The sequence below is a fragment of the Eucalyptus grandis genome, chromosome 6 (genome assembly GCF_016545825.1).
Source record: "Eucalyptus grandis isolate ANBG69807.140 chromosome 6, ASM1654582v1, whole genome shotgun sequence".
In the NCBI taxonomy this organism is placed as follows: Eukaryota; Viridiplantae; Streptophyta; class Magnoliopsida; order Myrtales; family Myrtaceae; genus Eucalyptus; species Eucalyptus grandis.
Window position 1 is genome coordinate 48,699,370 of NC_052617.1, and position 131,917 is coordinate 48,831,286.

Genomic DNA, 131,917 nt, shown 5'->3' on the forward strand with positions numbered 1-131,917 from the left:
TTGTCAGTCACCAAAGTGGCCAAACCTTAAGGTCTCTTGAATTTTCAAAATTACATAATTTTTTATTTAATTACCCATGATTTATTAATGCTATAACTAAAATTAATATGTTACATATTCTTACTAGTGTCATGGGTATCTTAAAGTTCCTTCATTATAAGAACTTAGGGATTCACCCAAAGGTTAATCAATTTCTCATAATTCATGGACGTAATCGTTGGTAATTATTATGTCTTGTTAAATTTGTTTGTTTATCAAAAGAAAGTAAGTAAATTTTAGTGAGATGTATTTATAATTACCAAAAAAAAATTATTAGCATCATTGTGGTTATGTTAATTTATTACGTGATAAATCTCAATTAATGAATGCAGTTGAGGTGTATATTAAAGAAGTTGAGAGGCAATTAAATAATAAATGTGAAAATAGTGAGGTCAAATAGAAGGGGTCAATGTTGTGGAACGTAGAATGAGTCAAGACAGTATATGAGTTTATTTGCTAAATTCCTTAATAGACAGGGTATTTGTACTTAATACAAGATGTTAGGTACACCACAAAAAATGGCATAGTAGAAAGGCATATTCATACTTCAATGGAATTTGTTAGGAGTATGGAGTTATTCATTTTACCCTTATTCTTGTAGATGCATGCATTAAAGATTTTTATGTATTAATTATACAAGGTTCTTAATAAGGCAGTTCCAAAGACTTATTTTGAACTATGAATGGGAAGAAAAACTAGTTTACCACACTTGCATGTTTGGAGTTGTCCACCAAAAGTAAGAATTTACAATTCAAGTTTGGGATCTTGTTGAATTTCCTCCATGTTATAAAAATTTCAAGTGTAAATAGGTCTTTTAGACTAAGCACGACTTAAAGGTGACATCAAACTATATAAAACTAGACTTGTTAGTAAAAAATTTGTTCCTTTCATTACGATGTAGAGTTACAGCAAATAGATGTTAAAAATACATTTTTAATGGAAATTAGAGGAAGTGGTTTACATGGACTAACCTGAAAAATTTCCAATTAAATGAAAGAAACACGTGGTATATAAGTTAAAGAGGTCAATATATGAACTTAAACAAATTTCCTAACTATGGTATCTTAAATTTAATGATTCCATAACATTTTTTTTTTAGATTTTAGGAATTTCTTAATGAAAATACCGATATTATGGATGACTAGTTACGTAGAGACCGTTTCGTTTTTGTAGGTTGGTCCGGTCTATTACTCTTTCCTTGTGCTTATTTCGCCTTAGTCCTTCTATATCGTATTAACAATCGAAATATGGTCGAAAAAGAAAAATCTCTATTTGACAGGCTTCTTCCTATACCTATGAATTCCATTGGACCGGGAAGAATCTTTGGACAATTCTTAATAAGATTGTTCGGTATATTTATGTACACACGCATAAAAATATATTTAGGTCACCGGGAGCAAGTTCATTTTTCTAAATTCCGTATGTTGATGACATTTTGCTTGCTATAATGATAATGTTTGTTACATGAAATCAATATTTCTCCTTAAGAATTTTGAAATGAAATATATGAGAGAGGCAATATATGTGATATGAATAAAAATATTCTATGATAGATGATAAAAATTGTTAGGGATGTCTCATAAATTCTACGTTAATACATTTTTAGAGAGATTTAATTTGGATAAATGTTCAGCGGGAGTAATTCCTATTTAAAAATGAGATAAATTTAGCCTATGCAATATCCGAAAAATGAATTGGAACAAGAGCAAGTGAAAAAAAAATTCTTTATATATACGTTGTTGGGAGCTTAATGTATGCCAAAATTTGCACCAAACAAACATCAGTTTTACTTTTGGAATACTAGGTAGGTATCAAAGTGGCCTAGGATTAGGTCAATAGAAAATGGAAAAGAAATTTCTCGGATATTTGCAAGGAAATAAGAATCATATGCTCACGTATAAAATATCGGATCATCTTGAGGTGATTGAATATTTAGATTCAGATTTAACCGAATCAATGTTTGGCTATTTGTCCCTTTTTGCTAGAGGGGCAATTTCATGAAAAAATGCAAAGCAATCAATCTTTGTCACATCCACTTTGGAGGCTGAATTTGTGATATGATTTAAGGCTACTATTCATGGGTTACACTACAGAACTTCATTTTAGGGCTTGTAATTGGCAATAGTATTGTCAAGTCAGTGAAAAATTATTATGATAACTTCACAACATATTTCTTTTCTAGAAATGATTTAAACATGTGAAAATTAAATATTTGTCCACTATACAAGAAGTTTAGCAATAGAGAGTTTCAATTTAGATTATTGCCCAAAATATTTAATGAACATGTTGAAAAGATGGGCATTATTGGACGTCATTAATAATATTGTATTATGATTCTATTATGTTTATTTATGTGACACTCTGAGCTCATTTATATGTTTTTTATATTTGTTATATCCTAATTATGATACAAAATGGAAATAAATAAATGTTTAACAAAATAGTCTGCAACAAAGACATTACAATTGGACCATTGTTGTACTCCTCATTTATTGGTCATGTTAGGTAGAGAGTTATAGTTATAGTACATGGAAGAGACCATATCAATTAATGACATAAAGCTGCTATGACTCGCTTTAGTTTTTGTTACTTAATTGTGATTATTACGTTATAGTCAATCAAGAAGGTAATAGCATAATGTTATTGTGCATATTATGGTCTTGATTAAGTCATGAAACAAAGGCCATATGGGCAAATGGGAGAAATTAAGAATAATTATGTCTTACATGCTTTTATTAATCGAAGATTTAATAATTTTTAATACTAAGAAAACTCGTTGGTTATGAGAAGGTGCAACTCTTTAAAAAAATATGTTTTAATGGAATATGCCTTTTAAAGACATCTATTGATAACCTCCGGTCATCTCTTCATCATGAAAAACAAAGTTATATTATATTCTCCATTGAATAAAATATATTAAAACTAAAGTGAGTCAAAGCGAGAGAAATCAAATTTCTTTCATTTTCCTATTTCTGCAATGATTCTTTTCTCAAAATTATTGTTATGGAAAAATGTATATTTCCATCCCTCTTGTTGCGAAGAAATCATGAAGATCTAACGTTCTTTAATTTATAATTTCTGCAAAAAGAATTATATTATTGCTAGCAATGCATTCTTTCATTTTGAGTAGTTTAAACAGGTCACTCTGGTGAACATGCTGTGAGGGAGCTTTTGCATTCCAAATGCAACGTGCGTAGACATATCCAAACAGAAGGGTCACAACTCGTACTTACACACGATTCCCTTCAATATGTACCCGTAATTCAGAATAGACTACGATGTCTGGACTTGTCGAAGACATTCATGACAATGCTCTAGCAACAGATGTCACTATCGCAACTGCAATCTTATCGGTTTACCCTCTCATCCCCTTGGAACGTACCCAGAAAAAATTTAACCTATATCCGAAAATATCAAGCCACGACAGGTGGCGAATGCAGCTTCCATGGCTCCTGAATTAATCTCGCCGTGAACATTATATTATATTAACAGGTAGCTGAGCGGTCATAACATGTCCACTTCAAAGATGAGAATTAAAAGACTATAATTTCTGTTCACATCCAACAAATGTCAACAAATTTATATGTACCTACCGGCAGTGTTTCTATCGTGATTCAGACGGCTTTGCAACCATATCGAGATGTGTGAAAATGAAATTATTAGAGAAAATAAAAGGAGGTACGATAAAGGACATAATAACATTGACATGGTTGGGTCATAATGTTGATGTCTAAGTCCACGGGAGAAATCAACCGTCAATAATGTTTTGATCAGTCGGAGAATCACACGATTACAATTGCTCGTACACTCGAGTATATTCCAACCTTATAACTTACATCCGAAATCCACGGTCAAGATGGACGTAAATATTCTACGCAAAAAGACACGGTGTTCGGAGCAGCTGTTCTTCTTCTTCTCTGTGCTCTCGCTTCACATGTTGAGAGCTCACATCAAGATCTCTTTAGATATATAATACACGGGGAGGAGCTCAAGAAATCATTTATGTGCCCAAGAATTCATGTTCCATGCTGTCTCCTCCACGAAACTCCAAAGGAGGGAATAGTCTTCTTCATTAAATAATTGTAGCTTGCGGAAGTCTTGTCTTGCGGTCAAGCAGAAAACAAAAATTACTCCCCCCCATAAACAAGGAAGAAGAAACAACATGTGCAACCGAGACAACGTGATCCCACTTAATCTGTGGATGACCAGCCTACTCATTCATCCAGCTAGCACCCATGCACATAATCAATGCAGGAAGCGACAAAACAAAAACAGCCGGTCGGACCTTAATTGTCCGGTCACCCGCATGGACCTTGCTTGCTCGGCGGGCTCAAACTCGGAACATGATGTAGCAGTTCAAGTGTATCTTTCGCCCAACTTCTACAAGTTTCCGAAACAGTTCATCCAACAAATGCAGCCCTGAAAATAAAACACATAGCTTGAACTGTTCGCGGGTCTTCGCTGGTATCCGGTGGAGAAGCTGCCCTTCCCGAATTTCCAAGTCGAGCTGCCCGAGGGACTCGGATGAAAGCTGCAATATCACGATTAGAAATCACATATCATTATTTCAAAAAAAAAAAAATTTAATTTTCCTTTTTACTCTTTGGTTGGTCACCTGTCACGGCGAAGGTTGACGACTAGCCACAAGTGAGCTTGAGCGTCCCCTAAGGCCGGCAAGGCTCAAGTCTCTCCAAATCAACGATGCTCGAGCATCGTGAGAGGACAGGAGGCTCAAGCCTCACCAAATCGATGACGCTCAAGCGTTGCCACAGGACAAGAAACTCGAGCCTTGCTAGAGACCGATGACGCTTGAGTGTCGCCAGAGGCTGACAAGCTTGTCCCTTAGCTTGTCAGTTGTCGCTGTGACCGACCAATTGAGGAGAAGAAAACGAAAGAATTTTTATAAAAAAAAAAAAAAAAAAGAAAAAAGAAGACAAATAAAAAAGGAAAAGAAAATTAAAATTAATTAAAAATTCAATTTTTAAAAGAGAAAATAAAAATAAAATATGATTAAAAGAAGTGCACAAAGGAAAACCAAATTAGACATCAAATGACGGAGAATATTTTCTACTTTATTATCATATTTCAATCAAACACAAGAAAATATTGTTATTTTTTGGAAAATAGATTTTTGGAAAATATTTTTTAGAAATAATACATTTTTCATGAAATGAATAGAGCCTTAATAATTTTTGGATTTTTTTCGTGAAAAATGAATGATTTTGAAAAATATCTTCTTTTTTGGTGATCACCATATTGTTTAGGGAAATAAATTATCGAAGAATATTTTTATCATCAGCAAAAATGTTTGGATATAAATTATTGTTGACAATGGAAATATTTTTCATCGATTAATTTTTCAAAATGATATAAACGATCATTTTTCACAAAAGTATTAACTATTGAATCTTCACGAAATAAACACACTTTAAATTTATATTCTCAAACTCAAATGATGAGACTTTTCTTTTTGACAAAAATAGTTAAATTATGTATAGAAAAAGATCTACAACCTTCCATATAATTATCGTTTTTGGAAAACGACTCTTAATTGCAAATGAAATAAATAAATTCTAACAATAATTCGTAGATTTCGAGTCAAAAGGATTAGTCAAAAAGGGCTGGTATAAACGCACGTAACGACCGACCAAAAAAAAAAAAAAAAAGGCACGTAACGCGTGCGAAAAGGGAAGAGAGTTCGGTAGACGTGAAATCAACTGTTCAAGATGCCCGCGTACTTCCCGGTCTTGACAATGGAAGCACCTGGAAATCGAGATCCATCTGCTTTGGTTCTCTCTCTCTCTCTCTCTCTCTCTCTCTCTCGTGGCATCATACGACTTGATCGACGACTTGTCCGAGGTCGTTCTTCTGGCGTGTTTCACGTCCGGGCTCATGTCTCGTTTGACCAGACCCCGTTCGAGAGGGGCGTCAGAGCGTCAGTCGTGCGGTATTTCCATGCAGATTCTACCCCCTCGCCGCCGGCCACTTCGTATTAAAAAAGCTCTGTCGCTCCCTTGTCTCCATGGATTCGAACCTCGAACGCAAAAGGCTCGATTCTAAGCTCCGGTTCCGGGAGTTTTAGGCTTTTGCGATGGGGAAGGTGTGGGTTCGGTGCTGCGACGGAGTCTCTGCAATCGTCTCCGCCGTTTCTTATGCCGTCTCCGTCTTCTTCTTAGCTATAGGTTCGTCCAGATTCTATGCTCTTCCTTACGTTTCCTTAGTCTCGTCGAAAGAAGTTGTGTAGTAAACACGGAGTATCACATGAAAATCACAACTCGGGGAAGAGGAAAAAAGGAAAGAGCATGGCGCTCAAGATTTTTCGGTTGGAATTATAAATGGGTGTCGCTTCTGTATTTATTTTTTTGCAGTTTCAGAATGAACACTTTACTAATTGAAATGTTAAATTGGGCTATTTGAGCATGTTAAGGCAATCATCCAATCACCAAAACAGAAATAACACTTCATCACATGCTTTCTGGTTTCTTTAAAGTATCTGACTGGCGAGTGTTTCCAATCACTAAGTTTTCGTGTTCTGTATAGTCGGATGCTGATTTTGATTCCATGTTAAATTTCCACTGACCCCCTAGTACTTGGTTAACTTAACAACTGCGATGACGCCGTGGGACCTCACTATTTTGCAGTGGGAAGTACGTTGGGAGCATTCGTGGGAGTTCTGATCGGCGTGAATAGCCGGAAGAACCTCTTCTACAGCATGGTGTATGGAGCAATTGCAGGCGGCACGTTCTTGACTAATGCCTTCAGAATGTCAATTTCTTTCTGGCTGTCTGATGATTGTTCGTCCAGCAACGTTCTTCAATTGGTAAGTTCTCGGCTTCTCAAGGCTCGAGCTTGGGTCAATTGTAACTTCTAAGATACTTACTTCCTAATCCCACATCTGCTCTTAGCAGACTGACTCGACAAGAGAAGTCGATGCGGGAGAATTCGTTCAACAGTTGTTGTATAGTCTCATCCTGTCGAGATTAGAGTAGACTCTAGCACATGTAGACAATATGACCAGCGAGAACATGGTGGACGATGCCAAATTATCGAAGAATTCTTGTGACAGGATTCCTAGGATTAGAATAGCAGAGGACCATTTGATGGATTCGTCGGGAAATAGAAACCCCCGATCAATATGCCTTCAGGTTTGTATTCTAGACTAGACAAAGATAACTCGACCGATGACTCGTTTTTACCTGGTTTTTATATTCCATTCCATTGCTTGATCCTCATTCTTGTTTGCTGATACAGGACTTCGAATGTAAAGACCAGGCAAGGAGATTGCCCAACTGCCGCCACTGGCTTCATCTGCGTTGCATCGATAAGTGGATTTCCCTCATTTGGCAATGAAGCTGATGTGGGGTCCGATTCGCCATAGTTTAAGTGCATTAACCAAATTCTGCATTCTTTCATTGGAGTAGTTTAAACAGGCGACCCATTCTTTCGTTTTTCTTGGTCTATTGTTTCATTGCAAAAGTCGGGTCAATTCGCTATGTGGGAGCATTCAAAATGCAAGGCCTGTAAACATTTTAAACGGAAGGGTCATAAATTGTACTCCGAACCCACTCCCTTTACGTGTACCTGTAGTCTGGACAGACTAATATGTATATAGACTTGTCAGAGATATTCATGGACTTTGCTCTAGCAACAACTGGCATGTCATATATGCATTCCCTCTTATCCTTTTGGAACATACCAAAAGATTTTAACATATACCAGAGGATATCCAACCATGACGGCAATACGTTGCTTGTCACGACGCGACAAGGCACCATATCCCGCTTATCAGCTGGTTAACGTAGCTTCTATGCTTATTCAATTACTTTCGCGGTTGACAGGTGAGTTGAGTTTTCAAAATGTGTCTCCTCTAAAAGGGAGAACTAAGAAATTCTAGGTGCAGTCCACAAATTTTCTCTCTACTGTCAGCGATTAGTACGAAGGATTATAAGTATATCTTTCTCCCAACTTCTACAAATTTTCGAAACAGTTCATTCAACAAATGCAACCCTGAAAGTAAAAGGGGGGATATATTTTTTCATCGGACGACAATGTATAAGGGAGGAGTACGCGAGGACGAATTCTGTTTCTTTGGCTGGAGAAGCTAGGGAGCCATCACTAGCTGCTCCTCAAAACTGGTGTTTGTTCTGGCAAGCTAACAAATGAGATGAGAGAGCATCGGCAAGTGGTGACAGCATCAAGATTAATCATGTTTCGAAATGAACTGATTTTGGTAGCAAGTGTAAGACTAATTTTAAATAAAACTTGATGATCTCGATCAATCATCCTCAAACAAATACATGCATAATTCGAAATTGATTTGCGGAAACGTAAAGATCGACATACCTCCAGCCCTTGATGAAAATTTGCAAATGCAAAAACCCTAAAACCTTGGACGGATTCACGAAGCACGATCGATCTGCTAATGTGGAAATACCATATCTGTAAGCCCTGTTCCACTAGCCAATACCCCTCAAATGTAATTGTGTGTTTTCTGTAACGATAGTTTGAACTAGATGACTTCCATCAAGACCCATATTATTAGGCAAATATCACGTAATAAACGCGGCTAATAAATTGAGCAATAAATCAGAATTAATTAGAAATACAATATTGGGATCACATTTAAAGTAACAAACGCAGCTAATAAATTGAGCAATAAATCAGAATTAATTAGAAATACAATATTGGGATCACATTTAAAATAATATAATATATTACAACAGCAAGCACGCAACTTCTTGAGATAACTTTTGTGGAGTCACGGCTGTAGTACTGGTCCAGTGTCTTTGCTGGAATACGGCGGAGCAGCTCGCTAGGGAACGTGCGGGTGTCTTAGGCCCCCCGCGTCACGGACTTCCTCTCGTAATTGTTCACGGAACTACAGATAAAGCTATTATTTTGAAAAAAAAAAATTATTAAGTGGAACACGAACAGTAGGAAGAGGAGAAAACCGAAGCAGGACAATCCAAACGGTTTGTGCGAGAGAGAGGGAGAGATCCTCAGAAATTAGAGCTTCTTCTCCAACCACGGTTTTCGTAGCTTTAACATATTTCTCAACTGCATAATGAACCTTGCTGAGCAAACGGCACCGTCACTCCTTGTGAATAACGTTGCCTTTTTGAGGAATGAATAGAATTATTTAGATTTATTTAGAATTAGACCACATAGAAGTGATTTTCTTGTTAATTTTCCATTTGTAGAGTACTTATCTTTTACTGAATTTACAGGGAAAATTTGTATTCTACCATGTAACTTCATTCTTGTTGCAAATTAAACATTGTCATAAGTGCTTCAAACTATCGGTGCATTTTGAGCCTTTAGTATCACTTCAAAAACAACATGCTACCAAACATTTGATTAATTAATAATTCAGTTTAATTAGCTAATATATTATGATTGTGAGAGAGGGAGAAAAAGAAGTTAATCAAAGCATGTAACAAATATCAATTCCGATATTGAATATTATGAATAACATGTATAGATTAATTGAAGGTTGTGTGTATTGAAGGCAATTTGAGCATTCAATGTATAGGAATCAAGTCATCCGTGGCACTATCCTAATATCCTCAATTTAGTGGCACTTTATAATGAGACATTCATTAATCTCATATAATATTAGGGGCACTAGGTCTAATGTAAGATTTACAAAGTGCTAAGCATACTTTATCCATTGTAATACATATATAACGTAAGAGTTACGTCTGACATACCGATAATGTTTGGCTTAAATTTTAATAGAAAATTTTATTTTCATATAACAAAATAATTGCTCACATAATGAAAGGAAAAAATTTAGGATGTCACAATCCATGTGACCTAAGAGTCTTTAGACAAGAAAAGTACGTAACTGCAGGTGTGGCTTTGATAGGCCAGTTGATTCAAGTGATAAAGTTGTTGTTGTGGTCACTGATTGTGCGGGGGACCTCCACATAGTAATTGGCAATCGAAACGTGGAGATCGGTAGTTGTGTTCTCACGCACGAGGGATTCTTCATTAGCAACTAATTTGTCATGGAGCTCTTCAAAGGTCAAAGGGGTGTCGCAGGTGCAATGGACGCTGATATCTCGCAGAACTCATGCATGAAACCATCGAGGACATGCAAGGAGAGAGATCCTCAATAGGCACCGGGCAATCATAAAAGGTGAGCTGATCAACAATCAATTTGAGGCCATGGAGAATTTCAAAAACAGATTTCGAGAGGCTAGTGGATGGTTGTAGCCGTTCCTTGAGAGTCATCACCCAAGCACGGGAACAATTGGCATACGGATTCCCGATGATGGGTCGGCTTCTCGTGAGGTTTTAGCATGGAGACGAGTGAAATTATAGTTTCAAAGACTGGCATCCTTTTAGCGTGGCAGAGAGAAGCTGGTCCTGGCGGTTCCAAAGAACACATGCTACGTTGGGGTCGATGACTTTCCCCGCCAGTATGGTTAACAGTTTTGGTTGCCTAGAAGATCATACCCCACGAGCAAGGACGTGAATTGGGCATGCCATGAAGCGTAGTTGGATGGCGATAGCTTGACGGATTGTTGGACGACTGAGTCGATGGCGATTAGGGTCGGGCTTTTGGCATAGTGGAGGGATAAGACGAAACGGTTACCCGAGTAGTGTTTTCGGCGGGAAAAGTGCCAAAAAAGTCCTAAACCTTTTGGTTTTGTGCCGATTTAATCCTAAACTTTTTTTTGGTGCCGATTTAGTCCTAAACCTTTTTTATATTGTGCCAATTCAATCTTTTCCGGCCAATTTTGGCCGGATTTTGCTGACTGGACGCCGGCCGACTGACGTGGCCTGATTGGGCCTGATTGGCGCGACATGTACAAATTTTAATAATATTTTAATATTTTTTTATTTTTTTTAATTTTTATTTTTTTAATTTTTTTTAATTTTTAATTTTATTTTTTACTTCTTTTTCTTTTCTTTTTTTCCTTCTCATCTTCTTCCTCCACTCGATCGCCGGAGCTCGGCGACCGGCCGAGGCGACGGCCGGCGAGGTCGACCTCGCCGCCACCCGCTCGCCGTGGCCGCGAGGGCGGCCTCGCGCCGGCGGGCGAGGCTCGCCCTCGCCGAATCTGGCGAGGTCGAGCCTCGCCGCCCGCCCGGCGCGAGGCCGCCCTCGCGGCCGGGTGGCGAGGCTCGCCCTCGCCGAATCCGGCGAGGTCGAGCCTCGCCCATGGCCGGCGAGGGCGAGCCCCGCCCGGCTCGGCGCGAGGCCGGTGGACTCCTCCCCGGCTCCGTTCTCCGATCCCAATCTCGCCCTAGAAATTTCCTCCCTCCTCCGATCATCGTCGTCGTCGTCTCTAGGGTTTACGGGAGCTCGAGGTGTCTTCGGTCGCGCGGCTCCGGGCCCGGATTTTCGCCCTTTTCTCCGCGGCGGCGATTCGTCGGGGTGGGGGTTTGTGATTCCCGGGTTCTCCGAGGCGGGCGGCCTCGCGCCGAGCTGGCGGGGCTCGCCCTCGCCGGCCATGGGCGAGGCCCCTCGCGGCCGGGTGGCGAGCCGGATGCGGCGAGGTCGAGCCTCACCGGCCATGGGCGAGGCTCGATCCTCGCCGGCCACCTCGCCAGTGGCCGCGAGGGCGAGGTGGCCGGCGAGGTCGCCCTCGCCGGCCGTCGCCTCTGGCCGGTCGCCCAGCTCCGGCGACCGGCTGGAGGAAGAAGATGACAAGAAAAAAAAGAAAAAGAAAAGAATAAAAATAAAAATAAAAAGAGAAAAATTAAAAATAAAATAATATTAAAAATATTAAAAATATTAAAATAGTATTAAAAATTGTACGCATCGGCGCCGATCAAGCCACATCAGCCGGCCGGCGTCCAAATCAAAATCCGGCCAAAATTGGCCGGAAATGACTGAATCGGCACAACGTAAAAATGTTTAGGACTAAATCGGCACCAAAAAATGTTTAGGACTAAATCGGCACAAAACCAAAAGGTTTAGGACTTTTTGGCACTTTTCCCTGTTTTCGGCCATGAGTATTCGGAGGATTGTTACTCCCTTGAGTATTCGGAGGTTTGATACCACGTATAATGAATATGAGCCGTAGAGTTTAAAGGATGAGTTTCATTGAGATGTTGTTCCAAATGTAGACGCGCACGAGTGTTTTATTTACAAATAAAAAACAAACGAATATAATATATCCATATTAAATGCAAGCAAATTATTTATTCGTTTTACATAACTTCTTTTTCCTTTTTTTTTGCAACAAAAAGTTGCAGTACAATCTTTTGCATCAATGCCTTTTCGATTTCCTCAAGAATCTTGAAGTGGTAAGGTCCAAAAAACATTTAAGAGTTTATTTCTTTCGCAAAAAATCAATAATTTTGATAATTTTCTTTTTTCAGATAATCAATTGTATCATTTGCGGAATGAATTAACGAAATATAATTTCATTCTCAAGGAAAAGATTTTGGGTTGTTTCTAATAATGAAGAAATTTTCTAATAATTGATTTTTTCAAATGATATAAAAAATCATCTTTGAAAAATATTCCCGAAGTTATTGGTCATTCATGGAATAGACACACTCTTAGTCTAGCTTACACAAATTAAAATGTTTGGACTTTTCTTTTTTGAAGAAAATAACTAAAACTCAATTACATTCTGCATGACAAAAAAAGATTTAGAACTCTATTTCCATATAGATCCTGGCGTGCTAATCGAAATTCATGAATTTGCTCAATACATTCCAATCATTTGAACCTTGAACTCAATGAAATTGGAAATTTCAAGTCAAAGACTTAGTTTAAAAAAGATTGGATGAATACATCGCACGCAGCCGCGTGGCGAACATGGTAGGGCGTTCGGAAGTCATGAAGCCTCAACTACTCAAGATTCCTACGTAACTTCACCGGTCTGGACGACGAAATACCCGGAAATCATCTGCTTTGGTTTTACACTCCCTCTCTCTCACTCTCGAAGTATTATATGACTTGATCGACGACTTGTCCGAAGTCGTTCTCCTCGTGGGTTTCATGCCTGGGATGATGTCTTTATGACCAAACCCATACGCAAGCAACGATGTTAGCGTGTCATTTGTAGTATTTCCACGCATACTGTCCACATTCAGCGACGACTTCGTATTAAAAAGCTCTTCCGCTTCCTCGTCTCCATGGATTCAGCTTCGAACGCAGAGGCTTGATTCCAAGCTTCGCTCCGGGGTTTTGAATTATGTCTATCGAGAAGGTGTGGGTTTGGTGCTGCGATGGAGCCTCTGCAATCATCTTCACCGTTTTTTATGCAGTCTCCGTCTTCTTCTTAGCTATCGGTACGTCCAGATTCTTAGCTTTCTGAAGATTCCTTAGTCTCGTCGAAAGAAGTCGCAAATTAAGCATGGAATATCCCATGAATTTTACAACATGGAAAAGAGGAAAAATTAAAGAGCGTTGCACTCGAGAATCTCCAGTCAAAAATATAAATCGGTGTCGCTGTTGTAGTTTATTTTTCAGAATTCTCTCGAGTATATGGGGTCATACGGACTCCAACATATGATTAACTTGACTTCGCCAACTGAAAGGTTAAACTGTGCTATTTGAGCATGTTAAGGCAATGACTGCACAGGACGTGACAAGAAATAACAACAATTCATCACATGCTTTCTAGTTTCTCTAAAATATCTAGCTAGCAAATGTTTCTATTCACTAAGTTTTTGATGTTCCGTATAGTAGGACGTTGATTTTTGGTTCTGGGTTAAATTCCATGGACCCCTTAATACTCATTTATCTTAACAATTGGGATGATGCCGTTGGACCTCACTATTTTGCAGTCGGAAGTACATTGGGAGCATTCGTGGGAGTTCTGATCGGCGTGAAAAGCCAGAACAACCTCTTCTCCAGCGTGGTGAATGGAGCAATTGCAGGCAGCATGTTCTTGACTTATGCCTTCAGAATGTCCATTTCTTTCTGGCTGTCTGATGAATGTTTGCTCAGCAACATTCTTCAGTGGGTAAGTTCTCGGCTTCTCAAGGCTCAAGCTTGGGTCAATTGTGACTTTTCAAATATCTACTTCCTAATACCACATCTGCTCTGAGTAGATTGACTCGACAACAGAACTTGATGATGGAGAGCTAGTTCAACAGTTGTCGAATAGTCTAACCCCCTCGAGATTAGAGCAAACTCCGGCACATCCCGAAAATACAATCAATGAAATCATGGTAGATCACGCCAAAGAATCGAAGCATTCGTTTGACAGGATTCGTAGTATCGATATAACGGAGGACCACCTAATGGATTCTTCAGGAAATATAAATTCCTGCTCGATATGCCTTCAGGTTTGTATTTTCAGACTAGACTGAGAGAATTCGACTCATGACTCGTTTTCACTTAGGTTTATGTTCCATTCCTTTGCTCAATCCTTGTTCTTGCTTACTGATCCAGGACTTTGAATGCGAAGATGTGGCCTGGAGATTGCCTAACTGTTGCCACTTGTTTCATTTGCATTGCATTGACAAGTGGATTTCCACGCAAAGATCTTGCCCTTTATGTAGAAGTCCCATAGTTCAAGTGAATTAATCAAACTATGCAGGTAAGAGTAATTGTGGCCCATATAATATTATTAGTTAATGATTTAATGATTATTTCAATGCTAAAAAAACTTATTTGCTATGAGAAGGTGCAACTCTTAAAAAAAATGTAAAGCAATTATTAAAGGCACCTACTGATAGTCTATATAAAAAGTTTGGTCCTTTCTCCACCATAGATAACAAAGTTGTATTATATCCTCCATTAGATAAAATACATTAAGATTAAAGTGGGTTAAAGGAGAAAATTCAGATTTCTTCATTTCTCCTTTTTCTACAATAATCTTTTTCTCAAAGTTATTGCTATGGAAAAATGTATATCTTCATCCCTCTTGTTGTGAAAAAATATGAAGATCTAAGATTCTTTAATTCAAAATTTCCGCAAAAAGAATTATATTATTGCTAACAATTAATATCAAAGTGTGGTTTACGATTTTCTGATTATTATGTGTGTGTTGGGGGGGGTTGTTAATGATCTCCCATTAATGCTTGTTAAAGTTATATATACATCAAATTGATTAATACAATTACTTGCTTAATGAAATCACACATAAATTACTGTTTGGGTTTAGTGCTCTTTGGTGTATATATATTTTTATGTTTTCCAACACATTAATTGTTATGTTATATGTATTCACATATTTATATATGAATTGCCATACTTAGGGCACCATAATGTGTAATTTGATTCTTATACCTTTATGGCAATTTTATCACGAAATGATTAAATCTTAACATTTAGAGATAATAAAATTATGAAACGATTAAAATATCTTACCTTTATCAAAAAAAAAAAAATTATGAAACAATTTTTTTATTTTATAATTTAAAATTCAATTATGAATGGTTTGTTAGTCACCAAAGTGGCCGAACCTTAAAGTCTCTTAAAAATTTTTAGAATTATATAATTTTTTATTCAATTACCCATGATTATTTGATGCCATGACTAAAAGATATATGTTACATATTCTTATTGGTGTCATCGGTATATTGGAGCTCCTTCATAAGAAGAACTTAGGAATTCACCCAATGGTTAATCAATTTCTGATAATTCATGGACGTAATCATTGGTAATTATTATGTCTTATTAAATTTGTTTGTATATCAAAAGATAGTAAGTGAATTTTGATGAGGTGTATTTATAATTATAAAAAAAAAAACGTCATTAGCATCATGGTTACGTTTATTTATTGCATAATAAATCTCAATCATGAATGCACTTGAGGTGTATATTAAAGAAGTTGAGAGACGACTAAATAATAAATGTGAAAATAATGAGGTTAAATAGAGGTAATAAATATTATGGAAAGTATAATGAATCAGGACAATATAGGGTTTATTTGCTAAATTCCTTTAAAGATATGGTATTTGTGCTCGATACACAATGTTTGGCACACCACAACAAAATGGTGTAGTAGAAAGACGTATTCATACATTAATAGAAATGGTTAAGAGTATCGTAAGTTATTCATATTTACCCTTATCCTCATGGGTGAATACATTAAAGAATTTTATATTTTTATTAAATAGGGTTGTTAGTAAGGCGGTTCCAGAGACTCATTTTGAACTGTGGACAGGAAAAAACCTAATTTACGAAACTTGTATGTTTAGGATTGTCCAGCAGAAGTCAAAATTTACAATCCACATTAAAAAAAAAAGGATTTTAGAACGACCAGTGATTATTTTATTAGTTATACTTAAAAATCCAAAGGGTGTAGATTTTACTGTCCTAATCATGGTACAAAAATTGTTGAATTAAAAAATGCTAGGTTTATTGAAAATGGTGACTTCAATAGGAGTGAAAGAATGCATAATGTTTACATTCAACGAGTTAGGGTGGAACCCAGACTTTTAAAATTGTTCTTAATATTATAGTTTAACCTAATAATAATCAAGAATAACAAATAAATGATCATACACTCCATAATAAAAATGTCAATAATGAACTTGCAATAATTGAGCCACAAGAAATAGCAATAATAAGATCTCAAAGGGAAATGAGGTCTAGTTATTTCTAATGACTATGTGGTTTATCTACAATAATTAGAAATTAATTTAAAAATTAGTAATAGTCTAGGGTTATTTTCATGAACCATAAAATATGATGATTTTACTAAATTATTTAATGCCACGGAAGAAGAGTTAAAATCTGTGGATTAAAATCAAGTTTGAGATATTTTTAAATTGCCCAAATAATTTGAAAATGTCAAGTGTAAATAGGTCTGTTAGACTAAGCATGACTTAAAAGGTGATATCAGACTGTATAAAACTAGACTTGTCGCTAAAGTTTTTATTTAAAGCTAATGCATTGATTATAAGCAGACATTTTTCCAAGTCCCCAAGAAAGGCTCATTTAAAATGATTATGGCTTTAGCGGCTCATTATGATGTAGAGTTTTAGTAATCGGATGTTAAAACTATCTTTTTGATGGAAATTTAGAGGAAGAGATTTGCATTGACCAACCTCAAAATTTTTTAATTAAATGAAAGGAACACATGGTTTATATGTTAAAGAAGTCAATATATGAACTTAAACAAGTTTCTCGATAATGGTATCTTAAGTTTAATAATATCATAATATTTCAATTTTAGGAAAACACTATTGATCGGTATATACATACATACATACATACCATACATACATACATAATATCTACGTATGCATGAAGGTTAGTGGGAACAAGTCGATCTTTCTAATTTTGTATGTTGATGACATTTTGCTTGCTACTAATTATTTTGTTTGTTACATGAAATCAAGATTTCTCTCTAAGAATTTTGAAATGAAAAATATGAGAGGCAATATATGTGATATGAATTAAATATTATGTCATAGATCACAAACATTGTTAGGGTTGTTTGAGAAAGCCTACATTAATAAATTCTTGGAGAAACTTAATATGGATAAATGTTCGGTGGGAGTAGTTCCTATTCAAAAAGAGACAAATTTAGGCTTATGCAATGTCTGAAAAATAAATCGAAATAAGAGAAAATGAAAAAAAATTCTTTATATATTTGTTGTTGGGAGCTTAATGTATACTCAAATTTGCACCAAACCAACATCAGTTTTACTGTTGGAATACTGGGCAAGTATCAAATTAACCTATGATTGAATCACTAAAAAGTTGAAAACAAAGTTCATCGATACTTGCAAGGAAAGAAGAATCAAATGCTCACTTATAAAATATATGATCATCTTAAGGTGATCATATATACAAATTTAGACTTAACCGAATATGCCGATACAAGAAAATCAATGTTTGGCCAATTGTCCCTTTTTGCTAGAAGGGCAATTTCATGAAAAAGTGCAAAGCAATCCATCATTGTTGCATCCACTTTAGAGGTTGAGTTTGTGACATACTTTACAGCCATTATTCACAGGTTATGGCCGCAGAATTTTATTTTAGGTCTTGTAATCAACAGTATTATCAAGCCATTGAAAAATTATTATGATAACTCCGCAGCATTTTTCTTCACTAAGAACCACAAGTATTCTAAGGGTGTTAAACATATTGAATAAAAACTTGCCCATTATAGAAGAAGTTTAGTAACAAAGAGTGTTAATTTGGTATAGTGAGAAATGATTGTATGATAGTCTGTAAAAATAACAGTCTATTATAGACCCAAAAAAATTAAATTATATATAATTATAAATTGTTGTAGGATCCACTTCTTCAAAAAATTGTTACTTACAATATATTGTTATTCTCATAGTACCTCAATGATTGTTGTGCTAGCAAAACCCGAATACATTAGCATCGTGATTGTAGATCCAATAACAAAAGGAGCGGTGCCCAAATTATGTCTTACATGTTATTATTAATTAATGGATTAATAATTTTTAATGCTAAAAAAATTATTGGTTATGAGAAAGTGCAACTCTCATTGAAAGATGCAACTCTTTAAAAAAATGTGTTTTGATGGAAGATACTTGTTGAAAACACCTATTGATAGCCTATATAAAGAGTTCAATCCTTTTTTTCGCCATAGATCATCCATTGAATAAACTATATTAAAACTAAAGTTGGTTAAGGGAGAAAATCGGATTTTTTTTTATTTTCCTATTTCCACAATAATCATTTTCTCAAAATTATTGTTATGGAAAAATATGTCTCCATCCCTTTTGTTATGAAAAAATCATGACAAACAAAAATCATGACAATCTAACGTTCTTTTATTTAGAATTTTTGCAAAAAAAAATTATATTATTGCTAGCAATGCGTTCTTTCATTCCGGTCAGTTTAAACAGGTCACTCATGCTTTAATTTCCTGGCCTGTTGTTACGTTGCAAAACTCTGGTAAACATGCTACGAGGGAGCTTTTCCATTCCAAAGGCAACAGCACCCCTAAAAATATCCAAACATAAGGGTCACAACTGGTACTGATACACTACTCCCTTCAATATGTACAAGTCGTGCAGAATAGACCCCGGTGTCTGGAGCTGTCGAAGAAGATAACCATGGACTTTGCTCTAGCAACAGATGTCACTGTCCGAAATGCAATCTCAATGGTTTACCCTCTTATCCCCTTGGATCGTACCCCAAAAAAATTTAACCTATATTAGAGGATATCAAGCCACGATAGCGATGCGTTGCTTACCGCACAACAACTAGCCTCCCTGTCACACTCTTATCAGCTGGCGAACGCAGCTTCCATGGCTCCTGAATTAATCTCACCGTGATTATTTATTATATTATATTAGCAGGTAGCTGAGCATTCATAACGTGTCCACTTCAAAGACGAGAATCAAAGAAACCATAATTGCCGTTCACATCTAACACATGCAAACAAATTTTTATGTTCCTACCGGTAGCGTTTTTGTCGTGATTCGGACGAAGTCTTTGCAATCATATCGAGACGCATGAAAATGAAATTACCTACCGGCAGCACTTCTGTCATTAATTGTATCGAGACATGTGAAAATGAAATTATCAGACAAAACAAAATGAAGTACGATAAAGGAGATAGAAAGATTTACATTATTCGATTTGAACGTGGATACTTAAGTCCACCAGAGAAATCGGCTGCTAATAATCTACCGATCAATCAGAGAATTACACAGTTCAGTCGCTCGCACACTTGAGTATATTCCAGCCCTATAATTGCATCCGAAACCCACGGTGTTTTATCTAATTTAAGAAGCTCGAGATGGACGTGCGGTGTTCGAAGCACCTGTTCTTCTTCTTTGTGCTCTCGCTTCACATGTTGAGAGCTCACATCGAGATCTCTTTATACATAATTCACGGGTGGGAGCTCAAGAATTCATTTATGTGCCCAAGAATTCATTTATGTGCCCAATAATTCATGTTTCATACTGTCTCCACGCAACTCCAAAGGAGGGAATAGTCTTCTTCATAAAATACGTGCAGCCCCCGGAAGTCTTCCCTTGCGGTCAAGTAGAAAACAAAAGTTACTCCCCCCCAATAAACAAAGAAGAAGAAACAACATGTGCAGCCGAGCCAAAGTGATCCCGCTAAATCTGGAGATGACAACTCATTCATCCAGCTAGCACCCACGCACAGAATTAATGCAGGAACCGACAAACCAGAAACAACCGGTCGGATTTTACTTGTCCGGCCACCAGCATGGTCGCTTGCTTTGATTTTGGACCTCGCTCATCCGGCAGGCACAGACTCCAGACATGATTTAACGGTTTTGGGGTACCTTTCCTCCAACCACTACAGGTTTCCGAAACAGTTCATCGAACAAATACAGCCCTAAAAATAAAACGCATAGCTCGAACAGTTCAAGGGTCTTCGCTGGTATTCGGTGGAAAAGCAGCCGGGGGAATACGGACACCGAACTCCTGGCTTGCCAAAACATTGATGTGGTATTTTATCGACAAAATAAGTGCAAAATGACGTTATTTTATACATTGACATGACTAGATTAATCAAAAGTGATATCGTTTTGGATACTGATATTGCTAGATAAGCAAAAAATGATGTTGTTTTGTCTTTGATTTGAATTTTAATATAAATATTAATTAAATTACATTTAACACTAAATTATTCTTTAAAAGAAACGAAAAAGGAAGAAGAAGTTGCATAAGGCATTGGGTGAGGGTTGTGCAAGCCCTTGTCGGATTTGGTAGAGGACCGCTTGCCCGAGATCTAGGCGAGAGCTTGCAAAACCTCACTACCGATCAGCCAAGGCTCGGCAACGCAGGCCGACCCTTCCCCATCGTCGCCAGCCCTTCCCGACAACAGTCGGGAGGTGGCAACAAGGGTTTGCATAGCTCTCACCATTTTGTGATCTCCCCTTTTTTTTTTTTTAAATTTAGTTTAATTATTATTTATATTAAAATTTAAATAAGAGATAAAACAACGTCGTTTTGACTATTCTTTACTAACTCAACTCTCCCGCGATTCACATAGGTGAGTTATATTAATAAAAAATTACCACATAAAATTTCCGGCTAGGTCACCAAACTTAGCACTTAGATATCCCAATTTCCAGAAAAAAAAAAAAAAAAAAAAAAAAATCTAACACTTATACATACCTTTCTAACTTATATCCCTGTCAAGTTTTGGTAATTGCGCTATACCTTTGCCGAGAAATATGCAAAGCAAAGTCCATGGCAAGTCAGGAGGCTGATAAATATCGCGGGTGTTGCTGTCACCCCATCCCACCAACAACAACCCCCTCCCCTGGTGTGTCGTGAATTTCCTCTCGAGCCGTTCGAGAGACTCTAGATAAAAGCTGAAATATCACGAATAGAAATCACAAATCGTTACATCAAAAAAGTTATCAAGCGGAACCCAAACAGTCGGAAGAGGAGGAGAAAAATCGAAGCAGGACAATCCAAATGGTCTGAGAGAGAGAGAGAGGAGATTCTCAGAGGATAGAGCTTCTTCTCCAACCACTGTTTTCATAGCTTGAACATCTTTCCCAGTTGCAGAATCTGCATATAGCTGCCAGGAAAAAAGAAAAACAGTTTTGTGTATCGTTTTGCAAATATATTCTTTTGCAGCAATGCCTTACTTGATTTACTCACAAGAATCTCCTAATCACCTGCATGCATGGCAGTACAGAAAATTCACCACCTCTGCAAAGTCTGGAGAAGTGATAATTGCGGAGGAATTTATGGTAACTTTTCACATAAATTTAAGAGCGCGTTTATTTCTTAAAAAATTGATGCTTTTTAAGACGTTTACTTAAAAAATGATCGTTGGGAAATTATTGTTATTAATGAAAATGTTCTTCATTGGCCAATTTTCCCAAACAATAGAACCGATCATTTCTTGAAAAATAATCTTAAAATAAGCAAGTATCCATAAAAAAAATAAAATACACTACAAATCTGCATTACACAAACCAAAATGATTAAACTTTTCTTTTCCAAGACAATGACTAAAGGTCAACTACATTCTATAGATATATATAAAGCGATCTAGAACCTTTATATGATTATGGTTTTGATTTTTTAGAAAATGAATTTAGTAGTAAAATGAACTAAATGTTAGAATGTAAATGATACCAATATTAGCAAATATTTCTTTATCATCAGACTACTCATACATATAGGCTGCTCAAACAAATGGTTCAAGTCTAGTCAAAGTCAGGTTTGGGTCTGGACAAAAAAGTTCTGACCCAAATTGACCCATTTTTTTTTTATGTAGTACAAATTTTGTGACCCATATCTTAGTTGATCCAGAAAAAATCAACATAATAAGCAATTACTAAAACAAATTGATGAATCAAACTAATAGAGCCTTCTCCGGTTATTTCTTTTGGTGATAAATTTTTGATCTAATACACCTAAAACTGTATAAACTTCTCAGTCAAAAAAGTCAAGAGAATGCATGCGCGGATACGAAAATATCCTAAGAAATGATTTTTCCCAACCATATATATGTCTGTATGCACAAAGGATCTGCAAAAGAGGAAGATTTCGAAATAATTAAATTCACAATGTCAATTTTATGAAATTGGGTTTACTCACTAATTTTCTTTCTTCTTCATGGTAATGTAAGGAAAGGGTTGGGTGCCCAAGCTTTAGAAGCTACCTAGCCGAAGGGAGTGAGCTGGCGGAACGTGTTTGGGTTGGGCCAAACATTATTTCCGAGAGGGTTGCCAGTACGTCTTCGATAGTTAGGGTTAGAGATGGGCCTTGACCGGCCCCGTTCAAGCCCATTTTATCGTTGCACTCCAATTTGATAAATCCATCCCGACCTCCTATCAAAATTCCAAGTAACCCGTTTTCCACCTGTTTTGTCAAATACGAGTCAAAATATGAGTTATCGACCCGTTTTCCACCTTTTTTGTCAAATACGAGTCAAAATAGTGAGTTATCGACCCATTTTGCTACCTCTGATTCTTGCATCCAATGAACTTTATTTTTGGGATCCAGAGCGACCCAGTCAATTCCGACGGGGCTAATCCAAATTCGTGAATTTGCGGAATAGATTCTAATCGCCTGAAACCTTAAATTAGATGACAAATTCAGTGCACAGGACATTAAGGAAAGTCCAACACTCTACCTAAAAAGCGGGGACGACAAGGAATCTTCTACTCCCGTTTCGTTCACGTCTCTTCATCTTAAGACGCAACGGATTTTTATTTCCTTTCAGGAAGAATTAACATGAGCTTCGCCAGTTTTGAACAAGATGAGAGACAAAACGATTCCATTTGACGGCCGCCAGGAATTCGAGGACCATCTGCTTTGGCCACCTTCTTCTCGTTTGTGTCATGTTTGGGCTCATGACTTTTGACCAAATCCGCGCCAGAGAACGTTTGGAATGTCGTTGCGCAAATTCCACGACAATTCAACGACGGCTTCGTATCAAGGGATCCTACTTTGAACACGCCAAGGCTTAAGCTTTTTCAAAGCTTCGTTCGGGGGGGTTTCGGCTTTTGTCCATGGAGCCGGTGTGGGTTTGGTGCTGCTATGGAATCTCTGCAATCATCTTCAGCTTCTCTTATGCAGTTGCTGTCTTCTTCTTGGCTATTGGTAGCTCCATGTTTTGTAGTTAGCCACCTTTCTATTTACATTTCTCCGGCTTATTTGCTTCTTAATCATTCGTTTAGAGAGCAACATCTCGTCCAATCACCAAATCAGAAACAGCATTTCGTTACATGCTTCTGGTTTCCGTCCTCATTATTCCGAGCAAGAAAGACAAATATCTGAATACCAGATGTTTCCATTCGCTAAAGTTTTTATCTATAAAGCAGGACGCTGATGTTGAATCCGCCGTTTAATTTCGTTAACCCCATAATACTCCATCATCTTAATAACTGCGATGCGCCGATGACGCCGCGGGACATCACTCTTTTGCAGTCGGAAGTACGTTGGGAGCACTCGTGGGAGTTCTGCTCAGCGTGAAAAGCCAGAGCGGCCTCTTCTCTAGGGTGGCGGTAGGAGCTATAGCAGGCGGCGTGCTCTTGATTAATGCCTTCAAAACGTCCATTTCTTTCTGGCTCTCTGATGATGGTTCGTTCAGCGACGTTCTTCAGTGGGTAAGTTCTAGGCTTCTCAAGGCTCAAGCTTCGCTCGATTATAACTTTTCAAATATTTACTTCCGAATCACCTTTTTGCTCTTGGTAGACCGATTCGATGACAGAACTTGATGCTGGAAATATAGTTCAACAGTTCTTTTATTATCTCACCCTCTCAAGATTAGAGCAGACTCTAGCACACCCCAACAATATGATCAACGAAATCAGGGTAGACCGCACCAAAGTATCAAAGAATTCATTCGACAGGATTGGTAGGATCAGAATAACAAAGGAACACCTGATGGATTCTTCAGGAAATAGAAACTCCTGCTCGATATGCCTTCAGGTTTGTATTTTTAGTTTAGACTAAGAGTATTCGACCCATGACTCGCTTTTACCTGATATTAAAACTCCAATCCTTTGCTTAATCCTCATTCCTGTTTACTGATCCAGGATTTTGAATGCGAAGACGTGGCGAGGAGACTGCCTAACTGTCGCCACTTGTTTCACGTAAGTTGCATCAAAAAGTGGACTTCCAAGCAAAGGTCTTGCCCTTTATGCAGAAGTCCCATAGTTCAAGTGAAATGATCTGGTTATGCATTCTTTCATTCAATTAGTTTAAATAGGTCGCCCATTCTTTCATTTCTTGGCCTTATTGTGTCATTGCAAAACTCTGGTCGATATGCTATAAGAGAGCTTTTACATTCAAAATGCAAAACCTGTACACATATCCCTACAGAAGGGTCATGAATTGTACTTAGACACAGCTCCCTTTATATGTACCGGTTGTTAGGACAAGCTAATATATCTATACTTGTCAAAGATATTCAAAGACTCAGCTCTAGAACTGACGACATTTCATATATGCATTATGTCTTATCCTTTTGAAGCGCACCAAAATATGTTAACATATATCAGAGGATATTGAACCATGAAAGCATGTGTTGCCTATCACGCAGCGACAAGCCACCATCTCACACCAAGTTGCTGGCGAATGCAGCTTCTATGTTTCCTGAATTAGTTTCACAGTGAACATTATCCTGACAGGTGAGTTGAAAGTTCATAACGCATCCACTACGAAGACGAGAATTAAGAAACGCCAGCTGCAGTTCACATTAAACAAACTCAAACAATTTTTCTGTATCAACCATCACCGATTCAGACGAAGGATTATAAGCATATCTTTCTCTCAAGTCCCAACATTCTACATGTTTCTCGAAAAGTTCATTCGATAAATACAGCCCTGAAAATATAAGGGGGGGAATTATACTTTATGCGACAATGTAAAAGGGAGGAGCATATGAGGATGAAGAAGCTAGTGAGCCATCACAAGCACTGGTGAACAGCGTCAAGCCTAGTCATATTTTGCAATGAATTGATTATTGGTGACAATCATGCAACTTCTTTAACTCAGTTTGCGGAGTCACGGCTGTAGTATTGGTCCAGTGTCTTTGCCGGTATACGGTGGAGCAGCTCGCGAGGGAATATGCGAAGCAAAGTCCAAGCCAAGTCGAGAGACTGATAAATATTGCGGGTGTCGTAGGCCCCCTGCATCACAAATTTCCTCTCGAACTTTTCAAGGAACTCCAGATAAAGCTGAAATAGCATGAAAAGAAATCATGTTTTATTACTTAGAATATCAAGTGGAAGACTAGGAAGAGGAGGAGAAAATCGAATTAGGAGAATCCAAATGATTTGAACGAGAGAGAGAGAGAGAGAGAGAGACCAGATCCTCAGAAGATAGAGCTTCTTCTCCAACCACAGCTTTCATAGCTTGAACATCTTTCCCAATTGCATAATTTGCATATAGCTGCAGAAAAACCAGTCAAAGTTTAATACCACATACCGGCATTTCGATAAAGATTTAACTATCTATTTCACAAGGAAGTACCTGGTTGGAGACATCAGCATGATCTCTACGCGTCATTCCCTCACCTATTGCACTCTGCAAGGTAAAGGGTACGGATCAAACACCTGAAGTAAATCCAAAGGGAACTGAGAAGTTCAAATGCAGTAATAAATTTCTTACTTTCATCAATCGCGAAAGTGATGGAAGCACATTGATGGGAGGATAGATCTGTTTCAGAAAAGAAATTATGTATAAAAAATGGTCTTATAAGTAGTCAAGCCTTCAAGATAGAGCAAGCACCATTTGGTACAGTCAGAAAGATTACACTTCCAGCCATACAACCAGCCATACACTTAAGCAGTAAGTGTCATGGAACATAATATGGTCCAACTATGTTTGCCACTGAACTAGCTCATCAATTTCTCCTATAAGAGAAGAAACCACCACGTGAAATTGTTGCCTCCATGCACCAAAGTACTTATCTCTTTAGGGATACAAAAGCTGCAGAATGATTATACCAATCTACAGGACAACAGCCATGCATTCAAGACAGCAATTTAGAACAAAACACGGAACAAGAAATAGGGGATGCTAGTATTTGCATTTGCCAATGCAGACAATGGCACTGAGGTGAGTTCTCCACATCCTAAAGTTTGAGCCCAACTAACCTGTCGATTGTGAAGTTGTCTGTCAATATATATCTGCCCCTCAGTAATATAACCAGTAAGATCTGGAGTCGGGTGCGTAATATCTAATGAATGAACAGTGAATTATAGACATCTCATCAGCATAACAAGAATAAACTATATCAGGTGTGGAGAAATGACTGGATAGCAGACCTTGTGTAAGCATTAAACCCACCATCATTAGGCATAGTCAAAATAGGAATTTGAGTGATGGAGCCCTTTCGCCCTTCAATACGCCCAGCACGCTCATATATTGTTGCCAGATCAGTGTACATATACCCAGGATACCCACGCCTTCCAGGAACTTCTTCTCGTGCAGCTGATACCTACAGGCAGATGACAGCCCAAAATTATCAGTCAGAAATTGTAAAGGGCTAAGAATTTTGGCCCTGGACTGACTGTAAATTTAGCTGCAGTTTTCCAGCGCTCGAGGAGAAACAAAGAAGCAAGAGCTTGCCTCATTAATGAACAATTAACAGCAAGACTAACTCTCATAATATGGTCATTATGGCGACTTTTTTTAAGATTATCCCTACCTCACGAAGGGCATCTGCATACGAACTCATATCTGTGAGTATGACTAACACATGCTTCCCACATTCATAAGCCAGATACTCAGCAGTTGTAAGGGCAATTCGCGGAGTGATGATGCGTTCAATAGTTGGATCATTGGCCTAAACAAAAGAGCAAACTTCGTAAAATGAAATTCAAGCACCCATACAACCCTATAATCAGTAAGGATATCTATATCACAAACTCCAGCTACAAACTTGCAAAAATTGCCAGAAAGAAAAAATCTGTGAGATAACTAACTATCGGCTCATTAGAAATTACCAGATTAAGGAAAAGGGTCACTCTCTCCATTGACCCATTTTCCTCAAAGTCACGTTTGAAAAATTGTGCAGTTTCCATGTTCACTCCCATAGCTGCAAATACTATGGCAAAATTGTCCTCTTCATCATCCTACATAAATTTGCAGCACATCTTCAGAAATGATATTGAAAGAGAGAGTTTGGAATATTAAAGCAAGATAAAGACTTAGAGCATCGATTCTCAAAGCAAAGCAACAAATAACGTAACATCAGAAATCTTCACAAAGAATGCATTTAGCAATTGAGAAGTCTAGCAGATAATAGTGGAGCTAGTCAGTCAAAGGATAAAATACATTTTAGGTGAATTCTGAACCTTCAGTCCGAAAGCATAGGAAACTTCTTGTGAAATTAATGGTAGTTCATTAAATATTCAAGGCAATAAAACTCTTAGAGCAGGGAATTATAACATCGGTATATAGCAAAAATGCTACATATACCTTGATAATACTGTCAGCCTTCTCCAATCGCTTCACAAGACCAGCCTGGCGGCAAATCTGAGCAGCTATTTCATTATGAGGAAGACCAGCAGCAGAGAAAAGTGGGATCTTCTGTCCACGAGCTATGGAATTCATTACATCAATGGTGGAAATTCCCGTTTGTATCATCTCTTCTGGATAGGTTCTTTCACTGGGATTTATAGAACTTCCTAAGAAAGAGAAAGTTCATCCATTCTATAAGCAGCACAAGAAAGTTCTTGGGATTGCCACAGGTGCCATGGAATACAAATGGCTTCATGGCCAATCGAAATTACTATCACGATGACACAACTCACCAGAAATATCTAGGTAAGCCTCCGGCAGAATTGGAGGGCCATTATCAATGGGCTTCCCAGAACCATTAAATATGCGCCCAAGCATATCCATGGATACAGGTGTTTTCAGAACCTGCATTAGAAAAAAAAAAGTAGGAACTCCACAAAAATTTTCTAAAGTTTCTTCTATTTATCCAAGATTAAAGAGAATAAATGCTGACATAGCTGAAGAGATTTGTGAAGGCAGAAAAACAATGCACTTTTGACAGCCTTTCATGAGGCCAAGGCCATGACATATCCCACATTATTTCTCATGCTACAAGTGAAATCTTATTGCCAACATGTAGGAGTATTTAGTTCCCAAATACAGAAAAAAGAAATCTAACTATTAATTTCTACACGAAGATGAAACATTATTTTAATAGAAAAATTAAAACAAAAGGCACGCATAATTACCTCGCCAGTGAATTGCACAGTGGTGTATTTGTTGTCAATCCCAGAAGTTCCTTCAAAAACCTAGCGACAAGAGAGTGAAACATGGAATGACCAGAAAGCTTTACATACTAGAAGTCTAAGATGAACAACCACCGGTCACACAAGCATGAGCAGAATACTCACATCTAAATTTTATTGACAGAGAAACTAGTAAAAAACAGAACCTACAAAAGTTTGTGAAAAATTAGAGACATGTAAAAAAATTATTAGCCTTTTTCAAAGCCAAAATAACCCACATTATGACTGGACTTCCATCACTCGAGAGAGAGAGGATCTATAATTGCCTACACGGCATGCTAATTAGATTAGCATCGTTCTCCTCGAGAAACTCAATCACAATTTTTTAAATATTATCCCATATGATGTTCTCACATTTCATCACATATACACAAGAAAATATTCCTCATGCTCTGCTTTTTCTGATGCATGCAATGCACAACAGAGATTTCACTAGGCCATTAGCTGAAAAATATTGCACACAAAAGTGACACAAGTAATATAGTCCAACCAACAAAGATGCAGTACCAAGAGAGCTAACAGAAAAAAAGAGGCTGGCAACTTAGATTGAACCTGCACAACAGCTTTCTCTCCATTAACTTCAAGGACTTGCCCACGTCTAGTCGTTCCATCTCCCAAGCGGATATTTACAATCTCTTGATACTTTGGTCCCTAATATACAATAAAATTAATTGAACATGTCGGTATAGGAGTTCACTGAACCGCGTAAAATTATAACAGTAAAATTTACCTTGACTTTGTCAAGTATAACCAATGGCCCAGCAACACCAGACACGGTCCTATACTCTGCAAGTTGCGAAGCCATTGTCTGAACAACCGATAACTAAGACCCAGCGACTAAGGCATGCTAGAAATTTGACTTGGACAAGGGCTAAATATTTTCCTCACCTCTTAACCAATACACGCGAAATGATAAGAGATTGTATAGATCTAAGTATTAAGTGCATTAATCGTCGTCATAACAGGGGCAGCATAAACTTTTCGGAAACGAGAAAGCTACATGGACAGCCTCGAAAACAATATCCCATGATTAAAGCTATGATTCCAAGCACGGTGAAATTTATATGGCTAAAGATATAATAAGCCACAAACAAGGAGACAAAGCTACTTCCCGCAATACAGACAAAGCTTTATTACCAGATTCAAGCATCCCAGCAGATTTCTACTGTACGTAGCTCAAAAAAATCCAGAAAGTGGAGAGGGCCGAAAGCTTACCCATGCCGATCTCCAGAGTCCCCTCTTCCATGTCATAACTCATCAGTGCCACTCCCATCTCCAAATCCCAAGCCGCTCGGAAATTCTACACAGAAGAAAAGCGTCAACCGAAGCGACCGATCAGGAATGGCCAGCTAGTCACCCTCGCACCACAACCGAATCCAGAAGTGAATAAAGGACACCAAAAAACACAGGAAAACCGAACCGCTGCTCGATCGAGCTTTAACTCTGCAGTCTGCACAACTAGCCAACCGCGACGATTTTTCACAGCGTTTTCAGTTCAATCTTCGCTCGTTTCCAAGCGGTCTCGGATCACGATCGGTAACAAGAGATGAAGAAAAAGAAAAGAAGAAGAAGAAAAATCCGACATAAACTCCATTGATGAGCAAAACGACAAGAGCATTAAACGTCGCTCGAGGCCACCGGATTCAAACCTCGGTCAAAACACGTAAGAATCCACGAAACGACCACGCGATTCAAAACAGGAAGAAGGAGAAAAAGAGAGAGAGAGAGAGAGAGAGAGAGAGGGAGAGGGCGAGAGAAGATCACCGGAGTTTCTAAAGACAGGCGAGCGACGGAACCGACGGCGAGGCTCGCGCGGGAACTGGGCGAGTGCAACTCGGTTTCGCGGCGGCAGTTAGACAGTGAGGGTGGCGGCGATGGAGCGACTCGGGAACTCACTCACTGAGTGCGGGGGGAGCGCGTCGAATCCGATGAAGGTACGACGCGAAGCGGAGAAGCGCTGCGATGGCGTGGTTGATGGGACGGAGTGGAGGGGAGATGAGGCACCTTCCTTCCCCGCCCGAACTCTGTTTGGTAGTTTGGTTGGCTTGCTCTCTTCACCTTCTTGTCACGGATTGGGCCAGAGCGTCACGTGCTCTCTCGCCTTTTTCTCCGGAAGGTCGTGAGCGGTTTCAAAATCCCGAATTCTCTTTTGGCCAAAAGATGTTACCGGTAAACTTTGAAAAGGACAGTAGAAAAGTTAAATTAAAAAAAGGTAAGTGCCCCACGTACTTCCTAAATTCGGACAGCAAAAATCGAGTTAGTAAAATCATGATTAAATTTCGGACCGTTTGATTGCCTTCATGTAAAGTTTTTCATTCATTTTCGAAAGCAAAAACAGTTGTTCTCGCAGATAAAATTGAATTTTTCTAAAACAATAATCGACGTAATCCATCACATGAAAAGCAGGAAAAATTTCTAAATTTTGGAGATTTTGCATATTTGCTTCTATTTGGTGCGAATTATTCAGAAGATTCTAAAGTACGTAAAAATTGATATCAGCATCTCATTTAGATACAGAACTTTTCAAACTTCAAATGTCCAAGTGTAAAAATAACAAATTCACTATCCTCCTTTCCGATCGGGGCTTCTTCTTCTTCTTCTTTTTAGAGTAAGTTGTTTAGAATCTTTAACTCTCAAATCCCAACGTAAATATTGGTTGACTGGAAAGGTGCCCTTACTCTTTTCGTTTTCAAATGAAATGTGCCATTCATTGGCTTAGGGCGCATTTGGTAACGATTACGTTCCTCGAGTAGATTCCGATGAACTAATTCTTTTTTATTCATTTCGAGAACGATTCTAAGCATTTTAAGCCGTTTGGTAACCGTCCAAAATTTCCGATTCTCGGAATAGAATTGCGTTTGGTACCGTATTCATTAATTTTGTTTCAAATCAATTTCTTTTAATTTTTAAATTTTTTTTTTACTTTTTTACTTTCTTTTCTTTTCTTTTCTTTTCTTTTTCTTTTCTTTTTCTTTTTTTTTCCTTTTTCTTTTCTTTTTCTCATCTTCTTCTTCTTCTTCGGTCGACAACCTCACCGGAGCGTCATCGGCCCTTGTCGGCCGAGCCTCGCTAGCTCGGGCGAGGCTCGCCGAGCCCCGCCGGTGGCCGCCGGCCTCATCGGGGTTGGGCGAGGCTCCGCCAGCCACCGGCGGGCCGGGCGAGCCTCGCCCGGCCACCGGTGGGGCCGGGCGTTGCGAGGCTTGCCCAACCCCGCCCGCCTCGGCGAGGCTCGCCGGCCATCGGCGAGGCTCGGCCTCGCCAGATCTGGGGAGGCCGAGCCTCGCCGGGGCTAGGCTTGCCTCCGGCGGCAAAGGCGGTGGACAGCGGCAGCAGACGGCGGACGGTGGCAGGTGGTGGTGGACGGCGGTCGCGAGATTGGCCAAAGGGAAGAAGAAAATTTCTTGATTTTGATTCTCAAATTCATTCCCGGAACAAGAATTAACTTTTTTTTTGTTCTTGATTCTATTCCCAATCTATTCTCGAACAAAAATTTTACCAAACGCGATTCTAGGCCGAAACCGATTCCTGGAACAAAGAATTAGAATTTGGCCCTGTTTGGATGGTTACCAAACAGGGCCTTAAAGTACTCTTCAATCACAACTTCACAATACTAGTATTTGCGTGTTTCATGTGACACTCCTTGAAAAAAAATTGCATAGGGATAAAAGCACAAATGATTTATGAAATTTGTTCTAATATATAATGCGGTTAATAAACTTTTAATTTATACTTCATAATCCTTGAACTTTAGCCCAATATATAATGTCGTCAATCAACTTTTAGTTTGTTCAATATAATCCATAAATTAATGATAAATATTTAATATAATCTTTAAATTATATGAAATTAAAATTAAATCAAAATTTAATAATCATATTAAATAAATTAAAAATTGAAAGAAAATAACATGTAAGATCAAAATTTACGAATCATTCATGTCATTTCTCAAATTACATATAAACAAGCAAGAGTATATTTTCAACTCAATCCAGGACCTCGTTCTGCCGCCAGGATCAGTCCTGGTCAGGCGAAAAAAATGAGGTAAATTATATAAGAACTTTTCCGTCGTGCTTCCATCATTGTCGTGCTTCCACAGCCGACAAAAAGCGTAGACAATCGATTGCCTAAAAAATCATCGTGTCGAATATCGATCAACACGTGGATGCATCGGCAATTTCGTTGATGGGCCCACGACAGCGATTCGAGCGGGTCGGAACACATGGAATGATCACGAAATCCGTGAGGTCAGAGAAAAGCTAACGATCGAGGATGATGCTGTTTCGGCTTGGACGAATATCCCATTTCAATCATCCCAATGACTTAAAAACGATATGACTATTTCATTAGACTGCGGGGCTTATGGTGATGATTCGGAACAGGCGTTTTAATGGTGAATTTGGACAACCATCTACCAAGAGCGACCGGGTCAAATGCGTCCGGGTCTTGGATTCAAATCGGCCCTCCCGGTAGTTCGGGAGAGAAAGAGGATGCAAACTTACCTCAGTGAATTCTCTACCTTACATAGACATTTTCTTTAATAGGTCGTCGGGTCGTGGCTCACAAATGGCAATATTCGATGCGATACTCATGCAGATCGTCAGTGGATTAATGCGCTCTTCTTTGAACGGCTGGCGCTTCCACAATACGTAGTGCTCCACCGCGATCATATCGTTGTGTGGACCAATGCATGCATTGGCTTTTTTATTAGTAGAGACATCGTTGTAGTTGCCAATTAGATGGAATTCGAGTGGCATTCTAGACGCGATACCATCAAGTATGTTTCCTTTGCTGACAGCTCATTTTCAATGAGTTGATTCTATTTACTTATGACTGATTTCTTAATGAGTCATTCAAAAATTCCTTTATCACTTACCCTCCACTCTTAGACTCATCAAGAATTCTCGAGAGTGTCGCGTCACGACAATTTGAGACGTGTCACGCCTCACATTTTTATCTTGAGAATCAAACATAAGGTGCTAAACAAATTCAAATGTCATCCTTTCTCAATAGTTGGATTTCACAAATTTAATTTGGATTGTCAATTGCAAATATGTCTGATAGAAATTATGTTATTTTTTGGCGGTTCATTTTAATCATCCGTTTCAGTAGGAGTTATATACCACTCTTTACCATTGATTCCTTTTGAATGATTGCATCTCAGTGGTCTATCTAAACCCATATTAAGCTTATAGAATCTCATTTTCGCATAACACTGTTCACTTCTCTGATCTTCCCAAATTTATGTTTTATCTCTTTTCGATCCTTTGCTTTCATCTACATATATTCAGGGAGCTTTGATTAAATGGCAGACTCAAATTCACAACCAAACATTGCGTTTTCCCACGTTGAGTCCTCTTCTAAACCTGTATCAAAGGTTATAGAATCACGTTGGCTTTGGTGTCGGTTGCATAGAGTACAATTAACTTCCTGTGGCTTGGCCTATGGCCTTTGCCTCAGAGCATTTAATCGATGACCGAAGGCTTCTGTCTTAAGTTAGCATTCCGACCAAAGGCTTTCATCTTAAGAGAATTCCAAAGAGATATGAGCACGATGAAGAATAAAAATTCACAAGGGATCTTAATTCGCATAGATACATAATTCGTTTCCACGTTTCAAATATGGACAGAAGCATACAAGGCGAGTAGCACGGGCTTGGAATGGGATATCATTCGTCGATTCTATGATGACGAACCAAATGACTACAAAACAATAATGAGGGCTAATAATACAAATAGTACTTAATTGGGGCCTAAAGGTTGAAACAGAACACCGGTGGACATTGGGTTTGTAGTTGCACTTTGCAGATAAGCCAACTGGCAAGTCACGTATGGATCGCAGGAATATGGCCTAAATATCAGTAGCCGAGCCCACCCAAATGCTTTTTAGGGTTAATACCCTAAAAAACTTTAAACCTTATATACTTGTGACAAATTTATTTCAAACTATTTTTTTGACCATGAAAAATCCCAAACCGGTATATATATAACAAATTTACCCCGACTGATCATAAAAAATCATAAACTGGTACATTTATGATAAATTTACCTCAAATTAATTTATTCGACCGTAAAAAACCAAAATTAGTAAACTTATGACAAATATACCCTCCGCTAAATTGGATTAATATCACAAAAAAATTAACTATGACAAACGAATCGTAAAATCCCAAATTGGTATACTGGTCAGTTGTCATGTATCATTTAATTTGATAATTTAACAATAAAATTTAACGAAGACTAACATATGATAAATTTGTCACGAATGTACCAGTTTGGAGTAAATTTATCAAATGTGGATTTTTGGTGGTCAAAAAAATAGTTTGGGATAAATCTGTGACAAATGTATCAATTTGAGGTTTTTAAAGATATTAACCCTACTTTTTAAGGCCACTTGCGAAGGCATAGACTCTCTCTTAGCTCCTTCATATGCCATGCTCTTTAAAGTACAAAGATGAGACAATGTTAATAAATGGTCCATGAACTTTAACTTAATATATAACATAATCAAAATCATGAACTTTTAATTTATTTAATGTAATTCCTAAATTTTCTATACCTGCTCAATCTAGTCATTAAATTATAAGAAAATATTCAATATTGCTCTTGAACTTGAACTAATATAATAGTATTGAATATTTTCCTATTTACTGAAAAAAGTAATAGTTTATGGACCAAATTGAATATGTATTATAAGTTTATGGATTATCTCGAATAAATTAGTAATTCATGGATGACATTACATATCGGACTAAATTTCACGAACCGTATTGTATATTGGGCTAAAGTTTACATAATATTTGTGTCGTTATCTTTAAAATATATTTTCTGACTTTTTGACTCCAAAAAAATAATATTTACTGACTTAAGTATCCAAGTATTCTCGATTCCTTGATGGGTCGGAATTTGAAGACTTTCCCTTCAAGGGGTAGAGGTAGACGCCTGGGGCTTCGCTAGAAAATCGAGGATCCGCTTGTAACCTCTAATGAAAAATATAGCCTCATAAGCAAAAGCCCCTGTCATGATGAATCCTGCGATGTATTGGTGATGAGTATTGCTTGCAAGTAAAGTCTTTTTTTTTATCCCGGTTATTCTTGGAGTGTTAGGCCTAGTTTGATTCATCTTAGCTTTTTTTCCCTCGAAGGATTTTCTTCTCGCTTTCATTCCTTCCACTAGCTTTCCCTTTTGCCACTTTTTTAAACGAGCATACACTGTGTGGATCGTCAGTTTGGGATTGATATGGTTGGGCCGAGTTTTTAGGGCTCGCTTCGGAGCTCCTGGGATTATTACCCATCAATTCAAAATCGGATGCTCCTATTGACCTCTGTAATTTATTTCAAGGATTCTTTTAGAACTGTTAGAGACTCCTAAGATTTTTTTATAGTATATTTTCATTTTGTTAGAGACAGTTATTGTATTACTATTAATTACATATATTTATCAAGATGGTATGTTTATTTTTCTTGATCATGCATATCTTGATTGATATATATAACCTTAAATAGTCGTATTATAAAACATATCAAAATATACAGAAATTCCAGATTTCTCTCTTCCGTGGTATTATTTCACAACCGTTACATAAATTTTCCTCCCCACTTTATTTTTCGCATTCAAAATCAAATAAAAAAAAATTTTGGTCGAAAAATCAAATAAGACTTTGAATTCTCACGCCATCTCACTTTCTCGCGTTACATCAACTAAACCCGAACGCGGAATTTTCCAATCTTTGGCGTCTTCTCACGGACCAACTAATATGTGCTGTGGATACGGTGCGCTCAGTGCACATCAACCGTCGTGATCCGTATGACGAAATTTGACCCGCGATCTGACGGCTCAGATTTACCGATAGCAAATGCAAAATCCCTCCAGGCGCCTCTACAGGATCCCTTACAGGATCCTATAGGAAGAAGCCGTTAAATCCATAATAGAAGACAACGTTGGCGGCAGTGGAATCTGACAGCAAGCGCAGTTCCACGTTTCCACTAAGGAAACGCCACTATCCATCTCCACTCGCCGCCAGAAAACAATCTGAAAAGTCATGGCGATGCCGAGCGCTCTCTCTTTCCTCCTCCTCTTCTCCGCCGTCGCCGTCGGGGTGATCGCGCAGCCCCTGCCGCCGCCGAGGCATGACGGCTTCGTGTACACCGATCACCGAGTCGACCCGGACACGGTCGTCGTCGAGGCGTTCCTGGACCCGGTCTGCCCCGACAGCAGGGACGCCTGGCCTCCCCTCAAGCAGGCGCTTCAGTACTACGGCCCTCGCGTCTGGCTCGTCGTTCACTTGCTTCCCTTACCGTGCGTGAGCCTCGCTCCTCTAAGCTTTTTTCACTTACGTAGCTGTAGCTCGTTCGTCGCTAGTTCCAGTTTCGTGCTCGAGAAGGTCGAAGCTGAATCCGGCTTCGGTGGATTTAGCTTCGACGAACTTACCTCGACCACACGGAGCTGATTTTGGTTTTCTTTATCTGGGTTTGTTTTGTCCTGATTGGCCACTGAATTTGAATTACGGGTTTTAACCTGATCGGGTTACGAGTTACAACTCGTTTCATCGGTAAAAGTCTGGTTGCTTCGCTGTCCTTAGTTTCTTTTTTGTCTTTTTGGGAACTGCTCTGACGTTTGGATTTTAGTGCTCTCTCGCACTGAAAGGAAATTCATGCGGAGGTTCATAAATTCTACACGGAAGTGGATTCAATTTGAATTCGTGCGGGCATTTTGGATTTGCTTGGCTCAGAATGAAGGGGAAATCTGCTGACGCATGCCCTCATAAATGACGTTGGTTAATTCCCAGTGCATGTATCGTTCCAGTAAACCAAAGGAAGTAACCAAGATTCGGCAGGCTTACGAGCCTTCAAGTTCTTTCACAATCTTGTTACTGGCCACTAGTCATCAGGAAAGCAGAAGTTCTTGAGCCAAAAATATAAATAAATAAAATACAAATAAAGAAAGAAAGCGGAAGCTCACAGTTTGCACCATCCGTTCTAAGTTCCTGAATTTAGGAGGAATTTAATTTAATGATGTCTCCGATTCAGGAAAACCAACTGGAATCTGTGTCTATAAGCTCACCTTTTTCTCCCTGTTATGCATAAATATGGACCAAGTATGATCTGCAAAAGTTGTTTGATAGTGGTCAAATAATTGATACTTTAAAATGCTTGACAACATTTGGTTTTATTTTTTGTGCTTGCAGTTACCACGACAATGCATTTGTCGCATCTCGTGCTTTGCACATTGTAAACGCTCTGAATACTTCTGCTACATTCCAATTGCTGGAGATGTTTTTTAAGCAGCAGGTTGGTATTACTCACACTAATGCCTTGGCTATCTGTTAGGGAATCTCTGCTCTTGCTTTGCTTGCTGGGACATAAAACCCCATTTTATGAATATTTAACTGCAGCATCATCGTCTAGTTATTCTTATTGCACTTATGCTGTGATCAATGCGTTGAGTTTGATTGACACTATTTGCAATTGATGGACTTCACTCCTTGAAGTAGCTTTAGTAGAACAATTTATCCCTGTTGCATGCATTGGATGCACTACTGTCAAAACTCTAAAGTCAGGCTGCAAGATCCTTATGCTGCTGTTGGACTCTTGGACTTTGTTGCCCTAAACCTATCTTGCTCCATTTCTGGGTTTCTGCAGAGATTTAGTGAGTCCCTATTATGCTGATTGAATGGTTCCTTTGACTGGAGTTGAGGTTAGAATAGAGAACTAGGTTACAGAGGAACTCTCATGGTGTATATGTAAGAGAAGATTGTTAGATGCATGACTATGGCATCTAGCAAGATCTACCCACCACATGACTTTTATGATTGATTTCCCAGCATGTGTTCATCTGGTAGATCTAATGGTGCATAATTCCTTCTTCAATCCTGCCTCTTCAAATATACCTTGTTTCTGCACTATCTTTGTTGTGAGCCTGATTGAATCCGGAACGTGAGAGAAGTCAAAAGGTGGTAGTTGACGATGTTTCTGCCAATGAATACATCATCCTTCAATATGGTAAGCGCAAGGAATTCTTCCCTATGTAACATGTCACTGACTAAATTTCATCCATGCAATGAAACAGGAAACATTCTACAATGACCAGACAAAGAACATGTCAAGGGCTGCTATTGTGAAATCTGTCGTGATATTTGCCTCGCAAGTGGTTGGGAACTCCCACTACTCTAGCATAGCATCGGGCTTCAACGACCGGCAAACTGATCTCAAAACAAGGGTATCTTTCAAGGTAAAAACAGACCAACCACCTTTTCTTTTGCCATTAATAAATAAAATCATAGCCTTAACAAGACAACTCGCATTACCTTTGAAAGATTCATATCTATTATCAGGGGTCCATCATTTCCTGATACGTTTCCATATATGCTTTTGCTGTGCAGTATAGTACTTCGAAAGGAGTGTCTGCAACTCCGTCATTCTTCCTAAACGGATTCTTACTGCCCAATGCTGGCTCCCCTATAGATTACAATAAATGGAGGAGCTTTATCGATCCACTGATTGCTGCACAGGGACAAAGGAAATAGGAAACCATTCACTTTTCCGAGCGAAAAAATCCAGTTCTACAATATATCACAGTATGTTGTACTTTGCTCGATATGCGTTTAATTCTGTTTCTGTAGAGAAGCAGAGCTTCCGGGTTCTCTCGGTTGAATGCAGTCATCTATCTGACTAGTAAAGTTCTGGTTATCACACTCTTGACTTGCGAAATATGTCACTAAACATAAACATGGTCTTAGTAACAAGTGTCTTATTACTTGATAGTAGGAAAGATCGCGTGTTGAACTGCTTTAGACGTTGATAAGAGAGACAATCCGAATGGTGAAAGAAAGTCAAATTTCCAATGAGGGGGACTGCTTGCGCCTCGGAGCTAATGCTAGTCTTTGGCTCTGTGCAAAGTGCGCATGGATAGACTACGAGCACCGATTTGGGAGGCAGAAAAGGTAGAAGAGGGCATGAAATTCTGTTGACCTTTTCCTCAGAATTTACGTTGGGCTTCCCGTTTTGATGGGACTTATCACATTTCAATGCCTCACAATTTTCGTCTCTGAAAGTGTAGAAGGGCCCATGTATCAAAAAGGGTCTCGAAGTCGCGTGCCTTGCAAACTGTAAATGTGAATTCCGCGTGGACGATGGAGCAAAAAGCTAGAGTTTGTTTGGGTCACTTGGACGAAAGTTCTTGGAAAAGAGTCCATCCTATATAAACGGAAGCGTGAGCACTTGTCGGTCCGTCATATTCGCGCAAGAAAGAGAGGTCACTGCTGCTTTAGGATTGAGTAAATAGTAACACCACAAGCCAGCTATTGTCCGCTATAAGCTTAAATCGGAAAAAAAAAAACGACTTTCTCTTTTGGTAGGAAGAAAATTACTTTCCCTAAATTACTGAACAAATAGGAATTTCATGGAAACAAATTTCAGTGAAATAAATACATCCGAATATTTGGGGCATTTATGCTGAGATACGACTTTTCCTAAAAAAAATTGACTGAATCTGGAAGTGGAAGCACGGACTATGGTTTCCTCTCCTTCATATTACCAAGAGAAAAAAAAGAGTTCTCTTGTATCAAATTGATTTTTTAAGTGACAGTAATCATAGTGTTTCCCAAAGATAGGGGTTCTAAATTCAAAATTCAATTGAAGCGGCGGTCTTAGCGTTCTCTTTTTTTTTTCTTTTTTTTAGTGGTCTTTTAGAGTTCAATCACAACCAAGTTACACAAATAACTTAATCCGCCCCGGTTCTTATTTTACAGGTAATTTGCGTTTTCTCCCTAGAAATGGGCTAATTAATTAAGTATGACAATTTGACAAAAAAAAAGGTTTAACAAAGATACAAGACAAGTAGATTATTACGTAAAATTAAAAAAATATAAGTACTTATAATTACACACTTATCCACAATTACTGTTCACACCTTTCGATTCTGCACTAATCCGCCTTTGATGTTTAAATGAGTTATCGTAGTTGCATTTTCCCATTACATCTCCATTTGCAACTTTTTCGATAATTCGCTTGAAGTGTGTACGAATTCTATCTAAAAAATGGTATCCTAATTTATTCGCATGAAAAGATAAATTCAATTATGCATTTGGAAAGCCGATTAGCCAATTCAATTAAATTACAAGAAGAAGAAAGAACGAGCTAAGTAACATTTTATTGATAATCTCCAATTTTCTATCTTTAGAAAGATCAATGAGGAAATTTGTTGATGGCCTATTCTTTTTTTCAAAAGCATAGTATGATTTCACAAAATTTATAAAATAAAAAATGTTTGCCTCACTTATTTTCAGAAGAGATTAATAAAAAAAAATCCATCAAAATCTCAAACTATGCCTATTGTAATACATTTACACAATTTTTTTTTTTGTAACATCAAAACCTCAAATTATGTTTAAAATGACATTTTCTCTAAATTTGTTCTTATGACATAAAAACCTCAAAGTTGTATTTATATGATACATTTTTCTGCCGTTAAGATTTTATTAGATAATCTTTTAGTAAAAAAAAAAACAGTCATTTTAATTTTACTTAGGACGCGTGAGTGTGCCATGTCAACTTTGTTTGCTTCATGGCATCTATGTAAGAAGATTTTAAATAATTTTCATTAATAAAATTTGGACGAAGGGTGAATGTATTATATAAGTAATGGATGTATTATATAAGTACTAGTTTTATGATTTTTTACATCATAGAAAAATTTAAAATAAATGTATCATAATTGGCGTAATTTAGGTTTTTTGGTGGTTCTTATCCTAAAGATACCTATGGAAATTTGATCATGCTTTAACACAAATATTGCAAATGGAAAATAATATAATAACTAAAAATAACTTTTTATTCAATCCCTAAAAATTAAAAAATAGCTTTTCATCCCCCGGATTAAAGCGAATTTTGAGGGGAGAAAAATAGTAGTTTTTTTAAAGTCGAGGGGGGCAAGATTTCGCCGAGTCCGTGTGGCTGGCGTGCGTGCGTGCGTGCGTGCGTGCGTGTAGGTAAGTTTGGTTTGGCTCCTCTCAGGGCTTCCCCCTCCCTCTCCACCCCACCCCGCGCCCCCTATATAAGGTGGGCACTCCCTGGGCGAGCGGTTTTAGGGCGTCAAGAGAAGAAACAAGCCGTTGAAGAGGGCTCTCTCTCTATCCGTGCGCACCCAAAATACACAAACTCTATCCGTGCGAGAGGTAACGCTCCCCCCTCCTCCCCTCGATTCGCCGTCTCAATCCCTAGCCGCCGCCGCCGCCGCCGCCGCCGCCGCCGCTTCTTCGTCGTCGCCGCGGTGTTCCGCCGCCGGGCGGCCTCGAGAGGCGCCGGCGCGCCGTCGAGCTCGGTTTCCGCGTGCAGATCGAGGCTCCTCGGCTGTGATTTCGGGATGTTTGCCTTTGAGGCTTCGCTTTTCGTTTTTCGTTTTTCGTTTTTTTTTTTTTTTTTGGTTTTTTTATATGTGTTTTTTTTTTCGGATGGTGACAGGAGAAGATGGATCGTTACCAGAGAGTGGAGAAACCAAAGGCCGACACACCGATTGACGAGAATGAGATTCGTATCACCAGCCAGGGCAGGATGCGGAGCTACATCACCTACGCCATGGGCCTGCTTCAGGTACCCTCGTGTGTTTCCCTGCTCCGTTTTTTGTTTTTTCGTTTTTTGGGAGCTTGAAGGTGATGGTTTCTCCCTGTTGAAACAATTTCTTGGGGTTCCTGCTTCGAGATTTGCGGTATTAGCTGCATTTGGATGTTTTGGCGGTGCCGCTAACGTGGTCGTGTGAAATTATGTGCCGTGTGCGCTGATTAGGTAATACGCGCTGAGGTGAACATGATGCATGTGGATGTTCTGGTAATGTTTTTAGGTTAGTTTTTGAAGTTGCATGTAACGATAGCTTTTAGGATGTCCAGAGATGTTATTGTGCACTATTTATGAAGTACGAGCACGAGGGAGGGAGTAGGGGGAATATTTTGTTCTGGTTAAAAGCATGGGTACGAGAATTATATTTCAAATCTAGCTGTTAACATGGGGTTTCGATGTGTTAATGGACGTTCACGGATTGTTTACCATTCTTCACTGTCTATGAACATCTGTGTAAGTTATGCTGAGGAAGAAGTCTGTGCAGTTATGTTAGCGCGATTTCATATGTGCATGCTTTTTCAATGGCCGTGCGATTGGTAATAGGAAATTAAGCTATAATTTCATTGGCTATCGTGCAATATATTCTGTTTCAATTGGTTTATCTTTTGCGTTGTGTTGTCTAGGAGAAAGGTTCAAATGAAATTGTCTTTAAGGCAATGGGAAGAGCTATTAACAAGACTGTGACCATAGTGGAGCTTATCAAGGTATGTGTTTGGGTAGGTGTTCCCTTAAATGTACAGCTCTTATTCTATTATTGAGATAAATTTGTTCCTTGTGACAATGCGTGCAGAGGAGAATTGTGGGTCTTCATCAGATAACAACTATTGGATCTACAGATATAACTGATACCTGGGAACCGCTTGAGGAAGGACTCCTCCCGTAAGATCACTATCGAATTGAAAATAAGAGACTCATATTTTGAGTTTTTACACAGGTTGCGACCTGCATTTTCACATATTTCCTATGGGTGTTCTTTTTTGTTTGTCTAGATTGGAGACTACAAGGCATGTGTCAATGATTACGATAACCCTGTCGAAGAATGAATTGGATACTTCATCTGTTGGGTGAGTCTGAATCCATTGTGCTTTGATTGATTTTATTGCATTACTTGTCGGTAATGAAATTCTATAAGTGTGCATATTGGTTTGTTCCTTTCTGTGAATTTTCTCGTACCATATTTTACCAGGTCTACTGCTCTTGTAAAGTTCATTCTATTAAAGTTTATATGAGCATCGATAATTTCTGAAATGCAAACTCAGTACTGTAATCCGATCGACATATTTTTGCTTCATTAAATACTATGTGGGTTTTCTTGTTCTGTTTTTCCCCCTGATCTTGTTATATCATGTGAGAGAGATATCTGAGGTTTGAGTATGCATTCAATAGTTCAAACGCTTTGTGTAGGAATGTTTGAGAATGCATGGTTAAGTTCAGCACTCTAATAGAACTTTTTTATTTGATTACGAGTTTCCATCTTTCAGGATATTATAATTGTTACTTAGTTGGAATACAAAGTTAAATTTCACTCGTACAGTGAGTTCTGCTTCATGAATGTAATATTCCTTTGCCATTGAGGGATTGGATTGCCATTGTGTCTAAAGAAGTTACTGTGACATTTTGAATATGATGGATAATCTCTTTGAATTAACCTCAGCCCATAATTCCTTTCTGATGAAGATGACCTCGTTCTCTTTGGATATAGCTGAAAAGGAGCTTTTCCCCTTCTTGTGTTACACTATATGTCCTGGCTACATATTTCATTAAAAGCATGCTGTTAGCAATTTCTTGACAAGTTTTTGTTTATTCAGAGAATTTACTCCTTGAAATGGAATTTTTATTCGCTGTATCTGCCGTATCTCATTAGCCCCTCGATGCTGTTTAATTCAGGTATCAGCTTCCATTACCTGCAGAACAAGTGAAGGCCCTGGGGGAGTTTGAAAATGAAGGAGGTTATTTGATACTCTATGACCTAGATTGACGAGACACTTTTTTGCTCATGACAATGGTTAAAAATTATTTTTCTCAACTGCAGAGGGCTATCCAAATGGTCGAGAAAGGATCAACAGTGGTAGAGGAAGACCAAGAGGGGGTAGAGGTAAGTATAGTTTTTTCTGTGATCATGTACCTCTTAGCAGATATTGACTAGTTTCTGGAGAAGTCCAGCATGATTGTATGGGTCAAGACTTATGATTAGCAATCAATTGTATCTGGCTTATTAACCAATCTCTTCTCGTTATTTACTGAAATTTACCTAAGTATCCGGAGTTCTTGAAGGTGTTTTTTATCTCAGTGTGGTTGGAAATCTATGATGTGAATAGCTGTGCTGTCATTTTTAGGTAATGGTTTCATGAATGCTGATTATGACGACGGCGGTTGGGAAAACAACCGAGGATATGCCAGAGGCAGGGGTCGAGGAAGAGGCCGTGGTTTCCGTGGACGTGGAAGAGGAGGGTATAATGGTCCTCAGGCTGATATACAGCAAGATGGCGGATATTATCAGGAGCCTCCTGCTCGAGGCCGCGGTATGATTTTAATTTATTTGCTCCATTAAGTGCTCTTCATCGCACTTCATCAGTTCACATTGTATGAAGGCTTATTTCATTTCATTGCACTGTTTTATTCCCTTCCTTGGGGAACATACTGTGATAAGCGGTTGTTAATGACGTTGTTTGGTTGCTGGAGTTGGTTGGCATTAGATATCTTGCATTGAAATTATAAAAACTTCAAACTTTTAATTTTGGAAAATGACATGTTTCGTGTGAATTGTACATATCGGGACATATCTTTCCATACTATCCTTTTTCCTCATCATGGTCCTCAAAATTTGGAAAAAATGAAGATTGCAGAAAGATGCACTGTTACTTGGTTCTGTTGGGGTTTACTGGTTCCATTGGGTTGAATAGTTGATTGTCACGCTGTTTCTTTGGCAAGGCCTCCTGTGAAATTTTTAACACGTGCAAGTTAAGTAGGAGATCTACATTCTGTCTATTATGGATGTGAGTCTTGACGCTCCTGCATCATGCTTTGTGATAGGTCGTGGTCGTGGGAGGGGGACTCGTGGAAGGGGGCGTGGCTTCAGATCAAACCGACCAATCCAAGCAGCTGCCTAAAGGTGTTCGATGTCTCTTGGAAGTTAGGAGCAATGGTGGATGCCTTCTCTATCTCTATGTTTATCATATTTTAGGTTTTTTTTCCCCATCAACAGTAGGATGTCGCTGTGTAACTGTTTCGGAGACACTAGTAACTTAGAACTCACCCAAGCTTCCTTTGTTTTTTACCCCCTTTTTTTCCGCCGAAGTTGTAGGTTATATGGTGAGCGTTGTCGTTTTTCCCATCTTTATTTATCAGTGGCACATTCTTTTAATTGATTCTTGCTTTTTTTAGAAGAAAATTTGTTACATGGAAGTGTTGGGAGCATTGGGAGTTCCTTCTTTCTTCGCATCTGCATGTTTTTGGTATCTCTAATTCCTATGAAGCACATGAAACGTGGGCTGGTGCATATTGAGTCATCTTTTACAATCTGATAATGGGGTGTTCCTGTTTTCCTTCCCAAATTGGAAATGAGCAGAAAACTGGTAAGTTCGCTGCACTCTGATTTGATATTTTCAGAGCACGGGTTTCTAGAGTGAAGGCAACTTGAGCTCAATGGGGTCCTATTTTTCGGATTGGAGTGTGACGTAGAGTGCTTGATATGCTGGTTGTCATTTCAAGGTTCGATCACATTGGTGGAAACTGACATATTACAGAGCAGTCGGGCCCTGCACTCGATCTGAAATTTGTTTCATTGTAACTGGGTGAAAAGGACGCGTTCATTCGGTGAAGTGCCCGTGCTCATGAAACTTGCTGCTGTGTATGTTTGAAGTGTAGGGGAAGTGAAGAGAACGTGTAGAAAGTTAACATGTGCTGCTTTTGCAATTGAAATTGAGTAATTTTTTATAGGTAAGAAATTCACGTGCAGGATTTCCTCGATTTTTATTTGTAGGAATTCCATGTATTCCAATTCAAGTGAGCTATTTAGTGAAATTGAATGTTTCAATAGCTCCGCAACTGAATAAAATTTTGGTGATGTAATCGTACATGGGGAAGGTAATTGAAGAAATTGACATCGGAGTAAAGTGCTTTGGGGAGTTTATGGCATGTTTGGTATGCTCGCGCACGTCTCGCATGGGTTTTGATAGGAAGTTCCTTTTTTTTTTTTTATCAAGTTATGTTGATCGAGATCGCTTCTCTACTCTTGTACATTTAACTTATATGGAAACAGTATTCTCAGGTTTTATGTGAATGAGAATGATCATAAAATTGTAAAAGATAAATATCATTCGCAAAAATATGTGTGATTTGAAAGATAATCGAGTACGATGAGATCAGTTGCGTTGTATGGTTTCACTAATGTCTCTTGTAATTTACCTCAACGCATATCAAACATCTCGTGTCATATTTTGCACGATGTAATTATCTGGAACAATTTTCATTCAATTTGACTCGATCAATGGATTATTCAATTTTCAGTAATTATAATTCAAATAATAATAGCTCTATTTTGTATTTTAGTACATGTAATGGATGGCATCGAGGTAATTTTACTTTCTATGGTGTATTATACCGTAAGTGGCTAAGTCGATTGTTCTCTTCATATGGTTCAATAGATATGTGAATAGATTTTTCCTTGTAAGTATATCACATTACATATCATGCATAAGAGAATCAATCTTACGTGAACTATAGATAAGTCTCGTTGAGCCAATTTTGCCATGTATCATTTTAAATATGACTAAATATATGCGATATCTATAACTATGTTAACATTTGAAAATTTTTCTCTTTACTCTTATTGGTCAAAATTTACAACATATTGTTAATTTTCTCTGTACTTTTACTTTTTTCTTGAAAAAGCTCTTAAACTTTCCCTTTAAAAAAGGAAAAAAAGAAAATACCCTTCATTAACATTTCAGGCATCAAAAGTCACTTGTAGTATAATACATTAGGATATCCTTTTTGCTAAACCAATATCAAACCACAACACTTGCATTTTTTTGATTTGCAATACAATCCTCAATTACGCCTTTGCCCTAATAGGGGCGAGCAATGGGTGAACTGAGGCTACATCGAGCCTAAAGATTGAATCTCATCTCTTGCCCTTGCCTAGACTCATTAATAATTTGAAAAAAAAAAAAAACACCTTGGAAGTTTCATAGCATATCCCGTCCTACAAGGTGCTTGCTATAGCCACCCATGATGATCATAACCCACGCATCTAAATGTACATATCATAAAAAAATATAAATTTAATTTTACTTAACAAAATTAATCTAGATATGGAAGGCATAAGAAATAGTAGAATTTCTAGGAAGATGGATGGAAAGGTAAAATGATATTTTTTCAAAAAATTAAAAAGCACATTATAAGTAATGAAAACTGTGAAAGGAGTTTTAATTGATTCTATAGCGAATTTAAAAGGCCGTATCTATTCAACATTAATAACTGTTAACTTTAATCTGCACGAGAAAATACAAGGAGCGAAAGACCACCTGTCTCATTTTCTTGCGCAATTTCCTTCAAATCCAGCAAAATGAGATTAGAAAATTTTAAAAGTAAATTCTCTTCATTTTTTTTTTTTTTGGTCTCCTTTGCCCGACCCAAGCCAAGCCAAAGGAAAAAAAAGAAAAAAAGAAAAAGAAGAAAAAGAGAAGGGAAAAGGAGAAAATTAACTTGCAGAGAAAGAAACGAGTGCGAGCGAGACTGATACATTGCTGCTCCGAGAGCAAAAGCCAAAGCTTCAAACCCTAGATTTCCTCTCCACCCCCTTGCTTCGCTCCTCTCCCTCGCCAGATTCGTAAGCGCGAAACCCTTTCTCTCCTCCTCGATTCGATCGATTTCAATTGATTGCTAATCTCTCTCTCTCTCTCTCTCTCTCTTCCTCTTTCAGAACGGCAATCCGTAGCCGCGGGATCGATTTGACTTCGCGCCGTCGCGAGCTCCCGACCGCAGCAGCGCCTCCTCCGAGATGACGCAGGACGTGGAAATGAAGGATCACCCCACCCCGTCGCACTCCGTCTCCTCGGCCGTCCCCTCGACCCTGCAGCGTAAGTCTTTTTTGGTTGGTTTGTCGTTCGATTTGGTGGGGGTTTTCTCCTTCGCGTTGTCTTTAATGGTGGACTTTCCGCGGGGCAATTAGATTTGAAGGAGATCGCCTCGCTGATCGAGACCGGCTCCTACGCGAAGGAGGCCCGCCGGATCGCCCGCGCCGTGCGCCTCACGATTGCCTCGCGCAAGAAGCTGACCGCGCCTGTGCTCACCGCGTTCCTTGATTATGCCCTCGGACCGGGTTCGGAAGCGCGTTCTCGGTTGTCCACTTATCTCCCCAAGGTATGATTTTGGTGGATTCTCGGTTTTGTTGGACTTCCCTGAGCTCGTGTCACTTCAGCGTAAGACTTAGCTTTTCCGGAGTTTTGTTTGATTGCGAAATTTTTGATTGGATTGCTGCCCGGAGTTGATGGGAATTTAGCTGAAGAAGGTGAATGATTTGGCTCAAAATGTAAGATGTTGCTAGAATCTTAATCTTACATTTGATTTATCTTACACAGTGAGAATGCCATGTTGCTGGGGCAGTTGGATTAGGTTAATGAGGAATTCAAAACCCAAAAGAAAAAGTTTAATCAGGAATTGCATTATAAGGTGCTTCAGTCAATTGTGACTGTGACTCATAGATCTTATTTTGACCAAATGCAGTATGTAAGAAGTAGTCCTGATGCCAGATATTACTTATAAGGTCCACCGGATCTATTAGCTGAAGCAGTTGATTTTATTAAAAATACATCTGTGCAAAAGTTGCAGAAAATTGGCTATCCTTTTCAAGTAGTTCACAATGGTTAAGTATGGCTAGTCGGTTGTCCAGAGCTTTCAGAAGACTCTGATTATTACATGGTACTCAGATGATGCTGAATGGTTAAGTTGTTCTGTGTTTGACAGAATTATCCTTAACAATAAATAGAAGTTTCCAGTAGGCACTTACATTGAGTTTCAGGACAGTCTTTATTCCTGGTCTGTGCATTTTAAGAGGGAGTGAATGGGTTTCTCCTCCTAAAGCACATCTCACGCAACACTTGCATGTAAGCTGTCAAAAGGAGTAAAGCATAACTTAATTCCATCAGAGTGCTAATTTGGATGATTAGAGATCATTTCAAGAAAATGAAATATGCGAATTAGAGAAAGTTGAGGCTTTAGTCAATATTGATTGAAGAAAAATTTCATAGACAATGAGAGAATGTTACCATGGTGACTTTAAGATAAAGTCTTGTCTACTCAAGATGCAAACTACCATCTGCTTGCCTTCTCTGTTGAAAAGCTTCCAAGTTCTAATGTTGATTTCACTTCTGACGTCATTATTCTGAGTAATGTCTGCACATACTAAATCTAGCGATTTATTGTGTGTGAGTTGTGAGTGTGGTAAACTGAAGTACCTTAGGATTGATATGAAAGTGGTTGATATTTTCTTTGTGATCAGTTGACCTGTTTCTCTTTTGGTTCCTGGAGCTGTCAACAGAATAGTGCATTGAGCTGTGTTTTGAAACCCTTGATTTATTACTTGTTTTTCAAAATCAATTACTTGCCAGATTGTGGAATCCCATTTTGAAGAAGCAACATTGTAGTATATACAGTAGGTCTTGAAAAGGTGACACGGAATAAGTTTCCTCCTGTTGTTGGTCTTGTAGGAAGATGAGCATGACATGGAAGTCGATACTGCGTCATCTGCTAATCAGGCTCCTGCGAAGCATGTTTTGCCTGAGCTTGAGATCTACTGCTACTTGCTTGTGCTGCTCTTTCTAAGTGATCAGAAACGCTACAATGAGGTAGCAATAGCTTCTTCCCTTGCCTCATGTCCTTGTCCCTGTAAAAGTCCCTTACAATTTGTACTTTCAGGCTAAAGCTTGTTCCTCTGCTAGCATTGTTCGGCTGAAGACTTTAAACAGGAGAACCCTTGATGTGTTAGCTTCCAGATTGTACTTTTACTACTCATACTGCTATGAGATTACGGGTGATCTTGCAGAAATTCGGGGGTATGTTATATTTTTAATTATCTGAAATACTGTCCTCCTTTTTAGCAGGCTTCTGTGCTCACTGCAGTGACCTGTGTGTGCATACCGTTTGCATGCTTGTCTCATCATCCTGCTTGGACATAATAATAGGGTATTTTCATGTTTTGGGAGATATCATTATATTTGTGGACAGTATAATTTACATTAAGTTAGCATGAAATAAAAGTAGATATCTGACTATATCGAAACTCAATGTAGATTAATTATTTTCACATATATGTCTTCACTTATTAGTTATACAGACTGTATTTTATGTTTGCATGCATTGTTATGGCATCACACACACACACACACACACACACACACACGAGGCATCTCGATCAATAATAGATTTTACCAGACTCCTGGGGGTTTATCTGAGACCAACAGGAGGAAATATCAAGGAGTGGGTCTGTTATTGAGATTTACCCAGTGCGTCTTATGTTTTCAGAAACCTTCTTGCTTTGCATCGAATTGCAACATTGCGCCATGATGAGCTGGGGCAGGTTTGTCGCTGCCCTTGTAAATGAGGATGCAATGTTTGGGATGTGGAAACTTACAGATGATTTATGTGATGGTGCAGGAAACTCTTCTCAACCTTTTACTTCGTAACTATCTCCATTACAATCTTTACGATCAGGCAGAGAAGCTGCGCTCTAAGGCACCAAGGTTTGAAGCGCATTCAAACCAGCAGGTATGGAGAGATATCCAGCCATGATGAGAATTTATCTGTGCTGTCTGTTGCATCTTCATGGAGATTTTTCATGGACTTCTCTTTCCATTCATTTGATCAGAGAATCCTGTCTAGTGGCCTATTTATTAACAAGGGCGTTGTTTTCATTCTGTTTTTACTGGCTCATCTTATGTGACGTATTCAATCTTACTTTTGCATACTGTGTAATTCCTTTGGTCCTTATTTTAGGTAGTGGTTTTAACTAAAAATGCATGTGTCCATTGTTGTTTATGATGGAATTGTTTCCCTCTGCAGTTTTGTCGCTATCTTTTTTACCTTGGGAAGATACGTACAATTCAGCTGGAGTACACCGATGCAAAAGAGGCTCTCCAACAGGCTGCTCGGAAAGCCCCCATCTCAGCTCGAGGATTTAGAATTCAGTGTAACAAGTGGTCCGTTTTAGTCCGTTTGTTGCTTGGTGAAATACCGGAGAGGACTATCTTTATGCAGAAAGGGATGGAGAAGGCTTTGAGGCCATACTTTGAACTGACCAATGTGAGTATGAGTTTGGTATATCTGAAACTGTGCCCATGATCACATTCATCTGCTTTCTTTACTGAACTTATGTTATGACATAGTAGTATGGCATGTTTCCGGTCTTTTTCCTTAGTTGTGAAACACAGAAATATTTGAGTAGAGAGCAAAGAGTATGCTAGCTCAGAACCACATGCTACCTCTGGGCAGTATGGCCTGTTCGCGAGTGGCAACGATGTCACTGTTTCTTGCTTCCTTGTTATCTAGGATTTGTTTTTGAAAGCATGATAGAAAGAACATGAAGAGAACTGTTTTCAGTTGTTGTGACATATGGAGAGTGCTTGCCATTGATGGCTGAATTTGATCAATTCTTAGTTTGCTATTGCAAGGTACTTGTCACTAGACAGAATGAGTGTCTATTATCGTTATTTGAAGTTTGAAACAATTGAATGATCTCAGTCACCCTCGTTCCAAATTTTGAAAGTAACGAGGTTTGGCTGAAGATTGTCATTGTTGTCTTGTTTACTCCCCAAAATGGGCTTCTGTCAAAACTGTTTGAACTAACTTTTAATACAGTTTGCCCAATGAACTTTTGAACTTAGTTGTCTTTTACAACCGTTACTAAAAGAAGCCTCATTCCTGACTTATTCAGGCTGTTCGGATTGGAGATCTGGAGCTCTTTAGGACTGTTGCTGAGAAGTTTGCTACGACTTTTAACACAGACCGAACCCACAATCTGATTGTACGACTGAGGCATAATGTCATCAGGACTGGTCAACGCAATATCAGCATCTCTTATTCTCGAATCTCTCTTGAGGATGTAGCCAAAAAGCTGCGTCTGGACTCGCCAAACCCTGTGGCAGATGCAGAGAGCATTGTGTCCAAGGCCATCCGTGATGGAGCAATTGATGCCACTTTGGACCATGCTAATCGGTGCATGGTATCAAAGGAGACTGGAGACATTTACTCGACAAATGAGCCTCAGATGGCATTTAACTCCCGGATTGCATTTTGTCTCAACATGCACAATGAAGCTGTCAGGGCCCTGCGGTTTCCACCAAACACACACAAGGAGAAGGAGAGCGCAGAGAAAAGGCGCGAGAGGCAGCAGCAGGAGCAGGAGCTTGCCAAGCATATTGCCGAGGAAGAAGATGATGACTTTTGAACAGGATGATGTTTCTTGGTGCTAGTCTATCGGGGCGAGCTTCATTTATCTGCTCTTGGGTCTTTGCTTCATGTGGTGATGTGCTTTTGGGAATACTATTTGTACTCTGCTAGAACATTGTTCGCATTATGTTCTTTCATTCCTAGCAAGCAGGAGTAGACTATGGTGCGAATACTTGGCGGGAAAGGAGGTAGGAAAAACTAGTTAGCATGATGGTGGTGCTGAAATGCTTGAATTGGCACTTTATTGTATTCATCACTCTGCATTACTTTAACAACCTTATGTTCTGTCTCTTTTTATCGGTTTATTTATTTGACAACTTCCCTAGAAGCTTGTGTATTTTTCTGGCATATGTGATCGGAACCTTTTAATCTTTCTTTTCTCCTGGATGTTTCATCTTTTACGTGCAAGCATGTGCAACATCGTGTGGCTGGAAGTCTAAATGCTGAGGACTGAATCTGTCAGTGAGGCTATCATTGCGCTTCCAAAGTTTCCTTGATCGTAAGCAGTCAGCATTCACGAAAAAGCATAAGTAGCAACGAAAAAAGAAAAAAAATCCGAAGGTAAATGCTACTTTCTCCAATGAAAGGGCATTTTGGATCGAGAATTGGATTTTTGCATAATAAAATTTCATCTTTTCTTTATCTGGGGACAGAAGGACAAAAATTTCTCTTTCACTGCTCAAAAGGAATTCCATTTCCTGTCAGTAGATCCCAAATGCAATGCCCCTGTTTGGCTGGGTCCTTAATCCTTGTTGATCAATGAGCTAAAGATGTTTGGCATAATTTTCAAGAATAAGGAAAAAAAGAAAAGAGATGCTCTCGAGTCTCAAGGTGGAAACAGTCAGAATCCTTTTTGAGCCTATCCCAACTGGAAAAACACATAAACAACTCATCCGTCATCTAAATGCCAAAAATGGGTCATGTGCACTTGACCACAATAATGGTGTCTGTAATCTGCATCATACGCATCAGAAGTATCCATGTGAAGCAGCAAGCGGTGATCTGGGGAAATACATTATTCTATCCCGCAAAAAGAATTTTTTTTTTTTGGTCTCACAAAAATAAAATTCAATATGAGATTTTGATCCTTTCACCCTACAAAAATATATTTCTTGTTTTAGATAACATGGATATTGTAACCTTCAGCTCGACTAATCCCGCAAACATGCGCTTTTGCCACATGTATTAAGTTAGGCTCATCCATAAAGTGACTATTGGCTAATATGACTTCTCAATGATTAATTTGAGCGAGGGACGCTACGATTTAAACCAAACGCTTTACTATCTAGTTAAACTTAAAAAAATTCAATTACCTAAAAATTACTCAATGCAGTAGCAAGAGGGACTCCGGAAAAAAATAAGAACAATTGGGTCAGTGGCACTTTTGATCTGTTCACGGCTCTTCTTGGGGGAAGAAGACGCATGTGGATTTTGGTGCCCATGGGTAATGAGAACGTGGGAATGATTGAATGCCATTCAGGAATCATCAGACTTGCAGGGAGACACGATTCAATTGACGGCAAATCTAATCTCTGTCCTCTCTCTCTCTCTCCATGTTGGGATCACATGTTCGGGTTTTCCACTGATGTTTTAGGCTTTCCTATTTATGGTAGCTGCTCTTGGTTCCTAGGAATCCTCATTGCCCCCATTTTCTTGCTCTTCTCACGTCTCCTCCCTCCTCTCTGTTTCTTCCATCTTGGGCAACCGAGAGATGGCAAAACCCACTCTTGCAGTAGCGGCTCTTCTCGCGTGCTCTTACCTTGCCGTGACTGTCAATGCCTTCTCTCCCTCGGGGTGGACTAAAGGCCATGCCACCTTCTATGGAGGGAGTGATGCTTCTGGAACCATGGGTAACTCACCTTTCTTTTGCCTTTCATGCTTCAAGATATAGAAAATTGTAGTTTTCTCGATACAAGGAACTTCCGAAAGATTCCCTCAGATGTCAGATTTGTCTCTAATCTCGCGTTGCTTGCTTTCGGGCTGTTCCAATGGTAGATAAGTCTTGCACAACCCGCTTTAAACCACCCTTGTGGGCATGGACAATGTCATGTTGGCTCGGCGGCTGGTAGTTCGGGGCTTCTTGGTATTACTAATGGCTCATTCGTCTTTGGTTTGCAGGGGGAGCGTGTGGATACGGGGATTTGTATTCAGCTGGGTACGGGACTAGAACAGCTGCCCTGAGCACTGCCCTTTTCAATGACGGCGCTTCGTGCGGACAGTGCTACAGGATGATATGCGACCACATTGCGGACCCCAAGTGGTGCAGGCCGGGCGCGTCCGTGACCATCACCGCGACCAACTTTTGCCCTCCAAACTTCGCTCTTCCGAGCAATAACGGTGGTTGGTGCAACCCTCCCCTCCAACACTTTGACATGGCTGAGCCCGCGTGGGAAAAGATCGGCATCTACAGAGGCGGGATCGTCCCCATCTTGTTCCAAAGGCATGTTCTTCTTGTTGCTCTCTCTGTCTTCCCATCGGAATCTAAGATAAACTACCGTAACCATGGTTGGGCTTAATGAAATAACAGAGCACTTGTGATGCATATTCAGTAGGAAACACAATCGCTGATGACTGACTACTCTTAATGAATCGCGCGGTATGAACTTTTTGATAGGGATTTATTCAACTAGTTCTTGACAAAAGTAGTGTGATATGTAAGAGAATACAGATGTCAATCAGTCCGATGAATGAACTTTCATTTAACTAAAATGCGGTCTCCTTTGGTAATAGACAAAATTGTAGTCGTAGCAAGGATGAGAACAAAATTGCAATTTCTGGGATTCAATTGGTGCGCCGCGTAGTTACATTCTACTGAACCATTCCGATAGCTCATGTAAAATAGTTCAAACTCACGCAACTCCACAATCTTCAAGCTTTTTAACTAGTTGAGGTGAAACTTGAATCTGCCACTTCATATCTCCTCTGTCTCATGCTTCAGAGTTATAAATCTTGCAGGGTCCCCTGCAAGAAGCACGGCGGGGTGAGATTCACCATCAACGGTCGAGACTACTTCGAGCTCGTCCTCATCACCAATGTCGCGGGAAGCGGATCGATCCAATCTGTTTCGATCAAAGGGTCGAAAACGGCCTGGATGGCGATGTCAAGGAACTGGGGGGCCAATTGGCAGTCCAATTCCTATCTGAACGGCCAGTCTCTATCTTTCAGGGTCACTACTACTGACGGAGCGACTCGAGTCTTTGAAGACATCGTGCAGTCGAACTGGGCTTTCGGCCAAACATATTCGAGCTCTATACAGTTTTGATTCAGTGAAGGTTGTGATCCTAATGAGAGAGAGAAGTTCACTTGATGGCAGAGGCGTGCTTGTTGCTTTCAATGCTTTGCTGAAGCAGCCCGCCATGGTTTGGAGGAGAAATACCAACTTCAAATCTATGCGGAGACGAGACTTGAAAGACCAGATTAGTGATTTTGGCTGTTGCTATTATGTTTAGCTTCGAGTTTACTCTGATTCGTTGGATTATTTATGCATAAATCAATAAGACGCACAATGAAATGGTATCTTGCTCGTTTGGAATAATGTAAATTCGCTTTATATAGACTTGCTTGTGATGGAAGAATGATCGGCCGACTTAATTTTCATGAGATTCCAAGAGTTTTCACCCCCTTCCCTGCCCATTTCGGTCCTTCATGGAAAATCTTCATCTCATGATCGTGTGATGGCTCGTTTTGTTTTATTTGGTATCGTGTTGCGTTATATTATGTCATTTTGATCACAAGAAATAGCCTTCGAGTGAGTGGGGAAAAATTTGGGCCCACTTGATGGGCTCAGCCCGGTCCATTGATGACGATGTATAGAGCTGATCTCGTTGGGTATGGAAAGCTGCGTCAGATGCAACCGCCCAGCTTTTCTTGGAGACCCAGAATGTCGTGATCGATGATGTTGCCCACGATCGAATCGATCAAACTTTGGACCGATCAAAGGATGATGTTCGTTCGACCCAAAAAAAAGGGATGATGTTCGGGCAGGAAGGATCGAGTCGTAAAGCAACCTTGTACGTTCCAAAGATGCTGTACTTTTTCGGCTCCAATTGGTTATGAGATTATTGATATGACAACGACAACATCGATTGGTCGAACTCCTATTCCCGTCGTCCGACCGAACATCATTCGTCCGAACTTTACGGGGGCCACTTTCGCTAACAACTTCCCCTCTTTTGACCTAATATTCCTTTGGACAAAAGGAAAAGCATGAGTTGATGCACGTTGGTGACTCGCCTTTTGTCGTCGTATCGCCTCGCGGGAATCCAAAGTGACATTCTCTCTAAATTCTAACTGAAAATTTCTATTTAAGGTTGGCCTGAGTTTTGATGGGCTATGGACATTGGACCGACATTCTGTTAATTGGTCGATCGAATTTATTCTATACAAATCATGAAGGATGTGCCGGTTCAATGTCACTAAAAATTAGATCAATAATTTAATCGACGAATCGTGCTTCATTTTAGAAAGTCCAATGTACATATTTAAGTTGTGCATAAAAAATCATTAAGTGAAGATATTTCAATATTCCACAAGTAGATTTGTCAAAATAAATTATAAATCCATTTATTAAGCTATAGATGAAAAGTTGAGTTGCTATATTGATCAGTTATATTAAGTAAATGAGTTTAAATATAAGTAAGTGGTAAGTGCGTCATAAATGGGTTTACAACTTCTCTAGACCCAACCCAGCTTTATGATTCTCTTTTCGTTTCCACTTAATCTTGTGCACATTGGATTAAATATAAAAGTGTTTTTGTAATATATAACTGATTGGGTATAGATTAGTGAAGTTGCATTATGAATATATAGGTTATAAACAGTTTAAATGAGTCAATTTGGATAAGATAATTTATTATTCAGATCAAACTCGACCTGAGCCACCACTCGGACAGGTCGACCCCACAACAGGGAGAGGAAGCAGCATAGAAAGAGATAAGATTAGGAGGTGGTCGTTTATGAGAATGTTCCGGTTAGTCGAAAAGCAAAACGAGCAGTTCACGTCCTTGCTCAAAGAGGCCATATGCTACACGACATAGTACAACGCATCCTAGGCTGTCGTGCTTTGCAAGCTCTGTGTCCACACCACAACTCCACCAAAAAAGAACAGACAGGCTTCTTAATCACCAAATCCCACTAACCCCCCGCCATTACATCCCTGTTTTGGCAACAACTCCAGCAGCTCTCTGCTCTTTTTACTATAAAAAAACCCATCTTCACTTCTTCTGTACTTGCACACGAACATTAAGCGCTTGATCAAAACTTGTATTAGCTCCCCACCACCACCAAACAGAAGAGAAACAGAAGAAAAGGAAAAGTTCGAACAACTTCGAACGATGCGAGCCCTTGCTGTTGTGCTCGGTTCTGCTATCTTGCTGGCGTATGTCGCGAGCAGTGCGGGTGCGCTGAGCTTGGATTACTATGACCAGACGTGCCCGAAGCTCGAGTATTCGGTGAGGGGGGCTGTGAAGAAAGCGATGAAGAACGACAACACCGTTCCTGCTGCTTTACTTCGCATGCACTTCCACGACTGCTTCATCAGAGTAACTACTTGTTAATCCTTCACTCTCTGGTAAATTTTTCCATGTGAGGTTGGGCTAGCTGTGTATGTTTTCGGCCTTCGTTAGTTCTCCTACGAAGACAAATGAAAAATGACTGCTTCTATGGAACAACTCGTCTCGACGAGACGAGTAATTCAAATTTGAACTTATAAGGCATTCATTAATGGTACTAAAGCTTTGATATTATTTCCAGGGATGTGACGGTTCCGTGCTCTTGAACTCGACGGCAAAGAACACAGCCGAAAAAGACGGGCCGCCGAACATCTCACTCCACGCATTCTATGTGATCGACCTTGCGAAGGAAGCAGTGGAAGCTCAGTGCCCTGGGGTCGTCTCTTGCGCCGACATCTTGGCCTTGGCTGCTCGGGATGCTGTCGCTCTGGTGCTTTATGTTTTCCATATCCACTATAACTTACATTCACCTGCGTGTTATTGACATGTCCCGCAACATACATGGTTAAAAGTCAACTCGCGCTATCTTGCTATAATTCCTAATAATTCAGCATGGTTTTTCCTGATCTCTGTTGTAGTCTGGAGGACCGCATTGGGATGTGCCGAAAGGAAGAAAAGATGGGAGGATTTCGAAAGCGAATGACACAAGGCAATTACCAGCTCCGACCTTCAACATCTCTCAACTACAGCAAAGCTTCTCTCAAAGAGGCCTTTCCATGGAAGACTTGGTGGCTCTCTCCGGTACGAATATTCGCAAATTTTCATATGTATACACATGAGCACTCCGCATTCATCACGCGTATGTGCATACGTACGCTGCGGCTTACATAAACTCATGCATTCATAGAAGTGGTCGAAACATATAAGCCAGTATTCAACGGAAACGCCATCGCATGCCCTTTCGGGGATTAAGTACTGATATATGCGCCTCTGTTACAGGTGGCCACACCCTCGGTTTCGCCCACTGCTCGTCGTTCCAGAACCGGATCCACAACTTCAACTCCGTGGACGATATCGACCCGTCGTTGCACCCGTCCTTCGCGGCGCAGCTGCGGAAGGTGTGCCCCGCGCACAACACGGTGAGGAGCGCGGGGTCCACGTTGGATCCCACGGTGACCAAGTTCGACAACGTGTACTACAAGATGCTGCTCCAAGGGAAGAGCATCTTCACCTCGGATCAGGCGCTGCTCACCGTCCCGAAGACGAAAGCACTGGTCTCCAAGTTCGCCGAGAGCCAGGAGGAGTTCGAGAAGGCCTTCGTGAAGTCCATGATCAAGATGAGCAGCTTGAGCGGCGGCGGGCAAGAGATTAGGCTGAATTGCAGAGTTGTTCGTTAAGTCGGTTTCTTTTGTAGATGAATGATTCCTGTGTGTGGCAAAATCGTGATTCGTTTCTCTCTTTGGTTCTTTCTTTTTGTTTCTTTGGCTGGTTTGATAATGAATGGCAATTTTTTATTTTTCAGATCAAATTTGTAATTGAGAAAAGTCATTGTGTAAATATTGTTGGCTAAATTAAATCACTAAGTCATAATTTGTAAAAAAGTTCTATTCTTGATGTGAAAAATATGAGGCTTTTTAGATTATTTTCGAGATCATTTCATTTCAATAAAAGTTAAAAAAATCAAATTTTTTCTCAGCAAGCGATAATTTAAATTATTATGATGCAGTCTTATGTTGATGGCACGTTATAATTAATTACAAGAATATCGGGTATTACGCATTCTATAATTATATCCTTAAGTCACCCACCTCACAACCAGATATGTGGAAATTAATATCTCCCGTGGGCTCTTATGCTTTATATGGAGTATGACTTAATTTCCCCAAAAAAATAAAACAATTTGCTGCAACCTAGGAGAACGAATACGGGCCGCGATCCATGGGCCTTAAGTCCGGATCCTCTCGGTCCGGATCCGACCCATTACTCCCTCGTACCATCCCATGATACCTTCCCGGACACTGCGATTCGCCGTCGAAGAACCGCCGTCACGCGTGCGGCGACCCGCCTCTCTGGTTGAACTCGAAGAGCTCGTGCAAAAACCCGAACCGGAATCGGGAACAGTCTCGCTCTGATTCTTCCGCGACGGAGAACGAGGAGGGCGCCGATGCTTCAGGCTCCGATGACCGACGGGAGCGCGCAAGCATCGTCGACGAGCGCGGACTCGGCTGCTGCGCAGAGCAACGGCAGTCCGACAGAGCTCATGGAAGTCCGCGAAGTGGACGGTGGGGACGAAGACAAGGACCTGCGCGAGCTTTTGATGCCCGACGTGCGCAGTCTCCCTCTCGTTCCTCCCTCCGCCGTCGAGTCCAACTTCGTCGCTTACTTCGCTCCAGGTTCAAATCCCGCTTCCCAAGTTGAGATTACTTTTGAGATTCAGATATTAGGGACATCGATTTCGTTTCGGGTTCTCAATTTGTTGATTTGCGTCAGATTTTATGAAGCCGGGGCATGATCAGTACGTCTACCGACATCCCAATGGGTGAAATTCTGGAACTTGTTTGTCTTTTGGAGTATTGGGTTACATGTTGAATGCTGAAAGGGTGAATTCAAGAAAGTGGTTTATTGACTTGTGTGCGATTCTTGTTTTGGTGTATGAAAGTCTGTGCGTGGTAGGATTGGCTAGGACTCATGTGGCGTTTAGAGATGAAGGGGGTGTGACCGGGGTCGACTTCAATGTGGGCAAGTCCGATCGCAGTGCCATCAAGGTCACTGGGAAGCGAAAGAAGGTGCTTTTCTTTAGTTCTTGTGCATTTCACTTACTTGTGTTGTTGATAGTGTAGAGTGTTAATAGTCCAATATCTGGACTGATTGATTGGGGACTATCGATGGGTTAATTGTTGTGTCATTTCTGGGCATGTAGTTTGGTCTTGTGTGATTCCACGGCACTATTCTGTTGAAGAAGCTGACTGATGTATCTGCCAAAAGGGAAAAAAGAAAAATTGGACAATCATTTTGTAAAACGGTGAATTTTGGAACTTTTATTTGCTTAAGAGAGCATGATGACTTGGTCTCTCTGCTGAAAAACATACTAATTTGCAGTTGATACCTGTGAGAAACATAGCATCTCTCTCTCTCTCTCTCTCTGTGGTCTGCCTAATAGGTAAAAAGCTTTTGAAGTCTTCCTATCTGGCTGCTGGTCCGATTGGAGTTTCTTTGTTTTCACTTTGCAGGCCTACTATGCATGTTGTGATTTGGATTCCTTTAAATATAGGATAAAGACGGTAAATAAGAACCACGAAAGTTTGGTAATTCTCTAGGTTTTTCTAGAATAGGCTGATCTTCATTTGGTTCTTCAAAACAACAGCAATGCAGATGGTTTTGAATGGTTTGATGCAATTCCACCTATGCACTTCTCTTTCTTGTGGGTTCATCGGGTCATATTTGAGGTGGATAGATTTTTGTTTGGTCATAATGAGGTGTATAGATGTCAGGCATAATTTTCTACCATTTTGTATTACTTTGGCAGTAATGAAGATGTACATTGTGCATAATAAAATGATAATCTGTGTTGCACATGACTCTGCCTTTTTAATGTCCTGTTTATTTTGGCATTTGAGCTTTTCTCTTTCTTTTTCTTCCTCCAGAATGCCCAGCACTTTGAATCCAACACGATTCTGTGTAAAGTTTGCACCAAGAGTGATTCTTATGTAGTAAGGTAACATCTTTTCTAGCGATCTTCTTCAAAAGCTCTCTGTTTTTTTTTAAACTCAACCTTCAGACTCCCAGTTGGCATCCTGGTTTTGACAGGTGTTGTGTTAAAGGGTCTCTACTGGAGGTGAATGAGAGACTAATCAAGCAGCCTGACTTGCTCAATTCATTGGTGAGGATAAACTTATCTTCCTTTTCTTCTTACCTGAAATGGTTTATAAAGATTCTCTTTTGGATGCGTCTTGTTTGGTTTTCTTTTCACAATGCCTCTTGCTAGATTATCACTTCCATTCACATGATGCTTTTTGACAAAGAACAGGCAGACAGAGAAGGATACATTGCAATCATCATGCCAAAACCAGCAGACTGGCTCAAGGTGAAGGCTACATTGCTGAGGCTTGAAGAATACAAAAGATTGAAGGAACAATGCTAAGTTATCAAGAACGGGACAAGTTTCATTGACATGTTACTTGCCAAAATGGGTGAACTGAAACTTTAAGGATGGGGATTAGAGATGGAAGTGAGTCTCCACCTGCTGAAGCATGTGATTCTTGACAACCGGGGTTCCTCCTAGGTTAGACATTGGATGTGGTGGTATGATTGATATCTGTTGTTTCTCTTGCCATGTTGAAGTGATGGCGGGCATTAAGTTTTCTTTGTACATTTCCATCAAAGCGGAAGTGGTTAAAGCAACTCATTCTTCAGACTGGAAAGTCTGCAGAGTTGTTCCAATTTGACTCTTATTCCCCCAATCCTAGGGAAGCCGGTGTTATTCTTGATTTTAAAGAAAATGGGAAACAACCAATTTTGGAACTCTTGGATCGCCAATCTATTTTACTTTTTTGTGCAGACATTTGAGTCCATTATAGTTTCTGGTGTCAAAGTCTTTGCCTCAATGGATATCTCGATGGTTTTATGAGCGTGAGCGTTAGGAAAAAGTAAAGCAGAATAACATGAATTGATGTGGACTCAAGTGACTTTTATTTTAAGAACTGGCTTGGCCTAAATTGTGATTCTCGAGAACTAGAATGTGATATACGATGGTTCTATTACATTCCTTGTTGGTGACCATCAATGAACTGACCAGATTAACCAAAGACCAGACAAGCCAATGTGGCTCCACAGTATATGGAAGATAAATTTTCTTGTATTAGTGATCGATCATGTGCAATTTACAACAAAAAATGAAAGAATATCTACTAAATCAGCTGTACATTTACAATTGTATGACGTGGAATTTACAACAAAAAATGAAAGAATATCTACTAAATCAGCTGTACATTTACAATTGTATGACGTTCGTGAGACAGTCTACTATACTTCCTGCGAGTGAAAGATGCTTGTTTATTTAAAAAAGAAGCAGAGCCAGGCACCTTGCCAAAGCCGTCATAGCAGATATTTTGCAGGATGCAGTTTGCGCAAAAGCTTATTGCCCCGAAAAAATCAATGTCATTTCTTATGAAATGAATCATCTGTCAGTCCATTTCACTATCATCTACCCTGTTGAGGCACCATTATTTCTTTCATGATGGACCTCCTAGATGCGTTAATGTCACGTAGGCAAAGGCAGGCCAGGTTTTCCAGCTCCTTTAACTGCTCTAGGAAGTAGGTATTACGCTGATCGAATCTCTTCACCACCTCCTTTATCGTGTCGCTCATCCCACTCTGCACACACATGTTGGCACGTACTTTCATGTGCTCAACCTCGTCGTATAAGCTTCCCGCCACTATACTCATTGTAGCCAGGTAATTGGTCAGAGTAAAGTGGCCCTTCGCAGCCACATCAAACTGCACACCGAATGCTTCTTGCCTGGTCATCTTAGGATTTCCCTGGACCGGCTTGGTCCTCTTCTTATGTAGTCCCAATGTGCAACCCATCAACCCCATCGACATTGCAATTCGTTTCAGTTTTGCCCTCCTCATCGTCTTCTTGTGCATGGCTTTTAATTTCTGAAGCAGCATGGCAAATGCTTGACAGACATCATGGAACTTTTCCTTGCTGACTAGGCAAAATGGATTCATCTGTTGCGAAAATGCGGATAGTTCTTCACGTATCATTCGGCATTGATGATCAGTACTGCTCGTTGCATCATCTATCTTTTTGGTTAGCTTGATCGCCTTTTCGATCCATTGGTTATTAGCTTGGGTCTGATGGACACTCAGGATGAGTAGTTCACATACTCGGCAAGCCTCTAGGCCATCTTCGAAGTAGTTGACGATGAGAGGATGCAAATTTAATGTCTTGATCCACTCTATCAGGGTCTCTTGCCTGGGCGAGAGTAGGTTCTGGGATAGATGCAAGTAGGAGATCTGGCTCTTAAATGAGGCAGAGGACAGCTTCAAGGTACTCGGTTTTCCGAGCTGGTCCTGCACTATGTTGCGGACTCTCACACAAGAGTCAGTCCTGAGTGCTCTCCTGTATTCCTTACTGATGCTCCCATCGCTGCACAGGCTATTCGTGCGTTCCTTCGCATATGTTCCTGAGATTCAGATAGCTATATCATCTTAGTGATCAAGCCAACTAAAATTCGTAGACTTTTATATGTTGACATAGTCATATTTTGGGCGCCTTCCACAGGGGTGATTTTTACCTACCACTTCTGCACTTCAATACTAATCTTACCCTTTGTATTTTTCACAAAGACCCACCTGCAAGTTTCATTCAAGCCTAAGTCTTTGGGTTCATAACGTTCGTTTCATGTCGAAAATTGATCAATTCCGCACGGAAGATCATGATCACAGTAAAGCATGTTTGCAAAAAGTCATAAACAACCAAAACAACTATCCTCGATAACCAAATTTACTCGAACAAAAGAAAATGTTTGGGGTGAAAAATTTCCTTAAAGCACGAAGAGAAGCGCGAAGAAAGAGTAGAGATCACGAGAAGAACTAAAACCTCACCTGCACTCGAAAGCGAAGATTTAATCCGCCTGAGCTGAGCCATCCGAAGCAAGCCTGCAAAAATGCACCAGCGAGAGAGAGATAGAGAGAGAGTTGGAGCTAATGTTCTTCGAAGGGAATTTTTAGGCAATCTGGCTTTAGCAATCTTTTAACGCTCTCTGGTCTATGCGTGCGTATATATAAGTTTTTCTGGAATCGTTTCAGAGAGAAATGAAGAGGAAGATACCTGGAAAATCACACACCACTCGCCAAATCTCAGAAATGTTTTGCCATTTCGTCCCGCGACGGCGTCAATCCCCCCCACGTTGAAAGGGTCCACGTTCTCCTCCACGCGCGTTTTTGTGGGTGGAAAGATTATTATGTTGGGTCGATTTTACAAGCCAAGAAGGAAACAAAAATGTATTATCACGCGATGATAATAATACTACGAAAAACCTCAAACTATTAAATTTGTAATAAATTTACCTCAAACTAATTATTTGACTACCAAAAATCCCGAATTAGTATAAATGGTGACAAATTTGTCTTTCACTAATTTTCATTAAATTTTATCATTAAATTACAAAATTAAATGACATGTGGTGAGTCATGTGTGTACCCATTTGGGATATTATCCTCTATTTATCACATGTATACCAGTTTATGATTTTTCGTTGTATTAATCCAATTTAACATTTATTAATTGATAATAAATCCGTCACATTGTAGCACCAATTTGTTATTTTTGGTATTAAAAAAAGTTAGTTTTGAGCAAATTTGTCATATATATATCAATTTAGGATTTTTGGAATTGTCACAAATGTATTAGATTGGAGTTTTTCGTCGTATTAACTCTTAATAATAATAATAATAATAATAATAATAATAATAATAATAATAATAGAAGCAAAAAAACAAAAAGTTTTTCTGACCCTCCTTGTATTTTGCCTTTCGGATTACTTAAGGAGAAAGCTCAGTAGTTCCAGAAGTTGGCTCCTTTTCAGAAGCTAGGATGATGACTCGTGATTGCGAAGAGAGTGACCACGTCTCCCAGCACTGCGCCGTCATGCCTTGCGTTTGCAAAGATTCCAACCCCTCCCCGATTTAGACCGGTTCGACAAAAAGATTCGGGACCGGTTTCTTAGGTTCGGTTTAGTGTTCTATTCCTTAGATGATTACAGGTAGGGTCTAATCAAGTGAATTTGCATTTCCTCAAAAGGCTTTAGATTTTCAGTATTAGCAATTTCCCAAATCCCATTCTCAAAGTTGAGCCAAAGATAGCATTGTCCCCTCTTTTTTAGGATAAGTGCATTACAAGTTCTGAATTCTGAAACTTTAAAAAAATGTAATCAAATCCTAAAACTTATTACGAAACTACAATTAAATTTTAGAACTTTATAAAAATACAATCATATTCTAAAAATTTTCACAAAAATGCAATGAGTTCTAACACTTTCAATAAGTGCAATCCAGTCATAAAATTTGTTACGAAAATACAATGAGTATTAAAATATTAAAAAATGTAATTAAATCCTAAAACTTATTACGAAAATGTAATCAAACCATAAAATTTTTCGCGAAAGTATAACTGAATCGTAAAACCTATCGTGAAAGTACAATAGAATCCTAAAACTTGTTATGGAAGTGCAATGAATCTTAAAACATTGCACATAGGCTCATTGCACTTTTATTGTAAGTTTTAAAACTTAATTACATATTTTTAAAAGTTTCATAATTTAATTGTACTTTCATAATAAGTTTTAAGGCTTCCAACACATTTATCTATTTTTTTGACGGAAGGTGTTTGAGTTTGTTACTGCCAGAAGGCAAAAAAAAAAAAAAAAAACACAAAGTTTTATCAGAGAAGAGGGAGAAACCTAAAGATTCCTGGAAGTTTGTTAAAAAAGAAAAGAAAAAGAAATCAAAGGAGGCCCTGGTTTTGCAGCTGAGATGGGCTGGGCTCGCGAGCTGAATAAAGTCTGACCAGGTCGAGCCGAGCCTCCTGGGCCCAAGCTCTCGTCTCGATCCTCTTATAATTCAGGTTGGCGGTCGGGAGCTAAACGGGCCCCGAAACTAGATTTAATGAGCTCAGTTTGGGCCGAGATATCGTATCGAGCCTCACCGTGAAAGTCAAACTGAATAGTTGGAGTTGACCGGCCCTCGATCCTTCCATTCGTCAAAATTTCTGACCACCAGGCCTGAGGCCCTGAAACTTATAATGTCCCCAGTTCACGAGTGCAGAAGGAATTTTCTAGGACGACGAAGTGACAGATACTCTCTACTTAAGGATCAAATTTCCATTGTTAAAAAAAAAAGGGATCAAATTTCCAAATTTACTGGTGAATTTTACTCTCGATTTAATTTTCTTTGCTTTTCAACTTGCCGGCAAGATTCGAGTGTCAAAAATAAGCCTGCACGCAATATTTAATGGGAAAATTACAAAAAAATCATTTATTTTGTGTCTAATAATCACTTACATATCTTAATTTTTTCAAATGTTGTTTATAGAAATTGTCCGTTATTGTAGAAATCTTACGTTATTTTTGGATGGTCTGGACACCTTGACAAATGTACTATAAATTATGTATTCTAATATAATCAATAATTATCGTTTGGACACACCGATAAAAGCTAATGTCTACTTCTAATAAAAGTACTTTCATTTTTTACCCGAAGAAGCCCTATGTGCTGATAATTGAAGTTCACATTGCCCTCCTATTCCCTCTCTCTCTTTTTCATCCTTTTCTTTTTTGCAGTTATAACCTTTCTTTGACAACTGAAAGAAGCAATACCCTTATTATTTATAACAACCAAATATCATCTTCAAAAAAAGCCGTGTGTGCAATTTCTGTTTGCGTTAGAAGAAGAGAGATTTGATACCGTGAAAGAAACGTAGCCAAAGTCATACACAACTAGCTTTAGAAACAGACCCCGGACATAGTTCAGGGGATCAGACACAATATTGCACAAGCATAGTTTGCGGAGCCATTGCCGGCTTCCTAATCAAAGAGTTAGATTGTTCGCGATCATAAATATCGGCAACAAACAAGTGGCGGAGTGCGATAGATGACAAGTTCTTCCAACCGGCATAGGTTCTTGTTCTACTTTTGCATACTTCTATGCACTGCTTGAATCAGATTTAGGCAGATTGTCACAGACATAGTCCAACTATTGATCCAGCCGGCGGATATGCAAAGGCTCTGTGAGGGTCGCCCGCGATACACATCAATAGTAGATAGCAGCAGCAAATGCTCCTAAATCGGCCCGACCCAAAAAAATCCACTGTTCAAGCTGCCACACAGCCCCGAATATTTAAAAAAAAAAAAAATCAGGTGCAAAGACAATGCCTAGATCTCGAAACAATAAATCGATGATGATTGAATTGCTTTTGATTCGCATAGTCCTATCCCATGATTGAATAACTTAGTACTTAAAAAAATTTGTTTCAATCTAAGTTGGGAAGTTTCCCTCTACACAAATTATGTTAATAACACCAACCTGATCGTCCCAAGCCAGGGGATGGTTGAAGATGACGGCCGTCGCGAGGCTTTGAGTGGGGTTTATCCTGGTGCCGGTGATGGGTGTCAGAATATTAGATGGAAACAAACCGAGAATCGAGAATTGGGAAAAATGCTTTTCTTTCTCTGCAATTCAATTGTATAGTTTACAGTCCTATTAATAACGTACAAGCTTGATCTAAATAGAGAAAATAAATATACAAGAATAATTTCCCAAATATACAAAATTCTAATTTTCCTTAAATATACAAAGTAGATCAATAAGGATCAATTATGATCAATTATAGGCAACGCTATCTTCAACACTCCCCCTCAAGCTTGTGGCCTGTACACATCAAAGACATCAAGCTTGCTTAGTAGATGCGCGTGTTGCCTTTGACATAAGGGCTTGGTAAATATGTCTGCAGGCTGTTCTGTTGTACTTATTCCTCTTGTCTTGATCACTCCAGCTTGGATCTTGTCTCTGACAAAATGACAATCAACTTCTATATGTTTCGTCCTTTCATGAAAAACGGGATTCATTGCCAATTTAAGTGCAGCTTTATTGTCGCAAAACAAGACAGTTGGTTATTTTACCCAAACACCAAGATCTTGAAGCATGCCTCTTATCTAGACTATTTTGCAGCTAGTCTTTGCCATTGCCCGATATTCCGCTTCAGCAGACGATAATGACACAGTCGATTGTTTTTTAGTTTTCCATGAGAGTAACGAATCCCCCAGTTTTATACAGAATCCCGTAACAGATATTCTACTGATGAGGCAAGTAGCATAATCTGTGTCACAAAACGCTATCATTTCCATGTTATTATCTCGAGACAACAATATTCCCAAACCTGGACATCCTTTCAAGTACTTCACGACCTTTAAAGCGGCATTCATGTGAGACTGTTTCGGATTGTGCATAAACTGACTGAGAATTTGCATTGTATAACATATGTCAGGTCTAGTCATTGTGAGATAAATGAGCTTCCCTACAAGTCTCTGATAAATGGAAGGATCTTTCAGTAGAGGATCTTCATTTAGGGGTGAAAGTCCCTTATCGTACTTAGCCGTGGTTAACTTGACGTTTTGTTCAATTGGGATGACAGCTGGCTTGGATCTTGATAATCCCGCTTCTGATATGATTTCTAGGATAAATTTGCATTGACTGAGGCAAATCCCTTTATCCGATCGTGCAATCTCTATTCCGACAAAATATTTGGTAGGTCCCAAATCCTTAATCCGAAATGTGGAGTGTAGGTACTTCTTGAAACGTTGAATGACAAATTCATTGTTTCCCATAATGAGGATATCATCAACATATATAAGTAAGTAAATTGATGATGTACCTTGACTCCATGTGAAGAGAGCATAATCATGTTTGGATTGTCGGAATCTTGCAGCTGTGAGTGTAGCAGTGAACTTAGCATACCACTGGCGAGAAGCCTGCTTGAGTCCATACAAGGATTTACGAAGACGACATACTCGATTCTCCTCCTGTTTGCGTAAACCTGGTGGAACATCCATGTAAATCTCTTCTTCAAGATCTCCATGGAGGAAAGCATTATGAATATCCATTTGGTGAAGAGGCCAATCACGTAAAGCGGCAATAGAAAGAAAGGAACGAATAGTGACTTCCTTGGCTACTGGAGAGAATGTTTATGTATAATCAAATCATTCTCGCTGCGTAAACCCTTTGGCCACTAGTCTTGCTTTATATCGTTCGATGGATCCATCTGCCTTGTACTTGATCTTATATACCCACTTGCAGCCGATAGGTCGTCGGTGAGGAGACGAGGTAACAACATCCCAAGTCTTATTTTCTACCAAGGCTTGTAATTCATCCTTCATTGCTTGTTGCCAATGGGGATCTTTAACAGCTTCCTCATATGTAGATGGTTCATGTCCCTCAGAGATTCTACTAATACAACACATATGTTTTGGGGAAAGACGAGCAAAACTAACATAAGATGAGATAGGATGATGTGTACCAGATAACTCTAAAGTGGGACAAAGATAATCTACTATCCATGCTATCCATGTGGGAGGGCGTGTACTACGCCTTGATCGTCGAGGTTGATTTGGTGCACTTACAAGTGGCAGAGCAGAGTTTTCATTTGGATTTATTGGCGAAGCAGAACCCTCCGATACCACTGCTTGTGGTTCCTCGGGTGCGACATTCTCTACATAGGATTGCAGATTACTTCCAGGTGTAGAATATGATACATGAGGAAACGGGACTTGTTGTGAAGGCGACAAATCTTCTTCATGGAGGAATAGACGATGATGTGCGACTGATCCCGAATCTTGATCTAAAAGAAGTTCTTCTTGGAAGGGAAAAATGTCCTCATGAAAGATAACATCTCTGCTAACAATGAAGCGACCAGTAGATAGGTCATAGATCGAGTATCCCTTTTGAGGAATATGATATCCCATAAACACACCTTTAATAGCGCGGGGACCTAATTTGTCTCGATGGCCCACTGTTGAGACATAACACAAGCATCCAAAGACACAAAGATGACTAATATCCGGTTGTTTCCCAAAAAGTAATTCAAATGGAGTCTTCCCATTTAGGATTCGGGATGGCGTTCGATTGATCAAATAAGCTGCTGTGATCACACAGTCACCCCAAAAGGTTTCCGGAATTGAGGCTTGATACTTAAGAGCACGAGCAACTTCTAAGAGATGACGATGTTTTCGTTCAACCACCCCATTTTGTTGAGCTGTATAGATACATGAACTCTCATGAATGATGTCGTTCGATGTAAACAGAGAAGAACACTCATGATTAAAAAATTCACGACCATTATCAGTACGAATCCGTTGTACGAATTTGTGAAACTGATTTTTAATTAATGCAAGGAAATTTCTAACATGAGAAAATACTTGTGCCTTAGATTGCATCAAGAAAAGCTAGGTAGCTCGTGTATAATCATCCACAATTGTAAGGAAAAAATGAGATCCATCCCAATGTGGTGTATGATATGGCCCCCAAATGTCCATGTGTAGAAGAGAGAAAGCTATTTTTCTTCGTGAGGTACTTTGCGAAAAGGGCAATCAAGATTGTTTGGCTATTGGACAAATATGACATTTTGAATGAGGAAATGATACACTATGGCCTAGACGTTGATGGAACAAAATATTTTTATTGGAATTGGCATTACATAAGATGCCCTTATTTAAAAGAAATGAAACATTGAGATTTTTGGGAAGTGTGGCCCAAAAATAGAGTCCCTCTTGAATTTTACCCCACCCATCGCTTTTCAAATAAATGGCCTGAAATAAGCATATATTAGAATCAAAGATGACTCTACAGAAATTGTCCTCACAAAGTTTTGAGATAGAGATTAGGTTGAATTGAAATTCAGGAATGAACAGGACATTTTTCAAGGTAATGGATGGACTGAGATTAATTGTTCCAATTTTGGTGACCGAGGTATCATTCCCATTTGGAAGACGGACATAAGTAACATGAGAGGATTCTTTAACATCAGAAAGGAAATGTTTATCGCAAACTATATAATCACTAGCACCTGAGTCAATAATTCATGCTTCAGTTGAAATAGAGCTTAAGCAATCATAAGTACCTGTATAACTTGCTGCTTTATCGTGTGATCCCAATTGGCTTAAAGCTCTCATGATTTGCCGGAATTGATCATTACTAGCAGGCTGGTGAGCTTTAGCATTTGTTGCGATGGAAATTTCCTTTTCCTTCCTTTCCTTATCTGCCGGCTTCCCATGCAATTTCCAACAATTATCCCGTGTATGATTGGGACGCTTAGAATAATCACAAAATTTGCCTTTTCCTTTGTTGGAATTTCCGCCATGGTATTTATTTGAGAAATTCGTCGAATTATGGCCGTTAGATCCTCTCCACGCCGGTGCAAACGTGGCCTGTTGTGGGCCATCAGATCTGGGCGCCGCTAAGATGTATCTTGGACCGTCAGATCGTCCGGGCCAGCTGTAGCCATCGGATCCAGAGATGAGATCTCTACCGTTCGCTGGAAAAGGAGCCCGCAAGAGCCCTAGACCGTCCGATCGGCCGATTAAATCGTGGCCGCTCATTCCGGATGAATAAAAAGCGTTGTCTTCTCCATTCGCTAACCCTAGGGCTGCGATCGCAGCTCCCGATCTGCCATGGCTCCCATGGCCGGACTTCGCTCCGACCAGCTTCTGCTCCGGCGTCGCCTTGGTCGCAAGAATAACGCGATCTCCAACTTTTAGGTACTTTGAGGAATCTTGGCGCTGCGACTCTTCTTGGACCGTGAGCTGGTAAATCCAGCCGAGCGAGGGTACAGGTTCCATGGCAAGGATTTGGCTGCGAAACGGTAAGTACCTTTCATTTAGGATGAGTAGAAACCGAGTTACCTTCTCCCTTTCCCTTATCGCTCGATATTGCGCTAGGGTTGCTTCGGGTCCCTCCAATTTTTCTTCGGCCATCTCCAATTCGTTCCACAATGCTGATAACTTGTTAAAAACGGTAGAGATTGAGAGATTTCCCTGTCTTAGCTCGGATAGCGCCTGAGTTATGCTGAAAATTTTGGCTCGATCAAGTTTGCCATACATTTCCCGTATATTTTCCCATATTCCTTTAGCATCTTCGGTCGGGGGTAGTCCGGCGGCAACCTCCGGGGTGAGGCAGTTGCCGATCCATGTCCGGACAAGCTGATTACATTTTCTCCAGTGGCGCGCAAGTCGTTCGTCGCTTGGAACCGGAACCGTGCCGTCTATAAACCCGTCTTTATCTTTTGTGATTAGGGCCTGACGAAACTCGCGGGACGAGATGGAGTAATTTTCAGGCCCCGACAACTGCTGTGTGATGAGGTGGAGCTCCAGTCCGTCCGCGTTGGAGGTGTAGAGAGGGTCTCTTGGTTCGGGTCGAGTTCACCTGCGAAATGAAGAAAACCTGGTCCATAGGTCAGGTACGGACTCGCCCCAAATGCTGATGAACCCGAACCGGTTTGATTCAAGAAGGGCCAATCCCGTCCCACCAGAGTTGGACTAATTATTAAGCTGCGGATCTTCTCCCCTTGGTCCGTCATTGGCTCTCTCGGGAAAGCCGGTGGAACTTTGGGCAGGATTCAACTGACTCGTCTGGCCTGGAAGGGGTTGAACCTGGATGGGAACCCATTGAACATATGGGCCCGGAAGAAATTGCCCTGTATTGGAATGAACAGAACCCTGTCACGCCTCAAGAGTCGGCACTTGATTCTGTTCTTGTGTTTGATTTTCCGTCACCCAGATCATCCAAAGGTGAGTCGCCTAAACCTTGGATGTTAGAAGAAATTTCTGGATCTTGGGAATTCCCCGATTTCAATGTTTGATTTCTCGGCATTTTTGTTTCCTTGCTGTTTTAGTACAGAAGAAAAAAATGCAGGCTTAATGTGGAAAGGAAAGGGAAACAGGGGGAACAAAGAAAGCTTCGAGGGCTGGAAGAAGCAGAGAAGAGAAGGAGCAAAAATGGTAGAGAAAGATGTAAAGAAGGAGCGGAAGCTAGAAGACAGGCTCTGATACCATGTCAGAATATTAGAGGGAAACAAACCGAGAATCAAGAATTGAGAAAAATGCTTTTCTTTCTCTGCAATTCAATTGTACAGTTTACGGCCCTATTAATAACGTACAAGCTTGATCTAATTAGAGAAAATAAATATACAAGAATAATTTCCCAAATATACAAAATTCTAATTTTCCCTAAATATACAAAGTAGATCAATAAGGATCAATTATGATCAATTATGGGCAACGCTATCTTCAACAATGGGAATGGTGGCCAAATGCACCATAAACACTGCGAATCCAATGGGCAAAGGAGCCAAAACCTGCACCATGCACAACCACTGTACTAATATACAAAAGAGTTTGTGAAAAAGACATAGCAGATCAATTTGACTTTAGGAGATCTCGATCGGGATACATACGGGAACACCAGAATCGCGGACACTACGTTCCGGGTCGGTGGCAGAGAAGACGGTGTACACGAGCACGAAAGTGACACGCTGTTGATCTTCATTTGGTTCTTCAAAACAACAGCAATGCAGATGGTTTTGAATGGTTTGATGCAATTCCACCTATGCACTTCTCTTTCTTGTGGGTTCATCGGGTCATATTTGAGGTGGATAGATTTTTTTTTGGTCATAATGAGGTGCATAGATGTCAGGCATAATTTTCTACCATTTTGTATTACTTCGGCAGTAATGAAGATGTACATTGTGCAGAATAAAATGATAATCTATGTTGCACATGACTCTGCCTTTTTAATGTCCTGTTTATTTTGGCATTTGAGCTTTTCTCTTTCTTTTCTTCCTCCAGAATGCCCAGCACTTTGAATCCAACACGATTCTGTGTAAAGTTTGCACCAAGAGTGATTCTTATGTAGTAAGGTAACATCTTTTCTAGCTATCTTCTTCAAAAGCTCTCTGTTTTTTTTTTAAACTCAACCTTCAGACTCCCAGTTGGCATCCTGGTTTAGACAGGTGTTGTGTTAAAGGGTCTCTACTGGAGGTGAATGAGAGACTAATCAAGCAGCCTAACTTGCTCAATTCATTGGTGAGGATAAACTTATCTTCCTTTTCTTCTTACCTGAAATGGTTTATAAAGATTCTCTTTCGGATGCGTCTTGTTTGGTTTTCTTTTCACAGTGCCTCTTGCTAGATTTTCACTTCCATTCACATGATTCTTTTTGACAAAGAACAGGCAGACCGAGAAGGATACATTGCAATCATCATGCCAAAACCAGCAGACTGGCTCAAGGTGAAGGCTACATTGCTGGGGCTCGAAGAATACAAAAGATTGAAGGAACAATGCTAAGTGATCAAGAACTGGTCAAGTTTCATTGACATGTTACTTGCCAAAATGGGCGAACTGAAACTTTGAGGATGGGGATTAGAGATGGAAATGAGTCTCCACCTGCTGAAGCATGTGATTCTTGACAACCGGGGTTCCTCCTAGGTTAGACATTGGATGTGGTGGTATGATTGATATCTGTTGTTTCTCTTGCCATGTTGAAGTGATGGCGGGCATCAAGTTTTCTTTGTACATTTCCATCAAAGCGGAAGTAGTTAAAGAAACTCATTCTTCAGACTGGAAAGTCTGCAGAGTTGTTCCAATTCGACTTCTATCCCCCCAATCCTAGGGAAGCCGGTGTTTTTCTTGATTTTAAAGAAAATGGGAAACAACCAATTTTGGAACTCTTGGATCGCCAATCTATTTTACTTTTTTGTGCAGACATTTGAGTCCATTATAGTTTCTGGTGTCAAAGTCTTTGCCTCAATGGATATCTCGATGGTTTTATGAGCGCGAGCGTTGGGAGAAAGTAAAGCAGAATGACATGAATTGATGTGTACTCAAATGACTTTTACTTTAAGAACTAGCTTGGCCTAAATTGTGATTCTTGAGAACTAGAATGTGATACGATGGTTCTATTACATTCCTTGTTGGTGACCGTCAATGAACTGACCAGATTAACAAAAGTCTTTGCCTCAATGTATATCTCGATGGTTTTATGAGCGTGAGCGTTAGGAGAAAATAAAGCAGAATAACATGAATTGATGTGTACTAAAGTGACTTTTATTTTAAGAACTGGCTTGGCCTAAATTGTGATTCCCGAGAACTAGAATGTGATATACGATGATTCTATTACATTCCTTGTTGGTGACCATCAATGAACTGACCAGATTAACCAAAGACCGGCCAGGCCAAATGTGGCTCCACAGTATATGAAAGATAAATTTTCTTGTATTAATGATCAATCATGTGGAATTTACAACAAAAAATGAAAGAATATCTACTAAATCAGCTGTACATTTACAATTGTATGACGTTCGTGAGACAGTCTACTATACTTCCTGCAAGTAAATGATGCCTGTTTTTTTAAAAAAGAAACAGAGCCAGGCACCTTGCCAAAGCGTCATAGCAGATATTTTGCAGGATGCAGTTTGCGCAAAAGCTTATTGCCCCGAAAATATCAATGTCATTTCTTATGAAAATCATCTGTCAGTCCATTTCACTATCATCTACCCTGTTGAGGCACCATTATTTCTTTCATGATGGATCTCCTAGATGCGTTAATGTCACGTAGGCAAAGGCAGGCCTGGTTTTCCAGCTCCTCTAACTGCTCTAGGAAGTAGGTATTACGCTGATCGAAGCTCTTCACCACCTCCTTTATCGTGTCGCTCTTCCCACTCTGCACACACATGTTGGCACGTACTTTCATGTGCTCAACTTCGTCGTATAAGCTTCCCGCCACTATACTCATTGTAGCCATGTAATTGATCAGAGTAAAGTGGCCCTTCGCAGCCACATCAAGCTGCACACCGAGTACTTCTTGCCTGGTCATCTTAGGATTTCCCTGGACCGGCTTAATCCTCTTCTTTTGTAGTCCCAATGTGCAACCCATCAACCCCATTGACTTTGCGATTCGTTTCAGTTTCGCCCTCCTCATCGTCTTCTTGTGCTTGGCTTTTAATTTCCGAAGCCGCATGGCAAATGCTTGACAGACATCGTGGAACTTTTCCTTGCTGACTAGGCAAAATGGATTCATCTGTTGCGAAAATGCGGATAGCTCTTCACATATCATTCGCCATTGATTATCAGTACCGCTCGTTGCATCATCTATCTTTTTGGTTAGCTTGATTGCCTTTTCGATCCATTGGTTATTAGCTCGGATCTGATGGACACTCAGGATGAGTAGTTCGCACACTCGGCAAGCCTCTAGGCCGTCTTTGAAGTAGTTGACGAAGAGAGGATGCAAATTTAATGTCTTGATCAACTCTATCAAGGTCTCTTGCCTGGGCGAGAGTAGGTTCTGGGATAGATGCAAGTAGGGGATCTGGCTCTTCAAAGGGGCAGAGGACAGCTTCAAGCTACTCGGTTTTCCGAGCTGGTCCTGCACTATGTTGAAGACTTCCACATACGAGTCAGTCGTGAGTGCTTTCCCGTATTCCTCATCGATGCTCCAATCGATGCTCCGATCGCTGCACAGGCTATTCGTGCTTTCCTTCCCATATGTTCCTGAGATTAAGATAGCTATATCATCTCAGTGATCAAGCCAACTAAAATTCGTAGACTTTATATGTTGACATAGTCATATTTTGGGCGCCTTCCACAGGGGTGATTTTTACCTACCAATTCTGCACTTCAATACTAATCTTACCCTTTGTATTTTTCACAAAGACCCACCTGCAAGTTTCATTCAAGCCTAAGTCTTAGGGTTCATAACGTTCGTTTCCTGTCGAAAATTGATCAATTCCGCACGGAAGATCATGATCACAGTAAAGCATGTTTGCAGAAGTCATAAACAACCGAAACAACTATCCTCGACAACCAAATTTACTCGAACAAAAGAAAATGTTTGGGGTGAAAAATTTCCTTAAAGCACGAAGAGAAGCGCGAAGAAAGAGTAGAGATCACGAGAAGAACTAAAACCTCACCTGCACTCGAAAGCGAAGATTTAATCCGCCTGAGCTGAGCCATCCGAAGCAAGCCAGCAAAAATGCACCAGCGAGAGAGAGATAGAGAGAGAGTTGGAGCTAATCTATCTTCGAAGGGAATTTTTAGGCAATCTGGCTTTAGCAATCTTTTAACGCTCTCTGGTTTATGCGTGCGTATATATATGTTTTTCTGGAATCGTTTCAGAGAGAAATGAAGAGGAAGATACCTGGAAAATCACACACCACTCGCCAAATCTCAGAAATGTTTGCCATTTCGTCCCGCGACGGCGTCAATCCCCCCCAAGTTGAAAGGGTCCACGTTCTCCTCCACGCGCGTTTTTGTGGGTGGAAGATTATTATGTTGGGTCGATTTTACAAGCCAAGAAGGAAACACAAATGTATTATCACGCGATGATAATAATACTACGAAAAACCTCAAACTATTAAATTTGTAATAAATTTACCTCAAACTAATTATTTGACTACCAAAAATCCCGAATTAGTATACCGGTGACAAATTTGTCTTTCACTAATTTTCATTAAATTTTATCATTAAATTACAAAATTAAATGACATGTGGTGAGTCATTTGTGTACCCATTTGGGATATTATCCTCTATTTATTACATGTATACCGGTTTATGATTTTTCGTTGTATGAATCCAATTTAACATTTATTAATTGATAATAAATCCGTCACATTGTAGCACCAATTTGTGATTTTTGGTATTAAAAAAAGTTAGTTTTGAGCAAATTTGTCATATATATATATATATATATATATATATATATATATATATATCAATTTAGGATTTTTGGAATTGTCACAAATGTATTAGATTGGAGTTTTTCGTCGTATTAACTCTTAATAATAATAATAATAATAATAATAATAATAATAATAGAAGCAAAAAACAAAAAGTTTTTCTGACCCTCCTTGTATTTTGCCTTTCGGATTACTTAAGGAGAAAGCTCAGTAGTTCCAGAAGTTGGCTCCTTTTCAGAAGCTAGGATGATGACTCGTGATTGCGAAGAGAGTGACCACGTCTCCCAGCACTGCGCCGTCATGCCTTGCGTTTGCAAAGATTCCAACCCCTCCCCGATTTAGACCGGTTCGACAAAAAGATTCGGGACCGGTTCCTTAGGTTCGGTTTAGTGTTCTATTCCTTTGACGATATCACAGGGTAGGGTCGATGCCTCGTTTGGAATTGGAGGCTCAAAACTAGAATCTGCATGGTACTGATGAGTTTGATTCGAGCTTTTGACTTTTCTTCCTCCAATGTTTTGCATCTGATTATTTTGTTGAACATCAAGCACTGTAATATCATGTCCCGCTCGTTGATGACTTTTTAAAAATCGAAAGAACCTTCTTAATCAAAAAACATAGAAAAAAAAAAATGCAGCCAAAGCCCTTTGTTAAAAATTTCTTTGCCAAACGCTACTTAATCAAGTGAACTCGCATTTTCCCAAAGGGCTTTATGTGTTCAGCATTAGCAGTTTGCCAGATCCCATTTCCAAAGTTGAGCCAAACATAGCCTTGTCCCTTTTTTTATGGGATAAGTGTGTTGAAAATTTTAAAATTTGTCACCAAGGTACGATTGAATCTTGAAAGTTTTAAAAAATGTAACCAAGTCCTAAAACTTGTTATGGAGGTGCAATTAAATTTTAAAACTTTCTAAAAATGCAATCCTATTCTAAAACTTATCACAAAGTACAATGAGTTCTAATACTCTCAACAAGTGCAATCCAATTCTAAAATTTATTATGAAAGTACAATGAGTCATAAATTTAAAAAAAATGTAATCAAGTTCTAAAACTTGTAACGAAAGTACAATCAAATCCTAAAATTTATCACGAAAGTATAACTGAATCGTAAAACCTATCGCGAAAGTATAATCGAATCCTAAAACTTGTAGTGGAAGTGCAATGAGTCCTAAAATATTGCATATAGGCCCATTGCACTTCTATGATAAGTTTTAAGACTTAATTACACTTTTTTGAAAGTTTGACTCAATTGCACTTTCGTAATAAGTTTTAGGACTTTTAACGTACTTATTTATTTTTTTGACAGGAGGTGTTTGAGTTTGTTAGTGCCAAAAGGCAAAAACAAACACAAAGTTTTGTTAGAGAAGAGAGAGAGAGAGAGCCAAAGATTTCTGGAAGTTTGTAAAAAAAAAGAAATAAAAGGAGGCCCTGGTTTTGCAGCTGAGATGGGCTGGGCTCGAGCTGAAAAAGTCTGACCAGGTCGAGCCGAGCCTCGTGGGCCCAAGCTCTCGTCTCGATCCTCTTATAATTCAGTTTGGCGGTCGGGAGCTAAACGGGCTCCGAAACTAGATTTAATGAGCTCATTTTGGGCCGAGATATCGTATCGGGCCTCGCCGTGAAAGTCAAACTGAATAGTTGGAGTTGACCGGCTCTCGATCCTTCCATTCGTGAAAATTTCTGACCACCAGGCCTGATGCCTTGAAACTTATAATGTCCCCAGTTCATGAGTACAGAAGGAATTTTCTAGGACGACGAGGTGACAGATACTCTCTACTTAAGGATCAAATTTCCAAATTTACTGGTGAATTTTCCTCTCGATTTAATTTTTTTGGACTTCAACTCGCCGGCAAGATTCGAGTGTCAAAAATAAGCCTGCACACAATATTTAATGGGGAAAATTACAAAAAAAAAAAAAAAAAACCATTTATTTCGTGCCTAATAATCACTTGCATATCTTAATTATTTCAAATGTTGTTTATAGAAATTGTCCGTTACTGCAGACTTATCTTGACATCTTACATTACTTTTGGATGGTCTTAGACATCTGAGGCTGCACTGCCTCCTGAGGCTCACACCTTGGTTTCTCTCTGAAGAGACTCTCTCTCTTAATCTCTCTTCATCTCGTGTGGCCTATTTTTCACGTTTGCACTCCCAAGCTTATTTATAAGCATCTTCCACCGCCTGGACTCCACCGCCCGAACTTTTCTTCTTGGCTAAGAGTCAACAATTGTGGGCTGTCTTCTTTTCCTTCACGTCCAAGTACTAGCAAGTTGAACTTTGCTTCTTGCTCCTTGAAGGCTCCAGTAACTACTTTAATATTATTATAATGTGTGCCCATTCCTTTTGATGCTTGTAGTTTCTTCAGGAAATTTCTTCTTTGGCGGTTTAAGTGTTGCGCTGCAGCACACTTTTCTTTGGCAGTTTACGTGCACTCCATGCATAATGGACTTTCATTATTATATTGTTATATTAGGTGTTGACTCCAACAACAACCCCGGACAAACCAAAAAAAAAAAAAAATCAGATGCAAAGACAATGCCTGGCCTTATTCGAGTGATTGGATCTCTAATTTTGGCCGCGACTTTTGAATATTGGAAGTTCGATTGTAGCTTTTTAATAAGCGCAGTGTTTGAAAGGGTGCTCACCAGATATGCCGGCTGTGCAATAAACCAGAAGAAAGATCATGCCGCCAAAAGACCACGCGATTCCGAGGACCCCAACCCAATCGCACGGGTCAGTGGTGTTCAAGCCCAACGCCACATAGCCGATGATGGTGGCTATTGTGACGTAGAGATAGAGCAGCGCCGCGACGAACTCGTTGATCACGGCCCCGTAGAATGACCATGTCCTTAGCTCTTTCGAGTCAAAGAGCGGAACCTCTCGCGGCTCGACACAGTCCCTCTTAGAGTGACCACCTCACTAGTAGAAGCTTCTCAAAGCCAAACATTAGACCAAGCATAATAAATAATTAAAGAGATTTCTTCTTTTTAAAAAGTGAATCGACGCTCATAACTAAATATCCCAATCGATATTTCAAGCTCAATTAGCTATTCAATCACGATTAAATCACGCATTGGAATACACAATGAGGCCATGAGAAACCAAAATTCGGACTGAAAATTGCATGCACGAGCTTAAAAAGCACCACTCGTCATCTCTGCATAATGTGAGCTGAGTAAAGGAATTCGCATGTTGAGAGCAAGGGAGTTTGAAACGAAAATTCGAGCGTCAACTATATTACAAGCTTGAATAACTAAGATCTGGAGAGGAACAGAAACGCGTCTAGAGACGAACGGCAATTCTTACCATATCGGAGTGTGTTCTCCTAGAGAATTTGCCCCGAGGAAGCTCCGTGAACAGTGCTGGAAATGGATGCCACCTTTTGAACGTTTGGGGAAAGGGAAGTGGTGCTGTAATTGACGTCCAAAGTCGGTAAAAAGGGAGGAGGAGGAGGAGGAGGAAGGAGGGAAGGAAAGGAAGACTCATAAGTCTTGGTCAATAAGGGTGGGATAGTGGCATTAAGAATCGATATATAAATTTAGCCACAAAAAAAAAAGCAAGAAGAAAGAAAAAAAGAGAAAGGAGAAGGGAGGTGAAGACTTATAAGTCTTGGTTAATAAAGGTGGGACAGTGACATCGAGAATTGATATATTTTATCACTTGAAATGAATTTCACTTGATATTCATCAAATTTAAACATTAATAATAACAATATAAAAATTACAACTTATTTGGAATGCATGTTTACGTTTCATTTACTTCTTTTACCTTCTTTCGAGATATATAAATAATATATATCAATTGAAGCAAAGTTGTTTAGCAATACATGTAGGCAAAAGTAGTTTTTTTTTTTCTCCTTTTCGAAATCCCCTTAATTTAATATGATATGATATAAATTCATGACTTATACTTTATCAATCGCAATCAGTCCATCACATAAACTGAATTGACATCCAAGTCAAGTTTGAAATGACTTGGATTTTTTATTTAAAATCATCAATAAAAAATCTGAAATAAGCAGGTTCCTGGAAAGGCTTATTGCCTCCTCTCCATGATGATTGGGCAGCTCGTCCAATTATTTCCACACCCGTGAGACATGGCGAAAGTAAGGAGATTGATTTATTCATGGGCTAAAACTTTTCCAAGAATATGAATTCTGCCCGATTTAGGCCATTGAAACCCTAAAGACATCAAGCCATCGAGGCCGGTCCGTGAAGTGACCACCTCATTTGCAGAAGTTCTCCAAAGCCAAAGATTATGAAGAAAATCATATTAAAGTAACTGTCCATCGAGTGATTTACAGTTTGGGAACGTTTTCCACTGTCGATCGTGGCCATTGGAAATATGAAAGCTGGGGGGTCCAAAAGCATATGGAATAAAGCAATCATCATAAACAAATTAATAGACTTGATAGATGCCATCTTATTCATCGTTTTCGAATGCCTAACCCAAAAACTTGAGTTGATAAATGAAGAGAGGCCTAATATCTAAAGAATATATAAATCTCGCAAATAGGTCATGCATAATATTTCAACGCCCCCTCCCATGGGTGAGTTATCATATGGGTGGGTCAGTTTAGATCGGGATTGGATTAGGTCGAAAATAGTCTAATCGGGTTTGGATTTGATTTATTTAGTTTCTTTAGCATTTCGTAAAAATGTTCATATTTTTGTCTTTTGACTAAAATAAATCAAATTAGAACCATGAATTTGGGTGCAATGGATTTTCTTCTTCTTTTTTCCCTCATTGCTGCAAAAGAAGGGTATTCGCAGGACGAACTTTCCTTTCTTGAGAATCCCTCAAAGTTTGCGTCATGGAAGACCTAAAGAAAACCTCTCATTCTAGCCCTTGCAATTAGTTCGTGCACATTCATCATTGGGCTTTATCAATGCCGACGGAGGTCGTTGGCCTTTTGGCAAGGGCCACCCTCGCCCTCGCCCTTAATGACTACTATCGAGAAAAAAAAAAGGAAAAAGAAAAAAAATTAGAGTATAAAAAAATTGCAAAAATTTTATTCGTCAACGTTGGTCATGCCATGTAAAACAATTGGCACTTACTAGATCACTACGTTAGCAATTTTTGGCAAAATTGATATAATTGAAAAGTTTAGAAATAAATTGGCAAGTTATCAAATTGTTTAGAACTAAATTGATACAATTGAAAGATTATGATTAAATTGGCTGTCATGCAATAAATTTAAATTTTTTTTAGATAATTTCCCCATAAAATTCACTGGTATCTATGTGCATACATCTATTTTTTTATGGATCATCTTATATATAAAGTAAGTTCATTTGATACTCACATAAAGTATTCCAATTTTATCTACTTTTTCAGTTGTATTCCAAGCCCCTGTTAGCTTAGGTCCATCGAGGTCAGGCCCTAGATCCCGTGCCCATGCTTGAGTCCTCAACGCCCAGGCTTGATACCCCAATGCTCGTGTTTGAGTCTCGAATGCTCGTGCTTGAGTCTTGATGGACCCAGGGCACAAGTATTGTGGTCCTAAACTTGACCTCTATGGATCAAAGCCGTTGAGGGCTCGAAAATAGGCACTAGAGTCCCAAGCCTAGCCTAGAGGATTAAGGTATGGGCACAAGGATTCTAAGCCTTGGTCTCGATGGCCTTGAGCTTGGGCGCGGGAGATTTGAGCACGAGAACTGGGGTTTTGGGCTTCGGCACTAGCATCCTTGGGGCTCACCTCAAAGGACTAGGGATTACTTGTCGGGTACTCAAGAATGGGCATTGACTTCCCGACCTCAACCTCGGTGGACCAATGCTCAAATATTGTATGTGTATTTTGGAAAATCATTTTCCTTATGAAAAATATTTTTTTGTTCTTTTTAGATTTCAACTAAATAACAAAAAATATTAACATTTTCTTGATATATATTATCTAAAATGTAACATTTTTCATGAAAGAAATGAAGACTTATTTTATTTGTCCTTCTACTCCTTGATGAGAATATTGCCTTGACCTCGTTATGTTTGTTGGCAAAATGCCTGCCGATTAAAGAAGGTTGCGTTAAATACGCCATTGCTTATAAATATTAGGAAAAAAGTTCTCATATTGACAATACAAAATTGCTAGATATATATTGGCTGAAGGTAGTGTCTGCCCTGATTTCGTCAATGTTCTGAAGCAATCTTCATGATTCTCATATGATGCATGTCTTTCCATGTGTATTGGGATTGAGAGTATCAAAATAATTAACCAAATTCTATCTTGCTATTTAAATGCAAGATAGCTGTTTTTTTTCTTTTTCTTTTTTGGGGCCCATTTTTAGGAATTTTGGTCCTTTATTTCCTGATGGTGATGGCCTGGCAGCTATATATTTCTCAAATGAATGTTTTCGTCAGAGAGGACTGGTTTCCAAAATGCATATGAATATCAGCTTCGAAGGGATATGGTATAAGGCGTTGACAGAAATCCAGCATCAACAAAGCAAAATGAAAAAGAATCATCTCAAATCGGGGTAGATGTCTCCTCACGGATTAATTATCAGTTAAGACTTTAGGCAACGTTCTCTAAAACTTGTTTTTTTTATGCGCATTCACTGCTCAAAAATCATAATTTACTACCAAGACTTTCGAATTCAGTCAACAAATACAGCAGAACAGCATGGCTCATAAGATTTGTCAAGCAGTAATTTCTGAGAGTTGTATCTAAAAATATACCATCCGAATACTAGTAATTAGTTAGAACAAACTAATTTTCTTAACCTGATTATGGGGACCATCCTCAAAGATATATATCCATCTGTCTCCCCTTGCGATCTTCAGTTTTACCCTAGGCATCAAACTGAATCATCTTTACAAGGCTTAATTTTCTTAACCTGATTATGGGGACCAAATGCATGCTTTCTATAAGTCTCAGCTCCACAGCCAGATCTGCCGCAAGACTGTGAGAAGTTGACAGCTATGAACAAGCAAGATGAATTCGGTGTGGTTTTAGCGGTCAGTCATCCACTGAGATGGCGACAAGGAGACACCGAGCCCAACAATGTGGCAACTGGTCCCTTCACAAATGGATGATCTAAGAGCTGAGCGGCGGTGGGCCGGTCTTCAGGTTCAACTCGTATACATTGCAAGATAAAATCCCTTGCATCTATCGATAAAGAATCTGGTACTGGTGGTGGCTCGCCCCTTCCGATCCGAAACAATGCTTGCATCTGCCTGGGTCAGTCAGCTAAACAGTCGGACATAATCTTTTGCTTTCTACTAAATAAATGTAAATTCAGTTTGAGGGATACTAGGTTTGAGCACATAACGATTTTGAATGATTCCGTTTTCTACCAAAAAAAAAAGAAGTAAAGAGAGTACACTATAAAGCAAAAGCAATGCAGACAAGGCATCGTGTTATTCCACATTATCGAAAAACTCTCACTTATCCAAGTAGAAAAGCCGCCTCACCAGAGAGATGGTCGGAAAGTTTTTTTTTTTTTTTTTTTTTTTTTTTGAGACAAGAGAATTGGACGAGACATGGCTAGAAGGTTTGAGGAACATACCCATTCCAAAGGAAAATATGGGACCCGACTGGTCAGCATCTCCAAGACAGTGCACCCAAGGCTCCATATATCAGCTGCAAGCCCATAGCCACGGTCTTTGGCATTTACCACCTGAATTAACCATAGGTTTGTATACTATCTTTTCAATGTAATGCGTATCAGATAAGTAGGAAATTTCTTTGACCGAATGACTCGATGTCCAAAAAGAAAGAGACAGACAATGATTACATATGAAGCATTTGACTAATTTGAAGTTTTAAGCATCTGCTAGTGGAAAATATAGCACTGAAGAAGGAAAAGTAGCAGCAGCAGTAATAATAATAACAGATTAAGAAGAAGAAGAGTCATTATAGTAACAACAAGATGGAGAATGAAAATCTGCCACGAACACCAGACAAAGGGTTGAACATCATCCATTATCAATTGTAAATTAACACTGCCCAAGATCTAACTCCTAATCAAGTTTTGCAAGACGGACAACTCCCATCCTGGTTACCTGATAAGACATGCGGACTACTAAAATTCAGATAACATCGAGGTCTTTTTAACAGTCTGAACACCATGATACAGCGTGCATCACAGATTTAAAAAGATTTCGCTCATAGCACCCCCTCTGGTGGTCAGAAAACTTGCAAGAATGAAAATCCATTCCACCTTTATTACTGTCTTTGAATGCAACAATTTGAGTTGGGGGAGACATCCGCTTGTCACATTTGTTTGCATTTGTTGATCATGACGATAGCAAAGAGAACACTTATGAGGATACCATCCTATCACATTCCTTTCCATGCCCAGTAACTTGTTGCCTAAATTATAAAAGGCCTCCTTTGGGGCCACTCCACCAAGAAGCACACTTTCAATAGCCATGCCAATGGCATTGAGGCTTAGGAGAGTTTGCACAGTCGTACGTTACACTAGATACTTTTTTCGTTCTTAGAGAGAAGCGATTGCAGGGTGTACTAACAGCATAATAAAAAATTGTTGCAAAGTTAAACAGAGATGAAGGCTCCATGATTTGCCTGTAAAAATAAGTTGTAGACTAGATTATGACTTATTTCTTCTGCGCTCACTTATTTTCAAGAAGGGATTGCTCGGAGTTCAAATTACCTAAAAATTACTTCCTTTGAGCACTCACAATATAATTTGAAATAAGAAATATAATCACATTTTCTATATCCGACAGTTCCAATCCTTTCTAGATCTGAGCAACTGCCATTCCTAACTCCTCTACGTACTTCACAACCCATTTGTCTCATATACCGACTCAATTCATCTTATTTCATCATAGATGTGATGTGATTCACTACAAACACATCGATTATAGGATGTATGTAGCTTCTTCAATCTCCACATTGGCGATGACTGTCGACAAAACGTATACATGGATATGTTTTCCTCCTTCACCCTCTGACAAAGCCCATTAAGCTCGGGATATAAAGTGGTCTCACCTAAGCCAAGACCGATAGGGGCAACCAGCAAATTGAAAAGGAAAAGACTAGAACGTACACACCACCCAACTATCTAAGGAGACTATCATGACAATTCCCCTGAGATGGTAACAAGAAGAAACGTCAAAACTAGATATGCAAGATGATGTCCAAGATTATGCTATGAGGGACTCCTTCCCATTGAAGCCCAACCAAAACCTTCAAATCATCCTAACTAAGGGCTGTAGAAGGAAAACAAGGCATATGATTATTCTCCTAATCGATAACAACCCCCACCAAAGTGAAGAAAAACTGTATGTTCAGAAATAAGATGAATAACATAGATTGCCCTATGCTAAAAAAAATGAAGGAAAAGAAAGATGAAGAAAATGAAGGAGAAGCAAACAATTCTCTATCCCTTTCATCACATTACAAGCATGGTCATAGTGATCTGCCATCTCTGAGGACAAGAAGTGAGATCAGTAGGACCTCGTGTTTTTTGTTCTCTTTTTCTTTATGGGAGGGGGGGCTCTAGATTAGTCAAAAAAGAATAAACAAGCCTATTCTTGACATGAACAAATCCTTTGAGATGTAACTTGTTATCGTAGACAAAACTTTTGTGGTTTGCATCAATGAGAAAATCTATGAGAACTACCAGCATAACTCATATTCAGCTGATATTGAACTCTCGAAGATATAAAGCTTGCGAGTTCTGATCATGGTTTAGGGGCAATTCAATTTCTGTGGCAAAACCAACCAATGGTTGAGTATCACTCTACATCATTTTGTTTTAATAAAACAGCCGAGAAATATCAAGTAACACGATCGGCTGTATGCTTACAGTAAAAAACAAAAGCCTGAACAAATTGAAAAACCAAATTTTCAAGGAATCAGGAACTCAATAACCTGATAACCTAGACCTTAATGTATTCAAGTAAAGTATCAGTAGGTCAACTAGAGTTCAAATCTGCCTTTGGTTGACTTATGAGGGACTGGATATGATATTATATGGAGTGCTGCAAAGTTGGATGCTGAGGCCAGAAAGGAATTTCAATGTATGCCCAAATAGGAAATATCCTGCCCAGACATGTCCAGCCCGTCCACCATCTAATTTTTCATCCAGTTCCACACCTGGATTTGTCCTATTTATCTTTGGATCTGATGGAATGTGATGATCACATCAACCTCCTACATATGGGCCCCCAACCATCATTTGTATAGAATAATTTAATCCGACGCCAACTCAAAAACTCAAGCGACCAAAAAAGGAAAGGATGAAAGACAACCTCCGGTGCCATCCAGAATGCCGTGCCCTTGCAAGATTTGACATCATTTAATGTGGTTGCCTGAGGCAGGAGAAGAGGATTGCCCAGTGGTGTTAGCCGACTCGACATCTATGGTAACGAGTGTTGTCACATACAAATAAAGCAATAATTACCTTAGCTAATCCAAAATCTGCAAGTTTCACAGTTCCATTTGCATGTACCAAAATGTTTGCACATTTGATATCCCTTATGCACAAGAATGAATAAAATGAGGCGACAAAACAGGTGATATAATTATGTACAATAAGGAATGGCAACAGATGACCATTAAAAGTGAACCTGACTCATCAATGATTGGACAACTACAAAAGCAAGAGAGAAGAGAGTAGAAGACACGAAATAATACTAGGGCAAATTAATAAATGAAAGCAAAATAAAAAAGACAAAGTTTAAGGGAAACATATAGTACTGCCACACAAAACTCCAAATCTTCCAAGTATTTGGCACTGTAAGATAAAAAAAACTTCCCAATGATTCGGTATCATTTCAGAGTCGAGTGATCCGGATTATGCAGCTTATGCGAACAATGAGTCATTAACCAAATGCTCCATCATATTAGCAAAAAGCAGAGATCAATCCAAAACCGGAAAGAGAAGTAAAATCAGTGCATGAGATATTAGGTAATAACTAAGCGGAAGTATATTTTACTGCACCAGCACCCCCTAGATACTTTTCTAGCCGGGAGAATTACTAAAAAAGTCCTAAACCTATTGCAATTGTGCCAATTCAGTCATAAACTTTTTTTGACCAATTTAGTTTTGAACCTTTTTATAATTGTATCAATTTAGTCTATCCAGTCAAAATTGGTCGGCCGGCGCTGATGTGAACATTGGTTGTCTGGCGAAGGTTGAAATAGCAATTTTTAAATATATATTTTTATTTATTTCGAATTTTAAAATATTTTTGAATTTTTTGAATTTTTTTTATTCTTTTATACTTATTTTTTTCACCTTCTCCTTCCTCTGGCCGGCAAGGCCCCGCCCAACCATGATGAGAGTCGAGCTCGCCGGCACCGGTGAGGTCAACCCTCACCATGGCCGGGTGGGGGCCGAGCCTCGCTAGATCCAAGGCGAGGGTCGACCTCGCCAATGGCCGGTGTGGCTCGCCCAAGGACGAGAGGCTCGACCTCGCCATGGCCGGGCGAGACCGAGCCTCGCCAAATCTAGCAACGACAGCTTTGTTGTCGTTGGGCGAGGCTCGCCTTCGCTAGTGGCCGGCAAGGACGAGCCTCGCCATTGGCCGGCGAGGCTAACCTCATCGGCCATAGGAAGGAGAATGTGGGAAAAAAAAAAGAATTAAAAATTAAAAAAATATTTAAAAATTCGATTTTTTTAATTTAAAATGCCATGTCGGCTTTCGCCGCACGGCCGCCGCCATGTCGTGTTGACCGGCCAATTTTGGCGTGATGGACTAAACTAATACAATTGTAAAAAGTTTAGGACTAAATTGAGCAAAAAAAAAATTTATGACTGAATTGGTACAATTGCAATATATTTAGGACTTTTTTAGTAATTCTCCCTTTTTTTCTAGCCAAAAGGCACTTATGGTGCAATAACAAACTGTGATAGAAGATTATCTAGAGAAAAACTATGAAGATCGAATTGAGTTTTTCTTAGACCTTTCCCCTGAAGATACAGCCAATATGAATTACACTACGTATTACACACCATAGAAACACTGTAAAAAGAATTTTCTTCGAGTAAGACACATAAGAAAATAAAAAAGTTCATGTTGGAGCAGGAAAACCAATGTTTGCACAAGGAACGCAGATGTCGTACGGCGACAGAAAAAGGCGGTGGTAGGACATTGGTAATGCAGATATAAAATACCAATGGGGGCCACTAAGAGCACCCAAAATCAGGTATCCGGCACTAATAGCACTAAAGGAATTAGGGCATGGTAACATCAAAGGAGCTTATGAAGGAAAAATTCATACGGTATGTCTCACCTGTGGACCACATTGCGATCATGAAGATACTTTAGACCATTTAAGATCTGTCTTGTGTACGAAGAAACTTGAGAATCTCTGAAATGATATGTTTGATAGAGATTAGCAAGGGAGCCTTTTGTCATGAGCTCGAGAAAAATATAGAGATTGGAATCATCCTGTCCATCATGTGTTGATTTGTGAGAACACGAAGAGTCACTTGCTAAAAGGTGCGTCAATGGCATAATAAGGAAGAAAGTTTTACCTTTGCTGTGCCGAGAAAACGGACTATGTTCTCATGTTCAAACTGACTTAGAAGAGCAATCTCCTGAAAAGCAAGCACTGGATGTAATCGAGCAAATACTGGTACAAATTACAGCTGTGACATTTCCAGCCTATCGGAATTACACGGATGTTCAGATGAAGCAAGCAGAAATGATAATCACCTGCTCCAAATACAAGATAATTTGCCTTCCTCTATCTCCTTGATCGAGTAATGAGACTTCCTTTATAGCAATAAAGAATCCATCACTGCAGCGGAAGAGAGAGGAAGAAGGACACCGATGAGAAGATTTTAATGTATGGATTATAATTTTTTTCTTTTTTTTAATGTATGGATTAGAATTTGATGAGTGCATAATGTACCGAGAAAATCAAGTATTTCCGGTATAATAAACTCTCCTAGTGAAGGGGCATAAGATAATGCTGCAGCTGTAGGAACTGCAGCAATAATAATGCCAAGTAAAGTATATGACTTTCCATGACACCAGCAAAAAGATTGACAAGTAAAGGCTTTCTTTAATGTTGGAGTCCTACATAAGAAGAAGAGTCATATGCATTTATGATATAAGTCAAATGCATCTTTTTTCAGTGATCTTCCAGTTCGTGAACCTTAATGGACAAGCCTTCACCTATGACTCCAGCACATTGATGTAACTGCAAAAAGTTTCTCCTTTGGCTTGCTAATAGCAACTCACCACCATCACAAAAGAAACGAAAAACAGAAAGAAAGTCGATAGTATTCCAGGACAGAGCAAATGGTTCAACAATGCCTTTGGCAAACCGAAACTTCCGCATGATGATCTTAGACTGGGCTATTCGCCAAAATTGATAAAGTGGTGAGACAGCCGAGTCGTGCACTTCGCTCGATATCCAAGCGACTCCTAATTTCCATTCAGCTGACATGAATTATACAGGAAATTCGGAACATAATCTTAGAGCTGCATAAAGTAAAGACCTATCAACTGGTTCAGGAGTTGTGCTAACACAACAAAATTGGGGCAGCATGAGGCCCGAAGAGCATTTCCCACTTACTCAGCTATTCCTTCGTAGACCGATCCAAATGACCCACGGCCCAGAAGCTGACCCTTATCGAAATTTGTGATGATCCCTCTGGACGTCCGGCCGGGTGAAATATTTGTCGGCGTAGTTGTCGTGCTTGAAGAGTCCTCGTCATTTATAATGAAAAATGAGCAAGACGACGACGGCACTGCGGTCTCCCCAAACCATAGCCACACTCCCCTGTCCTGCTTCACTTCAACATTTACCCTATTTGCTTCCCTTACCACTCGTTTCCTCGCGAAACCTAGGAGTTAGGATCATTTTTAGATCTTTTAGCTAAATTTGAAGAACGTGAGGGATCTTAACACCGTTTATGAATAGATTAGGCCACCATACACCGGAGCTTCGGCGTTGGCATGAGAAGGGTGCTCACCAGGTTTACCAGTTACCAGGCAAAGGAACTCAAAGCCCCAGCAATACTCAAAGCGCCGGAAACGGCAATCGCATCCGCCCAAGTCTCTCTGGAACTCGTTGACTACGTCGAGCACAATGGGCAGCAAGATGAGGAACCCGGCGATCACGTAGCCTCTCATCGTCTTTGGGGGCTCTCTTGGTCCCTCTTCGGTCACTTCTTCCTTCGACACGAAGTGATAATTTATCCAAACCAGAAGCAACCCGCAAAAGATTGTCTTACTACCGGTTCATTGCCAGATTTACCAGGCTAGGAGATGGTGATCGGAGAGAAGCCGAATAGAAACCGTTCGGATTCGATCGATAATGAAGGGGCTGTCTGAAAATTCAATTTGAAAAGCATCCAACCAAATGTGATCATGTTCACAACTCCCATACTCAAAATGATTGGACGTAGCGAGTGGACCGCTGACGTATCTACCTGTCAACATATTTGAACCCACAAAAAAACCTTTTTTTTTTACTTTTTCCTTTTCCACATTGTCAGAAATGTTCTCTTCCTCGGCAGAAAAGAAATATCCATTTACTATCCATTTACAATCACGAAGCACGCGAGCCACTGTCAACATGACAATTTGTCCGTTGCCTACACTCACGCAGCATTTTATCTAGATGAAAAGGACTTATATTTCTCATTGTCAAATTATTTCTAGTAATAATTTTTTTTTTTTGTTCGATTTTAAATGCAATGGGATGCGTTAGGCATGAGCAAAAGCAATGAAAGCCAAAACAGAATCATGAAATATCGAAATTTCTCGTGAAATATAACAAAATTCCGGAATCTGAGCGCCTGTCCTTAGACTCAGTCAACTCGTAGTTTGCAAAGGTGGTTACTTCCTCCATCCGCACGTTTGGAAAGAGTCCACCCTTCCCTGATTTGGACCAGTTCAACAAAAAGGTTGGGACCAGTTCGTACGGTTTAGTCTGGCGTTCTATTCTTTTTAGGGCCCAGTGTTCCCGGTTAGTTTTTTAAGATAGCAAACTTTCTTTTTTTCAAAAGGAAAAAGTCACTAAAAAGTCCAAATTATACTTACAATAATACATTTATCCTAAACTTTTTATTGTGACATACAAAGCCCAAATTTATGCTAATTATGACACATTTATTCTAAACTATAAAAAGAAAAAACCCAAATCTTATAGGTTTTGTCACAACCATTATTGGCTTCTAGGTTAACGGAATCACATCAATCACAATCATAAACATCAACAATCAAACAAGCGGTGGAGTGCGAGATATGATAAATTCCTTGAGCTGGTCCAGGTTCTCGTTTATGTCTTCAATACTCTTTTTCTTGCAATCAGTTAGCTTTGAAAGTTTAAGTTGTTATATATCGCATCTATGGTACATAGACAAGCATACATTTTTATACAGGATGTCTTACAGGGAGCCGCGCTAACATTAGACGCATGAATCCATAATCATCGGTAAGCAGAGAGACTCCCGATGTAACCGTGAAAACGAGCAATACGCAACAAGACTTTGGTTAACGGGAAGGAATGGATTTCAACAGAAACTAAAGATGAACCAAAACTTCGTACACAGCGCCGGTTTTTCTTGCAGACGACTCCGAATGAACTTCCATCCACTGTCTAAACCGATTCCCATAAACCGGCCCAGTTGCAGTCCCAGAAATAATCCAACCCGCGGACATGCAAAGCCTCTCCGGCGGACACCCGCAATAGGTGTTGATGGTAGATAGCAGCAGCAAATGTTCAGTAAAGCGGGCCGACCCAGAAGATCCACTGTTCAAGCAGCCCTGCAACCCCGGCCATGAAAGGAAAAACGAAAATCAGATGCGAAGACAATGCCTAGGTCTCGAAATAATAAGTAAACGGCGAACTACATTGCATTGCTTTTGATTCGCATTGCACTAGCCTGTCCGTTCAATAACTTCACATCGTAAAAATTGCGATTCAATCTAAGTTGGTGATTGGCCTCCACGCAAAATAGACCAGTAAACACCAACCTGATCATCCCAAGCTCCGCCATGGTTGTAGATGCGAAGCTTTGAGCAGGGTTTATCCCGATGCCAGTGATGGGAACTGTGGCCAAATGCACCAGAAACAATGCGAACCCAATTGGCAAGGGAGCCAAAACCTGCACCGTACACAGCCACATGACTAATATTCAAACGAGTTTGTGAAAAAGACAGCAGATAAATTTGACTTCGCAAGTTCCCGATCGGAATACAAACGGGAACATTAGAATCCCAGGCATCGCATTTCAGGTCGGGTAAAGAGAAGACGGTGTACATAAGCACGAAAGTGCCGATGATCTCAGCTCCTAAAGCAGTTCTTTTGGAATATGAAAACGACACGCTGTTGGCTCCACCACCAAGCGTATCATACAAGTGCGTCATGAAGGCTATTACCAACCCCGCCCCACATATTGCTCCCAAACATTGAGCTGCTATTTATGCAATTGTTCGTTTCAATGAGACCCTCCTCACCAGGAAGAACCCGAACGTCACTGCCAGATTGATGTTACCACCCGTTGCATGGTTCATAATAGGTTCAGACCTTATTTGAGTGATCGGATCTTTGATTTTGGCTGCAGCTTTCGGCCTATCGGAAGTTCAAACTATAGCCTTTACAAGCGCTATGTTTGAAATGATGCTTGCGAGATATTCCAGCTGCGCAGCAAACAAGAACAAAGATCACGCCACCTAAAGACCAAGCGACTCCGAGGATGCCGACCCCATTGCTCCACTGCACCGTATAGCCTATGATGGTGGCTATCGTTGTTAAAGGACAAGGGTTGAATATACATGCTGCTGCTATTGAAGAATTGGGTTCTGATGGAAACAGGGGAAATGAAGTGAGGCAGTATGCTGAGTCGACGAACACTACTACTGATTCAATCAAAATTGAAGATAACAAGCTTAGCTCTACTGTTATGAACAGAGACAAGTGGAATGAAGACGATGGGATCTGCAGCAACAACACATGCTCATTAAAGAATAGATATTCAGTTTTAAGTTGTAATTGAATACTTTCTGTTAGTGTTTCTGTTAGATTGTTTTGTCAGTTTGTTGTTCTTCGTCAACTTGTAGTATAAATACAGAGTTGAAAGGAAAACGTGATAAGATGCTCTCAGATGTAATCCCTCTCTAATCATTGTTGAATACAGAAGCTTCGCATTTTCTCTCTGTTCTTTCTTTTCTATTCCTCATCTCTGTTATCTTCTTCGTCTCTGTACTCTTCTTCTTTACAATCGTGATGCAGAGATAGAGAAGCGCCACAACAAGCTCACCGATCACGGTCTCATAGAATGACCATGTCCTTAGCTCCAGGAGTCGAAGAGAGAAGCTGGTGGCTGGTTGACATGGTCGCTCTTCATCCGTGGGAGTTCTCCTGGTGCCTCTTCGGTCACTTCCTTCTTCGACTCTATAGCCGATAAAGCATCCACAGAGTCCCTCTCCATCCGTAAGGGCTCTCCTGGTCCCTCTTCAGTCTCTTTCTCCTTCGACATGATGCGATCTTCAATCAAAATCAAGAGCATTTAGCAAAAAATTGTCTTAGTACCGGTTCATTGCTGTATTAGCTAGGCTGGAAGATGGTGGTCAGAGAACTTGAAAAAATGCAGAAGACTCATTTATGTTCACCGTCCCCGATTGGAATTAATGTTGTGGAAACTCAAAGGCGGACAACAATTCAGAACATGTAAGGACAACTTCATTGTCAAGACTCAAAGTGTGGACGGCTTGGCTCCAATCAAGTAACTCCGTGACATCAACATACACGATCAGAGAATATACAGAGATGAAGCCTCCTGTTGGAAACTCGAAGTGTGGACGGCTTGGATCCAATCAAGTAACTCCGTGACATCAACGTACATGATCAGAGAATATACAGAGATGAAGCCCCCTGTTGGAAATTGTGATCCATCTTCTTTAAACTAAATCTAGAAATTCCTAGTTGATACTTGAAGTCTTGAACATAAAGAGTCCAAATAGAGCTTGAAGACCCCCACGTGAAGACGAGAAGTCCAGAAGTATCCTGAAAAGTCTAGTGTTTGGGCAGTAGAGAAAAAGTGTGGAGCTCACTAGTGTTAAATATAAAGGGACTAAGTCTTCCCAATCATCAGTTACTATAAGCTCAGCAGTTAATATTGCTAAAGGAAAAGAAAGAACACAGAGACAGAAAAGCAACAGTGAGCTGATGATCAACGGTGAGATGATCAACGGTGAAGAATTCGTGATAAAGACAAATGGATCGACATCAATGAAGAAGAAGCCTGAGATGAAGAGTGACACGGATCGCCAAGTCATAACAGATCTAAACTAACTCGTGTGCTGTTATTCAGCTGAAAGAGGGAAAACAAATGTAAAACAGTTAGTTAGATTCTGTTTTTCCTTTATGAGCTGTATTAAGTTTTTCCGTTCCTTTTAAGTAGTCTTCTTCTTGATTGATGTAAGTGTTGGAGAAATCTTTCCAGAATATTTTGAAGCTAACAAAACATTTCTATCAGTCTAAATCTGGATATCGATAGTTAAAGTCTCAAGACTTTATAGTCTCAAGACTTTGTAATCTCAAGACTCAAGACTCAAGATTATTCTCACCGATGCTTTCTAATCCAAAGAGCGAAGGATATCCGGCCGAAGTATATGGTTGGGGATTCGATCCAATCCTCGGAAAAGATCCCTTGGTTGGATAATCACTACGGATTTTTTTGATTCTTATCTAAGAACAATAGAAGATCTCGATGGTCGACGAAACATTCTTGGAATGTTCTATTCTTGGAAACCAAAATCCCGATTGTATGGGCGAACAGATTGATGGGCTATCATCGATTCCTTAAATAGCTCGGATGATCTTCTTAATTGATTCCGACCAACGGGTAGATTGGAGGAATTCCTTTGGTAAGTGCCAACGGCTATGATGGCATAAAGGAGTATAAAAGGAAGACGTTCTAGTTATTTTAAGAGTGTGATTGATAGAAAAATTCCAGAGTCTGAAGAACCTTGATTGTTAGTCGATACAGTTCGAGCGAAATTGTACACACAGAGTGTTTATACTTGGTGATATCTTGAGCGAGTGTAGTAGATCATCTACATCGAAAATCAAGGAAGATCAACACCGTAACATCTCTTTGTTCATAGTGGAATCCAGCCAATCGGGGCATCGGTGCGAAGAGTGGACGTAGGCTTGAATCAAGCCGAACCACTATAAACCTCGTGTTTAATTCTCTCTTTCCTTTACTCGCCTTACGATTGATTCTTTAATCATTCATCTGTCTAAGTATTGTGCAATCTCCAAGAAAATTTTATAAACCTATTCACCCCCTCTAGGTACTCGTACTAGCATTATCAATTGGTATCGTGCCCGTGTTCTCACTTTATTTGAAGTGTTTTACTTGAGTAAAAGATCCATGGCTAGTATGCTAGCACCGTGGCTGGTGGAAGGGCAAAGCAATACTGCACCACCCTACTTTGATGGAAAGGATTACAACATCTGGAAAAACAAGATGAAAGCTTTTCTACGATCAAAGGATCCTTTGGAATGGGATGTGGTGGAAAGAGGAATTACTCCTACCGCTGCATCGCATCCGAAAGAGGGAAAGAAACCGTTGAAACCAGCGGAATGTCTCAAGAAGAGATAAACAAGAGACAAGCACTTGATGCAAAAGCAATTTACTCTTTATATTGTGCTTTATCACCAACCGAATATAACAGAATATCTTCTTGTGATACAAAAGAAAAGAAGTCTCGGGACAGATTACATATCACTTATGAAGGGACAGAGACCGAGTGAAGGAGACCAGATTAACATTCTCCTTGGTCAATATGAAGCCTTCAAAATGAAACAAGGAGAATCTATAACCGACATGTTTAGCCGTTTTACAGATATTGTCAATGGTCTTGAGAATCAAGGACAGAAAATTTCGATCCTATGAAGGTGAACAAGCTACAAGCGTGGACTCTCCAAGGATTGGAATCATATAAAGACTTCAATAAGAGAGACGCAAAGAATTATGCCATTATCTCGTAGACGAGCTGATTGGAACTCTTCGCCTTATGAAGTGGAACGAATTAATGAAGACGAAGATCCAAGAGGTAAGAAATCCATTGCATTAAAATCTAACGATGATTCGATGATACGAGACTCAAGAAGATCTCGGACGATGAGGAGCTTGCTCTTATGATTAGAAGGTTCGAAAGCTGAATAGAAAAGGGAGAAGGTTCAACTCAAGGAAACAAAGTTTTCAAAACAAAGAAACCAAGTTTGTTGATAATGAGGAACCAAACAAAGATGTAGTTTGTTTCGAATGTAAGAAAAGGGACACATCGAGACCAAATTGTCATCTCCCGAAGAAGAAAAGAGGAAAAGCTGAAAAGTCTCGTAAAGCTCTCAAAGCCGAAACTTGGAGCGATACGAGTGTGAAGAAAGTGATGAGGAATATGCCAACCTTTGTCTAATGGCACAATCGTACTCGGATTCCTGATCGACTCGACAGTGAATTTGAAGTAAGTGATTATAAAATCCCCTGTCAAAGTCTCTAAATACATTGATGAACTATGTTTTAGTCTTAAGACTTCTCTAAAAAGGATTTCCGAACTTAAAAAGGAAAACTCAGTCTTAAAACAAAAGGAAAATATTTTAGAAGAAAAAGTGAAAAGTTTAGACTTGAATGTTTCTACTCTTAAGGAGAATGAAGATAAACTTTCAAAAGAAAATGCTTTCTTAAAAACTGACTTATCAAATATTTCAAAGAAATTTTCAATAGGGTCTGAAAAACTTGAAAAAGTGCTTTCAGTCCAAAGACCTTACTTTAACAAGTCCGGTTTGGGTATGACAGCGAAAAACAATTCCTTTGATTGATTTTCCAAAAGTAAAAGAAAGAATTAAGAAAAGACCGTCAAAAGAGGCTTACAAAAATCATTTCAAGAAAGTCTTTGTAAAGTCTCGTAGGTCGAAGTGCTCTAAGATGTTCAAAGTGTAACAAATGTCGGATCATTTTGAAAAAGAGTGTTCTATGGTTTGGAAGCCTCATCAAGAAAGTATGGCCTAGTAATGCTTATTCTACTAACGTGAAAGGACCCAAGAAAATTTGGGTACCAAAGAAAGCTTGAGCTCTCTTTTGAATGCGTGTCTCTGTCAAAAGAAAATTAAGTGGTATCTTGACAAATGATGTTCAAGACACATGACAGAGACTCAAAATGCTTCATAAAGCTTGTTCAAGTGAATGGTGGAAAAGTTTCATTTGGAGGAAACAAAGAAAGGAAGCATTGTGGGATTTGGAACTGTGAAAATTGGAAATCTCACAATAAGCAATGTCTCTCTAGTGGAAGGACTCAACTACAATCTTCTAAGTATTAGCCAATTGTGTGATACTAGTTTCAAGATCTCCTTTCACGAAGGCATATGTTCTCGAATTAGCAAAGACTCAACTCGCCTTTCATGGGTCGAAGGCATGGAAATATCTACCTCCTTGATGTAAAACCAAATGAAGCACAATGTCTAATCTCAATTCAAGATGAAGTAGTCTTATGGCACAGAAAGCTTGGCCATGTCAACATGAAACAATTAGCCAAAATCTCATCAAAGAAGCTTGTTCGAGGTCTACCTAAATTGCCATACCAAAAGTCTGATTCATGCACTCCATGCATTCTGGGAAAGCAAGAAAATTCATTTAAGCAAATAAACCATGTTTCTACTAATCATGTACTACGCTTGCTTCATATGGATCTCTTCGGACCAACCGTAACCCGAGTATTGGAGGTAAGAAATATTGCCTAGTAATTGTGGATGATTACTCCCGCTTTACTTGGGTATACTTTCTTACAAGTAAGTCAGAAACCTTTTCGTATTTTGAAAAATTTGCCAAAAAGGTTCAAAATGAAAAAGGATGTGCAATTTCAAGCATAAGAACTGATCATGGAAGTGAATTTGAAAATCAAGATTTTACGAAATTTTGTGATAAATCTAGTTTTAATCATATGTTTTCCTCTCCATATACTCCAGAGCAAAATGGAGTTGTGGAAAGAAAGAATAGATCTCTTCAAGAAATGGCTAGAACACTTTTAATTGAAAGCAAAATTTCTTCACGATTTTGGGCGGAAGTCTGTCTCAACAAAGATGCTATATTATAAATAGAGTCTTTTAAGACCTATTTTAGAGAAAACCCCTATGAATTGTTCAAAGGTAAAAAGCCTATTGTTTCATACTTTCATGTGTTTGGTTGCAAATGCTTTATTTTGAAAAATGCAAATGATTGAGTTGGTAAGTTTGAAGAAAGATCAGATGAAGGCATCTTCCTTGGATATTCTACATCAAGCAAAGCCTACAGAGTCTACAACAAGAAAAGCCGGTCGGTGGAGGAATCAACGAATGTTAAATTCCAAGATTCAATTCAAGATGAATCCAAATTGACTCGCATGAAGAGTCTGAACCTACACCAGACTTTCCAATGCTTACAACTCAAGAAGCATCTTAGTCTCTAGAAGTCCAACATCAAGAAGCACATGAAGATTCAAACAAAGAAAGAGATCATCAACCAGGCAGAACAACCAGTAACTGGAAGCATAAATCCAGTCATCCTAAAGATCTCATTATTGGCGAAATCAATGAAGGAATCCGCACCAGATCAAAAAGGCGTGAAGAATCTAGTGCTGTGGCTCTCATTTCTGAAATTGAACCAAAAAGCATAGAAGAAGCTTTATCTGATGAAAGCTGGATCGAAGCTATGCAAGAAGAACTCAGACAATTCAACATCAATGATGTCCGGGAATTGACATCTAAACCAAAAGGTAAAACCGTTATTGGAACCAAATGGGTATTCGGAACAAGATGAATGAAGAAGGAAAAGTCGTACGAAACAAAGCAAGACTCGTGGCCAAAGGATATACGCAAGAAGAAGGAATAGACTATGATGAGACTTACGCTCCAAAGAGTAGCAAGGTTAGAAGCTATTCGTCTATTACTTGCGTTTGCTTGTTATAAAAATTTCAGGTTATTCCAAATGGACGTCAAAAGTGCATTCCTAAATGGATTCATCCATGAGGAAGTTTATGTGGAACAACCACCGGGTTTGAAGACCCAAAGAAGCCGACTCGCCTTCGGGACCGAAAAGGCCTTGTATGGTTTAAAGCAAGCACCTCGAGCTTGGTACGACGTACTAAGTAAATTCTTATTACGAGAATAGTTTTGTCAAAGGTAAAGTAGATACTACTTTGTTTATCAAAAAGGAAAGCAAAAGCTTTTTACTTGTTCAAATATATGTGGACGATATTATTTTTGGATCACCTAATGAAAGTCTATGCAAGAAATTTTCTAAGTCTATGCAGGGATGAGTTTGAAATGAGTATGATGGGAGAGTTAACATTCTTTCTTGGACTTCAAGTGAAACAAATGAAGGAAGGAACTTTTATCCATCAAGAAAAATATGCGAATGATCTTGTCAAAAGGTTTGGATTGGAAAAGTGTAAAAAGACCGACATACCAATGTCATGTTCTCGAAGATAGACAAGGATGAAGAAGGGAAGAAAGTAGATCAAAAGCATGTACAGAGCATGATCGGTTCACTTCTTTATCTTACCGCTTCTAGACCTGATATTTTGTTGAGTGTTTGTATTTGTGCTAGGTTTCAATCGATCCTAGAGAATCCCATCTCAAGGCTTTGTAAAACGTGTTATCAAATATGTTGCCTCATCTTCAAGCATCGGTCTCTCGGTATCCCAAGAAGGGAGACTTTAATCTTCTAGGATACTCGGATGCGGATCTGGCCGGTTGCGTAATCGATAGAAAAAGCACCTCTCGGAACTTGTCAACTACTTGGAAACAGAACGGTGTCTTGGTTTTCGAGGAAGCAAAGCACCGTAGCTCTTTCAACGACGGAAGCGAGTATGTAGCTCTTGGAAGCTACTGTCGCAAATTCTATGGATAAAACAACAGCTACAAGACTTTGGGATTGAAGACTCATGCACGAAATCGATGTGACAACACCGGGCGATAAATCTCACCAAAAATCCAATCCTTCATTCAAGAGCAAAGCATATTGAGATTCGACATCACTTCATTAGAGATCATATTCAAAATGGAGAAATCTCGATTCAATTTGTTGATTCAAAGAGTCAACTAGCGGATATATTCACAAAACCTTTGGAGAAAAATCAATTCGACTTTATCCGTTCAAGACTCAACATTTTGAAGCCCTGAAGAAGTTAAAAGTCTAGAGACTCACCAACTCTAAGACTCTAATCTTTCGGACTTTAAATCCTCGACTCGACATTCGTGGCTATAGACTATAAGTTATATTTCATCTAAAAGGTACTAATTGTCATTTAGTTATATTAACTCGAAAAGGTACGATCTTTCGTTTAATAATTTTGGCGATTATTGATTTTGAAAAGAAGTGATCGTTCACTTTCCTTGCACCGATTGAACTTCCTTTTTCAAAACCGAGTTATATATATACAGCTTTTTCTATTCCCCAATCTTCAAAACCCTAAAAGGCACTCTCCTCCCGATACTTTGTTTTTTTGCTTATTCGTCGTCGAGAAAGTGGTCATTTTTCTTGGGAAAGCAAGTGAAGGAATCTTCCAAACGACAAAGAAAGATGTCTTCTTCGAGGAAATCATCAAGAATCGCAAGCAGGGGACCACAAAGAATGGAGAAGGGACCGACTCATTTCGATCTCACTGAGGAAGAAGACTTAACAAGTCAGCGACAAAGTCCGATTCGCTCTCATCCACGTCATTCAACGCCTCCTGCCCCACAAGGTGCAAGTCATAATCTGGAAGAAGAGATAATCAAGGATGCCGACCCAGTAAGAGTTCAAAAGCCCTCCTTTTTGTATAAACTTTATCGTGCGTTGAAAAGCACAGGTACTCCATTGAATTATATAGATGACTTCCTTAAGGACAAAAATTATGGGAATGAGTATCTTTTTCTCAAGAAAATGGAGGAATGGGGAATTGCCCCAAAAGGAAAAGCGAGAGGAAGCACTTGCGAACATTCCAAGTGATCCTCGTATGCCGTGACAAAATTTAATTGAAGGGAACGATGATGACAGAATGTTCCTTGAATTTCAACCGAAAATGGGAGTGGCAAAGCAAAGGTGAAAGGAAATCGGATGGATTTGTTCAAATCCAAGGATCAAGAAAAAGTGTATTCCGTGTGTTGAAAAGAGGGGTGATAAACCCTAGAAGTGTCGATTTTGACTTCCCGGACGCCATCAACATAAACTTAAGAGAAAAGTTGAATTTGTTTCAACTTGAGAATTTTTGCTCGACTCTACGGACGGGTATGCTCATTTGACTGCTTATTTCTATTCAAATCTTAGCTTTCTGGATGCGAATAGAATATCATTTAGTGTACGAGACAAAGTTTATGTGGTAGATGTGAATATGTTGGCTGATATAGTTGGAGTTGAACGAGGACGCTACCTACCAATCAAAGTCTCACCTGCTCGTACTACTCTGGAACTGGTCAAAGATAGGGATGCAGAGAAGAAAGTTACCTATTCCAGGATGAATGCCATCAACATTGTGCTTCATAAGATTGTGATCAACTGTATTAGACCAAAGTCTACGTCAAAGACTTCTGTGTCTCTTTCTGAAGCAAAGTTGATGTACGCGATCAACACAGGACGAAAGTTCTCTCTACCGCACACTATTCTCTTCCATATGTACGAGCAATGTCAAAAGACAAAGGACAATTGCCTTATCCTGTGCAGTGACCAAGATCTTCGAGACACATGAATATTGAACCACCTCAAACTCTTTGTGTTCAACCGTGTGATAAGATGGTGGTAGGTTTGAAGATGTTAATGAAGATGCGTCTGCAAGAACTTTCCAAGGCAATGGAGAAATTCAAAGAGAAATCTCCTGTTCAGTCTGCTTCAAAGAGAAAAGGAAAGGAGGCCATTGGAGCCTCATCGAAAAATAAGAGAAGAACTCTCATCCTGGAGGATGAAGATGAAGAGGATGAAGATCCTACGATCCATGCACCGATAAGAACCGGACGTTCGTGTCTCGGCCGAGAGAATTTCGGAAGAACCGAGAGAAGAAGAAGAACAGAGAGAGAAGGAGAAGGAAGTCAAGAAGAGAAAGAAAAGTCCTGCTGAATCTGGAGAGAAGGGAAATCTGAGCATGATCATCACTCTTCCCTTTGGATGTCCTAGAGACAGGGGAGTCGGCGAGCAAGAAAGGTCTACACCTCATGCTGCGGATAGTGAAGGTCCAAGACAATCTCCAGCGGACCCGGAAGAATTTCAGGCTTCTCAATTGCCCGAAGAAGGTGATACGTCGACACCAAATCTGCAAGACTATACGAAGTGCCATCATCCGAAAAAGCTCATGCCGGTGCGCGAGACGTGACAATTCTGCAGATTTTCATCGAATCATGGATATTCTTCGAAATGCGTGGCCAAATATATGCTCGAATGTGAAATTCAAGCAATGAAGAATGCTGGACAAGCATCTTCGATCGGCCCTAGAGGACAAGATGAAAGACCTCGCTCCGCAAATTCAAGCCAATGCCAAAGGAGAGGAGGTAGCTCATCTAAGGGAGGACTTGAAGAGGCTGGAAGGCGTAGTCCGAGTCAATGGGAGAATTCCAGATCGTGCGCATTCCCAAGCGGACATGACTCCTTTCTCACCCTCTTTTTAATGATGACAAAAGGGGAGAACCAATTTGAACAAACATTATTTTAAAACTTTATTTGACTTTTATGTTTATTTTTTAGTATGACTTGAGAACTTGAACTTGAGTGTTAGACTCGAATTGGTCTGTGGATTTTGATGCTTGACTGGTTGCATTTATATCAAGTATTGTTATATGGTATTACTCATGAAAGACTAACCAATTTGCTTTGTGGATGCGAGTCTCGTTGTTTATTAATCTTTATGAGTTAGCCATATTGCTTGAGAAATGTTTTTTGCGGGTCAAAGTTGTTCAAATCTACAAGAAAGTTTTGTCACCATCAAAAAGGGGGAGATTGTTGGAGAAATCTTTCCAGAATATTTTGAAGCCGACAAAACATTTCTATCGATCTAAATCTGGATATCGATAGTTAAAGTCTCAAGACTTTATAGTCTCAAGACTTTGTAATCTCAAGACTCAAGACTCAAGATTATTCTCACCGATGCCTTTCTAATCCAAAAGAGCGAAGGATATCCGGCCGAAGTATATGGTTGGGGATTCGATCCAATCCTGAAAAGATCCCTTGGTTGGATAATCACTACGGATTTTTTTGATTCTTATCTAAGAACAATAGAAGATCTGATGGTCGACGAAACATTCTTGGAATGTTCTATTCTTGGAAACCAAAATCCCGATTGTATGGGCGAACAGATTGATGGGCTATCATCGATTCCTTAAATAGCTCGGATGATCTTCTTAATTGATTCCGACCAACGGGTAGATTGGAGGAATTCCTTTGGTAAGTGCCAACGGCTATGATGGCATAAAGGAGTATAAAAGGAAGACGTTCTAGTTATTTTAAGAGTGTGATTGATAGAAAAATTCCAGTCCGAAGAACCTTGATTGTTAGTCGATACGATTCGAGCGAAATTGTACACACAGAGAGTGTTTATACTTGGTGATATCTTGAGCGAGTGTAGTAGATCATCTACATCGAGAAATCAAGGAAGATCAACACCGTAACATCTCTTTGTTCATAGTGGAATCCAGCCAATCGGCCGTCGGTGCGAAGAGTGGACGTAGGCTTGAATCAAGCCGAACCACTATAAACCTCGTGTTTAATTCTCTCTTTCCTTTACTCGCCCTTACGATTGATTCTTTAATCATTCATCTTAAGTATTGTGCAATCTCCAAGAAAATTTTATAAACCTATTCACCCCCCTCTAGGTACTCGTACTAGCATTATCAGTAAGTAAGAAGAGAGAGAGAGAGTGAGAGCAATCAGCCATGGATGCTCTGCACTGAATAGAAGATTCTGGTTGAGATAGAAAGATAGAAACAGGGGAGGAAGAACAGAGGATTTGTAGTACAATCTTATTGAAATAAAAGTGATTCGAGTTTTTCATTCACGGATTCTTCTGTAACTAGATCCGTTTCATCTTCATCTTCATCATCATCTTCACAACTAGAGCATATGTAGAAAAATCTTACATAATAGTCAAAAAATATTTGTATTAAAAGAAGACACGTAGGCAATGTTTTTATCACTTGTACACGAGAATGTCGGTGAAGTTGCTCTATAAATAAGGCCGGTGCTCGTTCATGCAGCGGTGCGGGAGTCGAGAGCAAATTTAATGTCCTTGTACCGCCCATGCCAACATCTCATCCATCAGTTGTGCGACCATTTTGTTAAACTACACAAACTATCTTTGTCCCATCCTCCCTTATCCATCCTCTACCAAATTCATATTATACATATACCATTGCACACATCATCAAATTGAAAACTATCATTGATATCAAAAGTTATATTTCCGTGCATATTCTAATTGTCAACACCCTCATCTAACACAAGACAAAAAAACACTAGCTTTCTACTTCTCTCTTGGCCTATTGGATCTTTCTTTGGTCTCTCTTTTACTGATCTTTTGCCTTGGGCGAGCGTGGCACACTCGGCTTCATCTTTTCGGATCTAGTTCTCTTTTAAAGGTATTGCCTATGTCATTTCTAATATGCATCTCATTATTTGTACTAGTTCATTAAATCACTATATAGAGTCATTATGCATGAGCAAATATACTTAAGCGACAAATCAATTTTACGTTTTGAAACAATGTGGTATGATCAATCAAGTGAATTGTCAGACTAAAATTATTATTATGAGACATCTAACATCGATCTGAACGATTGTAAATGAATATCTTAGGAAATGGTCTTCTAAAACCAAAGCATTGCCAAAGTCAATTTGGGACACCAGATTGAGGTCAGATAAGGTGTCATGAGCTTTTGACTCGATGTGACATTGAGATTCGACGCTTTGCTTCGAATATGTTGACTTGTCGCTCGTAAAGGTAACAAGCCTCCTTAACTAATGCCAATTTATGTGGGCTACACTAGGCCGACCCGAGTTAGTTGGGTCTACATTGTCAACTGTGACCTACACAGACATAATGAGGGGGCAGGCCCATTTGGCCCATACTCCCCCATAGGCGTGAATGTATATTGTGTTTTCAAATATTGAATTACAGCTTAAAATTTCTATCCTAGGCCATTGAGTTTTACTTGGTTCGCCTATTTTCAAGTTATGCTTTCGTAAAGTCGGGGTGAGCATTGAGTCCTACTCAGCTCGGAAATCGATATGGGTTAGTCTTGTCGGTTCAATTTCGGTCGAGAATCCAGAGGATTGGTTACAGAAGCATCGATTCTTGTGTTGAACTAATTTTGAAGCTTTTTATGACAAATAAAATACAATTATTTTGTGCTTATAGAGATTTGATGCATGGTCTCCGATTTAAAGAAGCATTCATGTGACCACTAGAAGAAAGTTAGGGATAAATTTTTTTAATTAGCCAGGTCAAGTACAATGGTGTAAAAGGCTCCTTTCCCCCTCTCTACAAATGGTAGGCTCCTTTATTTGTTTCAATTCCCTGATAGACAGAGAGATAACGAAAATATGTTCAATTGTTATTTCTTGGAGACTTAATCCTTTTCTTTCTTTGTCTTTTTTCTTTTTTCATCGAAACAAACCAATTATATTTAAATAGAAGAACTGGTAAAACAACTACAATTAGCATCTAAATATAACAATTAATGGGCTTTTGTGATCCAGTTTACGCAACGATGTAATTCTCATGAAGAATAAACAGTCATCACTCCTTTTTTTTTTGGATGGTCAAAATCATCACTCCTTTTAACTGGGGCAGAAGACCCTTTCTTCGGATGGCCCAAGGGCTTTGATGCATTACTCGATAATAGCTCTACTGTTGATAAGCTATCACAATGTAGTTCAATTAGCATACCATCTATACTACCCCTCAGATCATACTACATGGCCTCTGACGATGACCAAGCGCATCATGAACTACTAGGGTTTCTATAGTTGAAGCCGAATTTGTTCATACTTGCTCTGCAAATCCATCGACAAGCACTCCATAGGCGTCTTTGCATATACCGGCGATTGAGGCCTCCAATGAGTTGACCCTTCTTCAAGAATGCAAAATTCTGTAAGATTCAAGTCAAGCAAAACCTCAATTGAGATCAAGCAATCAAGACTTTTAGGTCAGATTCTTAAGAGCATTTGAAATTCGTGATAGTCAATTTAAGATAAAAACATGAAAGCTCTCAAATTGTGTTCAAGAGAATAAAGAATTGAAGAATCTTTATTATTGGACAGTGTAATTAGATATTCTATGTTATATGTTGAAATTGATATAATTTGATAGATATTTTCTAATCTAAATTGATATTTGAATTTATCCGTAGACAAATGCATGTAAAAGTACATTACAATTATATGCCCGTGCTCAACACATGGTATGTTTTTGGCCATGTCACTAGTATTAATCATTAAATTTTATTTTATTGATTTGTGATATGTCAACTTTGGTCGTTCGATTTTAAATTTGACATATTTAGGCAAAAATATCTTAAGATTTTACATGTTATTTTAACCAAAAATGCATGAATGTAGATTTATTGAATTAATCAGGAAAAATTCATCTCTTTTGATTTGAAATTTGAAATGATAGACTAAAATAAAATATTTCGAAATAAATTTTATATAACATATTATTTTGAATATACATGAAAACAAGAAAAATATCCATTTAGTTAGAGTTAAATTAAAACGAGACATATAACTCATCATATCGATAACATGGATAATGCAGATTATACCGAGTATTAATAATGAAATCACATTATATATAAGTATATAAACAATACAAATAAATTATAAATAAGCTATTCCTAATTTGAAATAAATATATCATCACATGATTTAAGTTTATTTGATATTTGCTTAATCAAACTATTGCAAAGGAATTAATTAAAGAACAGTTAAAAGTACATGCCCATAAAAATGGAAATAAAAAGGTAAAAAATTATTATCAAGTTATTTCTAACCGAAAATATATCTTATTTCATTATATTATAGAATTAGTTAACAAATAAACTCATTATATTTGAAGATGATGATTGAATCAACTATAGAAAAATTTTAAACATACAACTTAAGAAAGTAAAACGGTATTATGAAAAATAAAATATATCTTCCTAATAAAAAATAATATAATAAAGTATATCAACAACCTAAGTGATAAGATTTCACTTGATTGTATTTATAAGATAAATAATAACTTAGCATAAATTATTCATAGTTACGTTGTTTCCATTTCTCGATCCATTTCAATTGAAGGCGAATTGAAATTAAACTAATAATAAATTTAAAAAAAAGGACAACATACTCAAAAAGATATCCACTTAATTAAAATAAATCAATAATTTCAGCCACTTCAAGGATGACTTAATATGTTTCCTATTAATTAGGTATAATAGATAATTTAATGCACGCGCATATACGTCTGAAGGCGTGAATTATTTTATTTTTTCATTTATTTACTCTTATAATTGACATTCATTTATCATAAATAGTGATTCCCCTCAAATAAGAACGAAAAAAGAGAGTCGTAAATTTCAACTTAGCCGTTGTAAGTTAAACATAACTTTCATATAAAGAATAGGATATTGGATAAGGAGATATATATTTATATTGCAAAATAAAAATAAAATAAATTTACTATGCTAATAGTTAGTAAACTCTTCTTTCTAATTTTTCTGTCATATATCCAAAATCCAAATTATGCTGCCTTTTGTATCATTAACTTTAAACGTTCTCCATTCTTTGCATGTTCAACTTTATAATTTTTCTTTTCTCTTTAGAATTTATGCATAAAATATAGGTCTAGTACATTCACAAAAAAACTCACAAGTGTTGAGATCATAAGTGAAACCAGTCATATGCCAACAAAAATAAAAATAACACTATCTATATATATATATATGCCGATTAAACACACTTGTTCATTCTTTTCGCCATAAATATGTATAGCAAAATTTCGAATTTAAACTACGAAGCTACATTAATATGTAAAACTCACGCATGGTGTTATCTTGCATTCTCCGCACTTAATTGGTTATGATGCCAATAATATAAACTCACACCAAAATTATCAACATCATTGAAAAGGAAAAGGAGAATAATTACACGTGAAAGTATATTTATCAACACGTGCAGGCGCAAAGCTCCGGGAAAATGACTAGTCATGAAAGGTACGTGTCATCGAAATTTCAAATCTTTAATTATCGAAGATTTTTCTTTTTTCCCTAAGGCACGAAATAAAACGCATTAACCAATATTTAATTACGCAATTAATATCTCCCCGGAAAAATAACGACACTGCGCCATCATTTAATGAAAACCTAAACATACTCTCACTCTTTCTCTCTCTCTCTCTCTCTCTCTCTTTTCTCTCGCTGCGCGTGTACCTGACTTCAACCCCCGCAACAAGAAGCCGCCGCCGTCCTCGCCGCCGCCATCCTCGCCGTCGCCTCCCTCCCGGCCGCCGCAACCGCGAGGAGCCTCGTCGAATCGGAATAAACTGCGCGATCAATCCGCTCTCGTCGAATCCTTCCCCTCCCATTCTCGAATGCCTACGGCACCCGATTCTCCTCCCAACCACCACTCCCCGCGGCGGCGGCGGCGGCGGCGGCGGCGGCGGCAGCAGCGGCAGCCCCCGCTTCCGCCAGAGCTCCCTCCTCCCCTCCCCGTGGGCGCAGGTTGTCCGCGGCGGCGAGCAGCCGCCGCCGCCGCCCCCCGCCCGCGCCCGCGCCCGCGCCCGCGCCCGCGGCCGCTCCCGCCGATCAGCCGCCGTCCCCGCCCGCGCCCCCGCCCCCGCCGCGGCGGAGCAGCCCCAGCAGCAGCGGCAGCCGCCTCCTTCCCCGCCGAAGCCGGCTCCGGCGGCGGCTCCCGACGATCCCGCGGCCGAGGCGGAGGGCTGCGATGCGAACGGGGGCAATGCGGGTCCGTCGAGGCCGCCGAGCAAGCCGGCTTGGAAGAAGCCGGCGGCGGGCGACACCGTGGAGGCGGGTCCCGTGATGGGGGATTCCGTGGCTTGGCCTGCTCTGTCCGAGTCTGCTAGAGGTCCAGTCAAATCGCCGCCAGTCGAATCGACTCCCAAGGCCGTGCCTAATGGATCGGACTCCGGTTCTCAGGTTTGTCTTAGGAGCTTTCAGTCGTTCTGTGATTACCACCTTTGAGATATGCAAAAGGAAGTTGAGGGTCCTGAGTTTGGCTCTCGTCATTGTTGGGTGAACGTCGTAATCAACTAAAGCTGTTGGATCCGACATTATTTAATACTTTTATCCCTTTTTCTTTTCACTAGGCCAGTTGGAATTCTAAACATCCACCATATCATGTCAATGAATGATGTCGCTCGTATTAAGTATTTACGTGCCATAAGATTGAATTTCGAGTTGTTACTGATGCAAAAGATGAAGGTGGCTTGCCTCACTTACGCCTTATGTTGGTTGATTTGTGAATGCTGCTTGTATGATTCGAATAGGGGCCAATTATTCCTAATTTGCCTGAGAGACAAGGTAGCAGCAGCAATGGAAGCCCGAGAACAACGCCAAACCGCCCACAGCAGGTTCGTAGGAGGACGAATAGACGAGGCGATGGCATGGGAGCAAGCAACGGCGGTGGGAACTGGCGACCACAAAGTGGCTACGCTCCACCGCCTCCTCCTCCTCCTTCACAACCTTTACCACGGCCGGTCCCTATGTTTCAAATGTCTCCAAATCCTTACGTAAACTTTGTTCGTCCTGCACCGCCAGATTTTTCCAATGGAGAGCCTCCTTATCGGGGGAATAATTGGGACGGCAGACCAACTGGAGGTCTCCCATCTCGGCCACAGATCATGAATGGTCACCCTGAATCTTCTCAAAGGGCTCATTCTTCTCACAATAATTATGGGAATAGGCGTGATCATGACCGTGGAAATTACTCAGACGCAAGAGGCGTTCACTCTCAGCCACATAGTGGTGCTCCAAGGGGCTTCGGGAGGCTTTCACCTCCACCAGTGAACTCTATGGTATATATGGGGCCGCAGCCTATGAGACCCTTTGGAATGCCTATGGGTTATGCTGGTAAGTTGAGCTTAGGTATACTAAGTAAGACTTTATGGATTGCTTCCTCCTGATTATTGGGGCTTTTGTTTTCAGAGATGCCGTCTCCATATTATTCTCCTGCATTGCATGTGGATCCGTACACGGGATGGTCATATCTGGTTCATACGCCAACCACACCCATGTTTCCGCCCATGGCTGTACCAGAGAACACTCTGCCTGTGTCTGCCACCGAAAGCAATGTGCCTGCAGCTGGGCATGAGAACACTTTGCCCACATCTTTGGTTGATCAAATAGAGTACTATTTCAGGTATCGTAGTAGGCTAATGGTTTGGTTCATGAATATTTCTTTTTTCCTTTTTTTTTTATGAGTTTGAGGAAAAGTAATACTTGTCATACCTATTTTTGAATCTCAGTGACGATAACTTGGTTAAAGACGTTTTTCTGAGAAGTAATATGGACGAGGAAGGTTGGGTTTCTATTGAAATCATAGCAAAGTTCAGACGGGTATGTAGTATTCACTGATCCAGCATAATTGGTTCTATTGAAATCATAGCAAAATTCTGTAGTGTACAATGCTCGACTTTCCTGGGACTGATACAAATAGAAGATTGGGTGCAATGTATTAATTAAAATAATTCTCTCATTGCCTCAATTGCATAGTTGGATACAGAAAGTTCTTAATAGCAGGGAGGCATACTGGCATTATGGGTTCTAATAATCTACCCCGCATATTTAATTTCCAGCATCTATTAGTCCAGAAGCCTATTTTACTTAGTTTGTAGATGAAGAGGCTAGAAGTCCATGTTAATTGATTGATGCCGCTTCCATTTCTACTTCAATTATAATTTGCTCATTCATTGATGATTTCATTACTTTCGTTGATAAGTACATCCTTGTCAATTATTTTCTATATCGTTCAACTGTATATATCTTCTAATGACACATCATTGTAGTTGCTTTCACCACTTTTATGGGCTGCCTTATGATAGTTTATGGTTTCAATAGATCGATATTTTGTGGTGTGGCAAACCTGTAGAATATCCTTCACCCCTATTGCCTCAAGCAGCTAAGGTTACACTAGAAAATTATGCTATGTTCTGTCACAAATATATCTCCATAAGTAAGTGAGACATGAGACCCCAGTCCACAAAGTCTAGCAAGAAAACCGTTCACATTTAGCCATCACAGTCCTTTATGTGTGTGCACGTGCATTTGTGTTGGCTTCCAGTGCTAGAAACATAATTTTTCTTCACGCGGGTTAGTTTGCATGAGTTTGGGCCAGCTATGCAGGGTTTTCAAGGCCAACTGGCTCATCAGTCACAACTATCACTCTTTTCCTTTAATACTTCAGAAAACGAATGTTATGTTCCATGTACAGTACTAATGGGTATGGAGCTGAACCAGCCCAATGTAATGATGAACAAGTAGTTGAAGTTGACTTAATTGAGAACTTATATATACAACTTGAAATGAGTTAAATTGGATGCAGATTTCATATGTGGCTGTGCAACATATTTTAAGTAGTTAATATACTGGTCATTGACTTTGATGTGGTACTGTGCAAGCTTTTGTAGCTTGAACTTTTTAAGAGGGCCATAAGTTGGATGCTTTTGTTTGGATATATGCTTTATCAAGTGCTTTGAAACGGTAGAGTTTAGAACTAGTTAGGACTGGTAAGTGGTTGAAGCCACATATTGAAGTGCTTGTTGAGCTAGTTTGGCTTGAGCACAACCGGTTTTTATCTTAAGTAGCTTGAGTAGCTGGACCTGCATAATTCCAAATCACATTATGGGTAATGTCTTGGTTTGGATAATTCAATGTACCAATAACGATGCTTCCTTTGTCCTGATAAAGCAAATTTCTTGATTCTGGATTTTCTGCCACTTGAGATCCTCTAGAATATCTTGTCTTCATTGTTATATAAAATAAAAAATAAAATAAAAATTTGAAAAAGTACAGGCATCTGAAAGAGAGAAGACTTCAGATTCTCCTCAATCGTCAAATCTCTTGTCAGGCAACACATTTCTGGTGGATGAGAAGTTTCTTGCTCTGCAAATGAGAAAAAACTTTAACATTCTCTTTTGCTGCCGTGATTAAGAGATTCTGGAATTTGACAATAGTCTGTCACTGCTACTCGAATCTATGCAAAATTTTCAATTTTGAATCTGGTGAACTCAGAGAACTTATCCCAACCACATGATCATAGGTGCCCATGATATATTTGAAAACAGTACTTCATTTCCAAAGGTTGCATTCCACATAATTATATCCCTGTAGCTATTTTTCAAGGAGGTTTAGGTTAAATAAGCTGAAATTCCTTAGTCCCTAACATCTAGCTTCAGAAAGGTTGTGAATGTGGCCCTGACTAGCTAATACCTGAGGTAGGTATTTAGCTTAAGCAACTCCAAAACTTGTTTGAACTTGTCTGAGTTTTCTGAGAGGTGTAAATTTCCTTTTTGTGAGCCTTCATGGCTATTGCAATCTGTTTGTGACATAGAGATGGGCGCTTCCTTGTTTCTTTCATTAGTGGTCATGGTGCTTTTTTTTTTTTTTGGGGGGGTGTCGGGGATGAAAGATTTGGCAGGTTGCGTTTCCAAATTGTCTATAAATTCAAGTGACTAAGTTAGTTACCCAAAGGTGAGCCAATCAAGGAGATCATTCGGGCTTCTACTTAAGAGCATGATTTACGTATTTCTTATGGGTGGTCAATGAATTTATGGTGTGCTTTGTAGGATCGATAAGTTGCCAGCTCCCATTGTGCTATCCAATGGTTGTTGTGGTTTCATGATCTTATTGAGTTGGGCTTTATCAGTGCTTTTAACTAGTGTCCTTAAAACATATGGAGGAGGCAGATTAATAGCTATGGCAGATAATCTTGCCAATGGATTTTTCCAAATGATGGGAACCAAGTTTTTCTTAGGCAACAATGTGAAATTATACACTTTCTTTCATACTCTCCAAAATAAGTATGTTCTTGATTTTTTCTTGGCAATTCCATTGTTAGTATGCCTTCAGTCTGTATCTGCTTTATCTGCTCAACTAGCACAAGATTTTTCTTGAGCCTGATGACCATGGGCATGGAAGCTTCTGTTGGTAGGTTATGATATGTTAATGTTCTAGATACTTCTGTGAAATGTCATCTTCTGGTACAGATTCAGTTCTTGGGAGTTTGTTTTTCGCCCTTTATTTTTTCTCCGGATGTCATCTTTCAACTATACAGACAAGTCTATTGTTGGACACTGTATTTTGCAGGTTCAGGAAATGACCAGAGACGTGAAGTTGATACTGGATTCATTGAAAGCTTCAAGAATTGTTGAAGTACAGGTAAGTTTTTCATATGTGAGTTCCATTGTGCATCCACCAACTTGGCACAGTGAGAAGCATGATGAGTCATGGTTAACTGACCTATCTGCTTAGATTCAGCATTATTTTTGCAGTATGTGTTTATGAGTTAGAGATGTTGGTTCTGCTTGGATACAGTTGACAGACAATTTATAACTGAAAGGTCACCATGAAATTTGTGCAGGATCAGAAAGTTAGGAGACGTGGTTCTGATTGGAAGAAATTCTTTCGAATTGACGAGCCAAATAAGCAGGTTGCCATTGAGACTGATTCACCTTCCCCTAGTGGATATGGTCACAACAAACTGGCAACTACTTTGGAGAAATTTACGATGGAGGAAGCAGAAACAGACGATAACGTTGCTGGTGAGGCAGATCTGCACTCTGAGGACATGTCTGGAAGAAATTCTTCTGAACCGACAGGCGCATTGAAAATCCCAAATGGGGAGGTTACTGAGCGTTTGTCTTCAAGCAAAAATTGATGCTTATAGAACCACAAAAGGTAGGCATAATGGTATTGGAAAGGTGCCTCATGGAGGGTTCTGGAATGCCAAGTGGAGATCATCTTCCTTTTATTTATATTTATCTTTTCCGTCAGAGGCTGAGTGACAATTTTATGAGGTGGATGGAGGAAGCTTAACAAACATCTACAGGTTTTCTCCACTAAGGCTTAAGAAACTTTTAATGAAATGGAAAGAGGAGCTCAAAAGAACTATAGGCGACTAGGTTGTACAGCTTGTTTTGGTATTTAGATTGTTTTGGATGCTTCTTTGTATTACTTAAGGTTTTATGGTACGGTGGAACCTGTTTTAAGGGGTTTTTTTGGAGAGCATTTTACTTTTTGAGATTCTTAAGCTTCCTTGATTCAGATCAAAGTGCGTCCTTTTCAGGGTTGCAGTGGGATGAATCCTTTTTCGGGTTCTGCTGTTACTTGAGCAGGAGTAGGTCTTTTTCTGTACTCATCTTTTGGCACACCATTAACAATACGCGATTCTTTTATTGTAGAAATATCTTCTTGCTTTGATCATCGAGTTAGTTCACATGAGTTGTCCAGTTTGATTGATTTTCTCCTTTCAATCCCCTCTTGCTTCGAATTGTATGTTCAACTCTGTACTTGTTATGGCAGAGGTAGTCGCAGTTCCTTTATCCTGGGGAAAGAGAGTGGGTGCACTCAGATGAGCAGACCGATGCAAATATCATATTGGCTTTCTCTCGCCCTACTTAAAGATCAAGAGAAATGACATGAGAGCAAAAGGAGTTGACTAGAGACGGTTTACACAACGACAAGTAGAAGAATTTGAAAACATGGTATAGTCGATGCTCTTTACTGGATCTTCGAAATCTCTTTAATTTTGTTGTGGTTAAATTTTGTAATTTGGAAGTAGTATCTGTTGACAATCGGTTTGCTCTGCTTATGTAGCATTACCGAAAATTGTTAAATTGGACTAGATAACAAGCTGATGTCATCAGTCGAGTTTTGAAAACGTGCGCTTGATCGAACTGTTAATACAGACTAGGATGAGCGAAGAGATTGGAGAGAAGAACTTCGAAATCATCTGCGAGACTTCTTCATTTGCCCCTCTTGAGAACTACCTTTCCTTCTCTCTCTCTCTCTCTGCGATTATGTAAAAACAGAAGGCATATGACATCCGGGTGACAGATTCTCCTGATATTTAGGGCCAATTTTCTTTATCTTGTTAAGAAAAAAAAAATGGGGAAATTATCATTCACAAAATCAGGAGAACTATACAATATACATGGATGAGGAAAGTGGTACGGACAGAGAAATGCAAGATGTCTCTCGAGGAATCGCTGAGGACAGAACTGGCGCTTGCTTCTTCGCCAGAATATGAAGTTTGCGATTGATCTGATTTGGTCAGGGCACGAGCAAAGGGGTGCAAATGACCGAGTTTAGCCATGTAGATTGTAGTTTACTGCTGAACTTAGCCGGATTTGAATATTCACGCGTTGATGCTTGATTCAAGCTCGATTGACGATCCTGAGTTTACAGAAAGATCATTAGGCTCATGCCCTAATGGTTACACATGTTTAACCTTATTGTACAACTTTCACTTTAGTATATTTCCACTTATGGACTGCCATTGTGTTATTAAAGGCATATTCAGCTTCCGACGGTGGCATGGGTGTCCTGGTTGCTGGGAATATAATTCAATTTGTTTCGTGCATTTGCTGCAGCCTTTTTTTTTTTTTTTTTTCCTTTAGTGGTAAGGCCTCAGAATTCTTTTTTCTACTGTACATAAAAAAAAAACTGAGGTTGTGGGGTGTTATTTGACAAGGAAATGCATAGAATATCAGATTCTGCCATACATCTGAAGGGGAAAAAATGTAAATGAGCAATTGAAATGATTTTCGTTTTCCTTTTTTGGCTTTAAATGAACGAGATTCAGCTTTTGTTACCGAACGCCTCGAATCTTTCATTATATAGATAACGGTACGTAGGTTATTTGATCATATAAGATTATTATACGGTTTTCAGAAAATTTAGACCTTTGTTTTAATTTTGTGAAATCTAAAAGTGAACGCAAAAGCATTCTAATGCAATAAGAAAAGTGAAAAATGGATTGAAATAAAAGAATTATTCGTCGACCGTCGACGAAAACCAGGTAAGTGGGAATGTACCGAGCTCCCATTGTATTATTAAAGCATTAGTAAAAATACGGCATATTTTTCTGTTTAGTTGGTTGTTTTAATTTGCCGTTTTGGCCATTATATTATTAAAGCATTAGTAAAAATACGGCATATTTTTCTGTTTAGTTGGTTGTTTTAATTTGCCGTTTTGGCCATTATATTATTAAATCACATAAAATGGGGCTTTGAAAGAAAGCAAGAAACCGAAGGAAAGGGGATGGTCCGAAGGAAAGAAGATAGTTTGTGGGGAAGAATTTTGCATTTCATTTCTATGTTGATTCAATGTACAAGGTTCCATGTTATATTACAAGGTGTGTATAAGAAAAAGGAAATAATATATCCTATAAATCAATTCCAATATCAGATTGACCTTGATTGATTCATTATATTGATCTCAATCCAAAATGGATATCAAAGAACTAACGCATATCTTATAACACTCCCTCTCAAGTTGGTAGCTTGTAAATGTCTGAGACGCCTAGTTTGCTCAATAAATATATGTGTTATCTCTGACAAAGGGGTTTAGTGAAGACATCTGTAGACTGTTCTGTGGTCTCAATCCCTCTTGTCTCAATTACCCTTTCTTGAATCTTTTCTTTGGTGAAATGACAATCCACTTCTATATGCTTTGTTCTTTCATGCATTAAGGGATTAGACGCAAGTTTGAGAGCTGCATCATTATCACAAAACAACTTGGTTTGTCCCTTTATTTGTACCCAATGTCTCGAAGTAAGCCTCGTAACCATACTATCTCACAAGTGGTTTTTGCCATAACTCGATATTCTGCCTTTGCTAAAGATAACAAGACAGTTGATTGCTTCTTCGTCTTCCATGAGAGTAGAGATTCTCTTAGTTTAATACGGAAATTTGTGATGGATCTTCTACTCATCGGATAAGTTGCATAATCCACGTCGCAATAAACGGTTATTTCCATGTGCACTTTCTAGAAAGCACTATCCTGAAACCTAGGCATTTCTTCAAGTATTTTACAATTTTCAGGGTAGCATTCATATGAGATTGCTTCAGTTTATGCATAAACTGACTAAGTCTCTGTACCACATAACACACATCTGGTCTAGTCATGGTTAGACTCCCTAATGATCTCTAAGCATGGGTTGTCATCTTGAGATACTTCGGCGTCATAATCTGCCGTGGTTAATTTGATATTTTGCTCGATTGGAACAACAACTAGCTTGCACCCTGATAGACCTGTTTCTGATATGATTTCAAATACAAACTTTCTTTGGCTAAGAGAAATCCCTTGGTTGGATCAGGCAAATTTCAATTCCCATAAAATATTTGGGGGATGTAGAGTGTAGATATTCCTTGAGGCTCTATATGACAATTTTCTCATTTCCCATAATGAGTATATCATCAACATATATCATCAAATATATGGATGACATACATTTTGTCCATGTGAAAATAGCATAATCATATCTAGAATGTTTGAATCCAACAGCTGTGAATGCATTGACAAATTTAGCATACCACTGCCTAGAGGCTTGTTTGAGGCCATAAAAGGATTTGCGGAGATAGGTAAACTCTGAGGAAGTTCCATATAAATTTCTTTACCCAAATCACTATGAAGAAAGGCATTGTGGACATCCATTTAATGTAATGGCTAATCTTGGAAAGCTGCAACTAGTAGGAATGAGCAGGCATGACATCTTTGGCTATTGGAGAGAGTTTTGTGATAATCAAATTCTTCTCGTTGTGTGAATTCCTTAGCCACTAATCAGGCCTTATAGCATTCAATGGGTTCATCTATTCGATACTTTATTTTGCGCATCCACTTGCATCCAATTGGCTTTCAATGAGGAGGCAACATCATAAGTTCATATTTGATTTTCTATTAGGATTTTGCTTCCATAGCTTTTTGCCATTGTGGGTTGGAGTGTACTTTATCGTATCTAGAGGGTTCTTACTCTTCGGATATGCAACTAATACAACACCTACGTTCTGAAGATAGCTGATTAAAGGAAACATTGGAGGAGATGGGGTAATGAATACTTGGTAAATTGTGTTCAATACAGACATAGTTTTTAGTCCATGTTGGTGGACTTGTGGTGCATCCAAAATGTTGCGGTGGATCTTCTTTTGGTGGTGAAAGTGATGGATCCTTTGCTAGTGGTCACAACTAGGAACTTCTTCAATGAACATATTATTAGACATTTGTTCCAACGTTGCTAACGAAGGAATAATTTTATTTGAAGTTGGATCGGACGTTGAAGAGTTGCATCGATTCTCCGGTGATGCAATCAGAATATATTCTGGATCTTTTAAAAAAAATTCTTCAGTTGGAGAAGTGCGAGAAGTACCCATTTGTATGAGTCTTCTTTTGAGGATTCTCCTTCATTAAATGGAAAGATATCTTCGTAAAATATGACGTCCATGCTTACGAAAAACTCTCATATTGAGGGTTCAAACACATAGTATCCCATTTGTAAACTTGGGTATCCCATGAATGTACAACTCCGGGAAAAGGGACCCATCTTGTCCCAAGGCCTACTTTAGTGGCATAACACATGCACCCAAAGATTTTCAAGAGATCCAACTTTGGCTTCTTTCCAAAATGTAGCTCAAAAGAACTCCATCCGTTAAGCACTTTTGTCAGCATGTGATTAACTAGGTAAGCTGCCGTTATCACACAATCCCCCCAAAAGTTACCTGGAATAGAAGTTTGAAATTTCAATGCACGGGCAACTTCTAATAGATTGTGGTTTTTCTGTTCCACTACCCCATTTTGTTGTGGTGTATATGCATGAACTCTCATGTAGGATGCCATGAGATGAGAAAAAAGAATTACAATCATGGTTGAAAAATTCCCTTCCATTATCTGTTCAGATGCGTTGAATAGATTTTCCAAATCAAGTCTTCGATAGAGAAAAGAAAGTCTTCAAATTGGAGAAAACTTAACACTTAGACTACATAAGGAGAACCTATGTGACTCTAGAATAATCATCCATAGTAGTAAAGAAAATTCGAATCCATCATGGTGTGATGCATGATAGGGTCTCCAGACATCAACATGAATTAACGAAAAAGCACTATTTGTATGATTTTTGCTAAGTGGAAAAGGTGCACGTGACTATTTCACAAGTGGGCAGATTTGACATTAGAGGTAAGGAAACAAAGCACTATGGCCTATGCTAGAATGCAAAAGGAATTTTTTTATTATCGGTAGTCATATTACACAATGATTGTTTATTTAAAGAAATGCAAGACAAATCAAGGGTTCTTGGAAAGTTGATCCAAAAAAAAAAGTCCTTTAGAGAGATTTTCCAAATCCATTAGTTTGCCAATTGAAAAGGCCTGAAAGAAATGAGCATTGGCATCGAACATGACTAGGCAGGAATGTTCCTTACAAGCTCCAAACACATAAATGAGGTTAAACTGGACATTTGAGACATAAAGGACATTTCAAGGGTAATTTGAAAATTGAGATTCATTGTCCCTGTCATAGTGACATGAGTAACATTTCCATTTGGTAATCGCACGAAAATAAGAATATTCAATTTTTCATGAACAGTGGAAAAGAAACCCCTATCATAGATGATATGGTTACTAGCTCTTGAATCAATAATCCAAGCATTTCTTGAAATGGAATTTATCAGGTAAGGAAAAATACCTGAACAACTACTTTGTTTGCTGGAAGTGTCCAATTTTAACAATGCCTGCATAAGTTGTTGATATTGCCCATGTGTGACGAGTTGATCTAAAATTAGACTAGTTAAGCCAGTGACTTGGTAGGCCGCTACTAAAAGTCCATTTCCCCTTCTTTTTTTCTTTTTCTTTTTCCCTAAGTTTATTGTGCAATTTCCAACAATTATCAAATGGATGGTGGGGCCACTTACAATATTCACAAAATAATTTACATTTTCCTTTTGACTTTGTCCAAAATTCTTGGAAAATTGATTGTTGCTTGATGCTTTTATTTCAAACACCTATCCACCATTCGATTCTAATGAAGGATCGATTGCTCTAGAGTTGTTCGATCATTGCACACAATCTAGACTATTCGTTCTAGCCTCTTTAGAGGAATGTGGATTAATCCCTAACCCTAGTCTTTCTCGCCACTCATTCTCTCGGTCTAGGGTTTTGTGGCCCGACTCCCTCCACTCGTTGCGAGCTACAAGTGCGAGGCTCTTTGCTCCTTTCACGTATTTCGGCGAGGTAAGTCACTGGCTCTCTTCCTGCACAACCAATTGAAAGATGTGGCTGAGCGGTTGTACTGGATCCATAACTAAGATCTAGGATTTGAAGATCTAGTAAGAATCCTTCAAGATCAAAAGGAATCGAGTTACCCTCTCTATCTTTTATTGCCCTATACTGTTGCAAGGTTGCCTCTGGCCTTTCAAGCTTTTCTTCTACTGCTTCCAGCTCATTCCAAAGTGTTGATAACCTGTTGAAACATGCTGTAATAGTTATGTTTCCTTGCTGCAGCTCTAAAAATGTTTGGCGAAGTGAGAAAATTTTTGCTCAATCCAATTTTCCGTACATTTCCTTTATATTATCCCACATGATTTTTGAGTCTTCCTTGGGAGTAAACCGGCTACAATTTATGGGCTTATGCAATTCCTTATCCAAGTTTTTACTAGCCAGTTACATTTCTTCCACTATTGTGCCATCCTTTCATCGTCGGGATCATAATAGTCTTGTTGATGAAGCCATCTTTATCTTTTGTAACACGGGCATGTTAGAATTCTTGTGCCCAAGTTGAGTAACTCTCAGCTCTTGCGAGATAGTGGCTGATGAGCCGCAACTCTAGTCCATCAACAATGGAGACAAACAATGTGTCGCCGAGTTTTGGACGACCAATGGCGGCCGTGATGGGATACAACAAAAATTCGGGTGAGAAAAACCGAGTAGGGATTTGCACCCAAACCCGAGTTCAACCTACTTGATAGCCCCACATTCAAAGCCCCTGACTTGGTTGTTTACCCCCACATTGAAGGTTCCAAACCCATCGATTGTGCTTGCCTTGCTTGTGGCTGGTGGGCCATCGTTGGGTTGGACATTATCTTTGTGAGTCTGAATTCCTATTAATGAAAACTTTAGGCCTAGCCCATAATACATTGGGAATGACAGCCACTGGTATGGTTGGCTCATGATGTACTGGCCCAAAATAGGTTGCCATCAGAAAAAATGGCCCGAGATGGGCTGGCCCAGAATGGGCTATTGTTGGGCTCTAATGACTTCAGTAAATGCATTCGGGATGGGATCTTGGATTTCTAAAATTTGTGGTGTTTCCATCATTGGGGTACGTTCTTCAAAAACTAATGGCCGATCTTCAGCCATGGTGATGGTAAACAAATCCTTTCTTCGCTTGTTTTTAACTGATTCCTACATTGGAGTACTAACATTGTTTTGCATGTTAGCGTGTCTCTTACCATAGGGATAAGGAATCGGCAAGTAATCAATGGTGCGGAAGCTAAGTCAGATGCGCAAATCGGTGCTCCAATACCATGAACAAAAGCAAGAAACTGAAGGAAAGGAGATGGTCTGAAGGAAAGAAGAGAGTTTGTGGGGAAGAATTTTGTATTTCAATTCTATATCGATTCAATGTACAGTGCTCCATATTATAGTACAAGGTGTCTATAAGAAGAGGAAATTATGTATCCTATAAATCAATTCCAATATCAAATTGATCTCGATTGATTTAGTATATCGATCTCAATCCAAAATGGATATTGAACAACTTGCTCATATCTTCCAACAACTTATATAACTGTTAGGATCGCTGATAATCATGTCGTGTGTGTATAAATATATCGACGGAGTGGGAAAAGATGGCATGGCAAATAAAGAAGCACGCGTTTCTTTTTGCATCTTTAATCTTAAATAATACTTGTGATTTTGTTCATTAATTTTTTTAATTATACCATGTTATGTGCGCACTTGTAGTCCTTTTATTTTTAATTTCTTTTATTTTCCGTTAGATGTTGAGTCCGTAGTAATTCTCGAACCTAAACATTATATTTCCTAGTATATTTGCTGTAGATTCTGAAGCTAGTAATTAGCTGTAAATCTTACAACCAAATACAAATATCATGAAAGCAGCACCCAATGATCGTCCCAATTATGAACATTAAAACCTTATTCTACTCTCAACATTGTAAATTTGTGCACTCTTTTACCCACCTTTGTAGCTGCACGCTCCAAAAGAGAATCCATTAGTGAGATTGCCACTCCTTGTGTACGCATGCAATGAAATGGATGAGGCACTCTCGATATTCATGTTCTCAAAAAATAATCATAATGATTAGCTACTATAGTTATTATATTCGAATGTATAAGTTTTTTTATCATAATTTCAAGAAGAAAAATATCAAAAAGCATATAAAGAATTGGAAAGAGTAAAGCAAATATAGGAAATAAAATAAGTAGAGAGCACGAATGCATAACAAATATGAGTTTTAATGAGCTTTAAATGAGTTGGTACAAGTTTTTATATGTTATGTTAAAAATTGATGTGTTCTAGTATAGTGAACTGAGTCGAGCGTGTTATTTAATTTATATCGTTATATAAATGGATAAGTTTGAATGGGTCTTTTTTTTTTTATCTCGGATGCCAATGTGATTCGACTCGTCAATTTGACGGCGTGGGTCTCGTCATATAACCCAGTTAAATGTTGACGGGTGACGCAATAACTGGGGCGCACGCTTATGCTTTTGAAAGAAAGACCCCCATTTTCTCCGTCTCCCCTGCATATCTCTCTCTCTCTCTCTCTCTCTCTCTGTCTCGACAGCCTAAAACATTGCCAAAATGGGGTCGACTCCCGGTTGTCCTGATGAAGAACACAGCAACAGCAACAGCAACAAGGACAAGAGATCACCTCGCTCCTCCTCACTGAAATCAAGCTCCTCCTCCTCCTCCTCCTCCTCCTCCTCCACACGCTCATCTTCTTCTTCGCTACTGCTCTCACCATCATCTCCACCTTCCACCGATCCTCCATCGTCTTCCTTAAGATCCATGGACGACCTCTGGCAGGACATCAACTTGTCCTCCCTCCAAACCCCGCCCGCCGCCACCGCTTCCTCCGCCGTCCATGGCGACGTGATCCTCCAGGACTTCTTGGGTGGTGGTGGTGGCGGTGGCGGTGGCGGTGGTGGTGGTGGTGGGGGTGGACCCTTCAGCGAGGACCCAACACCGAGTTCAAGAAAAAGGGCGTGTGACCCGGGCCCTTCACCGCCCAGCTCGGGATTGACCTCCGGGCCGGGTCTTCGGAGCCGGGAAAAAGGGGCTCGGGTCAGGCGGGCTTCTCAGGCCAGCGGTCGTCATGCCGCCGGGGAAGTATCTCGAGCGTGTGACGTCTGTACCATGAAGCCGCCGCCCAACGTGCATGGCACGCCCCCTGTGGCGGCAGCATTCCCTCCGCCGTTAAAGAGGAAGAGCTCGACGGTGAACAGCGGCGACTCAAGCGACCCGCGATTCCTGCGGTTGATGAAGAACCGCGAGTCGGCGGAACGCTCCAGAGCCAGAAAACAGGTCCTCTCTCTCTCTCTCTCTCGGTAACATTACTTCGAAACATATCAGGTTTACCAGAAACCTTGTCACCTTCAGATCGACTAAGATAGTATGTGTCCTGTCCTAATATCATTGTAAGCAGACAGTTATCAAGTGCCCGATGCACCTGATCTCGGCCATCCGGTCAATTACACTCGATTCATTGTGATGAGAGTTGGGATTATGAACAGATAATCAATTAGGTAACCTTTACAGCTTATGGCATTGATGAGAACTTAAATAACGCTTTCCAAATGTTCCTATCGTCTATCATGATGAATCGCTCCTTTTTTCTATTGAATAGCGATTAGTTTATGTGCACTGAAATGAGGGTCGACAATGTATTCGGGTAAAGGCTGGTTGTGATCGTGAAAAGGTGTTGAATATTATGGACGATAACTCCACTAATATATGCTGTCTCGAGAAATGATTAGGTCATTTTTAATGCCGACTCTGACGTAGGAAACCTTTCTTTTAACGCGAGGATTTCCAATACTCTCTCCTTTGTCCTTTTCTTGGGGGAGATTGTAGGCTTACGTGATGGAGTTGGAGAATGAAGTTGGGCGTTTGTATGAAGAGAATGACAGACTCAGAAGAGAACAAAAACAGGTAAAACTCCCCAGTTCTTCAACTTCCTGATGATATTCCAAGGCTGTTCATCTTTGTGTCGCATGCACGTTCCTTTTTACCTTCTTTTTTCTCTTTCGCCCCTTTGGCTGAGGGGAAAAAAGGGCCTAATGGTTCTTTTCAAAAGATGAGACCCGTCCAATATGCTCTAAAACTGTAAGTTTCTTATTTCAGGTAGGGTCTCTTTTTTCCAAAAATACTTGCTTATCATCTCCACAAAAACATCTTTTTTAAGAGTCTGGTTAAGAGGATTCGAGCTCCAAGCGTTAGTTAAGTTAGTTGATGCATCAGATACGAATCCTGAATTTTCATATAATCCTCCGGTTGCTCTGAGACAGGAGGAGGGCCGCCGCAAATTGTGCACCTGAGTGCTTTAAATGGTGGGCCGTTCGACATCGTAAAGATATTAGACAATGTGTCCCATGAACATTATCTCCTGTATTAGCTGCTTTCTTTTTCGCGAGCAATAACGATAAAACGTGGGGGGAATGTCATTTTTGGTATTGCAGTTCTTCGTAGCAGCAGCGGCTGCTCAGCTTCCAAAAAAGCGCTCTCTCCGAAGAACGTTCACATCCCCATTTTAAGAAGCGCAAGCAAGGAGGAAGAAGCCCTAACCATGCGGCCGACAAAAAAAAGAGAACAAGGGAAATCCAACACGAGGGCCTGCTGGTTCTGATAAATCCTGAGGCACGGGGAGAGAGAGAGAGAGAGAGAGATGCTTTCTTGTTTTCTGTTGTTTTGAATATGAAAAAAAGAAGAGAGTGCATATACCTCGTACGGGGCGTTGCCTTTTCTCCATAAAGAAAGGAGATAAGGCGATGGTGGTGGGACGAAGATAAAGATGGATGCTTGGAGGAGAGGAGGGACCATCTTTGCTTGGCTATATAAACGAGTGCTGTACAGGGATGATAAACAACCGTATCACTTCTCATTTTCCTTATTTTCCTGCCTTTGCCTTTATTTACAAGGGCACCAAAAAAAAGATAGTACTATTAGCAGCATCACTGTGCTTTCTCCCTCACCAGAAAAATGAAAATAAAAAGAATAAATGGAAGATAAACTCTCTTTCATAGTGTTCCTTAAAATCATATGCTCTTTCTTGTTCATACCTGGAAATCTGTCTGAAGAAAAGTGCTTTGAGTTTATAGCAAGGGTTGGCACTCTGAAACAGCTTGACCTCTCTTATGCTCGAGTTCCATTGAATCAAGTTCGCTCGAAGCTTACTTCAATTAATAAAGTGTGTAAGTCATGAACATCACGAGCCAATCCGGCCAGTTATCATTAGTCCTCAAGGAGATACGATACATAGTCAAGATTGTTCCATAGTCTAAGGCCCTATAGAGACCTGCGGAAAGAAGTTATCAGACAAAAAAGTCCCACTATCTACACACCCTGTAAAATAAAGAATGCGAATTCACGGTGCACCCTGAAAAAATCTGAATTACTCCGGACACGTACCCTGCCCTCTCAGTAGCAACAGGAGATTCAAAATGATCATGAAAGTAAATATGTGGGACCACAAAATCTGAATCGAACAAAATTGGGTCGATGGAGTAGCCCTTCCTTTTGAGAATCGGACCTGACCCTGCATATATCCTCGCCCACAACGAGCCATCCCGTTCAAGTAATGGCGACGAGCAAAATGAATAGATTCTGCAACGAAAAAGCGGGCCTCTTTTTCTTGTTTTGGTTAGTCGAGCTTACTTTTCTTTGGCCGTGTCAAGCGTCGCCTGCCGGATCCTCTCAGCCTTCAGATTGTACGTGGGAATCACTTTCCGATCAGGCTCCGCTCAACTCCACCTGATCTATCCAGCACGCATCATTCCATGTTCGTGTTAATTCTCAGTGGACGCGAGGGACGCTGCACTTTCTAAAAATGGAAACTCAAGGCGCCCCCAAGTCTCATCCACCCTTAGATTTATAGCTCATTCACTTTGTGTTAATCCGCATTTCACCACGTCATATGAACATGGGTATTAAATAAAAGAATGCCAAAGACCCTAAATTAACTTTCCGAGTTACTTTATGCAAATTCAAGCGGCATTTCTCTTCCGATCGCGTTAGATGAATGAATTTCGTTAAGCAGTGTCTCACGGGCACTCATTAAGACACAAAATAGGAGAATATCGTTTAAATTTTCAACAAACTGACTTTTCCTGTGATAAATGCACTAAATATTTCGGAAATTGGGTATTGTATATATGTATATAATTATATAGATGGTCCAAAAAAAGTGCACTATCCCCTTAGGAATGAGATGTTGGTAGGGTTTTCTGGGATTCCCGGAAAAAGTCCTTCCAAATAATAAAGCCAAGTAATCCAAAGTTCGGATTCTACTCAAAGCAATGGACGAATACTCTCTCTCTCTCTCTCTCTCTCTCTCTCTCTCTCTCCCCGATACGATAGAGAAAAAGGGTATCCAATTTGTGCAAAAAGAAGACATTCCTGTATGTCAACATGCAATAGAATTTCACGATAGGTCAACCATTCGTGCTTTTCTTTTTTCTTTTTCATTTTCTAACCAAAGATGTCCCTACTAGAACGAGGAAGCCCAAACAGAGGATCCGATAACTTGAAATTGATTTGTAACTACTAACAAACCGGATACTTCGAAGCCGCAATTCGACAAAACGAGAGGCCGGAAAAGATGAAACGTTCTCCTTCAAGTAAGACCTCAATTTTGCTCACCCCGAAGTGGATCGTGACCCAATCGTCACTCCATACCGCGAGGATGAGGATCAGGTCTCACCACTTTTCAGAAGTACATGCAATACTAGTGCAAGTCAGGATGCTACGTAAAGTAACATGTTACATAGTAGAATAAGTTGGCCATCGGAACATATTCTATGCATATATATATATGTACATCGCCCATGGTTTTGGATAAAAGAATTCACCAATTGCTTTACCAGATTAACTTTTCAAAGAAAGCTATCGATAGTTTAATGCATCAGTTTGGTTAATACAAGCGCGCGCACTCGGCGAGATGTGGATGTGCCACGTAAGCCACGAAGCCCTTTTCGAAAGAAAATCTCAACTCGTCGATTTTTACATTCTTTTGACTGATCGAAGTCGATGTTCCCTCGGGGAAAGGCATGAGAAAAAGGGAGGAAGAAGAAGCGATAATGTTGTTTAAGCAAAGGAAAGGGACGTGCATCGAAATTAATTAAGACAGCACGATGATTATAAATTATGCGGGAGAAACCATCCATTAAGGTTGTTGCTTGAAGTGACACTACACCGTCATTGTACTGTTTTAAAGTGTTCACCGCCCTTCATAGGATCTTTTATATATCGAATCTTGAAGTTCTCCCCAGTTGGTGCCTGCATCTGTTTATTTTTTACTTTTCAGTAACTCTCTCAAAAAATCAAGATCGTTTTCCAATTCTGGTTATTGAAACACAGAAAGAGACAACACCATGAGCCGATGCTCGAGGGTTGCCCCATCTCTTCTGACGGAAACTACGCAGTTCCGAAATTCGCGAGAAGTTGCTTTCCGAATAGTTGTGTTATATATTTTTAATGAAGGGAGTCGTCGAACAAATCCATTGTCGTCCAGCGGTTAGGATATCTGGCTTTCACCCAGGAGACCCGGGTTCGATTCCCGGCAATGGAACTTTTTCTTTTTTCACCTTTTCTCGGTTTTCCTTTTTCTTGGGATACACTACTTGGGCTGGGCTTCAATGGGGGGACAACCTTCTCGGCCCAATTGACTTTTTCTTTTTCTTTTTTGCTTTGGACCTGAACACAGGCCCATACCCCGGTACGAGATCACCTGATGAGGAACGAAGATCCGGGCTTTTCATTAAACCCCATGCTGTGCGTTGACCGTGAGATTGGAAATCTCAATTCATGCTTCTTTTATTGTAACCTCACCAGTCGTTCAATGTTGAATCGCACAGACCTTGCTTTGATAGATGAAAAAGGGGTGATTGACTCGAAGTTTGGATAATCCATTGGATTAAACATGTAATCGTTATGGCGGCGGCGACAGTAATAAATATCGGCGATAATTATTTTACCTAAATCTACCATGAATCTTTTGTGGATAATCCCTGAGAATCTTTGTTGCCTGATTGGTTTCTCGTAGGGATTCTCCACCTTTTGACGATCCCTCTTGGAGCGCACCTAAAGTTGCTTTGGACGGGTAAACACACTACCGCCAAAAAAACAGAAAGAGAATGGCAAATCTGTCTCTCCCTTTAGTAGGTATTACAGTTGTGTTCTATAAATTCCCTGAAAAAAGCATCATCCTACTTTGAAATAATACATTCTATTTATCCGTTTCATTAGGAACCAAAAGGAAAAAAGAGATTAACCTGCACTCCATTGTGGAACCGTTTTAACATGAGAGCAATATGAATTTTGGCTCTAATTCCCAGGAGCTTGGACAAATCTTGGTTTGCCCAGAAGAGGATGATGATGAGAAACTTTAAATCTTTTGAAAAGATAAAGCCATCCGACCTGTCACATACTTAACCAGTTTGTTCGCCTTCAAAGGTAATCCGATGTGTGCCAAAACTTGTCCCAAAAGAAAGACCTCCCCCCCCCGCCACCAATTATTCAAGCGCCAAGTTGCAAAACCACAGTCGTTCCTTTCCTTCCCTTTCTCCTTTCCCTTCTTTACTTTCTACTATTTTAGTACCTCCTTTATCATTGCAACTTTACGAAAAGCTTTACCCATAGTCTGGATGTGGAATGAGTGTAAACTATACCATTTGAAGCCCATGTTATTTTAGGAATCCAGGTCAGGGTTCTAATCTATCGGTCTGTCGGGCTGCCTCAGCTGTAAAGAGAAAAAAATGGGGTCGAAAGAAAATAAGATTTGCTCTGTATTGTCTATCATAGCGAGCACAAGGTCATACCTTTGGGTAATTTAACCCATCTTAATCTAAGACATCAAGTGCTTTTCATGAAAAATTCACTTAATAGAGAAATATAATGATTTTTCTTACTCTTCCTTTCTTACGTCATTACAGGTTAGATTCTTCTATTACATTCGAACTGTAACAGGGTCCTTTTTTATCGCGAACATTGCAATATAATTGGAGAACTATAGAATCTGACTCATGCTGACTCGGGACCTTTTAGGGCAAAGAGCTGAAGTGGCTCAGCTTGCGGGCACCATGTGATTGGTGTTGGCTTTTGGTAATGCATCCACAGGAGCTGCTTTTCTTTCCCTATGATGTGTTAAGATCAGTGATTTGATGAGATTTCCTTTATTAAGGCATACTTAGTCGGTGCCATTAGCACACTTGTCAACTCCATCCTTACAGTTATCACTCACATAAACATGGGAGCATGTAAGGCTAAGTTTTGTGGACAAAATAAAAATTAAGAGAGCATGAAATTTATCATG

At 39.5% G+C, this 131,917-nt stretch overlaps 15 protein-coding genes, 2 long non-coding RNA genes, 1 other non-coding gene and 1 pseudogene across 23 annotated transcripts; 14 read left to right on the top strand and 5 right to left on the bottom strand.

Annotated features, from left to right (window-relative positions):
- The first annotated feature begins 5,826 nt into the window (after positions 1-5,826).
- Positions 5,827-7,673, top strand: LOC104450443 (NEP1-interacting protein 2-like). 2 transcript variants are annotated; one of them, XM_010064998.3, is made up of 4 exons: positions 5,827-6,221; positions 6,681-6,859; positions 6,945-7,184; positions 7,291-7,673. In XM_010064998.3, the coding sequence occupies exons 1-3, from the start codon at positions 6,131-6,133 to the stop codon at positions 7,026-7,028; spliced, it is 354 nt and encodes a 117-aa protein (XP_010063300.1). In that variant the 5' UTR covers positions 5,827-6,130; the 3' UTR covers positions 7,029-7,184; positions 7,291-7,673. The 2 variants fall into 2 exon arrangements, with proteins under 2 accessions (XP_010063300.1, XP_010063302.1); XM_010065000.3 differs by having other exon boundaries at positions 5,831-6,221; positions 6,948-7,184.
- A 5,447-nt stretch (positions 7,674-13,120) lies between these two features.
- On the top strand, positions 13,121-14,867 carry LOC104452171 (NEP1-interacting protein 1). The gene is made up of 4 exons (XM_018875373.2): positions 13,121-13,296; positions 13,795-13,973; positions 14,062-14,298; positions 14,405-14,867. The coding sequence occupies exons 1-4, from the start codon at positions 13,200-13,202 to the stop codon at positions 14,537-14,539; spliced, it is 648 nt and encodes a 215-aa protein (XP_018730918.2). The 5' UTR covers positions 13,121-13,199; the 3' UTR covers positions 14,540-14,867.
- An 8,267-nt stretch (positions 14,868-23,134) lies between these two features.
- Positions 23,135-24,834, top strand: LOC104450444 (NEP1-interacting protein 1). Its single transcript, XM_010065001.3, has 4 exons — positions 23,135-23,496; positions 23,824-24,002; positions 24,091-24,327; positions 24,435-24,834. The coding sequence occupies exons 1-4, from the start codon at positions 23,406-23,408 to the stop codon at positions 24,567-24,569; spliced, it is 642 nt and encodes a 213-aa protein (XP_010063303.1). The 5' UTR covers positions 23,135-23,405; the 3' UTR covers positions 24,570-24,834.
- A 236-nt stretch (positions 24,835-25,070) lies between these two features.
- On the bottom strand, positions 25,071-30,765 carry LOC104450445 (V-type proton ATPase subunit B 2). Of its 2 annotated transcripts, none has more exons than XM_010065002.3 (15): positions 30,417-30,765; positions 29,868-29,952; positions 29,383-29,438; positions 29,205-29,303; positions 28,596-28,655; positions 28,161-28,272; positions 27,826-28,034; positions 27,351-27,479; positions 27,053-27,190; positions 26,692-26,842; positions 26,499-26,581; positions 26,011-26,058; positions 25,873-25,926; positions 25,708-25,791; positions 25,071-25,577 (listed from the first exon to the last, which is right to left on the bottom strand). In XM_010065002.3, exons 2-15 carry the CDS (start codon positions 29,923-29,925, stop codon positions 25,392-25,394), a joined length of 1,467 nt encoding a protein of 488 aa, XP_010063304.1. In that variant the 5' UTR covers positions 29,926-29,952; positions 30,417-30,765; the 3' UTR covers positions 25,071-25,391. The 2 variants fall into 2 exon arrangements, with proteins under 2 accessions (XP_010063304.1, XP_010063305.1); XM_010065003.3 differs by lacking the exon at positions 30,417-30,765 and adding an exon at positions 30,073-30,345.
- A 5,818-nt stretch (positions 30,766-36,583) lies between these two features.
- Positions 36,584-39,418, top strand: LOC104450446. Its single transcript, XM_010065006.3, has 4 exons — positions 36,584-36,946; positions 37,836-37,938; positions 38,717-38,878; positions 39,030-39,418. The coding sequence occupies exons 1-4, from the start codon at positions 36,690-36,692 to the stop codon at positions 39,171-39,173; spliced, it is 666 nt and encodes a 221-aa protein (XP_010063308.1). The 5' UTR covers positions 36,584-36,689; the 3' UTR covers positions 39,174-39,418.
- A 2,243-nt stretch (positions 39,419-41,661) lies between these two features.
- LOC104450447 (ribonuclease P protein subunit p25-like protein) lies at positions 41,662-45,687 on the top strand. Its single transcript, XM_010065007.3, has 9 exons — positions 41,662-41,822; positions 42,109-42,237; positions 42,885-42,965; positions 43,052-43,140; positions 43,251-43,325; positions 44,149-44,210; positions 44,294-44,356; positions 44,598-44,783; positions 45,295-45,687. Exons 2-9 carry the CDS (start codon positions 42,115-42,117, stop codon positions 45,369-45,371), a joined length of 756 nt encoding a protein of 251 aa, XP_010063309.1. The 5' UTR covers positions 41,662-41,822; positions 42,109-42,114; the 3' UTR covers positions 45,372-45,687.
- Positions 45,688-47,947: 2,260 nt separating this feature from the next.
- On the top strand, positions 47,948-53,047 carry LOC104450449 (probable 26S proteasome non-ATPase regulatory subunit 3). Its single transcript, XM_010065008.2, has 9 exons — positions 47,948-48,094; positions 48,188-48,344; positions 48,437-48,627; positions 49,974-50,111; positions 50,182-50,318; positions 50,788-50,842; positions 50,920-51,030; positions 51,325-51,564; positions 52,196-53,047. Exons 2-9 carry the CDS (start codon positions 48,266-48,268, stop codon positions 52,706-52,708), a joined length of 1,464 nt encoding a protein of 487 aa, XP_010063310.2. The 5' UTR covers positions 47,948-48,094; positions 48,188-48,265; the 3' UTR covers positions 52,709-53,047.
- Positions 53,048-54,127: 1,080 nt separating this feature from the next.
- On the top strand, positions 54,128-56,307 carry LOC104450450 (expansin-A11). Its single transcript, XM_010065009.3, has 3 exons — positions 54,128-54,560; positions 54,829-55,150; positions 55,666-56,307. The coding sequence occupies exons 1-3, from the start codon at positions 54,422-54,424 to the stop codon at positions 55,970-55,972; spliced, it is 768 nt and encodes a 255-aa protein (XP_010063311.1). The 5' UTR covers positions 54,128-54,421; the 3' UTR covers positions 55,973-56,307.
- Positions 56,308-57,752: 1,445 nt separating this feature from the next.
- LOC104450451 (peroxidase 64) lies at positions 57,753-59,731 on the top strand. Its single transcript, XM_010065010.3, has 4 exons — positions 57,753-58,250; positions 58,462-58,650; positions 58,799-58,961; positions 59,160-59,731. The coding sequence occupies exons 1-4, from the start codon at positions 58,044-58,046 to the stop codon at positions 59,555-59,557; spliced, it is 957 nt and encodes a 318-aa protein (XP_010063312.2). The 5' UTR covers positions 57,753-58,043; the 3' UTR covers positions 59,558-59,731.
- Positions 59,732-60,167: 436 nt separating this feature from the next.
- On the top strand, positions 60,168-62,681 carry LOC104450452 (protein Abitram). 2 transcript variants are annotated; one of them, XM_039315789.1, is made up of 6 exons: positions 60,168-60,553; positions 60,651-60,699; positions 60,820-60,946; positions 61,805-61,875; positions 61,947-62,040; positions 62,188-62,681. In XM_039315789.1, exons 1-6 carry the CDS (start codon positions 60,325-60,327, stop codon positions 62,299-62,301), a joined length of 684 nt encoding a protein of 227 aa, XP_039171723.1. In that variant the 5' UTR covers positions 60,168-60,324; the 3' UTR covers positions 62,302-62,681. The 2 variants fall into 2 exon arrangements, with proteins under 2 accessions (XP_039171723.1, XP_010063314.2); XM_010065012.3 differs by having other exon boundaries at positions 60,170-60,553; positions 61,968-62,040.
- A 427-nt stretch (positions 62,682-63,108) lies between these two features.
- Positions 63,109-65,020, bottom strand: LOC104452172 (UPF0496 protein At1g20180). The gene is made up of 2 exons (XM_018876438.2): positions 64,770-65,020; positions 63,109-64,348 (listed from the first exon to the last, which is right to left on the bottom strand). The coding sequence occupies exons 1-2, from the start codon at positions 64,810-64,812 to the stop codon at positions 63,360-63,362; spliced, it is 1,032 nt and encodes a 343-aa protein (XP_018731983.2). The 5' UTR covers positions 64,813-65,020; the 3' UTR covers positions 63,109-63,359.
- A 7,322-nt stretch (positions 65,021-72,342) lies between these two features.
- Positions 72,343-73,918, top strand: LOC108960625. Of its 2 annotated transcripts, none has more exons than XR_001988574.2 (3): positions 72,343-72,576; positions 73,007-73,501; positions 73,606-73,918. It is a non-coding gene; the product is annotated as an uncharacterized LOC108960625 (long non-coding RNA). The 2 variants fall into 2 exon arrangements; XR_005551947.1 differs by having other exon boundaries at positions 73,611-73,918.
- Positions 73,919-74,551: 633 nt separating this feature from the next.
- On the top strand, positions 74,552-75,335 carry LOC104450453. The gene is made up of 3 exons (XR_726691.3): positions 74,552-74,628; positions 74,722-74,794; positions 74,942-75,335. It is a non-coding gene; the product is annotated as an uncharacterized LOC104450453 (long non-coding RNA).
- A 661-nt stretch (positions 75,336-75,996) lies between these two features.
- On the bottom strand, positions 75,997-77,968 carry LOC104452173 (UPF0496 protein At1g20180). The gene is made up of 2 exons (XM_010066683.3): positions 77,677-77,968; positions 75,997-77,257 (listed from the first exon to the last, which is right to left on the bottom strand). The coding sequence occupies exons 1-2, from the start codon at positions 77,717-77,719 to the stop codon at positions 76,257-76,259; spliced, it is 1,044 nt and encodes a 347-aa protein (XP_010064985.2). The 5' UTR covers positions 77,720-77,968; the 3' UTR covers positions 75,997-76,256.
- Positions 77,969-85,045: 7,077 nt separating this feature from the next.
- LOC104452174 (mitogen-activated protein kinase kinase kinase 1) lies at positions 85,046-92,761 on the bottom strand. 2 transcript variants are annotated; one of them, XM_010066684.3, is made up of 9 exons: positions 92,339-92,761; positions 91,939-92,209; positions 91,071-91,155; positions 90,890-90,952; positions 90,646-90,803; positions 88,811-88,883; positions 88,659-88,718; positions 85,946-86,056; positions 85,046-85,609 (listed from the first exon to the last, which is right to left on the bottom strand). In XM_010066684.3, the coding sequence occupies exons 1-9, from the start codon at positions 92,496-92,498 to the stop codon at positions 85,400-85,402; spliced, it is 1,191 nt and encodes a 396-aa protein (XP_010064986.1). In that variant the 5' UTR covers positions 92,499-92,761; the 3' UTR covers positions 85,046-85,399. The 2 variants fall into 2 exon arrangements, with proteins under 2 accessions (XP_010064986.1, XP_018731980.1); XM_018876435.2 differs by having other exon boundaries at positions 85,046-85,613.
- A 1,208-nt stretch (positions 92,762-93,969) lies between these two features.
- On the bottom strand, positions 93,970-95,851 carry LOC104452175 (annotated as a pseudogene).
- Positions 95,852-110,557: 14,706 nt separating this feature from the next.
- Positions 110,558-116,807, top strand: LOC104452177 (la-related protein 1B). The gene is made up of 7 exons (XM_039314639.1): positions 110,558-110,574; positions 110,634-111,516; positions 111,867-112,449; positions 112,525-112,738; positions 112,845-112,935; positions 115,684-115,755; positions 115,958-116,807. The coding sequence occupies exons 1-7, from the start codon at positions 110,558-110,560 to the stop codon at positions 116,252-116,254; spliced, it is 2,157 nt and encodes a 718-aa protein (XP_039170573.1). The 3' UTR covers positions 116,255-116,807.
- An 8,284-nt stretch (positions 116,808-125,091) lies between these two features.
- LOC104450454 (protein FD-like) lies at positions 125,092-127,665 on the top strand. The gene is made up of 3 exons (XM_010065013.3): positions 125,092-125,913; positions 126,463-126,540; positions 127,068-127,665. Exons 1-3 carry the CDS (start codon positions 125,191-125,193, stop codon positions 127,140-127,142), a joined length of 876 nt encoding a protein of 291 aa, XP_010063315.2. The 5' UTR covers positions 125,092-125,190; the 3' UTR covers positions 127,143-127,665.
- Positions 127,666-130,102: 2,437 nt separating this feature from the next.
- TRNAE-UUC lies at positions 130,103-130,174 on the top strand. The gene has a single exon. It is a non-coding gene; the product is annotated as a tRNA-Glu (tRNA).
- The last annotated feature ends 1,743 nt before the right edge of the window (positions 130,175-131,917 follow it).

Bases quoted from the DNA above. Each gene is read 5' to 3' on its own strand.
- LOC104450449 (XM_010065008.2), top strand. From the start codon at position 48,266: ATGACGCAGGACGTGGAAATGAAGGATCACCCCACCCCGTCGCACTCC. The intron at 50,319-50,787 runs GTATGTTATATT...TTATGTTTTCAG, and splicing joins GATCTTGCAGAAATTCGGGG to AAACCTTCTTGCTTTGCATC. The intron at 50,843-50,919 runs GTTTGTCGCTGC...GTGATGGTGCAG, and splicing joins GCCATGATGAGCTGGGGCAG to GAAACTCTTCTCAACCTTTT.
- LOC104452174 (XM_010066684.3), bottom strand. From the start codon at position 92,498: ATGAGAGGCTACGTGATCGCCGGGTTCCTCATCTTGCTGCCCATTGTG. The intron at 91,156-91,938 runs GTAAGTGGGAAA...CTTCCGCTGCAG, and splicing joins GTCTACGAAGGAATAGCTGA to TGATGGATTCTTTATTGCTA. The intron at 88,884-90,645 runs GTGAGACATACC...CTTGTGCATAAG, and splicing joins GATCGCAATGTGGTCCACAG to GGATATCAAATGTGCAAACA.
- LOC104450454 (XM_010065013.3), top strand. From the start codon at position 125,191: ATGGGGTCGACTCCCGGTTGTCCTGATGAAGAACACAGCAACAGCAAC. The intron at 125,914-126,462 runs GTCCTCTCTCTC...GGGAGATTGTAG, and splicing joins GCTCCAGAGCCAGAAAACAG to GCTTACGTGATGGAGTTGGA. The intron at 126,541-127,067 runs GTAAAACTCCCC...TTGGTATTGCAG, and splicing joins TCAGAAGAGAACAAAAACAG to TTCTTCGTAGCAGCAGCGGC.
- LOC104450451 (XM_010065010.3), top strand. From the start codon at position 58,044: ATGCGAGCCCTTGCTGTTGTGCTCGGTTCTGCTATCTTGCTGGCGTAT. The intron at 58,651-58,798 runs GTGCTTTATGTT...TCTCTGTTGTAG, and splicing joins CTCGGGATGCTGTCGCTCTG to TCTGGAGGACCGCATTGGGA. The intron at 58,962-59,159 runs GTACGAATATTC...CCTCTGTTACAG, and splicing joins AGACTTGGTGGCTCTCTCCG to GTGGCCACACCCTCGGTTTC.
- LOC104452172 (XM_018876438.2), bottom strand. From the start codon at position 64,812: ATGGCTCAGCTCAGGCGGATTAAATCTTCGCTTTCGAGTGCAG. The intron at 64,349-64,769 runs GTGAGGTTTTAG...TCTGAATCTCAG, and splicing joins ATCTTCGCTTTCGAGTGCAG to GAACATATGCGAAGGAACGC.
- LOC104452173 (XM_010066683.3), bottom strand. From the start codon at position 77,719: ATGGCTCAGCTCAGGCGGATTAAATCTTCGCTTTCGAGTGCAG. The intron at 77,258-77,676 runs GTGAGGTTTTAG...TCTTAATCTCAG, and splicing joins ATCTTCGCTTTCGAGTGCAG to GAACATATGGGAAGGAAAGC.
- LOC104452177 (XM_039314639.1), top strand. The intron at 112,739-112,844 runs GTATCGTAGTAG...TTTGAATCTCAG, and splicing joins CAAATAGAGTACTATTTCAG to TGACGATAACTTGGTTAAAG. The intron at 115,756-115,957 runs GTAAGTTTTTCA...AAATTTGTGCAG, and splicing joins CAAGAATTGTTGAAGTACAG to GATCAGAAAGTTAGGAGACG.
- LOC104450445 (XM_010065002.3), bottom strand. From the start codon at position 29,925: ATGGGAGTGGCACTGATGAGTTATGACATGGAAGAGGGGACTCTGGAG. The intron at 25,927-26,010 runs GTAAGAAATTTA...TTTACCTTGCAG, and splicing joins CACTTTCGCGATTGATGAAA to AGTGCAATAGGTGAGGGAAT. The intron at 25,578-25,707 runs GTCTCTCTCTCT...ATGCTATTTCAG, and splicing joins CTCTATCTTCTGAGGATCTG to CTTTATCTGGAGTTCCTTGA.
- LOC104450447 (XM_010065007.3), top strand. From the start codon at position 42,115: ATGGATCGTTACCAGAGAGTGGAGAAACCAAAGGCCGACACACCGATT. The intron at 43,326-44,148 runs GTGAGTCTGAAT...TGTTTAATTCAG, and splicing joins TTGGATACTTCATCTGTTGG to GTATCAGCTTCCATTACCTG. The intron at 44,211-44,293 runs GTTATTTGATAC...TCTCAACTGCAG, and splicing joins GGAGTTTGAAAATGAAGGAG to AGGGCTATCCAAATGGTCGA.
- LOC104450452 (XM_039315789.1), top strand. From the start codon at position 60,325: ATGCTTCAGGCTCCGATGACCGACGGGAGCGCGCAAGCATCGTCGACG. The intron at 60,554-60,650 runs GTTCAAATCCCG...GATTTGCGTCAG, and splicing joins CGTCGCTTACTTCGCTCCAG to ATTTTATGAAGCCGGGGCAT. The intron at 61,876-61,946 runs GTAACATCTTTT...TCAGACTCCCAG, and splicing joins AGTGATTCTTATGTAGTAAG to TTGGCATCCTGGTTTTGACA.
- LOC104450450 (XM_010065009.3), top strand. From the start codon at position 54,422: ATGGCAAAACCCACTCTTGCAGTAGCGGCTCTTCTCGCGTGCTCTTAC. The intron at 54,561-54,828 runs GTAACTCACCTT...TTTGGTTTGCAG, and splicing joins TGATGCTTCTGGAACCATGG to GGGGAGCGTGTGGATACGGG. The intron at 55,151-55,665 runs GCATGTTCTTCT...TAAATCTTGCAG, and splicing joins GTCCCCATCTTGTTCCAAAG to GGTCCCCTGCAAGAAGCACG.
- LOC104450444 (XM_010065001.3), top strand. From the start codon at position 23,406: ATGGAGCCGGTGTGGGTTTGGTGCTGCTATGGAATCTCTGCAATCATC. The intron at 24,003-24,090 runs GTAAGTTCTAGG...TGCTCTTGGTAG, and splicing joins TCAGCGACGTTCTTCAGTGG to ACCGATTCGATGACAGAACT. The intron at 24,328-24,434 runs GTTTGTATTTTT...TTACTGATCCAG, and splicing joins CCTGCTCGATATGCCTTCAG to GATTTTGAATGCGAAGACGT.
- LOC104450446 (XM_010065006.3), top strand. From the start codon at position 36,690: ATGGCGATGCCGAGCGCTCTCTCTTTCCTCCTCCTCTTCTCCGCCGTC. The intron at 36,947-37,835 runs GTGCGTGAGCCT...TTGTGCTTGCAG, and splicing joins GTTCACTTGCTTCCCTTACC to TTACCACGACAATGCATTTG. The intron at 37,939-38,716 runs GTTGGTATTACT...GCAATGAAACAG, and splicing joins AGATGTTTTTTAAGCAGCAG to GAAACATTCTACAATGACCA.
- LOC104452171 (XM_018875373.2), top strand. From the start codon at position 13,200: ATGTCTATCGAGAAGGTGTGGGTTTGGTGCTGCGATGGAGCCTCTGCA. The intron at 13,297-13,794 runs GTACGTCCAGAT...ACTATTTTGCAG, and splicing joins CGTCTTCTTCTTAGCTATCG to TCGGAAGTACATTGGGAGCA. The intron at 14,299-14,404 runs GTTTGTATTTTC...TTACTGATCCAG, and splicing joins CCTGCTCGATATGCCTTCAG to GACTTTGAATGCGAAGATGT.
- LOC104450443 (XM_010064998.3), top strand. From the start codon at position 6,131: ATGGGGAAGGTGTGGGTTCGGTGCTGCGACGGAGTCTCTGCAATCGTC. The intron at 6,222-6,680 runs GTTCGTCCAGAT...ACTATTTTGCAG, and splicing joins CGTCTTCTTCTTAGCTATAG to TGGGAAGTACGTTGGGAGCA. The intron at 6,860-6,944 runs GTAAGTTCTCGG...ATCTGCTCTTAG, and splicing joins CCAGCAACGTTCTTCAATTG to CAGACTGACTCGACAAGAGA.